At 42.1% G+C, this 113,568-nt stretch overlaps 3 protein-coding genes across 3 annotated transcripts; 1 reads left to right on the forward strand and 2 right to left on the reverse strand.

The window, feature by feature from the left end:
- Window positions 1–5,264: 5,264 nt before the first annotated feature.
- On the reverse strand, window positions 5,265–77,935 carry ddb1 (damage-specific DNA binding protein 1). Its single transcript, XM_056278462.1, has 27 exons — window positions 77,798–77,935; window positions 67,351–67,499; window positions 67,074–67,190; window positions 61,672–61,893; window positions 61,076–61,190; window positions 60,667–60,764; window positions 50,560–50,718; window positions 49,820–49,903; window positions 49,281–49,397; window positions 44,352–44,454; window positions 43,498–43,573; window positions 43,307–43,415; window positions 39,563–39,741; window positions 38,493–38,656; window positions 36,918–37,025; window positions 33,798–34,005; window positions 33,493–33,588; window positions 33,206–33,317; window positions 23,794–23,917; window positions 23,134–23,298; window positions 22,385–22,479; window positions 21,832–22,002; window positions 18,929–19,038; window positions 13,567–13,736; window positions 9,548–9,650; window positions 8,762–8,885; window positions 5,265–6,042 (listed from the first exon to the last, which is right to left on the reverse strand). The coding sequence occupies exons 1-27, from the start codon at window positions 77,856–77,858 to the stop codon at window positions 5,959–5,961; spliced, it is 3,423 nt and encodes a 1,140-aa protein (XP_056134437.1). The 5' UTR covers window positions 77,859–77,935; the 3' UTR covers window positions 5,265–5,958.
- A 1,949-nt stretch (window positions 77,936–79,884) lies between these two features.
- On the reverse strand, window positions 79,885–83,104 carry LOC130111992 (transmembrane protein 138-like). The gene is made up of 5 exons (XM_056279302.1): window positions 83,064–83,104; window positions 82,007–82,195; window positions 81,492–81,663; window positions 80,625–80,700; window positions 79,885–79,997 (listed from the first exon to the last, which is right to left on the reverse strand). Exons 1-5 carry the CDS (start codon window positions 83,102–83,104, stop codon window positions 79,885–79,887), a joined length of 591 nt encoding a protein of 196 aa, XP_056135277.1.
- Window positions 83,105–99,869: 16,765 nt separating this feature from the next.
- LOC130111214 (proteasome subunit alpha type-4) lies at window positions 99,870–104,191 on the forward strand. The gene is made up of 9 exons (XM_056278309.1): window positions 99,870–99,942; window positions 100,430–100,457; window positions 100,581–100,623; window positions 100,758–100,920; window positions 101,173–101,250; window positions 101,395–101,483; window positions 101,907–102,037; window positions 102,450–102,573; window positions 103,902–104,191. Exons 2-9 carry the CDS (start codon window positions 100,455–100,457, stop codon window positions 104,054–104,056), a joined length of 786 nt encoding a protein of 261 aa, XP_056134284.1. The 5' UTR covers window positions 99,870–99,942; window positions 100,430–100,454; the 3' UTR covers window positions 104,057–104,191.
- The last annotated feature ends 9,377 nt before the right edge of the window (window positions 104,192–113,568 follow it).

A 113,568-nucleotide genomic window follows, 5' to 3' on the forward strand; every position in this document is an offset into this window, starting at 1 on the left:
GAATTATACATCAAATTCTTAAGGAAAATGTCAGGACATCTGTCCGTGAACTGAATCTCAAGAGAATGTGGGTCATGCAGCAAGACAACGACCCTAGGCACACAAGTTCTACCAAAGAATGGTTAAAGAAGAATAAAGTTAATGTTTTGGAATGGCCAAGTCAAAGTCCTGACCTTAATCCAATCGAAATGTTGTGGAAGGACCTGAAGCGAGCAGTTCATGTGAGGACACCCACCAACATCCCAGAGTTGAAGCTGTTTTGTAAGAAGGAATGGGCTAAAATTCCTCCAAGCCGATGTGCAGGACTGAGCAACAGTTACCAGAAACGTTTAGTTGCAGTTATTGCTGCACAAGAGGAAGGGGTCACACCAGATACTGAAAGCAAAGGTTCACATACTTTTGCCACTCACAGATATGACCAAGTATAAATTTTGTCTCATTTGTTTAATTGGGTTCTCTTTATCTACTTTTAGGACTTGTGTGAAAATCTGGTGATGTTTTAGGTCACATTTATGCAGAAATATAGAAAATTCTAAGGGTTCACAAACTTTCAAGCACCACTGTAAAATACCAGTTTGATTGATTGAATTGAAAGCTTTCCGTGAGATACAGCACAGAAATAAGCCGATGCAGAGTGAGAATGGTAGAAACCAATTAGGTGCCAGAAAAGTTTGACCCCGCCCCACCCTGCCAAGACATAATGGATGAGCCATGCTGTTGTGATGGTGTAATGAGGTCCATTTCTGTCCCCGGGGCGGGGAGAGGTGGGGGTTCTTCTGAGGACAATGTGGAGTTTCATCCAGCTCGAACAGCTCAGTCTGGCTCTGGGGAATACAGCTAGTCCATGTGACAATAGGAACATTTAAGCTCCCTGTTGCTAATTTGAGTGTCAGCAGTAGACAGCTGTTGAGGAAAAAAAAAGATTAAAAAAAGAAATGGAAAAACGTACATTCTCCTAAGGGCATAAAAGACATTACATGGTCGTGGCCTGAACGTAAGAGGACCTTCCAGACAGGCTGAAAAATGTGACAATAGGGAATTTACAAGGAGTGCTGTTTTCAATTTCAGCCATGGCATCCATCAATGTCACCTTAAGGCAGACACCCTTCAAAATGATTGGTTTACAACACTTAACCAAGTTGTTTAAAAGTGCTTCTACAAAGCTCAGACAACAACAAAAAAGAAAAGAAAGGCAAATGAGGTTGAAAAGAATAGAAGTAAAAATGCCAAATATAATTAAAGAACACAGCAAGCAAATACAATATAAATTATGTAAGGCCATGTCTGTAAAAATAAATTATGCAAAGCTTGTCAGTAAAAACAGCCCTAAGTTTTATAAGTCTGTAAAAAATGTGCTGAATTCTGCCACCAGGTTATCTAAAATGCCCTGACTTGTATGGCTAATGATTCCCCCCCCCCCTTTTTTTTTTTAGACACACAATATAGACAGACAGACAAAGACAGCGAGCAGAGCCTTTTAAAGAGCAGGCAGCAGAATATAACATTTTTGGGGGATTATTTATGCTTCGTTGAAGAATGAAGCATTGTAGTTCTGCTCGTTCAGCTCCATAGCAGCTCAGTTGTACAATGTACAAGACTGTGGTTGTATCTGACATTTCCCAGTGGTGAGTGAACACAAGAAGCTTTCATTCTCCTTGTAAACTCTCATCTCGTGAAGGTATGGGAATTGAACTAATAATTTTTAGACATCTTGACTGGTCACCGCTAGTTAAAATAAACAAAGCTGCAAATGGTGTTGTCCTGGGATGTCATGTTCCCTATTTTCTGGAGTCTGCTTGTTCACATCTTGTAAAGCATTGAGGAAGTTTCAGTGGGTTTTAGTTTTAAGTGAGTCACATTATTACATGTGATGACCTCCGCTTCCGGTGTGGGAAGGTGGCAGCGTGAACTTACATTTGCAGCGGCCTCACCCAGTGACGTCCATGCAGTGTCTTTGTTCGCATCTGCGTCTAAGTTTGTGTCTTCGTTTGATGCTGGGAGAGCTGGCGCTGGATTGGTTGGGAGAGCTTGGTCTGCTGCATCCTGTGGGCCCAGGGACCACAGCCCTGCTTGGAGCTGCACCCGAAGAGGAAACACCGAGGGCGGTTTAACAGGACACAGAAGCGGGGCAGGCTAAGCTAACTGCTAGACCATGCAGACCGGCAGTTCCGATGACATTGAGGGTGGTCTGGTGGTGGCCTCGCTTAGTGTTGACTGTGTTTTTGATGTCGTTGTATGGGGTGCGGGGAGATGTGTAAAAGGTGTCTGGGTGGGGGGAGCCTGGTCTGCTGCATCCAGTGGGCCCAGGGACCACGGCCCTGCCTGGAGCTGCGCCCGAGGAGGAAACACAGAGACTGTCTGACAGGACTGTCAGACTGTCGTGGAAGCAGGGCAAGCTAAGCTAACTGCTAGCCCATGCAGACCGGCAGTTCCGACAGTCAACCTGGCATTCGCTCTCTTGGACAGTGAATTTATATATATATATATATAATATATATATATATATATATATATAATGTTGGATATGTTTTTGTAGTTTTCTGTAGTTTGGATATGTGTTTTTGACTTTGTGTTGCACTGCTGTGGACTGGGGGAAATTATATTTCATTTCATTTCATGTACGCATGAAATGAAATGACAAATAGATGTTCCTGATTCTAGAAATATTCTGATCAGCCAAAACATTAAAACCACCTGCCTGATATTGTGTAGGTCCCCTTGTGCCACCAAAACAGCTGTGACCTGTCGAGACATGGACTCCACACGACCTCTGAAGGTGCTTCTGGTATCTGGCACCAAGACATTAACAGCAGTTACTTTTAAGTCCTGTAAGTTGCGAGGTGGGGCCTCCATGGGTTGGACTTGTTTTTCCAGCACATCCCACAGATGCTCGATTGGATTGAGATCTGGAGAATTTGGAGGCCAAGGCAACACCTTGAACCCTTTATCATGTTCTTCAAACCATTCCTGAACATTTTTTTCAGTGTGGCGGGGCACATTATCCTGCTGAAAGAGACCACTGCCATCAGAGAATACCATTTCCATGAAGGGGTATACTTGGTCTGCAACAATGTGTAGGTAGGTGGCACATGTCAAAGTAACATCCACATCAATGCCAGGACCCAAGGTGTTTCCCAGCAGAACATTGCCCAGAGCATCACATTGCGTCCACCGGTTTGCCTTCTTCCCATAGTGCATCCTGGTGCCATCTCTTCCCCAGATAAATGACACATGCATCCGGCCGTCCACATGATGTACAAGAAAACGTGATTCATCAGACCACACCACCTTCTTCCATTGCTCCATGGTCAGTTCTGATGCTCACATGCCCATTGTAGGTGCTTTCGGCGGTGGACAGGGGTCAGTATGGGCACTCTGACTGGTCTGCGGCCCCATACACAGCAAGCTGTGATGGACTGTGTCCTGACACCTGTCTATCATTGCCAGCATGAACTTTTTCAGCAGTTTGAGCTACAATAGCTTTTATGTGGGATCAAACCAGATGGGCTAGCCTTGGCTCCCCACCCGCATCAATGAGTCTTGGGTGCCCATGACCCTGTAGCTGGTTCTCCGGTTGTCCTTCCTTGGACCACTTTTGGTAGGTACTGACCACTGCATACCGGGAACACCCCACAAGACCTGCCGTTTTGGAGGTGCTCTGACCCAGTCGTCTAGCCATCACAATTTGGCTATTATCAAAGTCATTCAGATCCTTTCACTTGCCCATTTCCCCTGCTTCCAACATATCAACTTCAACAACCGACTGTTCACTTGCTGCCTGATATAGCCCACCCCTTGACAGGTGCCACTGTAACGAGATAATCCATGTTATTCACTTACCTGTCAGTGGTTTTAATGTTTTGGCTGTTCGGTTTACATGTTTGTGAATCTCAGCAAGCAACTGAAGGATAAAGAACTGCTTCTTAACAAAACAAAACAAAAAACCTTACATTTGGAGTATCATTTTTTCCTTTTGTCCTTTCTCCAGACTGCCTGAACATGTCACAACTACATACATTTCTTTAGCACCATCTCTATCATTTAAACAGAAGGTGACCCATTCTCCACTGGTCAAACAGAATTAGAAATGGCCAAATCCCTGCTCAGGTACATAATGCTGCACTCATAAGGGTTGACCAGGCTAGGGAGAGTATAGGAATAAATCCTTTATCTAAAAATCGATCAGCAAAGTCTTACGCTAAACACTGCATAATTGATGACTGATTGATGGCAGAATTGAGGTGGATTGTCAATATTTATATCAAGTGGCTGTTGCATTCAATACAAATCGGAGGTGTTGGGTTTTTTCTTTCTTTTCTTTTTTTTGATTGAGGCAAGAATAAAGAGATGCCTAGGTGAGAGAAACTAAAACCTTGAATAACTGCAGACTGCCAGACAATAAAATCATGAAGGGGTAAGGATGCAGACATTTCAAGTGAATAATTGCACACTGGTGAAGAAAGTCAAAAACCGTTGTGCGTCAGGAGTCAAAATGAAAATAGTTCAACACAATTGGCAGAGGACCTCAAGGTCAGTGGCAAGTCTGGTTTAACTTGTTCCATATCCATAAATATCACTTGTGATGATGCAGTTATGATATTTTTTTTTAAAGCTGGCCTGCTGTCACCCTGCCGTTCTTTTAGGCTGGAAGATCTTTGATTAAGTTTCACTTAGAAAGTTGGTCTGCTGTGAAAATTGGGGAAGGATTATGCACAGGCCAGAAAGTGTGGAACCAGAAAATAACTTGGTCATTTCTGGCACGTACAGCAGGTCTGACAAAGACACCAGAAGGGATTGGATTGCTGTTTGATATGCTCCTGTGGTGATTTATTGATGCAGAGAAGATACTTTTCTTTTATTCCCCCCCCTTTTTTTCCACCCACTAAAATCTGTTAGGGCTGACTGGCTGGGTCAGAGTCACAAGATAGTCTCTTAAGTAGGACAGCTTCCCAAATATTGTTTTAATCTGTGCGAGAACAGAACCTTCCTCAAGTACAATACAACTACCCCATAGGACAAAGAAATCCGACTCCGCTGGATTTACAGCAACGGCCCTGCCAGTTTTTGTGATCACAGTCCATAATTATTTTAGCTGAAGAGCTGTGCACCTCAGGGTACCGTGAGGATTGCAAAGTAATTTACATATCATGTTTAATATAAGAACCAGTTGAACTGTAAACACTTTAACAAATACATCTATGAGGGAAAAAAAGTAATTTTGAGGAAAGAAAAGACTGATTGGGACAAATAAATTAAAGCCACTGTTGACAGTACTAAAGCAACCTTTATTAAAAGAAATGGAGAAATCACAAAGACAAAATAGCTACAAATCTATCATTTTCCTTTAATCATCTCTCATACATCTTACTTCAGACTTCAATAATAACCTTACGTAAAAGTTTCTCTGCCGAATCCAAGAGTCCTTTCCTATCCACTGACAGCGGTGATCAGAGCCTTATAGGTGGAGACCGTTTCCTAACCTTGCCATTTGTTTTTAAGTCAGTGTCTTGGCAGTATCTAGCCACAAACGGACCAGAATATTGTCCTGGTGAAATAAAAAGCTTGGGTCTTTGCCCATTATGTAGTCACACATAAATTCACACAAGTGCACAAATTCATGCATGCGCGCGCCCCACACACACACACACACACACACACACACACACAGACCAATGTTTTTGCTTTGGTCTTTTTTTTTATTGTCCAAATGGATGCTACGCACCTCCTCTAGAGATTGTTGCTTAACAGAAGAATACAACACTCAGTATGTAGCACCTTCAGGGTTGGGACAGATGACAAATCTTTGAAGTCTGAAGGACGGACATGCACACACTGCTTATTTATAACTATTTACAAAGACACCCACAAAAAAAAAAACCCACCCCAACACCCATCTCTTGTCCATTTGTTACTTCCTTGCCTTCCTCCACCATTAGCCTCTGTGGATGATGGGAGATGCTAATGGATCCTGGTCAGCTCCTCCACAATCTTGATCACCTCATCCACTGTTGCCTCACGTTTCATACCACTGCCGTCATCAATCTGAAATAAGCACAGGCACTTGAAGTTATCCTCCTCCTCTTTGTGTGTGTGTGGTGGCGGAGTGAAAGAAAATTGGATGACATTTTAACTATATTTTCACTTGAACTTGCAAATGAATTTTTCGTTCTTTGTGTCATAAAGGAACTTGGAGAGATAAAGAGGATGATAGTGAGGTGAAAGCAAGGTGAAATGCTGTCTCGGTACACATACAAGGCCTTACAAAATGAGTTTATTTAAAAAGATTAACAACTGAAACCATGTCACATAATTATTATTTTATTCTTTTTAAATTTCCCCCCCTTTTTCTCTCATCTTGTATCTGGCCAACTACCCCACTCCTCTGAGCCGATCTGGTTGCTGCTCCACCCCCTCTGCTGATCCGGGGAGGGCTGCAGACTACCACATGCCTCCTCCGATACATGTGGAGTCACCAGCCGCTTCTTTTCACCTGACAGTGAGGAGTTTCACCAGGGGGATGTAGCGTGTGGGAGGATCACGCTATTCCCCCCAGTCCCCCCCCCCCCAAAAAAACAGGCGCCCCAACCGACTAGAGGAGGAGCTAGTGCAGCGACCGGGACACATACCAACATCCGGCTTCCCACCTGCAGACACGGCCAATTATGTCTGTAGGGACACCCGACACCCGACCAAGCCGGAGGTAACACGGGGATTCCCTATTACATAATCTTGAAATATAACTGCAGTATAAAACGAAGAAATATCTAGTATTTCATTCAGTTATCAATATGCAAATGTCAACCCATCAGCCAGCCCTTGAGTCTTTACTTTCTGGTAAGCCCTACGTTTCCAAAAAAACAAGTGGGGTGTTTGAAGCCAGATGGGTCAGTCAGTCACACTCCTATTTGTGGATATATGCCGTTTCAAGATGGAGGGATTACCCATCCCATGAGGCCAGCAGCACTAGCTATACGAAGTTGTACCCAAGATTACAACCCAGAACTGTAAATCAGTAGTTTAGAACTAACCAGTTGTTTAAGAATTCAGTAAAGGTCAGTGTGCCGCTAGTGTAATGGTATCATGCAAGAATTCAGTAAAGACTTCTCAAATTTGATGGATTTTTTTTTTTTTGAATGACTGGGGGAAAACCTAGACTACTGTCACTATCTAGAATCTAGATCTGATGTGTGCCGAGAGCGGTTAGACAGGGTGGCTCTCGGACTTTACTGTTTAGTCGTTTGAGGGCGTCATGGGACTTGTTCATCAAAATAACTGATGTAGATACACAGCTCTCAATAACAGAACATCTCTAACACACTCCCTGTCTCCTAAAATAGCAAGAGCAGCGTTGCTCCGCATGTGCTCGCTCTAGTTTGATAAACAAGAGACAACAATATCAGATCCTGTGTACTGATAAACACTACATGAAACGTGCAAGGAGAGGGAGCTGTGTGTACATACCAGACATTTTCCTGCTTTTGTTGCTGTTTCACCATTTTACATCACATTATCTTTGAGCGGGTTTACATTCAACCAGTTGTGTAAATGATGCCTAGATTTCTGCTCAGTTTTTTGATAATCACCTTTCTGAAAGTACGTGTGCAGAAGGTCACCAGACAGTGGACTGGATGTTGTTAGAGCAATACAAACACAGCAAAATGCCGTGACTTTCGGGACTCTTCAAGGAGACGTATATTGCTCAATATGCAATGGTTTATTGCCTGCCTAAACATACCTGGACTTAGTTACCTGGCTGGTTTGGCGACACTGGTTTTCAATGTAAATGAACTCTTTATCCCATTTGGTTTCCTGGTGTAGCTGAATCTCAACTCATCACCCCGTTATCTTTGTCATTTTATTATCTGTTCTGAGGTGAGATGTTTTACTAAGTATTCTGGGGTGTTTTTCTTAACTTGGATTTCAACTTGGTTTTTCTCAAATTGTTAATTATCATTATTTTTATCCATTTCTATGCAAATAAACTATTTTTCCATGTTTGGTGTGCCTTGCTTCACTAACAGGACTCATAATGGGCCTCATGTATGAATATTCTCTTAAATTTCTCTCCAGATGTGTTATGAGATTTGCTTCAGAGAATGACAGATTCATGAAATATTTTTAACTACTCAAATTTGTTCTTATTTGTGTGTTTAATGTTGAATATTGCAGGCTACATGTCATTTGCCAGTGAACCTTCAACTAGCATAGTTAACGCCTCAGAAAACTTAATATGGACAGCTAATTACCAGTCTTGTACAAAAAAGAAAAGGAAAACGTTTGAGTCTGAACAGCTGATCAGACTGAATTACATCAAAACACGTTGCTGTGAAATGGATCTTAAAAAAAAAAAAAGTTAAATTCAGAAATCAAAGTGCCTCTAGCAGAACTGACAGCATAAACCCCTTGACGAGAATATTTATAAACAAACAGCCTCAACAGTTTGAGTTATCAGTGTTTGAACAGTGTGAGGACAGGTTTGCTTCATCCCTATTACTCCTTTATGTATACCCACTAAAGGTGCACAAAGGATTTTCTAAGAACTGACAAAAAGAAATTCAATTATCCAAGATTACTTTCAACAGTTTGTACTCACACCTAACAAGCAGCACTGTGGGGGAAAAACGGTTGTTGCATGAGGCCCACTGTATTTTCTGTTTTTGGTTGCATAGATAACAAATCCATCTGCAAAGATATTCAAATACTTTGTGGGGAAAAAAAAGATTAGAAAACAAAGAGAAGTTACATGTACTTCACTTATTACCTGTAGAGTACTGACTACTTCCTGCATCTTGGCCCGGCCTAAATCCAGGAAACTCTCGATCAGGTCTCCGTCAATGAAGCCTGTGGCCTGCTCCGTTTTGCGCTCTGTGTGAAATGATCTCCAGGTGCCGCGAAGTCAAGGAAGAATCTTACAAACATTCTCGCCTGAGACATCTGGCAATAGGATCATATTTTTTACATCACATGATCATGTGTAAAAAATCAGGTACATGTTTGAAAATTCCTTGTGTGAGCAATTAAGCAATATAATGACTAACATGCACACGCCCACACAGCAGGCAAAACAGACATGGAGTTAAAACAAGTCACTTTTCAGTCAGCTTGCTGGTTTCGCTGGGTTGTCATCAACCCTTTGATGCAAATTCTCAATTTCACTTGAACATTCAGAATAAACAATCAAGCATTCAAATGAAACAAAATGTCTTAAAAAAGCTGCTTAACCAAAACAACTAGCTCTTCTCTAATGGAATTTTGTATCTTTGATAAAGCAGCACTTTCTGTCCGCTAACACGTCGATAAGCACTTAGAACTTGTCCATTTTAAAAATTGCAACATGTGACCACACGGCGCTGCAGCTTCAAACAAGCCATTTCACGCATGAGATGGTGAAACAAGGTGGTCTGTCACACATCACTGCAGCTAGTTTTTGTAGCTCTCATTATCTGAGCATTTTAACTCCATTGGATTACCACCTACGTGACAGCTGCACCTGGCGGCCGGGGGTCTCCTTCTCTCTGAAGGGGGTAAGCAAGCGTAAGAAGGATATAAGCTGTGCTCGATCTTGCCCACGCTCTTGATGACCTTGTTGAGGCGGTTCTGCAGGTCCAGGAGGAGGCTGTACCAGCCCTCTGACAGGGAGGTCACCAGGCCTAACACACACACACACAAAGATGTCAATCAACAACACCTCTTCTTTTAACACTGAAACAGGCATAAAAACATTTCTACTTCCAACCCGATATCATGAGATTTCATCCTTATATTGGCGAAAATTAATCTATTGAATCGTCCACCAGTGGACGATTGTTTAACTTTTTTCGTCCTGCACTGGACGAATTTAAGTCAATGGAAGTTTCGATGAACTGTCGTATCATTTCAAAACCAACAGGGTAGATCAATCATGTTGTAACTAGCCAAGATATCGCTGTTCAGTGACCCTAACCTTAACCCTAACCGTAACTGCAATAAAAGTCTTTGCACTATGAACACTATATTAAATTAAAATTAGGTGAATGAAAGCAAATAACTACAAATCAGGATATTTCAAGCAAAACATACAACTGTGTTTGACATGTTACTCACATAGGGTCACTGAACAGCAACATCTTGGCTAGTTACAACATGATTGATCTACCCTGTTAGTTTTGAAATGATATTCAATTCAATGTATTGTCATTAAAAACAATGTGCAGGCACATGTTAAAAATGAAATGGGGGAGTTTAAAAGTTCCTGACGGCTGTAGAAGAGCGCATGACCTACACTTGTAAGTAAACTTAAAACTAACCTGTAAATAACAAAGAAAACACAACACTGAACAGGGAGCCGCAGTAGCCGCTGCGTCAAGCGCGCCGCCATCTTGGGTATGACAGTCCATTGAAATCTCCATTGACTTAAATTCGTCCAATGCAGGACGAAAAAAGTTAAACAATCGTCCACTGGTGGACGATTCAATAGATTAGTTTTCGTCAATATAAGAACGAAATCTTGTGATATCATGTTGCTACTTCTCCAGGGCTCACAATGAGGACATGTTGGTTTGTAGCGATACTAATGTTAGCATACATCTTGCCATATAATTCACAAAAATTATGGTACACTGGGAGTATTTTTTGATCCCATTTCCATTTAATTTAATAGCAACTATTTATCATGTTCATTTCACTTTCATCTATTTCTGTTCAAGTAATCACATTACTCCGGTGTCCCGAGAGGTGTTCGAAGAGTGTGTGGCGGATGATTGTACTGCAAAAACAAAGTTGTGAACAAAGTATGGCACAGAGTGTGTGTCAGAACTCATCATTGCCTGTTCTTCTGTGACATGTTTGAGTCAGAGCATAGGGACACAAAGAACACAGGCATCTGGATCAAACCACATGCTTTGTTTCTTTCTCTCTCGCTCGTCTCCTGCTGTTTGCTCAGTTTAAGAGGTCCCTATCACAACCGCTTAGGCTCTGGGTTACAGAAGGGAAATGAATATCCCTGCAAGGGGAAAAAGTAGTTTTTTTCAAATATAAAAAAAACGTGTTTTCTGCAATACTTTGCTTACCTCTAACCTTTTAATGTTTTTCTGAAAGATGTTTTCTTTGATTTGCCCGCTATCCAGGCGACCAAACCAACTCAGTTCAATCACTGATGTGTGGCGAAAACTGTTGTGCATAGTGCAATTTCTTCCTAAAAACATCTAATACATCACAGCATCTAGGGGAGCCACGAGGAAGGCAGGAGATATTTTTCTTCATTAAACGGCAGTGGCCACTATAGTTGAGCGACTGCTAGGGAAAGTGCTGACTAGAACGTGCAACTGGGGTTCTCATTTCCTGCTCAACTTTCCTAGGAGACGTTTTGCAGAGTTCTGAGAGAACAGCAGAGGTGCTGGGGTGAATTAATGTGTTGTGCTGTGGTGCTGTGGGAATGCTTTAGGTAAATTAAGACTGTGCCTTAATTTAGGAGGCGGCACCTCCTTGGTTCTCATTTCTCTCATCATTCCTACCGGTCTGAAAGATAGGGGCGTTGTATGCAAGTAATGAGGTCTAAAATCTCCTAAAATCACTGTTTTTGGGGAGCATTTGATACATCTTAAGTAGTCAAAGGTCATGCTCCATATTAGTCAGCAAATTCATTAGTGCTACAGTGTAGAGGAGAGCATTTTCTCTGCTGAATTCATCCCTCATTTACAAACTGGTCCTAACTGTTTAGGGAATGGTTTTACTTAGAGTAAACAGTGAATGATCACGGTTGCTGTTGACGTTTGTAGATTCTGAAAATGCTTACTGAATTATGCATTCCCACTTGTCCACGTTAGCCTTTCCAAATCTGCATAATTAATAATTCATTGTTTCAATAGGAGTAATAACTGGTTTGGATTGTAAGCCAGATGTAATAAACAGACATTTTGATAACCTCAAGCAAATGAGACAGAACTTACTGGAGAGCAAATGCAGGGCTTGATGCTTACTTTTTTCCAAGGAGCAAAAGTTTAGGAGCGCATAAGAACTTTAGGGGTGCAATGAAAATTTTCAAATAATGTGTTTTTCCTTACTAAAGGGATATGAGGAGACATTTACAAGCAAAATGATTTCATTCATTTGAACAAAAAAGGTACACTAGGTTTTTAATTATTTCTGCTTCAAACTGTGTTTAATAATTATGTAATTATTTATACTTTAAACTGCTTAAAACTGTATAAACAGTATGAACGGTATGAACATGTCTATAACAAGGTAGTTCTTCTTAGTTCTAAGCGCCAAAAAAGTCTGCTCAGTCCACTTAGACAAAAGGGTATCACTGGTCCAGCAGCTTTTCTTTTCTTTTTTTTTCACCCCCCCCCTTTCTCCCCAATTGTATCCAGCCAACTGACCCACTCTTCCAAGCCATCCCAGTCGCTGCTCCACCCCCTCTGCCCATCCGGGGAGGGCTGCAGACTTCCACATGCATCCTGCGATATATGTGGAGTCGCCAGCCGCTTCTTTTCACCTGACAGTGAGGAGTTTCACCAGGGGGGACGTAGCGCGTGGGAGGATCACACTATTCCCCCCAAGTTCCCCTTCCCTCCTGAACAGGCACCCCATCTGACCAGAGGAGGCGCTAGTGCAGTGACCAGGACACATACCATCATCCGACTTCCCACCCACAGACACGGCCAATTGTGTCTGTAGGGATGCCCGACAGAGCCAGAGGTAACACGGGCATTCAAACTGGCGATCCCTGTGCTGGTAGCCAATGGAATAGACCGCTACGCTACCCGGACGCTAGCAGCTTTTCTAAGCAGGGGGTCTGGCCCGTTTTGAGCTCAAAAAGTGGTGTCCCTTACCTCTGACGGGTGGATCATGTGACCGCTGTCATTGTTGTGTTATCAACCTTTTTGTTGGGGGGGGTAGAGGCTGCTTGGGCTGGATTTTTTTGCTCTCACACATGCTTCTAGATATATTCTAAAGGTCGCACATATCTATTTTTGGTCACAAATGCGAGTGAAATGCTCGCACTGTTGAGCCCTGAAATTCAGGAACTAGCTCACTAGACTGTAGATGTTTAAAGAGATACTGCAGTCACATGGTATTTCTGCATTTCCGTGCGAAATTACCCATGCTGCATTTCTGGGGATTTCTGATGTACTGAGTTTCTTAGTATGAAAACAGGTGGAGTTGAGGTGATTACAAGCCGGGGCATGGATATCAGGTCCATTTCAGACTTGGTCTACTTGTTACTGTAGATGTAGTCCATCCCTAATTCAGCTGTGATTGGTTAGAGCACGCACACACGTGTCATCATCATCATATAACCAAACCTTCCCACGAGTTTCAGTTCAGCGGAAGAGGTAAATACCATGTAACTGCAGTATCTCTTAAGAGGCTAAAGGAACATGGCCTTCAGACAAGGACTGAGACCTGCTGAAGAACCATTTTGTGTTGAGCAGTGCAACCTGTATTTGGACCCGTTTTTACCTCAATGAGAAGACATTTCATTCATCTTTTATCTATACAGCTAAAGCCCCACTGGGATCAAAATTTCCTTTGCAAGGCAGATCATATTACCACTTGTGTGTGTGTGTGTGTGTATGCCCCTACCGATCATGCCGTTAACGGTTCCGAAGAGAACGGAGCCCTGGGTGGGTGTGGAGCTCTCGCCCAGGTTCTGCAACACCAGCGAGCCATGGGAGAAGACGTTGACAAACTCACCGAGGTGGAAGACCCCCACCTCCTGGAGGTGCTGACGCTCCTCATCTGTGGTGGCGGCACTAGAGGAAGTGCAACAGAGAGTTGGAAGATGTTGGATGTGGGAGGTAGAGGGGTGGAGGGAAAGGAGAATAGAAAAAGTGTGTGTGTGTGTGCGCGAGAGAGAGGTGTTGAGAGGCAAAGGCAATGGTAAAAAAACAAAGGTAAAGAACAACAAGAGGGATTTAAGGAAGACAAATGTGATGGATTAAAAAAGGGGAAACAAAGGGGCAGAAAGATCATGAAAATATGTGAAAAGGTCAGAGAACAATAGAGATTAATAATAGTGGGATGAATGGCACAGAAAGAGAGAAAGGTATGATAAAAAAATAAATAGGTCAATAAATAAAAGGTCAGTGACATTCAGTGATCCGATGTTTCGTGATGAGATTGATGCAGTGGACCACCAAACCGCCAGTGGCACCAGGAGTACACTCAGACCCTGTCTGAATGCTCACAGAATAAATCCATTCTTCTTACTGCCTCTGAAATCAACAACTAATGTGTAAACCAAGCGATGTGTATAAACAATTTAAGGGGCAGCCAAGTCACGTTCACACTAGAGAAATGTAATCTGAATGCTATTTGACAGAATCTGCAACCTGAGGGTTTCTACATATGCTATCCTGAGCGGTTAAAGGTGTGATAACACTTGTCATTATAGCCATTTATTTCACTTCATTAGCTTGGGTATGGATCAACCATTTAACACTAGAACAACCAAGGCTGTCATTTTGACGGTTTTGGATTTTCAAAGTTTAAAAACTTTGTAGTCCAGAGGGTTAGCACACATATTAGGGCGTACCGTTACGGAGCAGATAAAAGCACCAAATTTTGCATGAGGCTTCTCTAGGACCAACTAAAGGATTTTAGGGTAGGAGCCCCACAAAAATATTGAAAATACCCATACAGAACACAAAAGTTGTTCTTGCATTCAAAAAATTTTTTTTCTGAGTCATAAAGAGGACATTGATGATAAATTGTTATTTATTGCACACAAAAGAAGTTGAAACTGATTTTTAATGTCCCCTGATTATTAACCCCCCCTTAATGATGTGTAAAATGGAGTACAAAGACACTTGGTGCCTGTACATCTTCCATATAGCCCTGCACACAATAGGCAGAAATTCAAAAAAAGTGAGAAAAATGCCCTGTTCATCATGGAGAGTGTTATCTCTTTAATTTTTGTTTTAGATTTTAGCATCAAGTTGTTCAAATATACAAATACTGTGTCACTATAAATTCGGACCACCAGATGGCGCTACACAAAATAAGCTCAACTGTCAAAATGAGTTTCCCTCCATAACTCATCACATATCAGCATTGTCTCAATGCAACACAGTCTCACACAGAGCTGCAACCAAACAAGTGAAATTCAGGTAAAAATCATAATAATAATCAATGAAAATGTGCTGTATGTTGCTACATGAGCATATGGAAGTAAAGATGATTAGCTAAGCTATCTCCATTAAACAGCTAATGCTAGCACAGAGGTCTGTTTTTCAGCTAGCAACTAGCTAGGGCTTGTCAAAAATGTTAGCTGGTGCAATCTGGAATAGTTGTTGTGTTGTTGTTGTGTGGCCCAGTTTTGTGGCCCAGAGTTGGCAAGATTGCTAAGGGAATTTGAAGATGGATATCTCAAAGAAGATAATGAAGAGAACTTCCAGCACCACGAGCAGGGTCTTGCAATGCAGAAGACCTTTCAGAGACAAGTCAAAAGTCTATCTGAAACCATGAAAAGAATGGGAAATCCTTTCTTGGATGATTTCAAAGATCTTGTGACTCTTGACAGCCAGAACTGCACAGATAAATCCGTCGTGAATACAGTACTCATCTTGGAAGAGACAGGAAAGAGACAATATCAGGAGTTTGTCAAGAAGGTGCTTGAAGAACGGACATGCTCCATCCATGATCCAATCAAGAGGAATGCCTTGGCACTCTTCAGGCAACTTCGACGCAAGACAATGGCGAAACATGGGAAAAAGATCAAAGTGCTTCAGAACAACGTGGCACTCTTTGGCCAGCTATATATAGCTATGCAGAGCCGTGACAGTAACTTGGATGAATTCTTCGCACATGAGGTACAGTCCTTCCCTCCTTCCCTCTCAGATTTTGGGAAACTTCATCTGACCGGCACCAGATCTGACCTGCTGCAATGTCTTGAGCACCCAGGGCAACCAGAGCCACCCCCAACCTATGACTGCAAAGTCCTTGATGGAGCAGTCATTGTCCACTGCCTGCCCACTGTGAGAGTGACCACATTTGATACCTATGCAGATGAGGTTTTCATCCCTTACTTACATAAGCAGCTACATAATACCAAGCGGCTGGATGTTGTATGGGACACATACATCCCAGACAGTTTGAAGGAGTCCACCCGTGAAAAGAGAGGACAAGGTGTTCGCAGAAAAGTGTCAGGCCCGACAAAGCTGCCCGGAAATTGGATGGATTTTCTCCATGATCCAAGCAATAGAAGGAGCTGTTTGACTTTTTGACATCCAAGATTGAACTGTTCAGCTGGCCACAAACCAAAGCTTTGCATGTCACATCAGGGCAAGCTGTGTCGTCTTTTGGTTCCAGTAGCACAATGAACTCTTGCAATCATGAGGACGCTGACACTAGGATTGTGGTCCATGTACAACATGCGCTGGAGCATGGAGCGAAAACTGTCCTTGTGCGCACTGTGGACACTGATGTCATCGTCATCCTTGCAGGCTTATTTCATGATTTACTGGTAATTCAACCCCTGACTGACATCTGGGTGGCTTTTGGGATGGGCAAAAAGTACAGATTTTACCACATCAACAGCATGTGCAAAAGCCTGGGGGAACCTAAATCCAGAGCTCTGCCTATGTTTCATGCGTATTCCGGCTGTGACACTACATCTGCCTTCAATGGAAAAGGTAAAAAGTCAGCTTGGCGGGCCTGGCAAGCCTATGATGCTGCCACAGAAACATTCATCGACCTGGCAAAGCATCCCTTCCAGCAACTAAACGTAGATAGCCAGCAGTTCAGTGAGCTTGAAAGATTGACCGTCATCCTGTATGACAAATCCAGTCCTTCGAACTCAATTAACCAAAGAAGAAAAGAACTCTTCTGTGAAGAAAATAGAACAATGGAGAAACTACCTCCTACCAGGAATGCACTCCTCCAGCACGTGAAACGGGCAGTCTACCAAGCAGGCATCTGGACCACCAGTACACAAACCCACCAAGCCATTCCTTCTCCAGAGAGCTACGGATGGACCAAGGAATCGGGATCATGGGTGCCAGTCTGGCTAACAATTCCTGAGGTCTCCAGAGCTTGCAGAGAGCTCATCAGATGCTCATGTAAAGGGGATTGTAGCTCTTGCAAATGCAGCACTGGAAATTTGGACTGCTCACCTCTTTGCAAATGCAACTGTAACAGATAGACACAATAAACAGTAACTCACTTCTTCTACCCCATGTTTTCACATTAAGATGCATGTTCATTTGTATTCATCATTGCATTAAATGTGTTGTTGATAATACTTAATGTTTGGGGACTTTATTTCTGTAAAAGTTGCTAACTTTATCACATTTGGAAGTGATTTGATGATTTTATGATGCATATTGTCTGAAAAATACTAGGCGGGTTTTCAGATACTTCATTGACATTGACAGTGTTGCAATTTGATATTTTAAATTGAGATTTTTCAGGGGCTCCTACCCTAAAATCCAATAACTGACCCTAAGGAACCATCCTACCAAAAATGGCGCTTTTATCCGCTCCGTAACGATCATTTCACTAAGCCACTGGATTATTTGTGGGAAAAAGAAAAGATAAAGACCTTACGCTCCCTGAATGGTCCTAAAATTGAACATATTTGCATTAAAATGAGTTTTAGATCAATTGCACAAAAAAAAGAGTTATTATAAGCTCTACCTAAAACGATCATGAGCCGCCAAAAAGACTGCTTGAAATTTGTACATGATCGTGCGCGTCATGTCACTATTTGTGACGTGGGTTGGTCACATCATTTCCTTTGTGAAGTTCATTGCTCTGTCCTAGAAACACACTAGCATTCTCCAGTGCAGAGAAATAGTCTAAACTTGACGCACCATGACTACCACCAAGGCATTGCAGTATTTACAGGCGTTGGACAGCGGCGATTTTAAATTGTTTGAAAAATAGTATTAAAGTTGTTAAAATATCAATTTTGGTGTCAGTTGTTTCTTAACAGACATACTAACATATGCAATGCATTAATATCTCAATTGGGTCTTTATCTTGACAGAATATAGCATTTAAAACCGTGGGCCATCAGTCATTCTAGTAGTTTTTAAGCTCTGGTCATTGTTTGGGACTGTTTCAAGTTATTTTCAGTTCTTTTTTTACATTTCACGGTTTATAGGCCTTGTTATGTTTGTTAGATTAGCAATATGTGTTTTCCATTTTGTTTTTCAAGTAATATTTTCACTTTTTCAATATTGCTACTCAAGTTCGACCATGTCTCTCTGAAGTTTAAATTGTTTAAAAATGGTATTAATAGTTGTTAAAATGTTAATTTTGATGTCAGTCATACTAACATATGCAATACATTAATATCTCAACTGGGTATTTATCTTGACAGAATATAGAGTTTAAAAACCAGCCGTCATTTTGACTGACCGTTGTTTTAGGTAGGAGTGAACTCACGGTCGTTCTAGTGTTAAACCACGAGATTAGCTAGTGTACATAAATTATAAGTCACTACAGATGGGGAAAGGAGCAAGAATAGGTAGGAATGAACCATGCAGGACTCCAGTGAATTGGATTGAACAGCATACTTAAGAATGATTTGCAAAATGGGTCACTAAGTTTGGCCATAGGGATGGCTTTTCTACTCTTCTGAGTACTTTTTCTCTAAAGCACACACTGCACGGGCTGCATCTATACCTGGCAACCTCTGGCTGAAATCCAATTGCAACACAAGCCAGAACATTTCTCGATGTGGTCCGTCAAATCCCGACATTGTGATCACAATACGTGGCTAGGGCATTTGGACCTTGCATGAACTTGTGTTTTTCCTTATCTACCTAGGATATGCAGATAGAGACGACATCTTATAGAGTAAGAGAGGTATTAGTAGCAAGAGTGCCATTCATGTACAGTGGAATATGGCTGTGCTATGCTGTGCATGTGGGCTAGATTTAAAGAACATAGATGCCCCAGAGATGTTGATCTTGCAGTACATCTCTGCTCATTTTCTCACCTGTCCTTCTGGCAAACAAACAGGTTGAAGGCATTCTCTGCTCCCAGGAAGTTGTCGTCATCCAGGATTTCCACTGCGCTCATCCAGTTGGGATTGAAGTCACGTGCAATCTGACAGAGAAAAATAAATAAAAAGTCTATTGGAGGGAACAGCAAACCAAATTTTACTGTCAGTTACTGCTGTGCCTATGCAAGGGTGTTTTTTTTTTTAATCTTTCAAGTAAATACTGCATTACCGATGAGCACAGAAATGTGACTGAAAAGGGAATCAGCCAGACTAGCTTCCGAATCAAGACGATAAGACCTCTCAAATACGCTTGGGAAAAAAAATGCATGACCAACAGATCTACCGCTAAACCTCTAAATCTAAAATTTACATGATACGCCGTTTTTTTTTCTTAAATCTGACAAAAACACTTAACACAGCATATGCTTGCAAACTACAACACAGCCTGACTGATGATGTTGTCTTACTTGCCATATGCTCGTCAGGCTCCGTTGAGTCTTCCACTAAAACAAGGCAACACTAAACATGTGTCCCACAAATTATGTAGCTTACTGAGATAATGGTCATGGAATGTGCAAACCATTACAGGGCTTCAGACTAAAATCTGACAATGGTGGCACTCGTGCCACCAAGTCTCTCAGATGGCAGCACCAGTGCCCAATTTGGTGTCACCGTTTCTGTTTGGAGGCATAACGTAAAGAATGTGTATTGTCCTAGAAATGTTTTAATATTCCATTACCATCATACGTGTGTATATTTATGGGGAAATTAGGAGAGACTTTATATGAAATAAAGACTTGTGCAACTTTAATGTTTCATGTTTGAAGTTTGTTGTGGCTGTAACAATCTTTGTGTTGCCAGCACTAGAAACACCACTCTGTACAGTGCACACAGTGCATTTCGTTCTTTTCCTTGTTGAACCTCAACCAATGAGATTCAACTAGTCATTCCTGTCGGAAAACGTATTTCTTTTTTTAGCAGCATTTTCCGGCTCATCTGTCTCCTCCTGTCTCTCCGCTTGTGCCTTATCTGCATCATCTGCTGTAACGTTACTGCATACAGCACTTGATGTGTTTGGTAAAAAAAAACAACTTGATAGTTTGTTTCATTGCCACTCACTGCTATCGTCCATGTTAGTTTCAATGTTTGCCATCAGTAGCCTACCTGCAATTAATGCGCAAATTGTGCATGAGTAAATGTTGCTATAACAACTTGGATGGGGAGGGGTACAGCCTGTAAGAATTGTCCAAAGTTGCCTTGGTACCATTTCTACAGTGACTAGATTTACTGTAGACATTTGCAAGGCACAATCAGACCAGAACCGTTTCAATCAGACAGCGAAAAAATAAATTACCTTTTTTCTAAATGTCCATTAATTTTGCAGTTGCACCAGTGCTACCTTTTGGGGGGGGGGGGCACTTGCACCTTGAAAAAAAAATGGCGCTAAATGCGACCAATTGGTCAGTCTGGAGCCCTGCATTACGTCAATTATCAGAAAATATGAGTAAAGATTAATGCTCCAAGAAGTAAAATTGCTTAGATGGGGGAAATACATGCATTTACCAAATTTCAAGACTGTAGCTGTAATGGTGGGAAGTTGTGGTCATTTAAAGTTTTAGGGTATTTTTAGCCTGCAGGAGCACCATCTTGGGCCAATCACTGTTAAGTTAAAAATGCCAGTGCGCAGAGTCGGGATGCATCATCACCCGAAAGTTTCATCCACATGGGAACAGTGGTGTCAAATATTGTGCATGATGGGTGGACAAAGACTTACCCATAGTTGCCACCCACCCCATATACAGTATTTATATTCAACATCCAAAAATAAATAATTACTGAACGTCGTTGCGTTTTTAATAATTCAATGCCGCTTTAGCAAATTATTCTTCTTTAATGTGCTTGGCATAATTAATTTTGTTTTATCTGGTAAATGACTTTCTGAGACCAATGATAAGCTTGGCATTAAGCTTTGGATTTATGCTAGATTTACATTTATGGGTATTATTTTAATGTAAAATGGATATTACGGGGAACCCTAAAATAGTGGCAGTATTGCCAAAATGAATAAAGGACAACCTCAACCAGGTAATCACTAACCACAGTATTTATTCTGTACCAGGACGCTCTGATTTTTACCCACCTTCTCTCTGCTTTTTATTTTTACTGAGACTTTGAGAATTTTATGCACACAAATGCCGAATCAGCCTGAGCCACCTGTTATCACCCCCCAAACAATTCTGAAACTTGAGATACCAAGATTGTCAAAGCTGCTGAGGAAACTATATATGGAAGGGTTTTAAAAAGAAAAGCGTATGATAAGTGCAGAATTTGATTTCAGTCATAAATGACAATGGCCAGCCCTAATTGGAAAATATTTACAGACCTTGTCATATGCAAGAAGTGAAAAAATAAAATAAAATACAAGAAACACTTGTAGCAGCTGAATTTCAACAATGCCCATATCCAACTCCTTATGAAAGGACGATACATTTGACAGGTCTGAGTATTTCTAGTGCTTCTGTTTGGCTCTTGTTGTATGAAACATGGGCACAATAAATATTGTACATGATCCATGGCTCAATTTCTTCATCTTTATCTCACTAAAATCAATACAAACACAAATCAAATCACAAGGCTGAACAGGGATATTTTAGGGGATTTAAAACAAAAAAACAGACTAAATTTTTTATAGCTAAGATAAGCTATCACATCCAGGTGGAACAGCACAAACACTGGGCCAATTTTCTCATGATCTGTAATAGTATCTGTTGGCTAACAGTGAATATCCCAAAGTGCCAGTTCACAAACCCTATCAGTGAAGGATAGCCAATAGTTGTTCCACAAGTTCTTTACTTTTGGCGGCAAATATTTTGTAATTTCCTCCAACACATCCTTACCTCTTCAAAGTTACCCTCCATGGGCTTATAGGCCAGCAGCAGTACAGACCTCATCAGGTCTCCCACCAAGATAAAGTCTCCCTTGGTCTTGAGGTAGAGGGCCATGATGTTGTTGTAGTGGTTACACTCAGTCCTCAGCTCCTTCTCAGCAGTCCACTCATACAGACGCACCTGAAACAAACACTCACAGTTGACATATCTGCCCTGATGGAGGATATACAGTCAGCTTCACAAGCTCGTTCTCAGTGATTGACTCCATATTTCTACTGCTTTGGATGTGATATGGCTTTAGAGACTAGTATGCAAAGGTACAGACTGACAGTTTCTATCCGAGTATGGCTTCAGCAATACTGACTGGCCAAAAGTGGATCAAGGTTTATACGTCACAACATTGACTGCAATTCACTTTAAGATTCAGGTTAAGACAATTTTCTCAGTGCCTCAAATACATGCCTCACAAGTATGTTCAATGCAAAAGCTACCTCATCTTAGTGTCAACTTTCTGTCTTAGTGAAGACAGCTGGACAATGCCACTCACTCAAATGACACTCACTGTGCTATTGATGCTCGCCAGCAGTTTGCCATTGAACTCCACAATGGAGTAAACAGCACCTTTAACCTCCTTCTCAGCCACAGTCTGGAGCTTCCCTGCAGAACGAAGCAAGCCATCAGCCACTTTGCTGTTCAGTTAACGTTCCAAGTGCCACTTACACATCAAGCTAAACTGGCACCCACAAGACCTTGTTAGAGGGAGGGGAAAAAGCAGTTCAAAGGACAGCGAGACAGAGACTGAGAAAGAAAGATGGAAGGAGAAGACAGAAAGAGCAAAAAAAGGAGGCTGTAAGGAACAAGAGCTTTGGAATGAAAATCTACCGAATGAAGTAAAAACAGGGAGAGAGACCTTGAGATGGACACTGTAAATCATAGAGAGGAAGGGATAGAGTGCTAGGCCAAGGTAAGACCGCTTGAGATAAAACATGACATAAAATGATAGAAGTAGTAGTAGAATAGAGAGAAGAGAGAAGTACATGATAACGAGAGCGAGAGAAGTAGAAGACAGACAGCAAGAGAGCGAGATAGTGAGTAAGAGAGTGACCACGTGTGTGTGTGTGTGTGTGTGTGTGTGTGTGTGTGTGTGTGTGTGTGTGTGTGTGTGTGTAAAGGACCAAAGAGAGACCCCCAAAATTGAATGAACAGAACATACGAGAGGAGTGGTTGGGAGGTGGGAGAATGAGAAATTAGCTAAAGAAAGTGTGTGTCTACAAGCCAGGGAGCGATTAGGAGGAATGCCTTGCGACTGACCGTCTGTGTAATGGAAGACAATAATGCGGCCCTGCTTGGGCTCAGCCTCCTCTGGGTACACCATGGCTGTGCCCACAATGAAGTACACCGCGGGGTCTCTGCCCAGACGGCATGACACCATGCTGAGGGCATATTCGCTGGGAAGGAACTGGTGGGCATGGAGAACTGTCAGAGGGACACAAAACACACACACACACACACACACACACACACACACACACACACACACACACACACACACACACACACACACACACACACACACACACGTGCGCCGCACAAACACAAACGCACGTGAGACTGTTATCGGGGCATTGAACATCACTATTTGCTATTCATTTTGTGTTTTGCGTGACTGAGACAGTGGCGCTGGGCTGGCTTAAAAGAAATCATCTCTTAGAGCGTGCAATCAAGAGAAGTGGAGGTCTTGAGGACAGCATGCATAATGCGAGGCTGGTGAGCATGCTGGCCCTGGAATTAATTTAGTAAAAGACCTGTAGGAAATCAGCTATCAAGAGGAGTTTTTCTGCTCATTCTTGTGGAGATAATCCTATTGGTGATGATTCGGCACTTCCAAGGTAGAACAGTGTTTACACCCAGATTCTTCAGATGAAAAAAAGGTCTAAGTGAGCAAGACTGAACTGAACCCAGCTGTCTCACCTTCAAAAGTGTGCTGATCCACTACTAGGAGACTGTGGACCTCCACCTCCTCACCAAATGAAGTCTCATGTGGGGACGTACTACTGGGGAAGAGCTTGCTGGAGCTTACACTGCTGGAGAGAGCCTGGAAATAAAGACAGATGGGGTTGAGAGTGAGGGGTGGGGTTTCATAAATGCCCACTCAAGGGTGGACAGCAATACGAGGCTCTTCGTTTCTGTTTGAGCTAAAACGCCAAGCCTGTACCATCTGTGGTGCCAGATGTGCAACAGTTAAATCAGGTGAACATCTTTCTGGAAACCATTGCCATCAAGTGCAAGCATGTGGTTACTCTCTCGTCTCGACTAAAAAAAAGTGTGTGGTGCAGTAATCATTATCACACAGATGGAGCATCTACTCATGGGGGAGGCCATATAGAGAGCCAAGTCGAGTGGACACAACACAAGTTGATGTGGCAGCAAACCTGTCTCTAAGGGCTACTTGATCCCCCTCTCAAATGACGAGCTCAGACTACACAAAATTTGAATTTTCCAACTGCTGCTATGTCGGATTACCCACTCCGAACCATCTTGGCTTGTCTTGGTCATGAGGCAGTGCACGCTACGCATTCTGATGGCAGCATATACCTATGCAGCCTTTCCAGATCAGAAATAAAAACTTTTTTTTCCCGTTGAACAGCAATGTGTCCAGGGCGCTACGCAAACTTTTTTCCCAATGAGTACGTGCTTCTAAATGAAATATTTAGGAGTACCCAAATAAATTTAGGAGCACAGTGAAAAATGTTCAAGTAACACAGTTTATTTATTTATTTATTCTATATTTGGATTCCCCCCCCTTTTTTTCTCCTCAATTGTACCCGACCAATTACCCCACTCTCCACTGAGCCATCCCAGTCGCTGCTCCACCCCCTCTGCCGATTCGGGGAGGGCTGCAGACTACCACGTCTCCTCTGATACATGTGGAGTTGCCAGCCACTTCTTTGCAACTGACAGTGAGGAGTTTCGCTAGGGGGACATAGCACGTGGAAGGATCACGCTACCCCCCCCCCCGAACAGGTGCCCTAACCAACCAGAGCAGGCACTAGTGCAGCGACCAGGACACATACCCACATCCAGCTTCCCACCCGCAGACATGGCCAACTGTGTCTGTAGGGATGCCTGACCAAGCCGGAGGTAACACGGGGATTCAAACCGGCAATCCCCGGTTTAGTAGGCAATGGAATAGACCGTCACGCCACCCAGACGCCCTCGTAACACAATTTATTAACAATTGATTACATACATATTTTTACTGCACAAGCATGTGTGTGTTCCATCTCCTTGTGTGCAGTTATGATGGGAAAACCAGTAGAGGACTATGACAGTGGAAGACCCTAGTATCTAGACCAGGGATGGGCAACTTTTTTGATAGACAGGGCCACAAAAATTTTATCCTCACTACCAGAGGACCAGATTGTGACCATGCACTTCCACCAGTGGGATACTGTAACCCCATCACTCAATTAACTAATTATAACTACTAATTTAATAAAATATATACCAGTAAAAGTTTATTATACAAACATTTCTATTTAATGAGCTCAACACAGAAACAAAATGTCCACATTCCTGAGTTATACACCATTATTTCGGTGCAATGGGGTATCGAAAATCATCGTTCGATAATGATACAGAAGTTAACATTCACACTATGTGCAACAACTAATATTCTGTTGCCTACCAACAAGGGGATCGCCGGTTCGAATCCCTGTGTTACCTCCGGCTTGGTCAGACATCCCTACAGACACAATTGGCCGTGTTTGCGGGTCGGAAGCCGAATGTGTGTATGTGTCCTGGTCGGGGCGCCTGTTTAGGGGAACTGGGGGGAATAGTGTGATCCTCCCACACGCTACGTCCCCCTGGCGAAACTTCTCACTGTCAGGTGAAAAGAAGCGGGTGGCGACTTCACATAAATCGGAGGAGACACGAGGTAGTCTGCAGCCCTCCCTGGATCGGCAGAGGGGGTGGCACAGTGACCGGGACGGCTCAGAAGAGTGGGTTAATTGGCCGGATAGAATTGGGGAGGAAAAAAAAGGGGGGGGGGGACTAATATTCATGTTTGTAGTGCATTTCTACTCTGCCCTCCCATTCCATGCCGTTTCAAATAAACATGCATTTAGCTCAAAATGGTAAAAGGACTGCATTTTATATAGTGCTTTTTTCACAATGTATGCCTCACATTCACACACACATTCATATACTGATGAAGCCACTGAAACTCACCCACAGGTATAAAGTTTAAAGTATAAAGTTCTGTCTTAATGAGATACTTGTGACCTCTCCTGCTGGCGTACAATAGACTGAATGTCATTGTCAATGTTTGTGCATCCAATCTGCATGAGCTGGAACAGAGTTTCATCTGTCAGCCTGTTTCTCTATTTTGGCTTGATGTGCTTCATTGTTGAAAAGCTGCTCTCGCAGATGTAAGTGCTCCTAAACATGCTGGCCATTGAGACTGAGGAGTGGAAAGCGAGACTCGGGTAGTAGTCTCCAAAATGAAATTCCTCTCTCATTGTGCTTTGCTTGAAAGAAAGGGTCTGACTGTAGTTTGCAAAATTCAAGCTGCAACTCTGGGGGTTGCTCACTGCCAGTAGCAGAGACAGGGTCAGTGAATAACGCAAGTTGTGGCTGCATGGCATGGAAATCTTGAAAGCATTCCTTGAACTGCTGCTGCAGTGTTTCTATGCTCTGTACTTGAGAAATGTTTTCTCACATTCGGGGACATCTTTGTGCATCTCTTCACAGGCCGGAAAATGTGCCAAATTTGGATGGTCGGATGAAAAGCCTTCTTTGAACAGGGCTAATTTACACTTAAATGCATTCGTGTGCGTAGAGATCCGACAATTTGGCCTCTTCACTACAACTGCATATTAAGGTGATTAAGATGCGAAGTACTATCCACAAGGAAGGCCATGTCGCAGAGAAAATCTGTATCCCTGGGTTTAGTAAGCACTTGTCACATCGAATGCTGTCATCTAAGAACACTGGAATTTCAGTGCGCAGCGCAAGAAACCTTTCCAAGCGGCTCATCCATCTGATCTCAGTCTGCATCTGTAACCCCGCATAAGCGGCATTCACTTCATCCAAAAAGGCTACAAGCTTCCAATGATTGAGAGACCTGCCCCCCCCCCCCGAATGAGATTGATAACCTTGGTAACTAAATCCATGACATGGCGGAAGTTCATTGTCTTGGCACAGAGGGCCTCCTGTATGATCAAAATGAAATAGGATCTAGCCTATGATAAAAATGCTCTCAAACAAAACCTACATTCATATAACCATATATTAATATTTTTTTCCTCATAATTTTGATAAAATTTTTAATCATTTATCCACCCATCCATCATCCAAACTGCTTATCCTACTCTCAGGGTCATGGGGGATGCTGGAGCCTATCCCAGCAGTCATTGGGTGGTAGGCGGGGAGACACCCTGTTATTTATTTATTATTGTAATTTATTGATAATTTTTGGATAATTTTCATAACTTTTTGCCCATAATTAATAGTTAGCTAGCAATAACGCTACCCAACGGCTGTATGATGCAGTGCAAAATTTGGACAGTCAATGCCGCTCTTTTGGAGGAGCATGACGAATCCAGTGTGTCTTCGACGCATTGATGGTGCGCCATCAGTAACAACAGCTGAAAGCTTGTCAAATCCCCCATGCTCACTTACAACACTTTTAAAGGCATTGAAAACATCCTTGCCTGTGGTAGTGTCACTGAAAAGACAAAAATTTAAATAACTCCTCGTGCACTTCAAATGAACTGCCAATGGCTCTTGTGTAAATGAGAAGCTGGCTAACATCCATCACATCTGTACTTTCATCCAACGCTAAGGCGAAGTACTTGCAGTCATGCATGACTTGTTTTAGCTTTCCCTTGACATGATTTTGAATGTCAAAAATTTTTCGCATCAACATGCGACAGGACAGCGAGACTGTTTTAAGTTCTTAGTCATGCTATCATCTCCAAAAGCTTTAGCCATCTCTACTGCACATAGCTTCACTGTTTCGCCATCTGACAAGGGCTTCTTTGCTTTAGCAAACTCAAGGGAAACAGCATAAGACACCTTGAGAGAGGACTCCTGTGTAGACATGGCTTTGGTAAAAAGGCTCTGCTGTCGGTGTAGTTTTCCTTTGAGGTCAGCGATGATAGCGGCTCTAGCACCTCCAAGTGTACATGCCATATTTGTCTTTGTGTGTGGTACTGAAGTGGTGTCTCAAGTTGAAATCCTTCATGACTGATTTTTTTTCCAGGCACACTAAACACATAGGTTTGCCTTTGAATTCTGTAAAAAAAGTTTTCTGTTTCCCATCTTGCCTGGAAGACACGGTTCTCTATGTCAAGTTTTCTTTTTTTTTGCCAATCATGTCTCTCCTCGTCGCGTGTCATTGGGGAAGAGGCCCGCCAAGACCAAGATGAGACCATGTGCAAGCAGTTGCTTGGCTACAGGCCTCGTGTTTTGAGGGAGCACCCTCTACCAGTGGACAGTATAATCATAATTGGGATTCGGTTCAAATGTGGTCAAATGGCCTGCTTGCTTCTAACGCCTGTGAAACCAACAATTTATTGATATCTAGAAATTGGCCTGCAGGCCACCAGTTGCCCATGTCTGATCTAGACACTAGGCATGGGCCTTAGAAAACTATAATGACATAGCTTTTTTGAAAAACACTGAAATGATGAAACAACTTTTTAAATAAAATATTGCAAGAGCATTTCTTTTAAGATTGAAGCACAGATCAACTTTCTGAAACACTGAAATGGTTTAAAATATTGACACTGCATTTCAACAGGCCTATCGTACTGCAATATAGGTTTTTTTCTCACTGTATTTGTGAGTGCATGCAGGTACTAATGGACACACATCTGTGCAATAGCACATACAGCCAGATTCCTCTTTCTCCTCATCTTTTTGCTCAAAATAAAAATCAACGGGCTTCATTCTTAGCAATGTCTTTATGATACTTTCTAAATGCGTCTGTCCCTGACTGACTGAGTGATGAAGTTACATCATTTGTCACCACTTCCCGTATCGGTCGTTTCAAATTAAAAGCCTCCTTGTTTTCAGTCTTGTTCACCTTTCTCTGACTTGACACCAGCTTTGCCATTACAGAAAACTCTACTGTGATTGGCGCACTGCGGCTTGTGGAATGTGGGACTCCCAAGCAGATGCGCTGTGGACACACACAGCACTGTGGACACCACGAAACCCAGTAGTTGTTTTCTCCTTTCTGGAGTCCGCTTGGAAGACGAGTTCCACACATCCACAGTAGATCGGCGTCTGATGTATTTCTGTACATGCGCACTATGAATCAAATTAAAATGTCGACATACATGGAAGAAAAAGAGATGCGTTGTCTGTTGTGCTTAGCGCAATCACATACAGAAAAGAAAAGCACGAAAAGAGCAGTACACATTTGATTGTCTTTGTATTGTTTTAAATATGAATTGTAGAGACGCAGGTAGCAACGAACCTCTTCGCATAGCCTTTCCTCAAATTCAACATCCATTTTGGTTTTCAGCGCATGCTCAGTTGGTGCCCTTGTAGCATAGTGGCCGTGCATTTGGCCTGCACGTGGACAGCAGGGTGTGGACATCCGCGGACTTGGGTTGTGACGAAATTTACGTCATGCGGACCCTAGCGTACTTGTCAAAGCATAAAGTATAATCTCCGCTTACTCGCACACTGTGCTCATAAATTATTTTTCTGGTTTGCACATATCTATTTAGGAGCAAATGCGAGTAAATACTCACACTGTAGAGCCCTGAATGTGCCTTCCCATTGGTCAATGTTTGTGAGCACATCCTTTAAGCTGTCACACTAGAAGACGAGAAGTTAAAAAACCTGATACTCTACAACTTCTGCCAGGACATTAACGCTTGTCCAAGTTGTCTTATCCATTTATTACCATGCACTGCAATACCAAATGATGTTTCTCACATTCAAAAGATTGCATGATGTCTGTCGGTTGCCTGCAACAAAATGATCGCATCAAATTTTGTCTGGTTTTATGTAGTCTGACCTTGGCATTAGTGAACATCATTTTGTGAAAATGTCAGATGACCCCAATTCATTGCTGTTATGTATTCTCTGACAATAAAAATTATCTGGGGTAAAAGACACATCAGTGAAGCGGGCTATATCAAACAGGATCAAATGAGTGGCTGAAAACATTAATTCAAACTGCCCCACTTGAACTAGGCTTTATTTGTGTGGGGTAGATAACTGAAAAAGGAAATGTCTCACTTGTGTCTCTTGCCATCACTGACTAAACAGGGCTCTATGCTAACTTTTTTCCCCAAGGAGTACATGTATTCCTCAATGAAAAATTGAGGAGCACACAAACAAATTTAGGAGCACAGTGAAAAATGTTAAAGTAACAGAGGTTATTAACAAACAATTAATTACATAATATTTTACTGCATGTGGGTGTGTGTGCGCCCCTTCTCCTTGTGTACAATGACATGAAAACCAGTGGAGGACTATGAAAGTGGAAGACCCTAGTATCTAGACACTAGGCATGGGCCTTAAAAAATTGAAAACAACATTGACATACCTTTTTAAAACACTAAAATGTTGAAACACAGCTTTTTAAATGAAATATTGCGAGAGCTTTAGAACATTTGAAAGTTTGTCTTTTAACAGTGAAAAACTGCAACAACACTTTGAGACACAAACAGTTTATGAAATACTGACACTGCATTTTAACAAATGTATTGGTTCTGCAATACAGGCTTTTTTCCTCACTATCTGTGTGTGTGTGTGTGTACTAAGGGACACACATCTGTGCAATGGCACATACCACCAAAATCACACATTGGCCCATGCCTGCCAGATGCAAAAGATATCGGTTGTCCAGCTGCTTTTGTATATTGGCTGTCTGGCATGCTCAGCCAGCGGTCAACAGCAGGAGTGGGATCAAACTCTGCCATGTTAACATTAATGTTAGCCACCTTGGTTAAACCTTGTGAATAATGATGGGCAAAGCAGTTCTTTTCAGTGTACTGAAATCATTGGAATCAGTTTATTAAATATATTTGTTTGAAGATTTGCTCACTGAATCGTTCAGTGCCTGATGGCGCGCCGACTGTGTAGTCCCACTAACTGAACTGAAACATGGCCGAACGTTCAGACCCAAATATCCGGCTATTTGTTCAGTGGGTAGGAATTTGGTTTTCAATTTTGGGATTCGGATATTTGTTGTTTTTTTGTTGCTAAATATAGGCTATCAGTAAAGGTGAACTGCAAAAAATGTGTCGACAAAATGTTGACACATCTTGCACTATATTTATGATTTTTATTTGCACTGTTAACATGTGGAAATATACGTATACTTCACCTTGGGTGCGTGTCATCCCTCTCACTCACAGCAGTGACGTCACGCTTCAGTACACGTTGGCCATTAAAGGGAAGACAACATGCTGGAAGAGCTCAGCTGTGCTTCTGTTATTATAAATATGCTACCTTGTTCAATTTATTACAGTTCGTTCATTCATTTTTCGTCCTTTACTGTGTTGGCAATTGGTAAAAGTAATAATTTTATTTAATTGTATTTCTGAGTGATTTGTGATTTCTTTGTCAGAAAAATTTCGGAGTATTACATTGTTAAGCCTACTGTTACGGCTATCATTAAAAGTACTGCTATAACAGAAATATGGGTGTTTTGTATCCCTGTTTGACTCTTTTTAGGTTCAGGTTGTTAAACATTATAGACTTAGGCTCATACTTGACTGAAATCTGGACCTGGAGTTGGTCCCCGTGCACTGCACTACAGCTGCCTACTGTTCTAGTGTACAGGAAGGGTTAAATGCAGAGGACAAAATTCGCGAGTACAGTAATTTATCTGTGGTAGGAAAAAAATGTCACAAGCTTTTACTATGTCGAAAGAAGTGCACAGATAGGACCCCGTTCAACCAAATTCCTCCGCACCACAAAAATGCATCAAATACACCTTTTGGTAAAATTTTTTTTTTTTTTTTGGATTTTCCCCCCTTTTTCCCCCCAATTGTACCTGGCCAATTACACCACTCTTCTGAGCCGTCCTGATCACTGCTCCACCCTCTCTGCCAATCCGGGGCGGGCTGCAGACTACCACATGCCTCCTCCAATACATGTGGGGTTGCCAGCTGCTTCTTTTCATCTGACAGTGAGGAGTTTCGCCAGGGGGACGTAGCACGTGGGAGGATCATGCCATTCCCTCTAGTTCCCCCTCCCCCCTGAACAGGTGCCCCGACCGACCAGAAGAGGCGCTAGTGCAGTGACCAGGACACATACCCACATCCGGCTTCCCATCCACAGACATGGCCAATTGTGTCCACAGGGACGGCGACCAAGCCGGAGGTAACATGGGGATTCAAACCGAAGATCCCTGTGTTGGTAGGCCACGAAATAGACTGCTATGCTACCTGGACGCCCCGAAAATGTATTTTATTAACAAATAACAACACAAACAACACTGTAAAACAACTGAATCCTTAACAATTAATGCCTTTAATTAAATCGAAAGACACGAGTTGCACCGCTATGCCATCCATCTAAGCCGAGAACGGAGAAATGTCTGGCTGAGTCCTTCCTGAGTCATTTGCAGTATTTGCTGTCTTAAACACACCCCATTCCTCCTGTAATCAAATGACTTGAATCACTCAATCGGTGAGTGAGTGTATCCCTGCACGTTCGCTTGCAACTGAACTGTCTGAGAATGAACAAATTGTTTCAGGAAGGGACTCGGTTCACTTTGTTCACAAAACTACTTGCGAAGCCTCGTTAGTTTAACCTTGCAAATCAACCTCGCCGGATTCCTCTTTCTCCTAGTCTCTTTCTCACTCAAAATAAAATTTGATGGGCTTTTTTTAGTGATTTCTTCACGATACTTTTTAAAAGCGTCTGTCCCTGACTGACTATGGTAGGTTGTAATCTTTACTTGCACACTGTGCTCGTAAATTATTTTTCCAGTTCGCACAGATCTATTTTTAAGCGCAAATGCGAGTGAAATACTCGCACTGTAGACCCCTGCTAAAAGCGTGTATTTGGGGTGTCCTGGATGAGACTAGACAGGAGCCTTGTTCATTGTAAGCCAGGAAGATCAAATCCCTGTTGTTGGAGGAATGCAGAGGAAAAGTGCTCTCTAGTCTTTCATCTGCAACTGAAACCCTGTTGAGCAATGTATTTTAACTACCAACAGCTGGGAACTCCCAGTGGGACAAAACTGTCATTGTCCAAGGATGCTCCAAGGATGCTCCAAGGCTCAAGTACTGTTCTTATGTTAAATAGTGTTCTTAGCTTGTCCAGTTAGAATGGGGTTAAAAAACAATAAGTCTTAGGGAATTTTTCCCAAACACACAGACAAGACAGGGACATCACAGCAGGCTACCTGTGTGCTGGCACTTGGGCGTACAGCAGAGGTGGTCCCACTGACATCCTGCATCTCCACCCTGCTGGACAGCACCCCGAAACACTGGGACACCTCTTGGTAACAGATCCGTCTGGCAGGGCAATGGATAGAGAGCGAAAAAGAGAAGGTGAGGGGAGTATAAAAGAAAGAAATGGAACGAGACATTTATGGACTAATTTTTATGGCTAACATCAGTGGAGTAAAACCCAATATGTACAATTTGGCAATTTGGTAATGACAAATCACTATTTTACAAGGGAACTGACCTGGGCGACTCGTAGAGCGGAACGGTACGGATGTGAAGTTTCTGGATCTCATCGATGGTACCAATGGTCAGAGTGCTGTTGTTAGCTAGAGCCAGACTGCCCAAACAAACAAAAAGAACAAAATTAATGGGAGGGGAAAAAAACAAAAACCAGTTTTCTGTGCAAAATTTCAAAACGAAAGCCCTGGAGTCAATATGCATATGAATCCTTCCAGCACAGTACACAGGAGAGGGTGGCATTTCCCTCTCAACACGCAGCCCCAGGCTGAAGAATGCAACTCAAGCATTGAAATTGGTGCTGCTGACCTGTCTGGGTAGCCCTCAGAGTTAAGTGGGCACATGTAGTTGACCTCCTTAAGATTGACATTGGAGAAGACCAGCTTGTGGTTGGAGGAGTAGATGACTGTGGGTCGGTCGGAGCAGGCAAAGACATTGGAAGTAGACAGGGAGCGGAAGGTTCTCAGCACTGTGGGCTGAGTGCCCAGGGTGACTTTCTTGCGCTCACTCAGCACACCTGGGAGAAGAGAGATAACAGTCAGTCAGGTCTACTGAGCAAACTATTACTGATAGATGTTTTAAACTTTGGTTTCGTCCATGTGTTCATAGACTACACCCGACCCCCTTCGAAAAATACAAAAACCATCTACACCATAAAACCCACAGACAGAGCTTTAACAGTGGTTCCCAACAGGCTTCAGGGTCCTCATATGGTACTGGTGATTCTGGAGGTTCCAAAGAGTATTTACTCGTGGGTTACCTTCTCCACTATATCCTCAATGATAGCAGTACCCTTCATACAAAAGTTATGCATCAATGAGCCATCTCATCAGACCAGGATCTCTGGTGCAAAATCCTGTCTGAGGGATTCTCAAAGGTAAAGAGAAGTGAAATTGTGTTAGTAGGAGTGGGTGGTATGAAAACAGTGTGTGACATTGGAAGTTTGTCCACTGGTAGAGATTTGGCTTTACTGTTTTCACTGCGGTAGCCTTTCCTTTTAGTATGGGTGTTTTGTTAATACCAAATACCACAAGTACCAAGTCTTTTTCTTGAGGGGTACATGCTTGGCAAGTTGAGCTTGGAGCATAGGTGGAGTTTGACATTTGAGCTGGTGGGGTCACCAAAAGAAAAACACGCTTTATAGCCCTTTCAATATACAAAGATGCTGCACCACGCTGTGAGTATCCGAAATAGATCGTTTGCTATTAGCCTACAACAGAAAACACAACATGGAAAAAATATTTTTGTCTAGGTTTTATTCCAGAAAAAAAGCGAACTACTGTTTCTTTTTCTATTTTCGTCCCTCCATACACTTAATTGGCTTGTCTCTATGAGGAAAGGAAGAATGAACTCACTGAAAGCAGTGCACTTACATCATAATCACAGAACAGACATCTGTGAACTCAGTGCTCTTGTCAAAGTGAATGTGTGGCAGGCCAGCAGTTTAAATTTATTGTAGGCATTGTGATGACCAAAAGGCAGTAGTAATTGTTGCCCTATTTTGTTTATATTTGTCTGAGCATGTATAAATTTGATGGTAAATAGTTAGATGTTCAACTCTAGTTAATGGGCGATTCCTGTTACATTGTGATGGTTCACATACAGTATACCAACCATCTACACATTTGTGTTGTGTGGTCATATTGAACTGATTGTGTTTCAAGGGTACAATTTAAGTTTACAATAAAAACATCAGATAATTTCAATTGGCCCCTGGTATATAGTCACTAAATAATGTTAAAGATACACTTAAATCATAACAATGCACTACCACTGTGGTAAACATTTCTTGTCAGCAATGTGATGACGTTACAGTAACAGCACTGTACAAGTAATGGCTGTATGTAAAAGCACAGTTTGTGAATAAATGAATACAAGTGTACTTTCTGTTAGCCCATTTAGGTCATGCTCAGCTATTTTGGGCTAGGCTACTTGTGAGCTGGTTTGTTAAACACTAAAGCATCATATATGCCGCAGGCTCAGGGACAGATATGCAGTATTGGGATGGATAAATTTGGAGTGCAGATGTCTGAAATCCAATTTTTTTTATCATTGGCAGTAGACATGGTGCACTGGTTTCAAAACGTGTTCCACGCGTACCCTCAATCACAGCATGTAGAAAACGCAGTGTAAAGTTTGAATTGAAAAGAATTCCTTCCCCCCGAAAACATTGGAGCGAATCTTTAAATTGGCATTACTTTTCGGGAAAAAAAGACAAATATTTGAAATATATACTGCTGATTTCTCACCACACATTTTCTCAGATGTGAATTTTGTGGAAAAAAAAAACAACAGTTTTAATAATAATAAACTTGAAATTTTTAATACCTTATAAGCTAATTGTGGGCTTTGCTTTCCTTGCTCATTGCTATTAATGGACCATACTGGTGTTTGGCTTGCTTTCAGCCCAATACTTAACTCCAGACCATTTTTCAAAGCATAGCATACTTTTTTAGAATTTTTAAAACACACATTTCCTACCTTTCAGACAGCTAATGGTTTTCATTAATTTCAGCACGGTATGAAAATCAACTTGCAAAGACTTGAAACTTGCTTGAGATAGGTAATCCATCGCAGTGAACATTTAGTTTTCTTTATATTTTGTCAAAGTTAAATTATCATTGTGGGATAGCGCAGTTGAAAGTGGGTACCAACCTGAAACTTCTCAAATCAGTCTGAGTTTTCAACTGAATTATCTTGCAACAATAACGTTAACTTTGGCCAAATCAAGGCAAATGTTTACTGTGATGATAACCTATCTCAAGCAACTTTAAAATCTCTGGAATTTAATTTAATACCATGCTTACATGAATGGAAACCAACCGCTTCCTGAAAGGTAGAAAAAAAATCACTACATTATGCTTTTCAAAATGACTGATGTAAAGTATAGCCTACGTGATTTGTCGTAATTGTGTGAAAACATGTTAAAAAAAAAAAAAACAGCATGACATGGTTCAGGGTCAAGTAAATCTGATCACCGAACAGAAAAATACTCTGCAATCCGTGTTGCACGATGGTTGTCACTGGTGGTGGAAATTCAAACAACTTCTTCTAGCACCTAAAGATGAACGAAGTTAAGCAATATTTTGAAAGCCAAAAAACAAGATCCAGCAGTTCAAAAACATTGAGGGATAAAAGCAAAACCGAAGACGCATCTCAAAAATAATTATTTCATTTTTTGGTTTGTGGTCATCTTTAAAGTTTGTGTGAAACTTCCAAATAAAAGAGAAGATAATCAAATGTGATTAACTTTCAGTAATCAAGGATTACATTCTCTAGATTAGCCAAAAATGTGCATTATCATGCGGTTATTTTATATCTAACACAACTACTTAATTTAACTACCAGAAAAATTACTATATAGTGATATATACCATTACTGTGATAGAAAATTACATTTACTGTGATAAAAGATTTCGGATGACCTACCTGTCTGCAGGTCCAGACCAAAGTAGAAAAGCGCCCCATCTCCCAGAGCGCACAGCAAGTAGTAGCTCCCTTCAAAGGTGGTCATTAAAATAGAGCGTGGGATGATCTCTGGAAACACACACACATGCATATACACACAACTAAACAATTTATTTACTTTTATATAGAGAAAACCATGCTCGTTTAAAGCCAATTAATAAGGATTTGCTGTGTTAATTAAATGACATTTATCCTTGTGCCTTGATCCAAACTTATTGGGGAAATTGTTTCTGCAGTAAAACTGAGTTTGTTGGAGCAGTGGGAGAGTGTGCACTGTGCAGAGCACATGCACCGCCTGAGGAGGCATCAATCAAACAAATCAATGAGAAAAACTGGTAACTGAGCGCTGAAGTGGGTGCACGTCTTGTTTGAGCAGCCGTCAATCATGCAACAATGAAAAGTTCAGGGCAAAAATAATGGGTGTCAAACTGGAAAAGAAATATTTTTCCTTAATGTAAAAAAAAAGAAAAACAATCCAATATCTTAAAAAAGCTCTTGCTGGTCAGTGATGTTATTAAGTTGTGACTCTACTAGCCATTTTGTAGCGTTTATTGAGGTCAAGTTTTCTCTCATGCATTTTAATCTATCAACTCTAACTATCAAAATGTATTAAATAATATGCTAAATGTGAAAAGGGTGATAGATCAAAATATGGAAAGCATCAAATACCTTGACTATTTATGAACTGTTTTGTCTAAACCATACAATACAGTAAGTGTAGAATTTGCAATTGTATTATTTTCTCAGGGTAATAATTCTCCAGATTCATCTACATTTCTGTTAATGTTTCTTATCCATCCATACAGTATTGTAAACTTTTAATACAGGTGATTTCCATGTATTTCACTTTTACTACTTGAAACTTGTTAGACAACATTTACATCGACTTTGACTTTCAAGAGGGATGCAAAAATGAGGGATGCAAGAAATCCAAATTTTTCTAATTGAATACACATTGGAATTCCTCAACAACTACTTGTGTAGCCTCTCCCCCGCTTCATACTCCTCAGTCCTTATGAACCTGTCACGACATCTGCCTCACAGCAGTGGCAGATGTCACATCAGGCTATCAAACTTCAGCACTGAACTTACTGTAGACCACTAGGTCAGATTCAGTGCAACAGCCTTCCGCAGCCTGTGTGGAGTTGTCTGCGCTGCGTCAGTTCCATCCGACTATAATTATGACTATGTAACTACTTAGGCTTAATCTAATATAGGAAAAAAATGTTCAAAAATATCCATACCGGTAATATAGCCAGTACCCTTTAAAATTACAAACAAATTGCTTTCTTTTCTTCGATCAGAATTTTCTTTACACATTTTTGGTTTGCTGAACGGGTACCGTTTTATGCCAATATGTTTGCAACACTAACACATACAGTTATGTAGATATTACATTTGTGATTTCTGTACCTTAGCCCTAACTGCTAGCCTTTTACTAAAAAACACCTTTATTCATCAGTCTCCTCCACCCAGTCTTACCCCACGACCCAGTCATGCCACTTTTCCCTACACAGTGACTCCTCAAACTCTCACCTCCTCCCAACATTTCCTTGTGTAGGGGTGTGAAGCAGGGCAACTTGAGCACACGGGCTGAGATGTCGGTCCAGAGGCCAACAGCACAAAGGGGTGACTCGCTAACACCCTCTCCAAGGGGAGTGATATCTAGGCAGGCCACCTCATGCTCCATCTCTGTGGTGCTGAGGAGAATACACAAACAGGACCATGTGATAAAAAATGGTAATGGGTTTCATTGCACATTCAGACGATTTCTTAAATCTGACCCAATTCAGATTTTTTTTTCCTTAAATGGGGCACAGATTTAATTTTTTAGTGTGTCAACACACAAAAATTAATAGGCAAAAACATATCTTTTCAATTCTAATTTGAGCTCCTTTCCTATGTGGTCCTAGAGCAGATGCATATCTGATTTTTGGCCCCATTTGACTTGAGTCTGTCAGGGGAAGTCACTTTCCATGGCACAGATAGTTGAATTGGCTGGTTTGTGTCAGCGATACATCTTGTCTGTCACTTAACAATCATGGTTATTGCCTCATCAAAACAATGGTCCAATGAGATTAGGGAACACATCGCATCATATCCCCTAAGAGGAACCACATGTAATTAGTACATGTGGTACTAATTAGAGGATATGATGTGATGAAAAACAAAGTGAAAATCATTAAAGTCAGCTGAAAGGATTGTGAGGTTACTGATTTTAAATCTATAAAATGTCTGTATATATCTATTTGAGGGCACACATTGCAATCAACAAGTGTCAAAAAATATATTGCTCGTAAAATGGCTGCGCACAGTCACAAGAAGAGTCACTTTTGGAATCGATGTTTAGCAGTGAGGAAAAATAAACAGATCTAAGTTAAAAAAAAATCAGATCTGATCAGTAAGGACTGCAATGAGAAAGTCTTGGCGAGCAAATGTTTGCACTTCAGTGCATACAGCCGAAGGATAAAGAGTAATAAAAGCAATATGCATGTCTGAGGGTTTCTGTACAAAAGATGTTTTTTACATTTCTTTAGTGAAAGATACAAATTAAGAATGCTAATTTTGCTTAGGGTTACATATATGCGATGGCCCATTTATGATACCTGATCTGTTTGAGCTCTCCAGCCAAAATCTGGAGGTAGTATAGGGCCCGTCCCACAGCCAGGACCACCTGAGTATGGTTGCAGGCGGCCACACTGATGTTCCTACCCTGCGGTTCTTTCCACTCGCTCACTAAGGCCTTGCTGTCCTGGAGCACTAGGCGCACAGAGCCAGATGTGATCTAGAAAGGAGCACAGTAAGGCTGTTAGTTTATTCCTTCCTCCTTGTAAAAAATTGTTTTGCATGGTGTTTCTGGAATATTCATTTTCATGGTAAAGTTTGAGATGTAAATTTTATCTAAGCATGAAAGGGAAAAGCTTCTTATTAAAAATCTTGACTCAAAAAACTGCCAAAATGCAAAATTTAGAACAAGTCATTTCAATATGCCAGGATAACTTTGCCAGGAGGTTAACTTGGCAATGCCCTCCTATACAGAGCTTGTTTTATTTGTTATCCATTGCTGTAGATAATTTTATAGATTAATTTTATAATACCCAATTCTTAATTCTAGTCCTGTTTATAAATATTGATTCAATACAGCTTGACAACACCAATCACCAAGATAAAGTAAAGGAGCCACATGTAAAACCCTGTGTAAAGATGGGCAAAAGCAGCAGCCACTGAAAAAGGGCAGGGGTGCAACAAATGAAGGTGATAAAATATTAGGAGGAAGCACATAACACAGTAGGGTAATGGGATGTGAAACTACCCCAGGTATTTGAGATAATGTCCAAAATGGAGTCTTAAGCAGTAATGAAGTTAAAACTATCAAGTTTTAGGGCCCCTTTTGAGTGCAATTCGATATATAGTACTTTTTTCCCCTTCATTGATTACATGGTTTAAGTTTCAATGCTAAAACCTGAACTTATTGTGGCGAGTGAGAAAAGGGAAGAATTCCTGCTAGTGATCTACCCATCTCATTTTTACACAAGTATATACAGTCACATGTGAAGCTGTTTTTCAAATGGCATGGGATTTTACTTTGTAGGCAAAAATTATTCAATAGTAAATTTTCAGATGACACTTCTTTGACAATATCTATCTTTTTCTTTGATTTGAGGGTAGTTCCTATGACTGCAGTCACTGTTTCGAAAGGGTTATATTCCAACTGTCAGACTATCCACAGATATTCATGTTTTGATATCCTAACACAGAGAGACGGGTGTTTGTGAAATGTAGTTGCCTAGAGGCACAACCAATGGTTTCCTCACAGCCTAAAAATGTGTTTGAGTGTCCATCAAAACGTCCAATTTGGGAATTCCAACATGACAGATTTCATCCAGATAATTGCAGTGAATGGTGGCTGGTTTGTACAAGTCCATCTCTTTTAAGCTAGAGATGGACCGATCGATCAGCCAGCGACCGGAACTGGCCAATCTTCAGCTTGATCAGCCATGACCAGTGACCGGTCGGTCAATCTCAGATATATCCGATTCTATGCTAGTCAAATTTACATGAATGCACTGCATGATGGTTCACGTTGCGCACACAGACAGTGATGTCCCAGCCACACACACACTAAAACAAATCATTGAAAACTGTCATTTACTTTGGGAAAGTAAAACATGTTAGATAAAGTGGGCTATACTGCGATTCATTTTTAGTTGGATTTTATTCATACAAAAAAGCTCTGTCCAGTAACCTGGAGCATTTTTTATTTAGAGATTTGTTTGAGTGAGAGAAGGTCCTATAACCTGGTGCAGTTTTGGGGAAAATGTTAAAATAATTTAATAGTCAATGTTTTATTAAGAACACACAATTGAAATTTCAATTATAGTTACCAAAATAATTGTGTTTGCTGTCAATTGCAGTTCTGGGGGGGGGGGGGGGATTGACCAAAATTGGAATCAGCAGTTTAGACTTTTAAAAAAACTGGGAATCAGCCAAGAAAATTGAAATTGGTGCAAAAAAAACGGGAATTAGCCAAGAAAATTGCAATCAGTGCACCTCTATTTTAAACAGTGGCGTTTAAACCCAGAGCAAAGTGAGCACATTTTATCCCAAAATTGGGGAGTGCACCCCCTTTTCACACACCATATTTAATACTGCTGATCGTGTATGAAACAGCAAAGTACATTGTATCAAGTGAGAAGTCACAAATGAATAATAATTGCAAAAGAGCCCATCTTCCTATAGTAAATGAGAACATATAAAAACTGCAAAAGAAAAAAAATAAAAAATTGGAGCAGTCACAGAAATCAGTAATGGGATTTATATCTTAAAGAGATAGTTGGCCTCCAAAATAGCTACTCACTATCATGCCAGTAGAAACTTGTACAAACCAGCCACCATTCACTGCAATTATCTGGAAGAAACTGCTCCAATATGTTGTTGGAATTCAGCATTGTATGGAAAAGAACACTAAACTGTGTTTCCACTGGCTGGAAGGTGAGTAGATAATGGCAAACTTTTCATTGTGGAAGTGAACTATTCTTTTAAACAAACCAATAGCTTGAGTGGTGAGAGAGAAATGCCCCCCAATGTATGTGTATAACGATGAAACTAGCCATGGAGTGGTGTCACTGACAAAAAATAAAAGTGATGGGGCATCCGGGTGGTGTAGCGGTCTATTCTGTTGCCTAACAACACGGGGATTGCCGGCTCGAATCCCTGTGTTACCTCCAGCTTGGTCGGGCGTCCCTATAGATGCAATTGGCTGTGCCTGCGAATGGGAAGCCGGATGTGGGTATGTGTTTTGCTCACTGCACTAGCGCCTCCTTTGGTCAGTCAGGGCGCCTGTTTGGAGGGGAGGGGGAACTGGGGGGAATAGCGTGATCCTCCCACGCGCTACGTCCCCCTGGCGAAATGCCTCACTGTCAGGTGAAAAGAAGCAGCTGGCAACTCCACATGTATCGGAGGAGGCGTGTGGTAGTCTGCAGCCCTCCCCAGATCAGCAGAGGGGGTGGAGCAGCGACCGGCACAGCTCAGAAGTGTAGGGTAATTGGCTAAGTACAATTGGGAGAAGAAAAAAAAAAAAAGGGGGGGGGGAATTAAAAAAAAGTGACTAAATCCCTAAATCTTCACTTTAATGGATTACCTATCCCATGAAAGCTTCTAATTTCTGCAAGTTGATTTTCATACCGCACTGATATGAATGTAAACTAATGGCTACCTAGGAGGTAGGAAAAAATGAATTAAAAAAACAACAAAACAAAACAAAAAACACAAAAAAACCATGGCATGCTTTGGAAAATGGTCAGGAGTAATGTATACCCGATTTGTAGTAAATGGGATAAAACATGGAAAAACAGCAATTGCAGTAGAATGCAAAGCCCAAGAGTAAGGGCTGTCCCAAATATATATTTTTCAAAGTTCAGATAGTCGGCACATTTTCTGAAGAAATATTTGAATATTTTTTCCAGGTATCAACAGTGTACATTTCAAATATTTGCTGTTTCTGAAAAGTCAGGCAAATTTCAAAATTGGCACCAACTTTTTCAAAGGAAACCCCGCTAGCTTAGGTAACACACAATACCAACAACTTTGTACATGCTACAATCTTATTTAAAAGTTTGTACTTCTAAGTTCAACTTGCCAAACACATGCTCCTCAAGAATGTAAGCTTGTAATTGAGGTACTTGAGGTATTGAGAAAAGCCCGTACAGATGCTGGCAGACAGAAGACCCTCCTTCAAATTAAAAACTGTATTAATCCACACCATTCACTCAGATGGCATATGAAAACGGTGAAGTTTGCAGGTCTGGGTATGTGTATGTATGTGCATGTGCATGTGCATGTCTGTTTACCTGGATGAGTTGCTGATGTGCCACATTGCCACAGTAAAAAGTCTGCTGGTTGTCCACAAAGCCAGGAAGCTCAGTCTCCTCCACCTCCTCTCCACTCAGCATCAATACTCTGGGGGAAGAACACTTGCCTCAGGTTAAGGGTTCAGAACTAGTTGTGCACTTAGCTGACATAACAAACTGTAAGGTCTCACCGTGTTTGTCCCACAAAAGACAACACCAACATATCATCTGTGTCCCTCCCTGCCTCCGACCGGAGGGGCCATAAACCTTTGAGGAAAACAAATGTAGTACGTCAGAAATAAGTTTCCCTTTGCATCATTGCAAACAGGAACAAAAGAAAATACCCAGAAAGGATTTCGACAAGAATTCAAATGTTGATGTGTTTGTAGATGTGTGGGTTGTTAGGGGCGTTGTAGCCCCTTCTCGGTGGACTATTGATTGGTTCAGTGAATAATTGCCTCTCATCAAGAGGACTGGGGTAGAAGTCTGCGGGTGAGGACTTTTAGGGCAGGGCTGGTCAATAAACAACTGATGCTTAACAAGTGACAGCAGACCTTAACTGGCCTCAGTGTTTCAATCAAGCATCAGCAAAAAGTCTGGGGAGCAGAATCTCATTTTCTGAGATGAAGTGGTATCTGTCCATGTTTAAAGTTGAGGGAATTCTTCAACTTGTCAGTTTAGTATTAAGGGAATTGTGATTGTTTAAACAGATAATGGTCACACAAAATATCTAACGGTGGGAAAAAAAAACTTTCCCTAACCGTTGCATGGCAATAATCCAGAGCTTTTAAAATTAGTGAGCCACTTTTTTTCCATCACATAGAGAACTATGACAGCCAAACCATCTGCTCTTATCTAATAATGAGCATGGACTGGCAACAATTACTGTGTTGGCTATGACGGGTGCACAGATGTGAGGGTTGGTGTATATCTACTGTCAAGTCCACTCTGCATGCAGGTCCACATTAAGTCAAAACGTGACTAGGAGGCTGTGAAAGAGAACAAGACAGAAGTCCAACAGAAAGATTCTTGCACACATACAAACCTTTTATTCCTGGCAGGTCAATGCTAGCATGCTCGTGAATTCCAATACCATTGCGGATGATTCTGAGGGAGCCCTCCTTGAATGCACCCGAGCATGTCACCAGCTAAAAGGCAACAAAAAGGGAAACATTTGAGAGATGAAGGAAAAGAAAGCCTGAGATATGGAGTGGAACTCTTGAGAACATGTTCTTGACAGGTATGCTAAATTCTTGTCAGTTTGCGATGATGCCACTAGGAGGGCTACAAACAGTAAAAAAAGCATTATAAATTTGTAATTTAGCACTTCATCAGTAGCAATGAGGATGAACAGTACTGTGTCTGTGCAAACTGAACGGTGGAGCAGCATGGTTATACATTTTTATGCCTTATTAGATAGACACTGAAATAACCCAGCCACTGAGGATGCACAAGCTAGTGCATCCTTAGTGCCGGTCCCAAGCCCGGACAAATGGGGAAGGTTGCGTCAGGAAGGGCATCCGGTGTACAATCTTTGCCAAATCAAATATGCGGATCATAAATAAGACTTACATACCGGATTGGTCAAGGCCCGGGTTACCAACGACCGCCACCGGTACTGTTAACCAGCAGGGTGTCGGTGGAAACTATGCTACTGTTGGGCGAAGGAGAAGGAGAGGGGGAAGCATGTCCAGAGGCAGCTAGAAAGGAGGAAGGGTAGGCATGTGGAGGTGAGAGTTGGAACTTTGAATGTTGGCACTATGACTGGTAAAGGGAGAGAGCTGGCTGACATGATGGAAAGAAGAAAGGTAGGCATACTGTGTGTGCAAGAGACCAGGTGGAAGGGGAGTAAGGCCAGGAGTATCGGAGGTGGGTTCAAACTCTTCTACCATGGTGTGAATGGGAGGAGTAATGGGGTAGGGGTAATTCTGAAGGAAGAGTATGTCAAGAGCGTGCTGGAGGTGAAGAGAGTGTCAGACAGAGTGATGAGTATGAAGCTGGAAATTGAAGGTTTATTGCTGAATGTTATCAGCGCATATGCCCTGCAAGTTGGGTGTGAGATGGATGAAAAAGAAGAATTCTGGAGTGAGTTGGACGACATGGTGGAGAGGGTACCCAAGGAGGAGAGAGTGGTGATTGGAGCGGACTTCAATGGACATGATGGTGAAGGGAACAGAGGTGATGAGGAGGTGATGGGAAGGTATGGAGTCAAGAAGAGAAATGTGGAAGGACAGATGGTGGTCGATTTTGCGAAAAGGATGGAAATGGCTGTGGTGAATACATATTTCAAGAAGAGGGAGGAACACAGGGTGACGTACAAGAGTGGAGGAAAGTGCACACAGGTGGACTATATCTTATGTAGAAGGCGCCATCTAAAAGGGATTGGAGACTGCAAGGTGGTGACAGGGGAGAACGTAGCTAGGCAGCATCGGATGTTGGTCTATAGGATGACTTTGGAGACCAAGAAGAGGAAGCGAGTGAAAACACAGCCGAAGATCAAATGGTGGAAGTTGAAGAAGGAAGACTGTTGTGTGGAGTTCAGGCAAGAGTTAAGACAGGCACTGGGTGGTAGTGAAGAGTTGCCAGATGGCTGGACAACCACTGCAGAAATAGTGAGGGAGACAGCTAGAAAGGTACTTGGTGTGTCATCAGGACAGAGGAAGGAAGTCAAGGAGACTTGGTGGTGGAATGAGGAAGTACAGCAAATTATACAGAGGAAAAGGTTGGCAAAGAAGAAGTGGGATAGTAAGAGAGATGAAGAAAGTAGACAGGAGTACAAGGAGATGCAGCGTAAAGCAAAGAGAGAGGTGGCAAAGGCAAAGGAAAAAGCGTATGGTGAGTTGTATGACATATTAGACACTAAGGAAGGAGAAAAGGACTTGTACCGATTGGCTAGACAGAGGGACCAAGCTGCAAAGGATGTGCAGCAAGTTAGGGCGATCAAGGATAGAGATGGAAATGTGCTAACAAGCGAGGAGAGTGTGCTAAGAAGCTGGAAGGAATACTTTGAGGGGCTGATGAATGAAGAAAATGAGAGAGAGAGAGGTGTGATGATGTAGGGATAGTGAATCAGGAAGTTCAGCGGATTAGCAAGGAGGAAGTGAGGGCAGCTATGAAGAGGATGAAGAGTGGAAAGGCAGTTGGTCCTGATGACATACCTGTGGAGGCATGGAGATGTTTAGGAGAGATGACAGTGGAGTTTTTAACTAGATTGTTTAACACAATCCTGGAAAGTGAGAGGATGCCTGAGGAGTGGAGAAGAAGCATACTGGTACCGGTTTTCAAGAACAAGGGCGATGTGCAGAACTGTAACAACTACAGAGGTATAAAGTTGATCAGCCACAGCATGAAGATTTGGGAAAGAGTAATAGAAGCTAGGTTAAGAGGAGAGGTGATGATCAGCGAGCAGCAGTATGGTTTCATGCCACGAAAGAGCACCACAGATGCGATGTTTGCTTTGAGAATGTTGATTGAGAAGTATAGAGAAGGCCAGAAAGAGTTGCATTGTGTCTTTGGAGATTTAGAGAAAGCTTATGACAGAGTGCCGAGAGAGGAGGTGTGGTATTATATGAGGAAGTCAGGAGTTGCAGAGAAGTATGTAGGAGTGGTGCAGGATACGTATGAGGGAAGTGTGACAATGGTGAGGTGTGCGGTTGGAATGACAGATGGGTTCAAGGTGGAGGTCGGATTACATCAAGGATCGGCTCTGAGCCCTTTCTTGTTTGCAATGGTGATGGACAGGTTGACGGACAAGGTCAGGCAGGAGTCTCCATGGACGATGATGTTTGCGGATGACATTGTGATCTGTAGCGAGAGTAGGGTGCAGGTTGAGGAGAGCCTGAAGAGGTGGAGGTATGCACTGGAGAGAAGAGGAATGAAAGTCAGTAGGAGCAAGACGGAATACCTATGCGTGAATGAGAGAGAGGACAGTGGAATGGTCAGGATGCAAGGAGTGGAGGTGACAAAGGCATTTGAGTTTAAATACTTGGGGTCAACTGTCTAAAGTAACGGGGAGTGCAGTAGAGAGGTGAAAAAGAGACAGGCAGGTTGGAGTGGGTGGAGAAGTGTGTCAGGAGTGATTTGCGACAGAAGGGTATCAGCAAGAGTTAAAGGGAAAGTTTACAAGATGGTTGTGAGACCAGCTATGTTATATGGTTTGGAGACAGTGGCACTGACGAAAAGACAGGAGGCGGAGCTGGAGGTGGCAGAGTTGAAGATGCTAAGATTTTCACTGGGAGTAACGAAGAAGGACAGGATTAGGAACGATTATATTAGAGGGACCGCTCAGGTTGGACGGTTTGGAGACAAAGCAAGAGAGGCAAGATTGAGATGGCTTGGACATGTGTGGAGGAGAGACGCTGAGTATATTGGGAGAAGGATGCTGAATATGGAGCTGCCAGGGAAGAGGAAAAGAGGAAGGCCAAAGAGGAGGTTTATGGATGTGGTGAGGGAAGACATGCAGGTGGCTGGTGTGACAGAGGAAGACGCAGAAGACAGGAAGAAATGGAAACGGATGATCCACTGTGGCGACCCCTAACGGGAGCAGCCGAAAGTAGTAGTAGTAGTAGATAGACACTGAAATACAAAATGGCAGGAAAAATGGATATCCAAGCACAATTATATGGCTTTGAGTGGAACAAATTTAGTAGGCGAGTGACACTAAGTACACTCAGTAGTTGAGTATGCAGTGGCCTGTACCCAGAGAACAGCTCAGTATTCCGGTGGACCCGTGACTTTGGAACCAGATCAAGCTATCCTGGGGCCTGGACCTCAAACCTTACCAAAAACGGCTTTCTGTGTTCTTGTCGCACTTCAATGTGTTTTATTTGTCTCCCTCTTTCACAAAAGCACCAATAAGACAAAAAGAAAAGTTTATTATATCATCATAGCATAACTGTTTCTGCATGGGTTTAAAAAGGCACTCCAACCCCATGATAACTCTGTACATGAAGGAAATCACAAAAAGTTTTAGATGAAAGAAATTAAACTGAACTGAAAACTAGCACCATCCATAAACACAAAAATATGTTCTTTCAGGCATAGGAAAGCAAAATCATACCATGTGTATGATACTTATTAAGCAAGCTATGAGGATGTGTCCTCTCACAAACATTCAAGAGTCAACTAGACTGAAGGAAAAATATCAGTACAGTCTATAAAAAGGCACAACCAAAGCCATTTTCCCCTTAGGAAACTGCAAACATTTGATGTCAGCAAGAATCTGATAAATAAATTCTACCCAAGTATTAAGGGCATTGTTATTTATTTAAGCCATTTTATGTTGCATCCTTAAATTTGTTCACAAAAACAATCCAAGACTCCCCGGACGTTGTGACAGAGAGAAGGATAAAGGAGAACGCAAACACTTTCATGGATAATACCAACCACCCTCTACAGTTTATTTGGAGTAAATACTGTTTGTGTTTTCACTAATGCCCCCATCCAGCCCCTCTAGTGAACCTGTTAGCAAATACTTTATAATAATATTATTATTATTATTACATTTATATAGCGCTTTTCTAGACACCCAAAGCACTTCACACCAAAGGGGGCAGCCCACCTCAACCAACACCAATATGCAGCACCCACCTGGGTGATGCACATCAGCTTGAGGCTGAGAGGGAGGAATCACTGAGCCAATTACATGGGGGGATGATTAGGTGGCCAGATGGAGAGATCCAGGTTGAGAATTTTGCCAGGACTCCAGGGAACCCCCTACTCTTTGCGATAAGTCCCATAGGACCTTTAATGACCACAGTGAGTCAGCACCTCGGTTTTAATGTCTCATCTGAAGGACGGCATCTCCTACAGCACAGTGTCCCCATCACTGCACTGGGGCATTGGGATTTGATATTTGTTGTTTTTATTAGGACCAGAGGGAAGATTGCCCCCTACTGGCCCACCAACAATCTGATTTCTCTTTGCTACATCTAATTCATCGTGTATATTGTGTTTGCAGTTGAGATGTATTTACCTGACCCTGGCCTTGCCTCTCCAGGTCCACCACACACATGTCCACAATAGGCCCTAGATTGGTGAAGGTCTCCATCACTGCCACATAGGAGCCTTGGTCATTACTGTCTACATTAAGCTAGAGAAAGTATCAGCAAAAACTTCATTACAAACCAAGGTCAAAGTACATGCATAGACAGTAAAACAATAACCATGTATCTCATTAACATCTTGTATTTAACTCTGTAAAAAAAAAAAACCTGACCAACAAAGCTAAAATTGCTTGACCAAAAAAAAGAATTTTTATATTGCCAAAGATGGACCACATATTTTGTAGTCTATTATTTAGCATCAAAAATGTTGGTAATAATTATCTGACCTGATAAAAGTTCCTGGCATATTTGTGTGTGGAGAAAAAAAACAGCTGCAATTACATAAAAGTTTAATTTCCTTTAATACCATTTTGTCAAACTACTTCAGAGATTATTCCAAATCTCCCTTTATACTCCGTCAGCATTGCAGGTCTAACGTTCCATGCTACTGGGGTCTCTTGCAGCTTACCTTGACCAGCTGCGAATCTCCCAGTCTGGAGCCCACAAACACAACCCCATTGTCCAGGTAGGTGAGACACTCAGCGATGGATGTCTATCAGCAAAGAAAGCCAAAAACATTTTCATGTTTGAGTTTTATGGATACCCACTCAAAAATATCCATTTCAATCTAGTCTGTGGGTATTGGAGGTGCTTCTCCTTTATCACTTAGCAGATTTACGCAGACAATGTGATATATAATGATCTGAAAAGCCAAATCTGCTTTTGTTCAGCATTTTTTATCCCTCCTTGAGTAATACAAGCCTCAGGGTCAAGCAGCAGCCTTGTGTGAAAACATGTTTTACCATTCAGAACTCCTCAACAAGTCATTAGTGGCTAGGTATCACCTGCCAAATGCTGCCTTCTTCCAATGTTGAATTTAGTTTCAGGCACTATATTCTTATAGTGAGTCTAAATCATTCTTTAATGGAACAGCAAAAACCTGACAAATAACCCTGCGAAGAAAGGAGATGAATTTTTTTTCATCCACTTATAACTGTGGACTGATAGGTTTGCTCAAGGCTAAGCTGTCAACCATTAGAGAAATAAGAGGATACAGAGGAAAGCCAGTGCGCAGAAAATCAACAAGCGAGAAAACGAAACAAAGCTAGCAAACAAAACTCCAGTCAAGAGATATGCCAGGGGGAGGGAGGGGTGGAGGAGAGAGAGGGAGGAGAGAGAGAGACGGAGAGACTTAGACAGAGAGAGAACCTCTCCAAGCAGCTCCACATGCAGGTCCTTGAGCACCACAGCACCATCCATCAACTCTTCCTTCTCCAGCAGTAGCATGAACAGACGGCCCTCCATATCCCCCAGCAGGTAGCGCGAGCCATTGGGATCCACACGGTTGTGACACACGATGGTACTTTGCTATAATGGAGGGGGGGGGGTTTAAAAAAACACAAACCCACATGGTTCAGTGAAATATTTGCATTGAAAAGCCCAACTTTAAAGACCCTGTTTTCAGCTCCTCAAATAACTCCATAACAAAAATATCACTGATATTAAATCCCGTCTTCCTTCTCAACATCCTTTCATTATTCAGCATTTCATCAGTCTGTGTGCATATACAGTGCTGCTTGAAAGTATGTGAACCCCTTGAGCAGTTTAGATTTTTCTGTTGTTTTACCATGATTTTCTTATTCTATCATCACCAGTTTTTATGTATGAAATGTCAGATATATGTTTATCAGTTGCAGGTACTTGTTTAGTGGGACTTGTTTAAGTAGCCCAAAAACTACATGAAACATGGAATTAGTGTATGTGCAAAAGTAAGTGAACCCCCAGCTGCATTGGTTAAGTCAAGCAGGTAACAGACTCAGATGAAACACATTTGGGTGCTTAATTAATCATTTAAGCAGACCAATGACATGAGACATCCTTGGGAAAGGGTTTGGCCTGCACTAATTAAAAGAGAGAGGAAACCAACCAAACCACTGTGGTCCCATACAAATCAACAATGCCGAGAGCAAAGGAGATATCCGAGGACATGAAGAAGAGGGTAGTGATAGCCCATCAGTCTGGGGAGGGATATAAGACCATCTCCAAAAGATTCCAGCTCCATCCATCCACTGTAAGACAAATAATTTACAAATGGAGGGCCTTCAACATGACAGCAACTCTGCCTAGAAGTGGACGCCCATCAAAACTATCACCCAGAAGCACCAGAAAAATAATAAATCAGGTAAAGGCCAACCCACACATCACCTCTAGAGAGTTGCAGACCTCTCTGGTAGCATATGGGACAAATGTGCATGCGTCTACAATCAGACGAAAATTGAATAGCCATGACATTCACGGGAGGGTTGCTAAAAGGAAGCCTCTGCTCTCAAAAAAGAACAAAGCTGCCCATTTCAACTTTGCCAGAGAGCACTTGGACAAACCAGAGACCTTCTGGAAGTCCATTCTCTGAACAGACGAGTCCAAAATAGAATTATTTGGTCACAATCAAAACCAACATGTTTGGAGAAAAGCCAACACTGCATATGAAGAAAAGAACCTCCTCCCAACAGTGAAGCATGGTGGTGCAAATGTGAAGGTCTGGGGCTGCTTTTCTGCTTCTGGACCTGGACGACTCCATATTATCCAAGGAACCATGAATTCTCCGGCATATCAACAAATTCTTGACCAGAATCTCCTGCCATCAGTCAGGGAGTTGAAGCTGGGATGAAAATAGATTATGCAACAAGACAATGACCCAAAGCATTCCAGCAAAACTACAAAGGAATGGCTTCAGAGAAAGAGGATTCGTACTCTGGATTGGCCCAGTCAAAGTCCGGATCTTAATCCAATTGAAATGTTGTGGCGAGACCTGAAGAAGTTGGTATATACCAGATGTCCCTCCAACCTCTCTCAACTGGCTGAGTTCTGCAAGGAGGAGTGAGCAAAAATCCCCATAAGCAGATGCGAGTGACTGGTTAGTGGTTACAGAAGACGTTTGGTTGAAGTAATGGCTGCAAAAGGAGGAGCCACAAGCTACTAATACAAGGGTTCACATACTTTTGCACATGTTAAATTTTCAGTTTTTGTGAAATAAACCACCTTTGTTGAATTAAATAATGAAAATATATCGCTTTTTGTGTGTGTGTCCATTATTTGGAAGGTGTGCTTTACAAATTGGGATTTGGATGTATGTGTAATAAGCTTATTTTAATGTTTTTTACAAAAACAGTGACCATGTCTGGAGGGTTCACAAACTTTCAAGCAGCACTGTATAAACTCAGCTTCACAATGTTTGCTTCCCCTCCCGACTTCTTCTTAAGACATACAGGCTTTCAATTTGTTTGCTCTTTAGTGCGAACAGGAGGTATTGTTACTGCTGTTGCCCACTAACATTCAACCTAAATACAGCTTGTTCAATTAAGTTGCTGTAAACCTTCACAAAATTATGGCTATAGCAATCCTTATATTTATTTTCATCTTTTTTTCTTGCATTTTTCCCCCTTTTTCTCCCTGATTGTCAATTGTACCCGTCCAATTACCCCACTCTTCTGAGCCATCCCTGGTTGTTGCTCCACCTCCTCTGCCAAGCCGGGGAGGGCTGCAGACTACCACATGCCTCTTCCAATACATGTGGAGTCGCCAGCCGCTTCTTTTCACCTGACAGTGAGGAGTTTTGCCAGGGGGATGTAGTGCGTGGGAGGATCACGCTATTCCCCCCCAAACAGGCACCCCGACCAACCAGAGGAGGTGCTAGTGCAGTGACCAGAACACATACCCACATACCCACATCCAGCTTCCCACCCGCAGACACGGTCGATTGTGTCTGTAGGGACACCTGACCAAGCCGGAGGTAACATGGGGATTTGAACCAGCAATCCCCATGTTGGCAGGCAACGGAATAGACCGCTACGCTACCCAGATGCCCCATATTCATTTTCACCTTAAACCAATACATCCACTTTCATAGCTTGAAGAAGTTCTAACCTTTCTCCCATTTGAATGGCAGCTAACCTGCTTGCTAGATTCTAGATGAGAACGCAGGTGGCTTTCATGAGGCACCTACAAAAGGTGCAAGGACGCGCTCATACATTCTCAAAATAGTGCTATGTTATTGACTAGGGCTGTGCACTGATAGTTGTGGTTAACTCTCACGGTTAACTGCAGGGGTGCCAATATTCAAATACAGAAATGCTAGTCATGTATGACAGGACATCAGGGAGAGAAAAAAAGGCTAAAAAACGGTATGCACAATTCAATACAGCATCAAAAAAAAAGTCAAATTTGGCAATATTTTGACTTGGAGAGCGATACTGTTGACGTATGCAAGATCTGCAATGCCAAACTTTCCTACCATAGTTCAGCCTGAAAAATGTTGAATCATATGCAACAGAGGCATCCTGCAAAGTCTCTCAACACAACAGAAAGTTATGAGAAGTAGGCTACATGTTGCCTATAATAAGGATATGTCAATGTTGACATTCAGTAAAGCCTTTCATTAATTTACAGTACAATTTATATTCCAATTCATTGTTTCTATATTCATATTTATATTTCTATATTCACTTTATTCATTTGACAGATTTCCAACACACTGGGGAAGTCCTGCTTGTATATAATAGATGTGCACCAACTGGTGGAGAAAACATGAATTGCAATAGTAACATTAGTTAACAATTCATGAGACGGTGCTATTGCCCAGTCTAATTTATCACGGTTAACCAAACATCTGTTTTTGTTCTCTGTTTGTTAACCTTTACAGGTATTTGAATAGCACAATTAGTCAGAATACACACCCCTATTCTTGACATGCTCATATATCATTTCATTTTAAATATTTGTGACATAATTCCTTCCTATGTGCATCAAAGTACATTTTCAATTGAAAAGATGAGCTCTCATCAGCAGTCATATCACAGTACTGTAATGAGAGCAGGATTCAAGTGAATACTAATGTCATGTCAGGCACTAAAAAGTCAAACACTAAAACTTTTGTTTAGTACGAGTTTTCAATGGGCGCATGGCAACAGCAAGACACAACGAACATCTCCCTCAAATATTTGCTGAACAATGACTGCTAATGCTAGCTGAGGAAACAAGGTCATAGTGGTGACATAACAGCTCACTAAACTATGCCAGTCTATAAACTCTGTGTGCTCTTTGGGGGAAAGAAGGAGGATTAAAAAAAAAACGCACCACAATGACTTGTGACGAAGCAGAAAAACCAAAAAGGTACTGGGAATATTTAGAGCATTAATTTACTTGCTGTATGTTCTAATGAGCAGCAACCAAACCTCAGTAGGCACACTTTTAAAATTAGCCTCACAATGTGCAATGTATGTTTTTGTGTTCTTAAACCAAACTCCAACTTTGGTTAAACAAATCAATGGTGAGAAAGATCTCACTGCCCGGTCACACAGGTGATGCCTATATTATTTGTTACTTTCAGAAAATATCTACCCCCCTCTGAACTTTTTCACATTTTGTTCTTTTTACACCTTTACTGCATTGAAATATTTTTCCTCCTTTAACCAACACAATGGATTTAACATATCTGAGGCAAAATCTTTAAGAACATTTGTATTTACATTTTTTTTAATAATCTAGCAATCATGGACAATACATACCACAATGAATATAATTTTTTTTTCTCTTTTTTCGGCATACTATGTTAATCCCCATGGGGAAACTCCTCTCTGCATTTAACCCATCCTAGCTGTGTAGCTGCTAGGAGCAGTGGGCAGTTCTCTTTTCCATGCCTTGGACAAGGGCACAGACAGGAGTATTAACCCTAACATGCATGTCTTTTTGATGGTGGGGGAAACTGGAGCACCCGGAGAAAACCCACCGCAGACACGGGGAGAACATGCAAACTCCAAACAGAGGACGACCTGGGATGACCCCTCAAAGCTGGACAACCCCGGGGTTCGAACCAAGGACCTTCTTGGTGTGAGGCGACAGCGCTGACCACTGGGCCACCGTGCCCACTGCAGGCCCACTTTAAGTTGGTAATGGGCGTGAATACTTCTCAATGAAATAATTTATAGGGTTTCTATTTTTTTATGACATTTCGAAAACATTCAAATACTTTATTCTATTTTGACATTACAGGGAATTACTTCTATGGGAGTGGAAAAAATCCCATTTAAATATATTTTGGCTCTCTGCTTTCTGATGCTTCTTTACCCCCCCCCCCCCGCCGTTTTTAATGTACTAACTTCATTTAACACCTGAATATTGATAAGAAAGCTTTCATTAAAAAAATGCACAACAGTTAAAGCCCCGGTAAAGACATTGTTTCATGCATTACATACACTTGGGGGGTAAGGTCCGCTGAATACTAATAAAATAATTCTGCTGGTCATTTGCAATGGATTAATGAAACAATACAGCACAACCCAAGCAGAAACTAATTAATTAAATTTCAACAATTTGTCCTTTCCAGAACTTATGAGGCTATGGTACGGTAAAGAGGAAAGAATAAGAGAACATTTTCCCAATTAGACAACGGATGCTGATAATGAGCCCCTTTGGGCCTTGGGCCTTTCTAACACAGAGCGCAATTTAGCCTTGATGAGGCAACACTAAAAGTAATAGCCTATGGATAACTGAAGTCAGCTTCACTTCCAGTGTTACACTTTCCATTTATTAAAGCAGAAATAGTTTCAAGTGTTTTGGCTTTAAGGTTTGCATCACTACATATTAATGCATTTACCTATGCTGAGCCTTAAAAGCAGTTTCACAACACAATAATTTTGACATCTGTAATATCAAAGGCATATGGATATGAAACTTTCGACACAAGATTTCCTTTAAAATGGCACAAATTCACGTTTTAACGACTAGCCTCGCTTTTTCTTTCCATGAAATTAGCTGAATGATGACTGAGCCTTTTTGTTATACCAGTTGGATAGATAACGACATATTACCTGTTTCATGAGAACGTGGAAAGCTTAGTTAAAATTTTGACAGTTCTTTTACCCAGTACAGTGTCTTCTTTTTGACTAACTATTGCAGGAGTCCATTTAACACAAATGTGTAGTCATTTGTACCCAGGTGAAAAAAAACAAAAAACTATCATTAGCCATCTATGCAGAACTCAGCATCAGCAAGCTTTATCCAATCCTTTGCTTAAATGAAGTTTGTGTGCTTAGCATGCATCCGAATTCTCTTAAAAATGCAGTCTTTTTCCTTTCTACTTTTCCTTGAACTCACTAGAAAAATGGCACAAAGGTCAAGAGAAGAGTTACAAGGAAAACTCGAAGGTACCTTTCAAGATTCAAGAATTTTGTCACTTTGCAAGCACAACAAAATTGCAGTTTGTGTCAACCTCAAAATGGTGCATACATAAAGAGACAAGAAAATATTAAAATATCAGCAATAAAAAGTACAGAGTCTAAACAATATCTTTGGGTATGTCTTGGGAGAAATTTGATGTCCTTTCCTACGCAGTGTCTGACACTGACAGTCTGACAGTACACAGAAGCGGTGCAGGCTAAGCTAACTGCTAGCCCATGCAGACTTGCAGTTCTGACAGTCATCCTGGCTGGCGTTCATTCTCTTGTACAGTGAAATTTTTCAGTTGTGTTGCAGATTTACTGAATGGACTGTGTTGTTGACTGTTTGTGGGTTTTTTTGCCTTGTTCTCTCTGGTTTTGTATGTTTTTGATGGGTGTCGTTTTTAGGAGGTTTTGGATATGTGTTTTTGTCTTTTGTGCTGCACTGCTGTGGGCTGGAAATAACGAAATTTTGTCTATTTTGTGTATGCAAGTACATGAATGAGATGACAATAAATTGTTCCTGATTCCTGATTCATATAGTTGATGACTGCTGATATTTACATTCCTGTTCAACATGAAAAACAACAAATTCATTAAGAAATGATTGCCAATATAAATTTAAAACAACATTAAGAAGTCCACCCCATGTTAATCAGAATTCCACAATTGAATTTAATGTGCTGTATAATTTGCCATTTTAAACATTCTCACCTATACAAAATTGCAAAACTCACATGCAGTTTACATTTCCTTAACTTGGCTGCTACATGATGTGTGTGGACCTTACTACTTGCTGTGTGATACGTGCTGCCAAAACCAGCAGGTGAACTGACTGATAATGATCAAAAATTGCTTTTGTTGTCTTACATACGGCCTAAAGACCGAACAACCATATGTCCTTACATTTTATATGAATGTGGAGGTAAATTGTCCTTACCTCCACTTTCGGAAACACAAGGACACACACAACATAGATTGTGGTCTTGGAAGGAAGTTCTGCTCTTAGTTGAGGAAAATAAATAGCCTATTCTGTTCTATACATATAATTTATATCTGTTTGTATTCAATACTGTAATGGATCAACAGATGTTGACACTGCTGTATTTAAGTTTGATATATTGTCATGATTATTTGGTTTGGACTTATTTACCCACGAGCATCTTGGGGTCTTTATAACACTCGATTGATGCAAACTGTTTCAAATGCACCCAAGTATTTACTTCTGTAAATCAAACATTCCAGGCTCTTCCAGTCTTATGGCCATTTTCAAATTTGAGAATATAAAAAAGAATTTTAAAATAGAGATTAATGGGGGGAGGCGTTGCAAAATTTGCCGCATAATTTTAGAAAGTAAGCCTACTGCCACTATAGTTTTGAATGTCGGATTATATATATATTTTGAGAAATCCTGCGGGGACTGATAGAAACGATGAAAATACATTTGCTGTGGGCTAATTTGGATTCAATAAGACACAACACCATGCTTCATAGCCTACCAAAAAAAAAACAACAACTGAGAATAGACATGAGAGGGAAAAAAATGAAATTACAATTATTGTGGAATGTTCTCATATGAGGTCATTACTATAATTCTGACAGCAGCATTACACAGCATACACTTATCTCTATGGTCTCGTTTCTCCCTTTATATCAGTCCCATACAGGGACATTAACAAAAAACATTTTCATCCTTTCTCTGCATATCAGTGTTTGAACTTTCTTTTCCTAACAATTATCCTTCGCAACTTGTCAGAAAACTTCAAAGCATGAGTGACGTATATGAACACTGAAATTGCAAAGTGTTATGGTCAAGAATCGGATGTTTTTCTTCTGCCACGGATGGCCCTGTGTTTTGGTGCTGAAGGAAGCAAAAAAGGAGCTATGAGCTTCCTTTCCTTCATGTAATAGAAAATTAGGATGGTCCTTATCATAGTTGTCGCAAAAAACAAAAACATACAGGTCACAAACAGGCGATTTAATCCTGTCATAGGCCCCCGGGCTTGGCTAAGCCTGTGGGCCACTTCTGCTCCCCACAACCACATATCCACCACCTCAATGAACCGATTTACCTCTGCATATAGTGATACTGCTAAGCCACAGCTCACCACAACAAACATACTGTACATTAATTCACTTCATTTGTAATTCATCTTTCAAATAACACAAGCATCTCTCTCCAACAGTATGAAACGTCACACTTCAAAAAATTCTGCACAACACTGTTCAACAATACATTTCCGCATCGCAGCAAACACTATGACAAATACAACAGACCACACCAGATGCAATGCAAGCTGCATAAATATTCTTGAGCATATTAATACCATAATAACAAGCATTAAAATCAAACACTAGCTTACCCTTAGAAGCATCTATGCCTGTTTTTTTTGGCAGCATTGTCAGGTAACTAGGTCACACAACTCACACCTGCTGCTTTGTCACTGAGCCTTTTTGAAAAATCCCGTTAACTTTGGTATTTAAGTTCTCACTTTTATTTTTGGGCCTTTTACTTTGAGAACTGCTCTCATGTCTCCAAAATTCCACCATGCCCCCCCCCCCCAATCAAGAAGTTGCCAGAGGTCATAACATTGCAACACTGTGACCCCAACCTGACCAATCAATGTCAACAAATCACCATTGGCAACAAACTGGGCAATCAGTACACAGGATTTATGGCACTAACCTTCCCCTAAAAATTGTTATTATTATAATATTATTATCTAACTAAAATGGAAGGAATCTCTGTCTGTCTTTCTTTCGATTTTCTTGACAACTGCTCATCCGATTGACATCACATTTGGCGAGTGTGTTGCTGAGGATGCAAGGAAGTGCAGTGTTGAGTGTGAACTTGTTTGAATGAGCGGTTGTCAAGAAAATCAAAGGAAAGACATACATACAGACAGACAGAGATGTTCTTCCCATAAAACCAGACGAACAGCACTACTCTGCCATTGCAACCCACATTGTGGTCAGAGGGGGGATTATACCTGAATGGGTACCGCACTAGTCTAATTAACAGACATCCATTGAAATTCAGGGCAGAGGCCCATTGAAATTCAGGGCAGCTGGGCTTCAGCCTAGGAATGCCCATGCATTAAATTGCCACTGGTCACGAATGCTCTCAAGGAAAGTTCCTTGGTCTGTGGAGAATTCGGATGCACCATTAGTGTCTATGTATAGCTTTACTGGCATGGTTAATGACTTTATATTAGAGGGTAGTAAAGACACACCTTTCCACTGTATCACACTTCAGGGTGGGAGATGCAACAGGTATTGTTAGAGCCATTTCTAGCAAGCTCTTATAGTTTCCTATTGTTTTCAATCATTTCAATGCAAATCAATTTTAGCAGCACCCAGTGGAAGTTTTTGTTGCTAATCGAAGCACACATTATCACCTGACCTCACATTCAGGAATCTCTTAATTAAGGCAGGTGTTCTGAAATTGTGGGCTTGTGGGAGATGCCACGGACACAGTCTTAAACCGCCACGTTTTGGTTATTTTTGTTAGGTTTAATCTTAGTTTTGTTTGGAGAATTTGTTTATTTCCCAATCATTTTTGATTTATTTGAAAAGGCCTGTTTATTTTGGGGAATGTTTGTTTTGGGTTTTGATTTCGTTTATGACGACAGTCAGCCAAGGCAGTTTACAGCCTAACCCAACAACTCTCAGTACCCATTCCCACCTGAACCATTGTGGATCATCAAACTGTGAGTAACTAACAATTTACCAAAATACAGTAAGTTGATCATGTCATGGCGTCTGTGGGTGGCTATTCTGAACATATTCCCATCTAGCATAGAAGCCGCAACAGGTACCGATATCGCATTAGAAAGTGATAATGATGTAATGCTCAATGTTTAGTAAGGCATGAATATCAGAAACTCAAAACTGCAAGATTCTAAGATAAAAGTGCGCGTGGATAAGCTCCCTTTCAACAGATGTTTTCTTCTTTCTTCAGAAAAAAAAATTCAGTGCTGAATGAAACAAAAAAGAAGAGGGCCAAAGATATCCAAGAACAAGCAGGCCTAAGGGCTAATTCTGCCAAAGGAAGTGAACTAAAAGATGACACTGACAATGCCTTACTATTTAAATAGTTTACCTTGATTGTGGGCGGTGCAATGGCCAAGTATTTGTCCCCATTGTGGTAGGTGATGGATTCTTGTCCTATGATTATAGCACCTCCAAATGGCTCTGGCACTACAAGGCAGGAGCACATGAGCAAACCATTTCATCACATTATAAATACAAACTTTCAAGTACTGACACAAAATCTCATCTTTCCAAACAACAGTGATTTCTCTAAAATGCAGTTCCAACATTCAAAAGGTTTTGATTTCAGAGAGAAATAAAAATGTTGCATCTTCCGTGCATACGTCCATCTTTTAATCACTTCATCTTCTTTTGTTTTTAACCAACATATTTCATTCGCTTTGTTGTTTAAAGTGACAAACAATAAATTTGAAAGGGATTATATACAGCATTTATTCATATATTTCTACTCATCTGACCTGGAATGACCATGGATGCCTCAGCCTCCACATTCTCCTGTTTCCATGGGCCCTTGTTGAACTCCTTCTCCCTGAGGGAAACCTCATAGGTTTTTACATGGCGCCCCTGGGGGTCCTGAGGTCCAGCACAGCACACATTAACAATCCAAAATGTCTTATGTGATTTTAATGTGTAGTTTTGACACTTATATAGGTAAAAATCCTTCGAGTACAAAGGCACTAACTATGAGAATGTTTTTTTCTGGACCAAACCTTATTTAAGACCTAGTAGATAATGCAAGCAAAAGCCTGCCCACCAACCCCCCCCAACCCTACCACCTCAACCCCCAGTCACAATGGAGACTTTTTTTTGGCATGGATTCATAATGTATCCATATTCCTCTACATGCAGGAATTGACCATATAAGATGTGAAAACATGACTCGGAATCACACTTGTAATGTTAAAAAAGGTTTCCCCAAGTTTAAAATGAAACATTAACCCAAAGAACATCATGGCCTTCAGATTAGATTTCAGAGGAGATATCCCTGATCGCATGCATTTAACATCAGATGCCCTCTCCTGCTCCAACATGCACATGCATCCAGAACCCTTACCTGGTAGATGAAGCAGACAGTGGGGGCCTGGCAACCATAGAGGAAGTGTACATCGATAACCTGTAGCTCCTCCAAGCGAATGTTGAAAGCCTTGAGCTCACGGTTCTCCCGGTCCAATGGAATCACCTTGAACAGTCCATCATAAAGCCGCAGGCCAATCATACGGCACTCCGGGTCCACAATGCCAATTATACCCGTTTCGGATGGACGTCCAATGCGATCCTGCCAATGTTGAAAAGCAAGGGTTTCGACTCAAGTTTTCTGCATAGGCTTGCATGAACAGTGGAAACAGAGGAATAATAAAGTGCATGAACAGAGCTTTCTCAGACATCAAGACTGTACAAAATGACTGACAACTTCGTATTAAGAAAATGCATAAAACACCAGGAAAGGCTCCCGATTGAAACTGAAATGATTTGAACTTGGGGAATATTAACTTTTAAAGCCCACTTAACTTCTGGCTAAAAACGGTTTCATGAATAACAAAACAAGAAATAATTAATTTTTAGTGATTTTTACAAAAGAGTTCAAAACATCTTATATGACCAAATGGTTCATAAAAGCCTGGAATAAAAACATGCTGTTGGCAAGAATAAGAAAGCAGCAAGTGTATAATAAATAGCCCAGTGTGTCCTCCAAGCATATCCAACCATCCATCCATCCATTATCCAACGCAGGGTCGCGGGATGCTGGAGCCTATCCCAGCAGTCATTGGGCGGCAGGCAGGGAGACACTTTGGACAGGTTGCCAGTCCATCACAGGGCTGACACATTCACACCTAGGGACAATTTAGTATAGCTGATTCACCTGACCTACATGTCCTTTAGACTGTGGGAGGAAACCGGCCTCCAAGCATGGTGGATTTTAATGTTAGTAATGTTCGTAAATGACATTTGCTTTACCTGCAAATGAAAAAAATCAGCCAATGTCACATCCATTTCAATTCCTTTTGAGGCTTTCAGTTGTCTCCATTTCTCAAGCAAATTCTCAGTGTTTACCTGATGGTGAAATGTGTCATGTTTCTAGTGAGTAGAATGAAGAAAATGAGGCCTGAAGATCTGATAGACCGAAATATTGCCAATTAAAATAAGTATGGGAGCATTTGAGTGTGCAGACCTCACTCCTTTGTTCTGTTTTGTAATTTTTGACTTGCACCTTAATATTTTTTTCTGGATGTACGCATACTTGTTTCCTCTTGCAAGTAGAGTACTCACGTTGTCGCAGTATTCCACATAGCCGTGGTGGCCCATACCATTACAGACAGTACCTTTAAGTTTAACTAATGGGTAGACTTACCACTGAGAATATACTGGTGTTGCATTTGGTTGGAATTAAAACTTACCAACATACAGTTCTTAATGGCACATAGTCATTGGCACATACATAACTAAGCTCACATTAGGTAGCCAGACCTCTGATCAAGCTCTTGGAGGTCAGGAGAAAATCTAGTCAAAAAACTGGGATAGCCATATTCTGAGGTAGCTGTCTAGCTGCGAGAGGTTCTCTTGTCTGAGCCAAAGTTTCATGAGCATGGAACAAATACGTTTCTATTCATAGGACAGTAAACAATTAAGCATCAACACCAGGCTCCAAGTCAAGTCAAATTTATTTGTATCGCCCAATATCACACATTACAAATTTGCTTCAGGGGGCTTTACAGCAACACAACATCCTGTCCTTAGACCCTCACATCTTCAGTTCTCCCCAACATAATTTTATCAGCTTGAAGTTGGACGACAGCCCACTACGTCTCCTCCCTTTTCAAGACAACGGTTTTGACTGAATTTCTCGAAACCTCTGTCAGTTTCTTGACCCTTGACAAGACGGAGGTCTGCCCTCCAAGAGATGAGGAGACAACTGACCTTCACCGTTGATGACTGTCGTTTGTTCCCATTACAAACTCATGTGGATTTTCACTAGGGATCGACTGATTATCGGTATGGCCAATTATCGGCTTAGATATCCCCGCCTGCCAGCCAATGACTGCTGGGATAGGGTCCAGCATCTGGGAGCCTATGTGCTTGTGCTTGTCCCGCCTGCCCTGCAAACATTCTGACCATTCAGGCCCGCACAGTAGAATTCCATTGATTTTGTGTCTTCTCCCGTCCCGCAGGGAAAACACATTATATAACTGTGTACTATTAATAAAGGGATGCATACCTGTCGGTAATAACAGCAAAATCACGTTCTAGTGCATAATTACATTGATACTAGTGCAATAATTACAGATCTTCCAGTGCAATAAGTACACATATTCTAGGGCAAAATCAAACTGTATTTATTTGACTTATTATTTTAGAACCTATGTTGTTTGTTTTGCTGAGGTTGTTTTATATTTCCCTGTGTCTTAACGCACTGATCAGGAGTAGCGCTCCTCTATTCTGTTCTCCTCCTCTGCATTCATACATGACACTTCAATGTACTATCAAAAATACTGCACCATTAAACGCAACCGAAAAATGAATCAACTGGTTTGTAACAAAGTTTTTTATTCAGCTGATAAAAATAAAAATAAATAAGGGCAGCAACTATGTTGGCTCCACGGTCAGTAACAAACACAACACGGCCAACTAGCAGTGACACGTCTATCCAAATGCACGGAGTTCCCCCAAATAGCAGGTTCCTGATGTTCTCTCCTGGTTTTGACACACTATCTTCGAAGGGAGCCGCAAACAACACCCTTGAAACGAGACCGAAATCATTGTTTGTGTAATTGATGGTGCTAGATATGAATGACGTTTTGTGGTAATCCTCGGTCCATATAGCTGTTGTGATGGCACATCAATATGTTTCAATGATCTCCGTTACCACTAACGCCTGCAGTGCCTGAGCTCTCCCCTCCAAATGTCTGGACACAGTGGTTGGATGAGGCAAAACATCTTTTACATCAAATTTGCCATATTTAGCGACTACATTAACAATGTCTAGAACTACTGGAGGCCTCCCCACTATCACTCTCAGAAGATCCCCTCAGCTGGTGGAGGTCCCACGAGACTGTCTTTCCCCTACTGGCCAAGTTGGATAAACGCTATCTATGCATCCCTGGTACTAGTGTTGCGGCAGGGAGGTTATTCTCAACTGCTGGGGACATAGTAACTGCTGTGCAGTTACTATGTCACATATGTTCACTCCAGAACATGTAGACCAGCTTCTGTTTCTACAGAAGAACCTTGACATTCAGGTCTGTGGTGTACTTTCCGGCTAAATATAACAGTTCTTGCTTGCACTTTGCAGCTCAATGTAGCAGGCAGCTATTGTTTGTTTGATTTTGTTATTTGAATATTGAATTTAAGTTATTATTTGAAGTTTGAATTTAAGTTATTATTTGAAGGTTTGCACTTTGCAGTTTATCTTTGCAATCATTTTTATTTTTGTGTTAAGTATTCATTTTACCCTTTGTCTCAAGGTTGCCTTGGTTTCCTATTGACTGAGTGGACTAAAGGAAAATAAATCTTCTCAGGGTTGACACTGAGTAGCAAACGTTTACAACTGATTCAGTGTGATTTTTTTTTAGAGCTATAAAAGTGTCTACCACAGTCAAATGGGAAAAGTAACTCAAAACAGCAATCTAAAATCAGATCTGTGAATGTATTGAATTGACACTTGATTTTGTATCGCGAATCGAATTTGAATCGCGGATCATTTGGATTCACGAATTGATTTTGAATTTAATCATGACCCCAAGAATCGAAATTGAATCGAATCATGAGATTTCCTGAATCATGCACCCCTAGTGGTAACACCGAAATCCTATTAGTGACACACTGTTACTTATGCACTGGTGGCAGTGATTGCAGGCTGGGGATGGATGAGTAGGAGGAGGCTCTTAAAGTTCAGAGCAGCTCATTAAAAAAAGAAAAAAAAAGAAAAGAACGTGAACTTAGTGTAAAATTCAAACTAGCTCATTTTAATCTCCGTAACGTTAGTTTCTCCGTCTTTCTCCCCCTCCTACACACACACCCCAAAGAGCATAATGTCGGTCTGACATTAACTCGACAACAGAGAACACAGTTTCCACTGCTGTGCTTAACCTCCAAATGTAACTAGGCTAAAAGAAAAAGCTAATGTGTGATATTTTAGTTACATACAGTGTTATTGTCAGTGTTGTGCATGAACGTGTCAGACGGCCCTTTCAAGTGGAACTACATTCTCTCAACCACAGAACGTCTGTCTGATTCTGCTGATCTGCGGCGTAATAACGTGCACTGCATAGGTGCACTTATGTGAAGGAATACGGACATTCTGCGGTTGAGAGAATGTAGTTCCACATGAAAGGGCCGTCTAACAGCAAGATAAAGCAGTGATAATATTTTAAAAAATTGCGTACACTTACAACGGATTTTATTTATTTAGGTGAGCCTTTTCTAAAATGCGTTTTGTCCGTATCCCCATCTGCAGCAATACATTCCTCAACTTCCGTGCTGGCTTCTCTTGCTTAATCTCCAAACTGGGAGCGCACAGAATCCCATCTACTGCAGGTAATACACTGACTATCGGTAAGCACCTCATACAATCCCACTTCAAAAAACCCTAACTATCACTTTAAAGATAAGAGAAAGGGAAATTAATGATATTAATGTACATTTTTCCATTCCGTTCAGTCAAAGCCTGCTGGGAGCACTTTAACAAATATATATGTGGAGTTATTTTATTATTATATTTATTCAGTTTGATCAAAGTTTATGTTCTGCTGTCCATGCAGTTTAATTCATTCCATTTTTATGTTTTGGAAGTTATTTATTTTTATTTAAAAAAGAATTCCACTCGGATTGTTCTCTTGTGCCTTGAACATCATGCACTTTATTTTTTTCAAATATTTTCTGTTTTACACAAAATTCAATTAAACGTGTTCATTTAAAGGCAGCCTTTTGTTGGAGTTTGTGTTATTTTAAAATTTGGCACAATTTTTTTTACATTTACTGCAACTGAATTATCTTCTTCTTTCAGCTTGTTCCCCATCTCCCAGGGGTCGCCACAGTGGAATATCGGCCTCCATAACTTACCAATAATCGGTATCGGTATGGGCCCTGAAAAAACCATACCGGTCGACCCCTAATTTTCACTACAAATTGCCATTGATGCATACTTTTTCCCTTTGTACTATTATGAAAATTATTCAAAACAACATTACCATATTTTTGTAAAACACTATAAATAATATACTGAACTATTATTGTGTATTTTGATCCAAATTCTGTTGTGTTCAAGCCCAGATTCCTTAAAAATATTCTGCAGAGGTGGAAATCATGGAGCCCTGCGATTTGGTTACAAGGTGAACGCCACATAAGTGGGAAATTTTAAGACTACTCAAGATAAGGGCACGGTTAAAATTTCTCAGAATCTTTTGAATTTCAGATTTAACTAACAATACTGGGTATCCCTTTTTTCCTAAGCTGACTTACCTGTACATTGCCATGGGCACGGGTGATGATATCAATGCTTTCTCCATTCTGTTTGTATTCTAGGATGCAGGCATTGTACTTGGTTGTAAGAATGAACAGCAGATCCTTGCTTTCACCCTACATATGGTAAGATATTGAGATCACAGACAAAAGACACATAAGCTTCAGTCTAATTTTACAAATTAGGCCAACCATATTAAACTGTGTCAGTGTGCTCTCAACATAGTCTGAAGTGCTTTCATAGTCGTTACTGCACATGTAAATCTCATTCACTCACCTTGGGTCTGAACAGCTCCATGACAGAAATCTTCCCATACATGCCCACCTCCTTCACTGGTCTCAGTCCCTCTGCTGTAACTACATATATCTCCAATCGTGTATTCTTGGCTATTAGTAGATTCAGGTCCTCCGCAGAGGTGAAGTGGCCTGTCAAAAAAGAGGCAGTGAAGATTAACATTTCAAATAAATTTTAATGGTACATCAGTCTTATAACAGTGAGGTAGTACAGATGGCTAACGCACAATAAAATGTTCAACCCATGATGCAACTGAATTGTTTGTACAAGAGTCAGTTCACCTCCAAGGAAGATTGGCAGAGGAGCATTTAGAGAGATTTGTTCACAAATGTATGTAGAAAATACGACTTTGCATTCAATGAACTACAAGAACTTATAAATCTTCCTGAGTGGAGCTAGAAAATAAAATGTCTAAAAAAAGTGTTTAAAAAAAATATTAGTATTAGTGTTTAATCTTTAGCGACTAGTGATTAAACAGCCCATATAGTCTGCCAGCTAAATGCGACCCACCATAAAAAAGATGGCTGAGGTGATGAGACACTAGTCACGAAAATTAAACGCTAGTACTTGTTTTTTTCAAATACTAGTCGCTATCCTGGCTGTCACTTGTCGCTTTTGTAAAGTTAGTAGCTGCTAAAAAAAAAAAAAAAATAGGTGATAGGTCTCAAAATACATTTCATTCATCTCCAAGACAATTCTACTGGTAATCACGAGTCACTAGTAACTACTTATTAATGCTAGTTGCTACTCCAGTAATCACTATGGATAATCCACTGTTAGTAGCTGTTTTTGAATAAAGCCTAGAAGTTTCTTAAAAGTGACTAGTTATTATTCAATTGGACACTTTCAACTTTTTTATTTTGACTAGTCAAATCTGAAATTTTGATATCAACTTCTAATTGTGACTAGACATATTAATTCACTAGTGTTGAAAAATATGTGAGATTCAACTAAAACAGATGTTGATATTCATTCATTCATTATCCAAACCGCTTATCCTTACTCAGTCACAGGGATGCTGGAGCTTATCCCAGCAGGGAGACACCCTGGACAGGCCGCCAGACCATCACAGGGCCGACACACACACATTCACTCCTAGAAACAATTAGTATGGCTGATTCACTTGACCTACATGTCTTGGGACTGCGGGAGGAAACCGGAGCACCCGAAGGAAACCCACACAGACACGGGGAGAACACGCAAACTCCACACAGAGGACAACCCAGGACAACCCCCAAGGTTGGACTACCCTGGGGCTCGAACCCAGGAGCTTCTTGCTATTCTATATGTTGATATCTTTATTTGAAATAGAAACTACATCTCATTAAAGCACTACTAGTCAATACTTAATAGCAACTTGCTAAGACAATTCTACAAGTAATCATTTATAACTCACTATTAACTAATTATTCATGCTGATTGCTATTCCAGTAATCACTGCATATAACTGTTACAAGTTGATTTTGAATAAAGCCTGGAAGTTTCTCAAAAATTATGAGTTGCTATTCAATCTGACACTATCAAACTTTTCATTTTGACTAGCAAAATCTAAAATTTTGATATCAACATCTAATTGTGACTTGTCATATTAATTCACTAGTGTTAAAATAGGTCAGATTCAAGTAAAAACATGTATTGATGTCTTTATTCTCTCATTAAAGTACTACTTGCCAGTACTTAACAGAAACTCGTAACAATGCAATTGTGATTTTTACTAAAAGCTTACAAGAGAGATTGAACTAAATCATGCAGAACAAGCTCTGATCTCGAACATAGGAGATTGCAGTCGGTTGGTAAGTGATTTGAAACTTGTTTTGAGTTTTGATTCGGATTTAGCCCGTTATCAGGCTTTGTTGGGCTGAGCCCTTGCTAGTTTCACTCTGACCTTAAATAGGTGGGTCAGCTGACATGGGCCACGCCCTCTATTGCTTCCTACGTTGTGAAAATCCGACAGGGGTGGGTTCAGCTGTGGTACTCCCTGGTATTTAAACATACAGCTGCGCTGTAGTATCAGCGGAAGCATCCATCCTTTTATGTCAGCGCTCATTGTGTTAAGACTGAATTGGGTAAAGACCTGCGAGTCTACCTGTGCAAGTCCACCAAGCAAGGCACTGACTGGTAATTTCTTTTTCTACTATTTTCTTTCATTGCCTGCCTCACCCACCATGTGTTACAAAGACATACCTGTCAAGAGTATCGGGGAAAAAAATCACACCTGGCGCAGACAATGCAACCCTGAGAACTTCTATTCACTCAGGAAAGCCTCCTCTACTCACTCCTCTTTAACTTTTGGCTTACGGAATTGTCAATCAGCGGTAAATAAAACAGAATTTATCCAAGCACTGGCTAATCTGTTAGACACTCAGGTACTAGCCCTGACCAAAACCTGGATACGTCCAGAAAACACTGCCACACCAGCTGCACTCTCTGTTGACTCTGCTTTCTCACACACAACCCGTTCTGCTGGATGTGGGGGCCTCATTTCCAAAGACTGGAAATTCAGTAAGTTTTCTCCGCTAAGCAACAACTCCTCCTTTGAATACCATGCAATCATGGATACTGTTCCTATTGAACTATTTGTGGTTGTCATATACCGTCCACCAGGGCATCAACCGGGGAACTTTGTAGTCGAACTAGACATGTTACTCTCAGCCATTCCTGATGATGACGCACCACTGATTGTCATGGGAGACATGAATATCCATACTGACAAAATCCAAGCGACTGTCTTCCTCTCTCTTCTTTCCTCTTTTCACCTCAAACAGGTCCCCACCCCTCCCACACACAAAGCGGGCAATACTCTTGATCAGATTTTGACTCGGAACTGCTCCACAGCAAACCTGACTGTTACCCCCCTACATCTGTCATACCACTTCTTTATTCAATTCAAAGCCTCTTTACTGGAACACCCTCATGTTCCTACACAAATGGTCTCCTTCTGCTGAAACATCTGGTCCCTTACATCGACCCAGCTTTCCAATGAAGTCTTGGATTCCATGCCTCCTTATAATGAATTCTCTTCACTCCCTGTCAACAAGGCCACAAACACACACTGTTCCTCACTAGCCTCCTCTCTTAATCTCTGCCCTCTAGCATCCAAACCGGCTCATAACGCCCCCCCCCCCAGTCCATGGCTCACTGAGGTCATCAGACAGCAAAGGGTGGGGCTCAGAGTGGCAGAGAGAAAATGGCATAAAACCAGAAAGTCCACTGACCTCAGTGACTCTGTCTCCTAGCATCATTCTCCTCCAGCTTAATAACAGCTAAAACCACTTACTATCAGAACAAGATCTGTGGTGCCACTGATACTCAAAAACTGTTTTTTTTTGCTTTTAACTCACTCCTCAATCCACCTCCTCCTCCGACCTCCACTCTGCTCACTCCAGACATGTTCTCATACTTTAATGATAAGGTTTCTGCGATCAGTAACCAGTTCTGTCAGCCTGACCAACTCTGTCTGCCACTGCCAGCTAATAGTGCCTCATTCACCTCATTCTCCCCTCTGACCAAGGAGGAAGTCTCCAAGCTTCTGCTGGACTCTCGTCCCACTACCTGTCTGCTGGACCCGATACATCCAACCTCCTACAGACCATTTCCCCCGCACTTAACCGCGCAGTCACACACATCATCAACTCCTCGCTTACAACAGGTGTGTTTAAGCAAGCTCAGGTCAGCCCGCTGCTCAAAAAACCTACACTCAACCCAGCCCAGCTTGAAAACTACAGACCGGTTTCACTCCTACCCTTGCTATCAAAAATACTTGAGCACATGGTCTTAAACCAAGTCTCTGAATTCCTTTCTGGGGACAATCTGTACGATCCGAATTAGTCTGGCTTTAAGTGGGGTCACTCTACCGAGACTGCACTCCTCTCAGTAATGGAATCACTGCGTTTGGCTAGAGTTGCTAGTCAGTCCTCAGCTTTATTGCTGCTAGATCTGTCAGCTGCCTTTGACATGGTTAACCACCAAATCCTCCTCTCCACATGCTCCGAGCTTGGTATTTCAGGATCTGCCCTCCGCTGGTTCATGTCCTACCTCTCAGGGAGATCTTTTAGAGTACCTTGGAGGGGAGAAGTGTCCAAACCGCACGGCTTGAGGTCAGTGCTCGGTCCCCTTCTCTTCTCAATATACACCACCTCACTTCGTGCAATCATGCTCCTACGGTTTCTCATACCATTGCTATGCTGACGATACCCAGCTTTTCTTATCATTCCCACCAGATGACCTCACAGTCTCAGCAAGGATATCATTATGCCTTGCTGATATCACCGCATGGATGAAAGATCACTACCTTCAGCTTAACTTATCTAAGACTGAGCTCCTTGTCATCCCAACCAGTCCATCCTTACAACAACAGATCAGTATCCAGCTCGGATCAACCCAACTCATGCCCACAAATTGATGACCAACTAACCTTTAAGGTTCCTGTGGCCTCGATTGTCTGAGCATGCAGTACAACTTCTGGTACAGGCTCTTGTAATATCACGCAGTGACTACTGCAACTCCTTACAGGCAGGTCTCCCTGCATGCACTTCCAAACCTCTGCAAATGATCCAGAACACGGCAATGCATCTGGTCTTCAACCAACCCAAAACAGCATGTCACTCCGCTGTTCATATCCCTCCACTGGCTCCCAGTTGCTGCCTGCATCAAATTCAAAATCTTGATGCTTGCTTACAAAACACCAACTATAATGGTTCCTTCCTACCTGAACTCCCTGATTCAGGTCTACACTCAGTCCCACTCACTACGCTCTGCCAATGAAAGACACCTGGCACTTCTGCCACAACAGGGCCCTAAGTCAATAGCTAGACTCTTCTCTTCTGTAGTTCCCCAATGGTGGAATGAGTTACCAAACTCCATTCCATCCACTGAGTCCCTCTCCATTTTTAAGAAGAAGCTAAAGACCCAGCTCTTTCACGAACACCTCCACACCTGATGGTATTAATAAAAAAATTTAAAAAAAATACAAAACAAAAAAAGCACCCTATGCATTGCCTTTGTGCACTGCCTGTTGACACCTTTGTCCTATTGGACTTGAACCTAGTTTTCTGGCACCTACTTGCGTTGTGGTCTCCAGACTAGATCCTTGTTTGTGTTGTATTAACTCTCAGATGTACATCGTTTTGGATAAAAGTGTCTGCTAAATGAAATAGTAACATTGTAAGTCCAGTTAGTGGCATGGCACAGTGGATGGAGCAATGAGGAAGCTGCCATCCATCTGGCTCTGGCATTGGAGGAAAAGGCTTTGCAGATGCTCCTCGACCTAGCCCCAGCAGAGCAACAGGACCTCCAGGCCCTGACCATGGCACTGGAGCGGCGATTCGGGCAACGACCCTTCACTGACCAGAGCAGGGAGCAGCTAGCCAGTCGCCGCCGCTACCAAGAGGGAGAAAGCCAGGGTGTTTTCGCCGCAAATGTGCAACTACATACCCAACAGGTTATCCACAGTTCAACGCAGCTACCCACCCGAGGGCAACCCCTGCTAATGTTGGCGAGCTACAAAGTTTTTCGGGCCTGGTGTCAGACTACCACCGTTTCGTCCAGGACTTCGCCACTCCACTGCATGACTGACAAGGGCCAGCCATTCGACTGGGACAACACATGTGCTGCAGCCTTTACCCAACTCCAGGCAGCTCTCACTGAAACCCCAGTCTATGCCTACCCCGATGCCCAACAGTCCTTCATCGTGGACACTGATACCAGGAATATGGCAGAGCTGTCCTCTCCCAGGGGGGAGGAAACGGGGAGCATGCAGTGGCCTCCTTCAGTCGCACCCTGAGTTGAGGGGGGGGGGGGGGGGAACTACTGTGTCACCCGATGAGAGCTGCTGGCAGTGATTCTGGCAGTACGACACTTCTGGTCGTATTTGCACGGCAGCCACTTCCTCATCCGCACTGACCACGACTCACTTACCTGGGTCTTGAACTTTAAGCACCCTGAGGGCCAGGTGGCCCAATGGCTGGAGACCCCTAAAGGGTATGACTTTGAAATCCAGCATCAGGTTGGGCAACATCATCAATGCACCGACGTGCTCTTCCGGCACACCTGTGCGGCTTTGGAGTGCTGCTATTGCCAGTGGCAAGAAGAGCAGGGCCAGATGACGTCAACAGTGGCGGCCAGCCAGACCGCAAGCAACAAAGAGTGATGGTTCTCATTGACCACGCAGCAACTGAGGCAGCAGCAGGAAGCAGACGAGACCCTGGTGCTGGCGAGGGGCTGGCTGGAGATGGGGCGTTGCACCAAGTGGGCAGAGGTGTCAGTGCTGGGGCCTGAGGTAAAGGCCTACTACTCTCAGTGGGGCAACTTCAAGCTCCACAACGGGTTGGCGCACCAGAGGTGGCAAGCTCACGGATGAGGGAGTGACTTCTTGCAGCTATTGGTGCCCCTTGTGCTCCGTCCCCAAGTTCTGCAGCTGCTCCATGGCTCGGTGGGGGACAGGGCACTACAGGAACACCAAGACCCTCCACCACCTCCGGGGACAGTTCTACTGGCCTGGCTGTCGTTGAGACGTTGAGCTGCATGTGCACTGCTGCAACTCCTGTACCGCACAGAAGGGACTGACCCAGCGTTCCCACACCCCGCTACAGTAGGGGTGTAAGAAAATAACGATACACTTGAGCACCGTGATATTATCTTTTGTGATACTGTACAATTCTCAAAACCACGATATCGATTTTTAATTGTTTATATGTAAAGGTTCGTGACAAACATTTTGTTTTGCATGTAACCCCAGGACCGCTAGATAACAGTGTTGTAATCTATCTTCAGCCATTTGACTCTTCCACTCCAACACAACAACGTAAACAGACAGGAAGTTGCATAACCACAAAGAACACAAGACTATGAAATCGCAATATATCGCCTTTCTTACAGTATCGATATATATCACAATATACTGAATCGTAACCCCTGTATCGTGATACATATCATATCGTCAGATTCTCGCCAATACACAGCCCTACACTGCAGCAGTACTTGGTGGGGGCCCCAATGGAGTGAGTAGGGGTGGACATCCTTAGGCCATTCCCTGTCACAGACTCCAACAACTGCTACATCCTCATGGCTATGGACTACTTCACAAAGTGGCCAGAAGCACAAAGGTGCCAGATCAGAGTGCCACCATGACAGTGGAGAGGCTGGTGGAAGAGAAGTTCATCCACTTTGGAGTTCCCGCCAAGCTCCACAATGACCAGGGGCAGAACTTCATGTCCCTGGTCTTCAGTGACGTCAGCCAGTGGCTGGGGGTGGAAAAGAGGAGGACTACACCACTCCATCCTAAAAGTCACGGGCTAGTGAAGTGGTTCAACTGCACACTGGCCACCCAGCTTGTCATCCTCTCCAGCCAACACCAGCAGGACTGGTCCTGTGTTCCAACCGGACTACTGTCGAGGAGTCCAACCAGTGCACGCCTGTTTCCCTCATGTTTGGGTGGGAGCTCCGGACACCAGTGGTGTTTGGGGCCCAGCCTGAGACTGCCAGAGGGAAAGAAATGGACTACCTCTGGAGAGTGAGGGATCGCCTGCAAGTGTTTCTGCTTCCGGTGTGGGAAGATGGCTGCACGAATTCACGTTTGCAGTGGCCTCACCCAGTACCGGTGTAGGAAGATGGTGGCGTGAATTTACATTTGCAACGGCCTCGCCCAGTACCATCCATGCAGTGTCTTGTCCACGTCTAAGTTTGTCTTCGTCTCATGGCTGGGAGAGCGTGTGCTTGTTTGGCTGGGACAGCTTGGTCTGCTGCGTCCTGTGGGCCCAGTGACCATGGCCCTGCCTGGAGCTGCACTCTTCGGGTGCAGCTCCAGGGGTCTGACAGAATGCGGAAGCGGGGGACAGGCTAAGCTAACTGCTAGCCCATGCAGACCGGCAGTTCTGATAACACCGAGGGCGGTCTGGCGGCAGCTTCGCCTTGCATTGACTGTTTTGGTGTCGTCATGTGGAGTGCGGAGAGGTGTGTCGAAGGTGTCTGGCTGGGGAGAGCTGGCGTTGGATCGGCTGGGGGAGCATGGTCTGCTGCGTCCGGTGGGCCCAGGGACCACAGCCCTGCCTGGAGCTGCACCCGAGGAGGAAACACTGAGGGCGGTCTGACAGGATACATAAGTGGGACAGACTAAGCTAACTGCTAGTCCATGCAGACCGGCAGTTCCGACAGTCATCCTGGCATTCACTCTCTTGGGCAGTGAAAAAAAAATTTTTTTGGATATGTTGGATATGTGTTTTTGTATTTTTTTTTTTTAGTTTGGATATATGTGTTCTTGTAGTGTGGATATGTGTTTTTGTCTTTGTGTTGCACTGCTGTGGGCTGGGGGATACGATATTTTTCATTTCATTTCATGTGTGCAGGTGCATGGAATAAAATGACAAATAAATGTTCCTGATTCCTGAAGTGTTCCACGGCTACACCTGCCGGGCCCAGGTCAACTCCAGGGTACAGCAGAAGAGCGCCTATGAGTGTCTGCGATGGTGTAGCAGTCTAAGCATCGGCTTTGTGTCGATGCAGTTGCCCACTGGGGACTGGGGTTCGCACCCCGGTCCTGTCAGATCCGAATATGGCCAGACTCGATGAAGCAGCAATAATTGGTAACGCTGTCTTCAGGAGGGGGGCAGAGTCAGCTTGTTTTCGTCACATGAATGCGTCTCTGTGTGTGTCGGAAAAAGCAGTGGTTTGGCCTGGATTCGCCTTGTCACGGAAGTGGCGAGGCATCTCCTTCGAGACTGCCGGCCGGAGCGATGCAGTTGGCGAACGCATGCAGTACGAGGGTGGGTGTTTGAACTAAAATAGAGATCGATTGGCCACTAAATTGGGAGAAAAAATCAGAAATAATTTTTTTTTTAAAAAGAAGAAGAAGAGGGCCTATGACACACAGTGCCTTGGGCAGGCCTTCCTGCGAGGGGTTAAGGTATGGGTGTATTGTCCCGTTCGCAAGGGGATTTCCCCCAAGCTTTGCAGCCACTGGCAGGGACCTGGCGAGGTTGTGGGCTGGCTGTCTGAGGTGATGTACCGGGTGCGCATACCCGGCCAGGGGTGCATGGGGGTACTGCACCAGGACACACTCTCCCCATACAGCCCCCTTTGCTCCGCCTGTTATTGGGGCCAGGGGTGACAATAGCATCCCATGTGCGGATCAGTGTGCTTCTCCCCCAGTTGTGCTTCCTGTAAGCCCTAGATGGCCTGTTCACCAGCGACGGCACCCTGGACATTTGAGGGACTATGTACTGGGTGATGGGGTTGTCCATGACAACTGAACCCTCAGGTAGAGGCTATGTAGCGACCAGGGAGGGCGGTCGCTGGACTATCGGCATTTATGCGCTGGGGGAGCACGAGGGATTCTGGGACTGTTAACGTTCGTGTTCAAATTATTGTTTTAATGATGTTGTGTTCATGTTTTGGTTATTATTGTTTGTTTGGGGGTTCAACTCTGAGTGGGTAGCCGACCATTTTACTGACTGACTGACTGTAGGACCGTGACTAAGACTGATGTTCTTGATAGTGACCTCGTTGGGGGAAGCCATTGTTCGGTAAACATTGGGGGGGGGGGGGTCGTGCGGCGTATGGGACACAGGAGCTGCCATTCAAACAAGATCCCTGCCTCCTGCCGCTTGCCTCCTTCTTTCATGCCAGCTCACCACAATATTATGACTGGTAGAACTGGACTAACAAAACCAGTGCTATTTAAATTGTGACAAGTAGTTAATTAAAAGTTGATCAAATGTAACGACTCATCAGGTTCAATTGATAAGCAGCTTGATATTGTCCTAGTAAGAAGTTATGTACGAATAACTAAATTAAAAGGAAAAGTGTTTTTTGAATTGTTACTAGTAAAAGAGAGAACTGACAAGTCAGAATCAAATAAGTGACTGGTACTTATTCTAAACAGAAATAGTATCTGATTTTTAGCGACCAGTGACTTTACAATAGCAACTAGTGAGTCGGAATTAAGACTAGCCTTTCAAAATAAGTGCAAGGGTCTAACTTTTAGTGATTTGTGGCCTAAAGTGAATAAGTGATCAAATGGCCTGCCATAGAAGTCACGTTAAGTTGTTCACTACCAAGCTCAGTGGCGTATTAAATGACACTACACTGCGGATGACCACTAAACAACATCACACAGGCAACGCAACGGACGCATTAGCTTACTAACCTATCTAAAGTCAAAACAGTAGCTAAATTAGCGCATTAAACATCGGTTGTTGCATGAGTGGGAAGAAAGCTGGGCTGAAAATTAATATTTACGGGACACGCATGATGGTTTGTGGCCGGCTATCAGATGGCCTTATGCTAACTCCAAGAACTGCAGTAACAAGACAAAAGCTAGGAGCTAGCTAATGTGGGCCTGCCAGTGCCTGTAGCGCGGGAGCACGGCTAACACGCAAGTGTTGAATACGCACGTTTTATTACGGCGCAAAATTTAACAAAAAAATATATTTACCTGTGATGCAGGCATTGACAGCCGTCGGTTTCTGGGCTGTTACCACGTAGTTGTACGACATTTTTGAAGACGCGAGAATAAGAACACTGCTGAAGTGTTTTTAATTTAGCATAGATGAAAACACCATTGACGTTTAAAAAAAAATCCGGAAGTGATCTGAGGCGTCACTAGGAAAGTTACGTGGGTAAAAGCCAGACGGAGATTGCCCACAGCGCCCCCAGTGGTTTTAGAGGCCAACTGACCCGGATAAACGCGTGGGTGTATGTTATTACCTCGTTGCAGGGTCTCTAATGGAAGATTACGGAATTGGCTAAATCCCTCCGTGTCTTTGAACATGTGCCCTTTGAAATGAACCGCAAACCAAGGCCAGGTGTAAACTTCATGCCATGTACTATTTTACCTTGATTGTGATTATCGAAACCCGCAAAAGAGGCAACTCTTGGACTTATCCACATTCACGAAAAATCATTAATATAGCCTCTTTTTTTACTGTTACCAAAAACGTTTTCTCTTAATTTTCCCGAAGAGAACAGTGACCCCTGCTGCTTTCACTGTGTTAAGTCCCCTCCCTAACTGCAACAAGGCGGTTATCAGAAGCGTGGAAAAACACATCATTGGGCCTCATTCATCAATCGTTCGTACGTACAAAGTTGTCCTTACACACCCATGGATTTTTTTAAAAATTAAAATATTATCTTTAAATATCAAACATATTTAAAATTATGCAAAGATTTATACAATATTGCCATTGAGTCAACACAACTAATGTCATAATTTTCTGCAGGGAAATTGACAGAGCAATTCTGTGCATGGACTGCGGAAAGTAGGAAAGCTGTGCATTGAGCAGTGACAGCATTTACACAGTCCTCTGGAGGCACACACACTGTAAAAGACCACACCGCACTGAGCATAAAACACACCATTCGGTGTTTTTTTTTATTGTAAAAAAATAACAAAAAAATGCATACCATTTAAACACAAAACAAAAACCACATTTCTAACAAGGCATTCTGATAACTCCCCAGAAATTATTCCTTTCAGAAAAAAAAATCTCCCACAAAGAAAAAAAAAGAGTTATCCTTTTCATTTCATGCTTTTATCTCTGCGCTACTGCTTTAGCGTGAAACTGGTTCTACATTTAACAAAGTGCTTGAAGATTCATGCCTGAGATCTTGGATTTTAGTTGCTGAAGGATTACTTAATTTGGGCGAGTAATTTTGTGTAGCCTCCTCAATTCTTACAGAGAGATGGCGCTTCAAGCCATCTTTTTTTTTTGCTTTAAAAATGAGTTGCTACATCTTGAAAAGTGCAAATAAAATAAGGAAGTTGTACCCACCTCAACACGTAGCTTTTCTGGTGAGGCGCTAGCCAGGATTTTTTTTTTTTTTTTGGTTTGCATCTAAATTAGTACGACTGAAATCTTTTTTCAAACAGGACACAAAAGCGAAAGACATCAAAATAATGTGCTGTTAATCTTATCCTAATTGCTTGTTTTATAAGACATCTTCACTCAGTGAAACTGAATGTGTCACAGGACAGACAAAGCACTGTTTTGCCTCAGTTGTCATCCAGATATGGCCACGTCAAATCAGACAATGGAACATTGCTATTTTAGCTGCAGACCACACAGGTTGGGTCAGGTTTTATGGATGGAGCAATGTTCAATTTTTGCCAGCCAACCCATGACACTAAACACTGGACAATACAGACAAGGCAAATAAATGTGAAGCAACTCAGTTGGGCATTTAACCTGAGTAAAACAAATTCCATTTTCTTTGAATGTGTAGCATTTACAGTGTAAAAGCAAACGTGACACACGGACATTGGTACCAAGACAACATAAAATGTGCTTATCCTGCATTATCAAGCTCAAATCTAGTATCTGTACAGCGTCAGGGTTTTTTTTAACCTTCAAAAAAGGCAAGTGCATGCCTCTCAGAAAGTTGCAAGTCCACTTCTCAAAAGCAAAGTCCTCAATGACTTCTTGTGCCAAGTTTTAACATTTAACAGTTCTGGCCTCTGCAGCATCTTTTGTGCCATAGTGTTGAACTCAAACCCATGAAGAGGCATCATCATATACTTCAAGCTCACTGTCTGGCCCGTGCAAAAACTTCTCGCAGCCATGGTGAGTCCTCATAAAGGCGTGGGTCACCCAGGTATTCAGACGTCCGTTTGTAAAAGTAGTAGTACAACACGGAAGCTGTAGAAAAGAAAATATTTCCAGAAGGTTCAATGCAACAACAAACCTAAAGAAAAATATTGGAATGGCTCCTATGTTATTGTTACGCAAACTCATGTGTCACCTTATCACCTTGTATTTTCAATTTTGGTAAAAAGTCAAAAGAATTACAACCCAGATGTACAGTTGCATCACGTGTTGAAGTTAAAGAGTAAATAAGATCAAGTGAGAGGCCTATAGCACAGAAATACCGAATGATTTCTCACACAACAGCAGAATGCTGCAAGACCCAGCAGCACTAGGGTCTTGCAGCATTCCACAATGGTGAAGCTATGTCTTAAGATGTGGGGAAAATACACACAAATAGGCAACAGTCTAACACCGGTGCTTTCCTTCAAGTCCTAAGGTATCAACTGCAAAGAACAACAGACAGACAATAAATCTTCTCATCCACTTATGTGCTTAAGTGTGTGAGGACTGCACACACATATGGCCGTCCGTAGTTATTGCACAGCTCTGTTTTTGAATGGTGAAAAACAATGGGCTGAATTTCATGTCTTACCACTGTATTTTTGTTTGCATGAAGGCAGGTTAAAAATGAATGCATTTAAATCTCTGTTTCTATTCTTCCTATTCATTATGTCTTACCAATTCTTTGGAGGACAAACAACACTTGAAGTCCATCTGTCCAAATAAATCTATTTGCATTCAACCAGCGAAGATTCTGCAAAGACAAAAAGCAATCCAATACCATTAAAGGTCACTTAATCACTAATTATACATTGTCAACATACATGGGACAATTCCCACCCACAGCTCATTGACACACACTTGTGCACTCACACTTGGTGTTTCCCAAACATATATAGCTGAAATGGATTGTTGTCACCCAATAACGCCCAATTTAGTGATAGAGAACTGATCAGACAAGTCAACTGATCAGAGGTTAGGGTCATCACTAGACTGCATGGTCCTTGCTTGGACCACTGAAATGTGTATAGTAAAGATGGATGGCATCAGATGCAAGGGAAAGATAGTGAAGCTGTTTATACTGAAGGCTATCATCCATTCTCTTTGTCTGGGTCTATGTGTCTTTATGATCTAAAGGATGTACAGATGCATAACTACTAATCAAACCTTAAGAAGATGAAACAACATACTCTATAGCTATGACCATGCAAAGTCTAAATGGGGAAGAGAACTTGATGGTCTCATGCATTTTTTTTTTATTTCTTTTTTTTTTAGTTGTTCCTCAATCACCTTTTTAAGTTGTTTTTGGCAACAGATAGGATTTTTTTTACATATATTCTGACATCACTTTCTCAGAGATGATCTTTGAGCAATAATAGAAATTTGTGTTCCTTAATTAAATGGCTTCCTCCTCTACACTGGGTTGTTTAAATGGTCTACTACAACATCACTTTAATTCCTGATACCTTTATCAGATAATATTTGCAACAGTGGTGCTGTTTTTGTTTTTGTTTTTTTTATTCTTCCTTCTCCGCACACACATACCATGATCCAGGAGTGGAGAATAATGCTGAAGGTTAAATAGAGAGCAGAGAGTACCAGCAGAGCTCTGAAGCGCTCAAGGAGGATGGCCACCAGGCCAACCTGGAACACGTAGGTATTAAACAGCATCAGCAGAACGATGACCAGGTTAAACAGGATGGAAATATCCTGGATACTGTCATGGAGATGGGCAGAAAGACAGAGAGAGAGAGAGAGAGAGAGAGAGAGAGAGAAACGGGAAAATAAAAGAGAAAGGAAGAGAAGAATGTGATGTATAAATAAAAGCATGAGAAAAGAGGAGGATTTTATTTACAAACTTGCCAAAAGCGAGAAGTGTCACATAATATTTACCCTGAACTCCTAAATTGCTAAGACATTGATAGCTGTACTATGTCTGGGATGGCAGGATTTGTCCCCTCAAGACAAAGAAGCCTGGCTGCTGAAATGCCCAGCAGCCCACATTAAGCAGTAGTGTATTTCATAACAACCTTCCCAAACATATCAAACCTTTGCCTTACATGAAAAGCACAAGCTGGACCGCTGGCTCGGTCCTCAGAAGCTCGCTAAACGAGTTCACAAACAGGTCGAAGGAGAGCAGACTTAGCTGGATCAGCAGCACCAGGGAGTAGTTGCTGGTCTGTAATGTTTCCGGCCCAAAGGCTGGGCGCCCGGGCGGATTATGGTTCCACGATGGATCCAAGGTTGCACTCCACTCATACACACATTACATAGAAACATCAATCCCAACACGCTGATGCGGACTGTTGTGTGTCTTGGTATGGTGGTGGTGTGTCCGATTTGTCTACTCCGACTGTCCAAGTTGCTGGTGTACGTTGATATTCAGTTAAGATAAAGCATTATCACAGGGCAAAGTTTTAAACAGCAAAGTTAGTTAATCAATGGAGGTCCTTCAAAATGGGCAACTGTTACGGGTTGTCACATATGAGCTGCCCAGAAATCTTGGATGACAACATGCCATGAACGCTGGTGGCGACTGATGAGTCCATGGCATGATGGTCGCTTCTAGTGCGGGCAAACTGTGACAATGACAGAAAAGAAAGAAAGACAGACACTTTGTCATTGTAAGCAAGCATAAAACGAAATACATCCTCTGCATTTAACACATACTATGATATACTAGGAGCAGTTGCCAGCCGCAGTGTAGCACCTAGGGCCCTACTCAAGTTCTTTTTGCTATTGCCTTGGTCAGGGGCACAGACAGCAGTATTAACCCTAACACACATGTCTCTTTAATGGTGGGAGGAAACCGGGGCACCCGGCAGAAACCCACGCAGACACAGGGAGAACATGCAAACTCCACGCAGAAAAGACTTGGGATGGCCTGGGGTTCGAACCCAGGACCTTCTTGCTGTGAGTCAATAGTGCTAACTACTGGGCCACCGTGATGCCACAGGGTATTGCAGGGTATTTCCTGTAAACATCGTATTACTAATGTTGACACACACATCCAATGGGTTAATCCGACTGATTTTATGTGACAGGAGAGGTCCATTTGATAAGGATTTAAGAGGGACATCAAGGTTACAAGGTTACAGGGGTGTACAACTCACTCACCTCAGGCTTATACAGCCCTGGAAAGTCTCGGCTGCATCCATGTGACTCACAATGAAAGATATTGTGCATATTTCCACTAAATCCCAGGGCCAAAACATCATTTGACCTGTCCTGATTTGACATATACCTGGATAAATATGGCGTACTGCCCCAATGCATCTACCAACAACCTTTTCAACAGAGATGAAGGCAATGAGAAATGTGGACGACTCACGTCATTCAAACCTGCGAAGAACCAAATTCTGAAGTCAAAGATAAACTTTGGTTGAAATAGATGTCTAAACGTTACACAGTGTCATCTGTACAAAATGTGAGGAAAATTTAATTCAGCCATAAATCTGATTCTGATACAGCCATTTAATGACTATTCAATCACTGATATCGCTCAGGTTCTCAGCGTAGTAAACAATAACCTTGAAGATCACAGCACATTTATGATTCTTCCCAAAACTGGATTCAGCTATACCACAGGCAAAACAAATAAGAAAACTTAGAAATTAAGCCCAATTGAACTGGGTTACATTAAACCTAATTCTACACCAGATTTTAGTTTTTTATTTACCGTTGCTCGGGCTGCATTTGCTATAAATCAAAACAAAACAACCTCAGAACACAGTTGCTAAATGTAGGTAAGTCTGCCTCTGAGGTCATTGTGCGAGTCAGTCTCACTATCCCGCCAAGCTTCTTCACGGTGACACCAGTTGGATCCTCTTATGACCCCAGACGCATAAGACGTATTTATAGCTTGGCACCGCCTTGGCAGGTGTGAGGGAGATTAGTTCAAGTTTTAAACACTGAGGAGGACTCAAGTGTCAACAAGAACCCTGAATACCTCCTTGTTCACTAGGTTATTAATACTGACAAGGCATTAATGCATTAGTGCATAGAAATAAATACATGTATTTTAAGGTGAAACATGACACATGATACCCTTTGTTGTGTGCTTTTGAGTGCCATGAGGGCAAATAATGTGCCCTCTGGCACATTTCAAATTTTCCTCTCTTCTTCCATTCAGTTCAATTCAAAATATACACGATCATCATGTTTAAATATTATGTTTAATTACCGCTGGATCACGAAGGAAGCCTACATAGAAGGTCCCACATTTGTAGTTGTTATTCTGCCTCAAGCCTGTGTTGCCAAGTCCAATTCCGCCTAATCTTCTTAAGAAACTAACAGCTTGCTGCTTTACACACGAATGCTGTTCTGTCTTCCGTTAACCCCAAAACAATTAAAGGTAAGCCGTTATAAGAGCACAATTGCCTGTACCTGATATTGCCCGTGAGGTGATGGTTAATTTCAGAGGCTGAAGTTTCTGTGCGTAATTCTCTTCAAATTACGCATGGCCATCGGCATCCACAAACACGGCGCACACCTGAGCCAGCCAGCGAGCGTATGCTGCTGCTGCTGCTGCTGCTGCTGCCGCCTGCTGCTGCTAATGGACTTTTATGGTGGTTGGCAAACAGCTTTATGGCGCATTACCGCCACCTCCTGGACAGGAGTGTGAGCTGGGACGTCTACCTAGTAGTACTAGTCGTAGTACTACTACTACTACTTTTGGCTGCATAGTATGGGTTAAACTTGATACCTTTAATGCGGCTATAAATACTACTAATTACTTTCGGCTGCTCCCATTAGGGGTCACCACAGCCCACAGCGGATCATCGGTTTCCATATCTTCCTGTCCTCTGCATCTTCCTCTGTCACACTAGCCACCTGCATGTCCTCCCTCACCACGTCCATAAACCTCCTCTTTGGCCTTCCTCTTTCCCTCGTGCCTGGCAGCTCCATCTTCAGCATCCTTCTCCCAGTATATAGTCCATGGGCCAGACGATATTTCGGTACACTCAAGGTGGCAAAACTTACTTATAATTTTTGAAAGGATCCATGTCTGTAGATGATATTTTGGTATGATAACCATTCCTGAGTGGCAGCTGTATCACAGTTATCAGCTCATGAAGTTAACCACCCGCTAAACTAAATTGCATTTTAGACGCTGGTGCATATCCTGGTTTAGCCTCATGGTCAGGACATTTTTCAATGTTCTATAATATTGTCTTTGGTATCATTTTAAAGGGGACCTTCTTAGCTTTCATTCAAGCCCTGTTGTGGATATTTCTCACAAATATAGAGGTCACTTGAGCTCTTCAACCCGTCAATAACACACATCTTTCTGCAATTTTCGCCTAAACTATATACTTTCTTTTAGCCCTGTGGCATCTAGGAATATCAGGGACACAAAACACAAAAACTGGAATACTCACAGGACTGTAAAGATTCAGAAAATGTATAATATACCCATACTATTTCATTGTGTGAGGTGATTGTGAGCCTTAAATGAGAAGAGCGCATCCAGTAAATGGCCAGCTTGCCTTCATCGTCTGTCCATCCATACACAGTAGGGCTTGGCACCACAGGGTTAGCCTGCAGACAGCACTTCCATATTGCTGCCTGATAGTTGGCTCGTTGAACATGCATAAAGAGACAGTCTCTACATGGTGGCAGCTGGCTGGACTCAACCTCTCCCCTTTTGGTGCAGAAGAGCTGGTAACGCAGTTTGTTCACCTCAGCAGTGCTGCTATTAGCAACATACATCCGACAGGTGAACTGCTCAATTTTCTGGAACAGCTCATCACTCACATTCCATGTCTGTCCCAGTTGACTAAAAGTCTCTTGGCAGGAAGTGTGCTTTCTCACTATCTTCAGGGCATTCAGCTTCCCTCGACCAGCAAATGCACTGACAGTGTCGCAGCCTGTGAAGGCATGTAAGCCAATTAGGCTGTCACAGATGCTGTCTCCAAGTGAACTTGCCAGTTTGGTGATGTCGACAAACCGTGTGCGGTTCTGAGTCCCACACTTCTGGTAGATGGGACAGGTGATGTCCTTCTGGAAGCCAAGACAAAGCACCATGACATCAGTGTCCTCAGCTGTGATGATAACTGACTTTGAGCCCGCATTTGCTGCATGCAATGCATGCAGGAGCAGACGGGTGTCAGCTTCTTCATGTGTGGAGTGCAGTTCTGCTGCTTCCTCACACCCATCTTCTGTCAACTTGTAGCAGGTTTCCTCACAGGTCATGTACAACACCTTGCCATGCAGCATAGCTCTGTATCGTGGGAGTTTCCACTCTTCCACCAGAAACTTGATGAGACTGGTCTTGTTGGAGGAACTGCACAGAAATTTTCTCCACTGCTGGACGTAGTGTCCCCCTGCAAGATTCTTGTACTGGAGAGTGATGTCTCCACCCCGGTTCAGTCGTTCAGCATCTTTGATTGAAGTCTGGTGATAGACATCAAAAACAACATCAATCCTCCCACTCTGTGCTCCCTCATGGAGGACCTGGGTCAAGGCTGACTCTGCCACCTGTGCAAAGGTTTTGTTGTTGCCATTCATTTTTTGGACCAGGCTCATCCCATCAATGATGGAAGTAGATGGGATTGGGATGTCTTCTGCAGGAGATACATTCTTTTCAAGCTCTCTGGCAAGTGCAGCCTTGTTTGTTTTTCGTAAGGACCCATCAGCATTTGCCAGTGCCCATGGTAGTGGGCCCAATGGGTAGGCAAGGACATCCTTCAGATTCACCTTCCTGCTTTCAGCCACCAGGATCATGTGACTGAAAAGGTTTCTATCTGCCTTCAGAACCACATCCTGTGCTTTCTTTCCGTGAGCTTGTTTTGTGCTGACATTGGAGAATGTTTTCAGACTTTGCTTGGTCATCTTGTCGTGGAATTTCACAGGTGGTGGGTCTGCATCTAACCTTGTTTGCTGGAATGCTTGGTAGGCCTCTTCTCCTTTCTCAAGAGCTCTCAAGAGATCTATGGTCACATCAGGTGGAGCCATGTTGCCAGTGGAGAGGCTAACCAAATCAATCTCATCAGGGGACATAGGATTGAGCCAGTTATTCTCCATAAGGTCCATGAGAGACTGGACATCTGCTTCATCTCTCTTGATCCTTGGACTCTGTAGATCTGGATGAGACCATCTGCACCTGCCTTGACCTGTCAGGTCTCTCAGCTGTCTGAGGTACATGCTTCTATACTCAGCTGTGAGATAATATTTGGTCACAGCTCCTGGCTTCAAGCTGAATCCCTTTGTCCCTCCAGCTGTTTGGGTGTCTTTGTTCACCGTTTCTTCTATAGCTTGGTCAACAGGGATTCGGCCAAAGGGATTGGTGGAGCCCAGTTGGACTGAGAAGCCTCCTTCCATGAATTCTGTGTACACATCTGGGTGTGTGATGGGCAGCTCAGACATCTGGGCGTAGTAGTAGGGGAGGTAGCGTGCATAATTCATCCTTTCATAAGCAAAGCACCATGGGATCATTGCTCGAATGCAAGCCAAGTGTAGCATCCAGTCTCCCTCTCTGGATGCTCGGATGAGCCCCAACAAGATTTCAACCATGTCCAAATAGGACATCCAGAAGTTCGAGAGGCTGCCGTTTCCACCTCTAAGGAACTCACGGTAGACTTCAAATAGATCCATGATGCGTGTACAAGAGCTGTTCTCGAGGACCTCCTTCAAAGCATGTTGTGAGACTTCTTTCCCAAGGCTGTCAATGGTCTTCAGTGTCTCATTCAGGTGAACCATGTCATTCCTGTGAGTTTCTTCCAACCAGGACAGGAAACCATTCAAGGTCAGTCGCATGAGAGCCTCATACAGGAGCTTGTGTAGTCGCACTGCCCTGTTGTACTTGCGGCCATCCATAACACCAGCAATTGAGCCTTCTGCAATCATGCCAGACTCAATGCAGAGGTCTTTGAGTCCAGCATCTTGGAAACGCTTTCCTATTATTGCCAGCAGTGTGCAGATGGTGTGGAATACCCCAAGCCTAACGATGATATCATGGAACTTGTCATGGTGTTTCCATGTGATCTCGACAGCCTTCACATACAGGGCTTGGTCAAAGACACACACAATCTTCCTCAGGCCTAAGCACTGCATGATGCTCAGTGACTGGTTAAGCACCTCGTTGACAGTAGACATTTGTGTCGCTGGAGCATTGATGGTAGGCAGATATTGTCGGGGATGACCGTCATCTCTCCTCGAGTCAGGATGTTGAAGCCTGTCCAGCTGCTGACTGACTGTTCTTCTTGTTGTGACATGCGTGCTAGGACCCAAAGAAGGTTTTTCTCTCTGGCAAGCTTAGTATTGGCTGCAGTATCGGCATCTGACTTTTTGCTTTGTGGTGGCCCTACCCGTTGTCCAGCATTGTAAGTTGGTAACATTGGTGGGGGTCCATCAATGCTTCTCTTCTTTGTTTTGGGAACAGTGGGCATGGGTTGGACAGGAAGTGGGTTGACTGGCTTTGCTTGCACAGCAATCCCATGGACTCTGTGAGATGTTCCCTCACCACTGACAGTTTCTTCAAGACGGTCGATATTGTCCCAGGCTAAAGTTGTGAATATGCCAGGATGGATGTTAGCTGGAAGGGCAATGCCACTCCCTGATGATGAGAGTTTCTGGAGACACAGGGCAGTGTTGATCTCTTCCATCTGTGAATAGGACACACTGTGACCAAGTCGGTTGAGGATGTTTATCAACTCTACATTTCCTGTCAACGATTTGACACTGAATGGCAGAACAATGTGCTTGGAAGGCTTGGTATTTCCACATGTCACTGCATATACTATGTCATGGCCAAATGACTGCAGAAGGCACTGCACTCTCTGGGATGCATGATCAGGATCATTTGAGCCTGTGAGTAGAGAGTACAGGAAGATAATGAGCGACTCTGGAATGGTAGGACATTCTGCTTCTGGTTTGACTTCAGGCGGCCAGGTTTGAGGAACATCTTGACTTTTAATGTCTGCTCTCAATTTGATGGCTGCTTTGGCTATAACATCTTGTGCACTGACACTTTTCAGGGTCTGCAGCTCCCTTTTGAGAGACTGATTTTCTTTGGCAAGTTCCCTCATGGACAAGTTATCGGGATAGAGGAGGAATTTTCCTTTCTCATCAGGGAATATCTGCAAGGCTCCAGCAAACTCACTCTCCAGGTTTCGCCTTATGTGCTTCTTGGTTGATTCCTTGACTTGGGCAATGCCTTGGGAGTTCATTGAAGCTACCAGTCTAGAAGAGAGATCAGTCATTGTCATCACTTGAGGATTGCCAAAAAGCTCCATCCTGATGAAGAGGAACAGCTCATTGTATGCCTTATTCACAGCAGCTTCATACTGGGCTGCAGCATCATCATCTTCATTGCTGGCAACCTCTCCTTTGGAAACCTCTTCTTTGGTGTAAAGTCTATAGCATGACCTGTGGTAGTGCCCTTCAGCTGCTACAAGGTCTCTACTCACAATGGCAAGGATTCTGCTGTCCCTTTTCTTTGTGGCTGCACTCCTGATCTTTGCATCAGCTCGCAGTTCTCGACACTGCACCAGTACTTCTCTCGTATTCTGTCTCTTGGAATATTTGCTGTTTTTCTGACAAAATATGCACTCTGCATCATAAGTCCTAGATGTACTTGGAGCATGTCGAGCTACTCTCTTAGATTGTTTCTCTTCAGCAGAGACACAACTTTTCTTTTCTTTTGCAAGGAGGCCATCAAGAATTTGCTTCATAGTGAAGATACTGCGACACTTTCTGTGGTAGTAGATTGCTGGAATCTGTCCCTCAGGAATGTCTTTTGCCAGTTTCAAAACTGGTGCATGATTTCGTATCTGAGCTGCCCTGAGCAGAGTTCTCCATGAGTCGACACTTTGTAGTGAAACCAGCTTATCTGTATCATCAGAACAGTGGATAATGCACTCCACCCGTGGGCGCTTTGGTATTGGGTAAAAACTTGCTTGTTCACCAGTGGCCATATTCAGTCAGTTTTCACCTGCCACATACAAACAAATACATGTAACTTAGGTGTATGAACACTACTAAAACAAAGTTTACTTTGCTTCACCAGCGTCATATTACCATTATTTATCTTACATAGCCACAAATAGATACATTACCTAGTTGCTATGCAACAGCTGTATTTTGTCCACATGAGGCCGCTAAAATCAACACAAGATGAAAGTTCCTCGTAGCCACTTTAACTAATCATATTAACATATACATTAAAAGAACATGCTAACATTATGGGAAATTATCTTACAATCTTCTCCAGAGTGAGACAAGAAGATAGATACCAGTTTCCTCTATATGTGTTTAGTAGAAAGCTATCTGGCTGCACGTTAGCCTAGCTTAGCACAATGAATGGAAGTACACAGTACTGGTTATCCTTGGTTGTTGGCCAACTAAGAACTGTCCCAGAGTTTAAGCTAGGCTAATCAGTACCAGGGGTGTTGAAATGCTATATTTGTAAAAATCTGGGCAAATACACAATCGTGAGAGGCACAGAAACAGGTTTCCTGAAAGAAAAACGAAATAGCTGCTCATTTGGAAAGGTTATCATGTATTATTTTACTTCTGTTAGTGTACCAAATAAAATGGCACCAGTGAAGTTGTGTCACCTTGGGTGATATCGATATCTGGTCTGACCCATGGACTAACTGGCTTTGGTCTAGTTAGTTTCTTAGTAATAATGCCCTTCTAATTTAAGGCTCACAATCACCTCACACAATGAAATAGTATGGGTATATTATACATTTTCTGAATCTTTACAGTCCTGTGAGTATTCCAGTTTTTGTGTTTTGTGTCCCTGATATTCCTAGATGCCACAGGGCTAAAAGAAAGTATATAGTTTAGGCGAACATTGCAGAAAGATGTGTGTTATTGACGGGTTGAAGAGCTCAAGTGACCTCTATATTTGTGAGAAATATCCACAACAGGGCTTGAATGAAAGCTAAGAAGGTCCCCTTTAAAATGATACCAAAGACAATATTATAGAACATTGAAAAATGTCCTGACCATGAGGCTAAACCAGGACATGCACCAGCGTCTAAAATGCAATTTACTTTAGGGGGTGGTTAACTTCATGAGCTGATAACTGTGATACAGCTGCCACTCAGGAATGGTTATCATACCAAAATATCATCTACAGACATGGATCCTTTCAAAAATTATAAGTAAGTTTTGCCACCTTGAGTGTACCGAAATAGGAAATTTTGGGCTCTGGCCCATGGACTAATACCCAGCATCTCTCCTCTGCACCTGTCCAAACCATCTCAATCTTATCGTTTGCTTTGCCTCCAAACCGTCCAACCTCAGCTGTCCCTCTAATATACTCGTCCCTAATTCTGTCCTTCTTTGTCACACCAAACAAAAATCTTAGCATCTTCAACTCTGCCACCTCCAGCTCCGCCGCCTGTCTTTTCGTCAGTGCCACCGTCTCCAAACCAAAGGTTACACCAGCGTTGCTCTCCTTCTTCTGGAGGTGTTCACAACTGTTTGCTGAAATATTAGCCTATGAACTTGCTAACTTCATATATATTTAGTATATATGTTTTATATATATATACACACACACATATATATATATAATTGCACCTGCATCCTCTCCATTCTGCATGTGCTCTAAGTGAAGTTGACTGTGGATGCTGATCTCAGACCAGATCACAACTGTGACCCTAACCTCAACCTAAACCCTATCCTAACCTCAACCACCTGAAAATTACACCTGACCTAAACCCAGCCAAATAGTTAGCATGCATATCTTCAGAACCTTAATGTACACAAGTCAAAGGACAGCCAGGGCCGGAGAGCTGAGTTCATTTATTATTTGTGGGATGTCAGTTCTTGCACCAAGTTTAAGCAGCATAGTTAGCCATGGGATAGAAATTAATAGGAAGGAGAATGAGAAAAGCAAGGAAATAGAGGCTGAATAAAAACTTGGCCTTGCATCTGCTAGTTGGCAGGCACATCCTTGTAGATGAGGTAGCCGTACAACTTTATGAAACTGACAGCCATAGTCCAGATAACATCGGCACGCTTGTTGAAGTCATCATAATCGGCCAGCACCACAATGGTTGTCACGCCCATGACAATGACGACCTTAAGAACGAGAGTGCCTGTTGCCTCAAAAATTCTCATCAGGCCATCCGCATAATGACGCCACAAGCTAGATACATGAACACACACACACACACACACACACACACACACACACACACACACACACACACACACACACACACACACACACACACACACACACACACACACACGCATACAAAATGTGTGACACATGACAAATGTGAGTGAAGAAAATAAGCACACCGAGAAATTGATTGTAATTTAAAGAAGCATAGGGATATAGCTCAATTAGAAAAATATACAAAACATTATGTTAAATGTTTTAAAGGTACAATGCTGAATATATTTAATTTTGTTAACTTGCTGACTGACACCTGTGGTCTGGTAATTGCAATGCTGTTTGATTACTCTAAACCCCAGCGATCCATTCAAAATGAAACGGTCACCAGTGCTGTTGTGTGAGAAGCTTCTCCACCACCGACCAAAAAACATGGTTGCACCTGGGCTTTAACTGCTGATGTTGTATGTACTGGCAAAGGTCTCTTGCGAGTTTGGTCTGCCATATCTACTTGTTAGCTGCAACAACTACTTCTTCTTCAAAATCACCTCTATACCCGCTTTTTCTTCTGCAGCTGCTCTTTCTATGGTGGAGTTGCTTTGGTGAAGATGTAAAAAGGCTGTTTCATTTTTCTCTGGAAAGGCCATGAACAACTACAAAAGCCTTCATCATTTAGATATTTTGAATTAAAGCATCAATCTAGACCCTTCTGGTTGCACTCTTTTTTTGGCAGGAGTCATTTCTAAACTGCTTGTCCACCACAACACCAGAAAACAGCATTTGTTCCTCACTGGTGGACCAACCACTGCTGGGTGATGTAAAACACAACTACCTTTGTGGTGCTGGGGATCCCCCCCCCCCACACACACACACACACCTTTTTCTCCCCAATTGTATCCGGCCAATTACCCCACTCTTCCGAGCCGTCCCGGTCGCTACTCCACCCCATCTGCCGATCCGGGGAGGGCTGCAGAGTACCACATGCCTCCTCTGATACATGTGGAGTCACCAGCCGCTTCTTTTCACCTGACAGTGAGGAGTTTCACCAGGGGGACATAGCACGTGGGAGGATCATGCTATTCCCTCCAGTTCCCCCTCCCCTGAGAACAGGCGCCCCAACCAACCAGAGGTGGCGCTAGTGCAGCGACCAGGACGCATACCTACATCTGGCTTCCCACCCGCAGACATGGCCAATTGTGTTTGTAGGGACGCCTGACCAAGCCGGAGGTAACACCGGGATTCGAACTGGCGATCGTCTATTCCGTTGGTAGGCAACGGAATAGACGCTACCCAGATGCCCCAGTGCTGGGGATTTTATTTGTGCAAATGTCACCACAGACACACATTTGTATCTCTCCATATCACTGCAGATGCAAAGGCTTTCATCAGTGGCCAATAGGCTGAATCATCACTGTGTCATCTCATTCAGTGAAAGATGGTAATTTAACGGATATTGAATGAATTGAGAATTTTTGATGCTGCCAATTTAAGTATTGTTGTGCATAGGCCAGCAATAGAGATTCTAAAAAAGAAAATTGGTGTACTTGTAAATCTTCATCTTCAAGATGAAATACAGACTATTTGGGTATGCAGTTAATAAAAGCCTTCTCTTCCAGAAAGATGGAAAAAAATCTTATTTACTAATCTTAATTGTATTTGATAATGCGATGTGAAAGGCAAATACCTTTTTGCATGAACTCCAACAACGGGATTCTCCATCTTGCATTTGCATCCAATTTCCTCAATCTTGATCCTCACATTCTCTCCAAACGACACAACCTGCAGTGTTAACTAACAGCTTTAGTTGAGGATTTACTCACCTCCTACAATGCATAGTTTATTTATTCAAGATAGGTGGCTGAGAGTTTGAGAGTTAAAGTATTGACCAATGGTCACTACTTATGTATCTTAAACATACCTCTATATAGACGTATGCATAAGACTAAAGTACAAGGTTCTCACCAAAAATAATAAAACAAAATTATCCTAAATTCATTAGGCTCTCTTTACTGTTACTGTGAGGCCTAAAAATGGGGTGAGGCTACTTGATAACTTTTTTGCTGTTTGACTCACGCTTGATAAAAAGGCCGAGGCTCCCAAATCCTCTGCAACAGAAAGCTGAGCTACTATCAATCCGACTTTAGCGCTAAAAAAGAGGAAACAAAGAATTCAAACATATCAACCAGGTGCTGAGGGGCTGAAGATGAGGGATGCTGTTTTGACAGTGTCAATCTGTGAATGGCTTAAAGTGTTTAGCTTACAGTGGTATATTTTCCTGCTCGCCGTCCACCTGGTGCTTGATGTCCAAACACTGTTGCTTGAGATCCTAAACAAGAAAGTTCAGATGGACAGTCTCCAATGTGCACACACATTCACACGTACAAATATATGCAAGCAAGTGTTCTTTGCAGTATGTACCATTACTATGTTGCTATACGCCTTTTCTAAGATATGTGACATCTCCAACTGTTGATTTTGCTGTAAAGGAAATGCGCGCGCGCGCGCGCGCACACACACACACACACACACACACACACACACACACACACACACACACACACACACACACACAAAATCTTTAAAATCTGGCCCGTTCAGCAATTTATGACAAGCATTTAAACATGTTTGATGTGTTAATGACATGATGTTAAAAATCCACAGTGCCACCTCTTATACTCCTGTGCTGAACGAAGGTTTTAGCACTAACGTATAGCATGCTCCGATGTATAGAAGGTGATAGGGACTGTGCAGACATGTCATTGTGGATCTCAAATGGGCTCCTACTGCCATTGACGTTTTTGCTGATTTGGCCCACAATGTCCCCACCAGGATCAGCAGTGAATTCTGGTGTCCCAGAGCATCCCCCTCAGCATCTCAGCTTCCCCCTCAGTTGAATCTCTACATACTAACCGGACTGTGAAGTGAGCAAAGAAGATCATCTCCGACCCCTCACATCCTGCTCATCACCTCTTCCAGCTCCTTCCCTCAGGGAGGTGCTACAGGTCACTGTCCACTAAGATTATGCACTTCACAAACAGTTTTTTACCCCTAGCCATAAGGACTCTGAATTCCTCCCTATAGTCCCCTCCTCACACACCATTGGCATAAATACCACCATTCACCTAATTGTCATGTGTGATATGTTTATTTCTGTTATTGTGTAACTGTATTGTTTGTGATAATATGCGTGTCTGTTGTTGTCCATGTATGTATTGTGCTGCAGAGTTTAAAGTGTACCCAAAACAAATTCCACCGGCCTTGGTCGTGTGACTAATAAAAAACTCTAATCTAATCTAATCTGCCCAACCTGCCCAATTAGGAGCCCAGTCTTTTCTCTTCAACTAGAGTCACAGGCTACTCCGCTCTGCCTCCCCTGATGCATCCTTGATGGTCTGGCATAGGGCTTGTCCATCGATCCCCATGTCATTCAGCAGCCTTATGGTTGATGTTGCCACAAAGCCCTGGCATCTGACCTCGACTGAGCAGACCATTGCTCTCCAGCCTCGTTCCTCTGCCTCCACTGCAAGCTCGATGTATCGGAGCTTCCTTCTCTCGAAAACTTCATGCAACGCATCTTCCCATGGTATGGTGAGTTCCACAAAGTAGACAGATCACAGAGAGTTGCACCACAGTACCAGATATGGCCTCAAAATGGTAGTGACTATCTCCAATTGAACTCTGAGATGTTGGCCCAGGTCCACCAGCATTTCCCAGTCTCTGGGAAGGACAAGGGTCAGACACCTGGAAACAGCTGTCCAACCCTGGACCTGTTCTGATTATTTGTGCATGATTAAATTTGATACCTTTAATGCAGCTATGAATAGGCTACTACTACTACTACTACTTTTGGATGCTCCCATTAGGGGTCGCCACAGTGGATTATCCATTTCCATTTCTTCCTGTCCTCTGCATCTTCTTCTGTTACACCAGCCACCTGCATGTCCTTCCTCACCACATCCATAAACCTCCTCTTTGGTCTTCCTTTTTTTCTCTTCCCTGGCAGCTCCATATTAAGCATCCTTCTCCCAGTATACCCAGCATCTCTCCTCCACACATGTCCAAGCCATCTCAATCTTGCCTCTCTTGCTTTGTCTCCAGACCATCCAACCTGAGCTGTCCCTCTAATATAACCATTCCTAATCCTGTCCTTCTTCGTTACTCCCAATGAAAATCTTAGCATCTTCAACTCCGCCACCTCCAACTCTGCCTCCTGTCTTTTTGTCAGTGCCACTGTCTCCAAACCATATAACATCGCTGGTCTCACAACCATCTTGTAAACCTTCCCTTTAACTCTTGCTGGTACCCTTCTGTCACAAATCACTCCTGACACTCTTCTCCACCCACTCCACCCTGCCTGCACTCTCTTCTTCACCTCTCTTCTGCACTCTCCGTTACATTGGACAGTTGACCTCAAGTATTTAAACTCATAAACCCAGCCACTGAGGATGCACAAGCCAGTGCATTCTTAGTGCCGGTCACAAGCCCGAATAAATGGGAGGGGCATCCAACGTAAAATCTTTGCTCAATCAAATATGCGGACCATAAATAAGATTTCGGCCATAAATAAGCTACTTTTGTTTTTAAGGTGTTGCGGATTGGGGGTGCATCAACCTGGTTGGGATGTAGAAGGGGGTGCATTGCCTAAAAGTTTGGGAACTGCTGCTCTATACATCCATAGAAGCCTGGAATTCCTTCTTTTTGGACTGTTGTGTCCACATGGTTGTTTCTCACTAGATAGTTGGTCAACCTTTGACCAATGATGCCTTAAGAAAATCTTACTTTCCACATTTTCAAGCCCTTGGCAGATGTTATTTTCCTCCAGCTGCAGGAACAGACCTGAAGCCTCTCCTTGGATGCTGTTGATGTGCAAGATTTTTGTTGAGCGCTTTCCGTCCTCATAGTCTTTTTCAGCCCTAGGTCTGTAACCATGTTACCTGTCCATGAGTCATCTTCCATCCCCGTTCTTGCAAACTCTAGGTATGTTTACTCTTTAGTTCTGTTCATAGCCATGGGTAGCTAAACCATGTCAGCCCCAAATGGGGTCTATTTCCTCCTGTCAGTTGTCTTTCCAAGCCGTCACATGGTCTTTCCCTTGTTGTCAGCCATTCTATCATAACAGTCACTGGATAATTCCAGGTTGAATTAAATAAATATACAGGACATGATGTTAAAAATCCACAGTGCCACCTCTTATGCTTAGGAGACGTAAGCTTTATCTTACCTGCTGTATGATCCCGTCCTTCTCTTCTATTTCTATTTCAGCCTTTATTATACAGTGCTAACAAATACAAATATCAAAACATTAGATTATAATTCATCATGTCAATTGACCCATTAATTTATCATGTCAATTGACTTATTAAATGAAAGTTGTGAAATTAGCATTTTGGAAAAAGAAAAGTGGGAAGGGAGACAGTCCCTTACCTGAAGGGTCCTCAATGCAGCATTGAGGCTGTTAGTTTCATCTTCATCTTCATACTGTAACGTGCATGGATAAGAAGACCCGCTGGCTCGCGGGTCTGACCCTTTAGTCGAGCTGTTAGCGATGTCTCCTGCGGTGCGGGCGATACAGGTTCGCTTCCCGGCCGCGGCAGTTCCTGTGGTTGCGTTGTCCCCCGAATTCGCTACAATACCTTTGGCAAATGCAGACCATCAGCTAAGGGAAGATAAAATCAGAGTAAGAGTAGAATTTGTAAGGCCAGTACAGATATATTTTCAGTTTTTCTCAACTCCCTTAGAACCAAATTGCCAGTCAAGCAATAAGAAGTGGCTGTGTCACTTCGTATATGAATCAAGTTATTTTGGTCCAACTGTGGCTTTGGTACATCACTGGATATCCAGATTCTATCATCTGTATGCAGGCCATCTGATTGCAGTGAGAGATGAGAGCAGGGAAACCAAAGAGAAGACACAGCATTTGAGTTCTGAAAGGGTGGCAGGACCAGAAGTCAAACCTCAGCGTTCTTCCTGTCTTCCTGCTCATGCAAGGCTATCCGCTTGTTTTCCTGCAGAAAACAAAATAAGTGGTCGAGTTGATAGGGATTAATAGCAGACATCTTGATGATAATTAAGTAAAACGTACATCACTAAATGAAACATTCTTGGACAATATTATGGAGGGACAGTGATATCTATGATTTTATCTAATTACTAGCATTAGATATCCTAAGTAGGAGGCACTGAAGAAACGTGAAAAGAAAGGTGAGGATATTGCTGGACACCCACTAGTTTTTCCAGCCGATCGTCTTTGATGCTCTTCAGAAACTGCTCCTTAGCTAAACATTCCTTCAAATATGAAAGCTCACTGTTACAGATGGACTGCTCAAATTTTTTAAGGCTGGGGACAAATAATACTTGGTTTATAAATTCTGATGATTTGTTTAACAGCTAGAAGCAGGCCCAACAAGATTTGCTTGCAACTCTTATCTGCATGTTAATTGAAAATGGTTGAACAAAGACAAGAGAGACTATGATGACGTGAAACTCTTTCAGACATGAAATCATCTGTCTTGCATGCAGATGAGATTATAGCTAAGTAACATTTGATGTTCAGATGATATGAGCACGCATTGCTTGGGGAAAGAGAGATCTAGTATTAAGGTCTGTTACTTTTTCACTTTGTTCTGGAGACTAATTTGCTTTGAGTACGGCTCAGAGATTTCATTTTCAGCCCTTTCCAGCAAGAGATGCAGGAAAGCATTGTGCTCCCCCAGCTGTTTCTGGCTGTACTCCAACTGTCTGATTTTTTTCACACATTTCTTCGATATCCCTGCACACATACATACACAGACACATAAACATGTTGAGAAAACATAATCTGTCAAAGAAGAACAATATTCAACATTCAAATCACTCAAAGATAAGCACTCATAGATATCTAATTTCATGTCTATTGCAACCAAACACAAGGCCCACTTACATTTTGTCGTGTTCTTCTGTATCGTTGCTCCTCTGAGTTGGAATAATTAAGATTTTTTTTGTTTTTGTAGCATTACAAAGCTAAATTTGCATCACACCTCAGTCTGATGACAAAAGCTCTGCTGTTTGATTTGAATGTACATGTTATGACAACGGTTGCTATATTCTGGTGATAGAACATTTAGAACACACGGGCAAATTCTAAATCCTTGATGGATGGATGGATTGCATTTACGTATATAGCGATTTTCTAGCTGCAACAGCCATTCAAAGCACTTTATGACCAAGATCATTGGGCTACAGTAAAATGAAAAACAGCCAAGTGAGATAATGTTTTAAATTACAACCCATATATAACACAAAAATAATTAAATGCCTTATGAGTAAAATTGATGTAATTGAACAATTCCGGGCGGTAATTAAATTACTTAGTGAAATATGAGTAAAATAGGGGATTTTCTATATCTCTAGTTTACCCCCTTTTCATTATAATGTGCTGTTAAATATAATCTAAATCAAACACTGTATGGGATAAATTCACAAATCACATTGTACCAAATACAAGTATTATGAATCCTTTGTGGCACAGCAATAAATAGTAATTAGCTCTTCACCTTAAATATAAGGTAAAATGTCCTGCTGTGTAACAAAACCATAGTAAAGATGACACAACATTCAATATTCACCTTACATTGAAGTTTAACCGCTAATTCTTATTCATCACTATAGCACAAAGGATTCAAAATACTTGTGTTGGGTCATTGCACCAAACACGTGTAATTTGAATCGTTTGTGTGAAAAGGGATATCAGACTTTGCATCTGACCCAGTGAGCCGCCATCCGGGACAATACAGACGTTCATTGTGGGTAGTTGGCACGGTCATCCTAAGCAGCAGGAGGCGCTGCAATTTGATTCTTCGACACGATACTATCCCTGTGTGTGCGTTGGGCAACAGCAAACTGAAAGTGGAGTCCTCAGCCTGAGAGAGATATATTAACGTAACAAGTTATTTTTTGTAATCCTTATCGTCATTATTGTTGTATTTTACTGTCATATGAAGGGATAAGTTCAATGGGATATTGTACTGTTCAGAAATTGGTTTCTTTATTCATTTTTTTAACTAGCTACCATGCTAACAAGCTAGCATGCACAGATATTGCAGATTCATCCCCTTTGCGGTAGTGGACGTTTTGACTCTTTTTAAGGAAGGTTGTAATACAAACCAATGAATTATTACGGAATAGCGTGTTATTTTGTAGGTAATGCTACATGATCCCGATTTAATCTCTTACACTTGCTCCCCAGTTTATGTGTTTGTAAAACCAGATCTAGGATGTGAGATGTGTGCAGTAGCAAACCAATCTGTTAAGTCGGTGCACTGAGTACCACTTAAACCAGCAGAAATGCCTGAACCGTGTTGTTGCCGGTTGTCCTACCGAGGCGTGTATTTAAAGTTTGTTGTTTGTATTATCTTTCATTTGGCAGGATTAAAATTAAAGTAAGGTGAACAATGGTAGGTGTCTTCTATTGTTTTATGAAATGTCATGTTCAAGTGGTTATGCTTTGTGTGCTAGAATATGTTTTCAAAGCTCCTCTTAAATATTATTTAATCACTGTCACCTGCTTTTATTTTTAGTCTCGCAGATATGATTCCCGGACAACCATTTTCTCACCTGAAGGTAGGCGTTATTACACATAAATCATATTTCCCCCATTTTCTTGAACCAGCCAGTTTGTTTTGTCTTGGAATCTTGAAATGTTCTATTTTACATTTAAAAATTAACAGTGTAAACATTGTGACTGTATTTTACAGGACGCTTATATCAGGTGGAATATGCCATGGAAGCAATCGGTCATGCTGGAACATGTCTAGGGATTTTAGCAAACGACGGCGTACTCTTGGCCGCAGAGAGGCGTAACATCCACAAACTGCTAGATGAAGTGTTCTTCTCTGAGAAGATCTACAAGCTTAATGAGTGAGTGGGATGAATAGCAAATCATCTCCCAGCATCCACTGAGCTATTTCTTTCACCTGCTATTTCTGTGGACCCTACAGTTATTTAGACATATAGTGACTTGGATAACCTAATATATACATGTGTAATTGTGAAGTGCAAAGGAGTAATTTATGTTTGTCAAATTGAAAATTTGCACATCTTTTAAAAAAACAAACGTGTGTTTTGAGTTCCCTTCATTTCATGGTTGTCCTATGTTTGACTATCTCTCAGAGACATGGCTTGCAGTGTTGCTGGAATTACGTCAGATGCTAATGTTCTAACAAATGAGTTGCGCCTAATTGCACAGAGGTAAGTTTAAGAAGGAAATTAATTCACCTTTTGATGTTAGCTCTGTTTAGCTATTAGTATTAGCTTGTGATTGAGCTTTCACTCTATCACAACCTAAAATTTACTCAGAGCTTGACAACCACACACTTTCATTCCCCCTTACAGATATTTATTGCAGTATCAGGAGCCAATCCCATGTGAGCAGTTGGTGACAGCCCTGTGTGACATCAAGCAAGCCTACACACAGTTTGGAGGTAACCTGCATGCCAATTACTCAGGCCAGTTTATGATCTCATTGTGTTAATGTCACTGAACGATGTATTTAATTCAATTCATTAAACGATAATTTCAAATTTGTATATAAAATTATAAGAATTATATATCACATGTTCTTTTTTACCATGCATGTGTGTTTGTTGGTTCATTTGGTTATTTATCACACTCATTTGATATATGTTAACTAATAAGGCTGAACAAACCTGCAACACCATTAAGTATTTGAAAGTGTACTGTTTCTGTGATTCATAGAAATATCTTTTATAAATTTAAACTCCTCATTATATGTATAACCAGTTCTTCCCACCACGGTCACAGAAACACATTCCATTGGGCATCTTACAGGCATATATGTTTGTATGTAAGGTTTTATGTCACACTTCTGTGGTTTGTCTTCCTAGGTAAACGGCCATTTGGTGTTTCTCTGCTGTATATGGGATGGGACAAACACTACGGCTTCCAGCTGTATCAGAGTGATCCCAGTGGCAACTATGGGGGCTGGAAGGCCACCTGTATTGGCAACAACAGTGCTGTGAGTGTGATAAAACAATATTGTAGACTCATCAGATAAATCACATTCGATACACTAAATAATCTAGCACAGTTCCTGTGTTATTTGAAATAAATAAATATTAACATTCCAGTCATGAACACATTGCACACATTAGGCTTATTGTACATTAAACTTTTTTTTTAATAAGAAGTTGAAATAAATTTCACATGGAGTTTTCCTCTTATAGTAAAAGCTTAAATTTATTGGATGCAGTCTTGCATCAGAGACTGCTAACTGCAGATGAGGCATTTTTACTTAATATATGTTTACGTTTCTTCTTAAAATGCATATTTTAATTCAAATATTGATGTAGAGAGTTTATCAGTTTCCAATACTGTGGTGATTCTGATCTGTTTTTGTTGTCTGACTTTTTTGGTTTCCTGGACCTCAGGCTGCCGTGTCCATGCTGAAGCAGGATTTTAAAGAGGGTGAGATGACTCTCTCATCTGCTCTTGCCTTGGCTGTCAAAGTCCTCAACAAAACTATGGATGTCAGCAAGCTTTCTGCAGAGAAAGGTGAGGCAAAATCATAGACATTCCAAAGGTACTTTCTTTTTATATTATAATTACCTTTAATGTAAAATGGCATTTTCTTTTTGTCTGCTGTCGCCAACTCCTGTGGTCATTTATGCCAGTTAAAAATGAAAAATTATGCACAAGATCTTAAGACACTAAGTATCTTGGAGTAGCTGTGTTGACCTGAGATCATGTGGCTAAATCTGAGCGCAAATTAGCAGACCATCATCCTACCTCTGATTTTCAGAAGTTTTGTAAACATATATTCACATCGGGCAAAATCCTTCAAACAGTTTCAAAGCTTTAATAGTCCGTGTTCAAATCTTGATTAAGATGCTGCCTCCTTTTAGGTAACACTCACAACTCACATTGTCACACGTACATAAATTATGTGCCTACTCAACATTTTTAGCTTTTGGCTACCACCGGGGGGAGCTATTGCACAAAAGGAGTGGTACTAGATGATAAGTCTATAGTAATGGGCTCTGTGCATAGTCCACTGACGTCCGGTTTCTACTACAGCGGTCATACCAGTTTCCTGTTTGTTGGCGTGTGCTATTGACAATAGCATGTTTTTCACGATGCCTGCAAGATTTACCATGGAAAAATGTCAACAACATGCACAGAATTGTCAACAAAACTTTCACCTGCACCTACCAGCAAATGGGTGAAAAGTTTCAAGTTGTACATATCAAGTCACGTCCACAATTATGGGGGTCCGTCCGTCCGGACTCATCCTCATAATTGTGGACATAAACTTGATATGTACAACTTCTCACCCATTTGCTGGTAGGTGTAGGTGAATGTTTGTCGACAATTCTGTGTATGTCATTGACATTATCCATGGTAAATCTTGCAGGTATTGCGAAAAATATGCTATTGTCAATAGCACACGCCAACAAACAGGGAACTGGTATGACTGCTGCAGTAGAAACTGGAAGTCAGTGGACTACAATTATGCACAGGGTCGATTACGATCTCATATTGGTTAAGAGCTCAGATCCAGTAAACTTTAATACCTGTTGGGAAATTAGATTGTCACTGCAGTAGAGAATGGACTAAATCCAAGAAAAAAAGGTATGAATAGAAATGTAAATCGAAATGAGCAAAGGGACGTAAAATGGGATGCATCAAGCCTAGTAACACGAGAGAAGTGCTGAGTAAAAGATTATGAGAAATGTAAATTAAGGGACTTTGTATTGAGCGATATGTTGTCTACAGTGTATTATACCATAAGCGGTAGACCCTGAGAGAAAGAAGCCAGCCAGTTAGATGGATTACTAGTTCTCTTCAACACACAATCTAACATAATGCTTTGACATCTTTAGTGGAGATTGCTACCCTAACAAGGGAAGATGGTAAAACAAAGATCAAAGTGCTGAAACAGAAAGAGGTGGAGGAACTCATCAAGAGGCACGAGGCAGAGGAGGCCAAGGCTGAGAAGGACAAGAAAGAGAAGGAGCAGAAGGAAAAGGACAAATGAGCTACGAGTTTGTTTTTTTCCCCACCAATTTTTACCAACGCTGTTAAGTGTATTGACTTTTTCATTAAAAAAAGAAACTGTTGGATATGTTTATGTCTGTATCTTTACCACAACAATTATATAAAAACGCTATGAAATTGATTTATTCTGGCAGTTTTTTTAATTATTTGCTGCTTTGCGAACATTCACAAACTTGATAGTACTTACAAAGCAACGAAACTTGAAATGAGATCATAAAACCATAAGGTACAAGGCCAGTCATGAACTGGGAGTTACTATATAGGTCTAATTTAGTAATACTGCTGTTTGCTGAAATACTAGAAACAGACTTTTTGCCAATGGGGTCTCTACTACATTATGGGTCGGCAGGACCTGGCCCCACCAGATGTCATCTGGAGCAATGCACGACATGATCAATAATTCAGTGTAACAAGCAATATTTTTTTTCTTCGTAATTATCAGTTGTGTGTTTATTACATATGACAACGGTAATGCTGTCCGATACGTTCCAAATATCTTCCTGTACCTGTTGCATAAAGGTCAGTACTTCTAATAGTCTGTTTAGTGAGCACGGGGCCCGTCAGTGTTCGTTTAACCAAGTGAGCAGTTGGAAACAGCACGCATGTTCTACGCACTTTCAATAATGAGCTGTGAGGCATGATCATGTTGGCCCCATGCCGAGAGCAGCCAATAATAAAATGACACACTACATCAAGATGTTTAGTAAACGCCGCTTACAGTATCAGCGTGCAAAGAAACTTCAACGTTGAAAAGGATCAAGGCATTTATACACAACACCACTGGGCAACAGAGGTTAAATGCACTTGCTATGCTATCAGATGAAAATGAATTCATTCATGGATTGGTGGACTTCAACAAGTTATTGACACGTTTGCCCAGATGAAAGATCATCGTGCAGCTTTTCAAGCAATGAACATCACTAGTCAGTATATTTTGCGTTATTACAAGGCGTGGTATTCTTGCTGCTGGTTACAGCCTGGAAAGCAATGGGTCTCCCTGCTGTGAAATGTTGCTTTGGATGTGTTATTACAGTTGCAGACCACAATGACCATATACTACTTGATAACTTTGGACTTGTATTGCAAGGCTGTATAACAAGGTAATATACCAGTTGTGTGATCAAATGCGTTATTGATGATGTCACTCATGTCCCTGTCTCCACTTCCACTAACTCCTGTGCCATGTTACATTAATGTGTGCAGCATTTGTGATTTCATTGATGAGGTGTGTTTATATTTGGATTCATTGAGCAAGTAGGTTTGTGTGTCGTTTCACTGTTTGTGTGTCGTTTTATTGACGATTCAGGCGCTGCCCATACAGAGTTTATTGTGCCCCACCAGGCTTTCCTTGCCAGAGACACCCCTGTGCTTGGCAGTATGTTTGCAATACTAGATTCAGTACTAGTGCTGACATCAATATCCGTTGGGTTTCTCTAACTATACCCTAAGGAATTGTGTCACACTGGGTGATGATGTCTGAGGCCATCGTTCTGTCGGAAAATGGTGGATTGCTCCCTCCGAATTGAAGATGAGTTGTTGCCTCAAGTGAAGGAGTTCAAGTATCTCGGAGTCTTGTTCATTAGTGAGGGTAGGATGGAGTGGGGGATTGACAGACAGATTGGTGCAGCATCAGCAGTAATGTGGACGTTGTACTGGACCTTTGTGGTGAAGAGGGAGCTGAACCGGAAGGCAAAGCTCTCAATTTACCGGTCAATCTTTGTTCCAACCCTTACCTATGGTCATGAGCTTTGGGTAGTGACTGCGAAAGGGTGAGTTCGTAGATACAAGCGGCTGAAATGAGTATCCTCCGTAGGGTGTCTGGGCTCAGCCTTAGAGATAGGGTGAGGAGCTCGGACATCTGGAGGGAGCTCGGAGTAGAGCCGCTGCTCCTTCATGTCGAAAGGAGCCAGTTGAGGTGGTTCGGGCATCTGATTAGGATGCCTCCTGGGCGCCTTCCCTTGGAGGTTTTCCGGGCACATCCAACTGGGAGGAGACCCCGGGGTAGAACCGGAACTCACTGGAGGGCCTACGTGTCCAATCTGGCTTGGGAACGCCTTGGGATCCCCCAGGAGGAGCTGGAGGGCATTGCTGGCGAGAGGGACATCTGGTGTGCCCTACTTAGCTTGCTGCCACCGCGACCCGACCCCAGAGAAGCGGCTGATGATGTGATGACATGGGTGATGATGTCATGCTATAAATATTTATCTTAAATATGACCTTCTTGGGTTGATTTCCTCTTTGTATGTCCCAATATACATTACTGTGTTCTCTACAATAACCTGAGTATCTCTCGTTATTAGACAAAATGCATTATCTCATTTATCTACCATTGCATCATTGCAATATTTGCATGTTTTTGAAAATAAAAAAATGGACAGGTATATGTAGAATTACATTTGCACCAGGAAAGGGAATCTTCACAGGCAAATGCAGCTGATGTAAGTTAACCATATGCAATAATCCTGTTGACCTTGTTGGCAAGCAGAGGCTAATGCACAATAGTGTGTACATAAAAGATTATTTGGTTTTAAAGAGATTACTGATTAGATGAAATGTAAATCATTACTATGAAGAGCACACTGAGCACAGAAAATATGTCCCAGAAAATCAGTTTTTGATTAAAACCCAGATTAACATATGCAATAGGAAAGCTCTGGTTTTTTTTATACATTTCATCTTTACTTTGGGAAATTACATTGATTTACCGCTAAGTGCCACACGCAGTAGCAAATTAATGCTTTTAGGCCAAAGTAACCAACATTCAGGGGACATTTTAGCAGAACCAAACAAACTATATGTTTAGAATGAGAATAAGGGGTCGGTTGGCGCTTCATCACCCAGTGAAATATACCTTTAAAATGGAGATAAAACATTTGAATACAGTGTTCTGCTTTAAGTACTGACTGAACACATGTATCATTTAAGCAAAAATTAAGTATAAATTGATACGTCTTTTGGAACTCATTATATACTATCCATCCATCCATCCATCCCCACAACCCTGAAAGCAGGATAAGCAGTTTGGATAATGGATGGATGGATGGATGGATGTATGCTATTTCTGATCTTCCACTAACCCGCTCTAAATCTATCTATCATCGTTCCATTCTACATGTATTGATGTTACTTCAGGTGCTGGTAATGCAGGTGGGATTGGGGAAATGACCCGGAAAGCCAGGCATGCTTTCTTCTTATGATAATACACTGATGAGCCAAAAAGTTATGACCTCCTGCCTAATAGTAATAATTTTATTTAAATAGTACTTTTCTAAAACAATGTTACAAAGTGCTTCACAAAAAAAAATATGATAAAGCCAGACAAGGCAAAAATAAGAGTAACAAAAGTAAAAATAAAAAACACAGTATAAATAAAAATATATATCAAACCCTTTGTAAAAGCTTTCATAAAAAGACAAGTTTTAAGATGAGATTTAAAAGAAGCTAGTGACTTGGTTTGTCTTAGTTCAACAGGAAGAGAGTTCCATGGTGTGAGGACTCCAACAGCAAAAGCCTGATCACCCTTTGTAACAAACCGAGACCTGATAATAACTAGCAGGGCTCCATCTGCAGACCTTAATGTTCGATGGGGGATATACCAAGTCAATAAATCACAAATGTATGAAGGAGCAAGACCATTTAAAGTCTTAAATGTGAGCAGTAACATTTTACAGTCAATTCGAAATATAACAGGGAACCAGTGTAGGGAGGCAAGCACAGGAGTGATATGATCATGCCTCCTTGTCCCGGTAATGAGCCGAGCAGCAGCATTTTGGACCAACTCCGGATGGTGGCGGGAGCGCTTGCTGATACCAGAATAAAGTGCATTACAATACCCAAGCCGAGAATAGATAAAAGCATGTACAACTTTTTGCAGATTGGCAATTGACAAAAATGACTTAATTTTGGAGATTAGCTTGAGCTGGAAAAAGCATGACTGAACAACATGTTTGATTTGATTATCAAAACTGAGGTTAGCATCAAATATTACCCCAAGATTCCTAGCAGCCTGCTTAAGACTACCTGACAGACCACTAAGATTAGTAGCAAAAGGGCTGATGGAATTTTCGGACCGAACATAATGACCTCGGACTTATCCTTATTAAATTTAAGAAAAAGTTTGGACATCCACGATTTAATGTCAGAAAGGCAACTTGTGAGATTTGCTAGGGTGCTAGGATCTGTGGGTTTTAGTGGCATGTATAAATGAGTGTCGTCAGCATAAAAATGGAAGAGCACATTGTGATTTTGAATGACCTGGCCAAGGGGCAGCATGTGCACTCACTGGCCACTTTATTAGGTACACCTTGCTAGTACCGGGTTGGACCCCCTTTTGCCTTCAGAACTGCCTTAATCCTTCGTGGCATAGATTCAACAAGGTACTGGAAACGTTCCTCAGAGAGTTTGGTCCATATTGACATGATAGCATCACGCAGTTGCTGCAGATTTGTCGGCTGCACATCCATGTTGCGAATTTCCCGGTCCACCACATCCCAAAGGTGCTCTATTGGATTGAGATCTGGTGACTGTGGAGGCCATTTGAGTACAGTGAACTCATTGTCATGTTCAAGAAACCAGTCTGAGATGATTCGAGCTTTATGACATGGCGCGTTATCGTGCTGGAAGTAGCCATCAGAAGATGGGAACACTGTGGTCATAAAGGGATGGAGATGGTCAGCAACAATACTCAGGTAGGCTGTGGCGTTGACACGATGCTCAATTGGTACTAAGGGGCCCAAAGTGTGCCAAGAAAATATCCCCCACACCATTACACCACCACCACCACCACCAGCCTGAACCGTTGATACAAGGCAGGATGGATCCATGCTTTCATGTTGTTGACGCCAAATTCTGACCCTACCATCCGAATGTCGCAGCAGAAATCGAAACTCATCAGACCAGGCAACGTTTTTCCAATCTTCTATTGTCCAATTTTGGTGAGCCTGTGCGAATTGTAGCCTCAGTTTCCTGTTCTTAGCTGACAGGAGTGGCACCCGGTGTGGTCTTCTGCTGCTGTAGCCCATCTGCCTCAAGGTTTGACGTGTTGTGCGTTCAGAGATGCTCTTCTGCATACCTCGGTTGTAATGAGTGGTTATTTGAGTTACTGTTGCCTTTCTATCAGCTCGAACCAGTCTGGCCATTCTCCTCTGACCTCTAGCATCAACAAGGCATTTTCGCCCACAGAACTGCCGCTCACTGGATATTTTCTCTTTTTCGGACCATTCTCTGTAAACCCTAGAGATGGTTGTGCGTGAAAATCCCAGTAGATCAGCAGTTTCTGAAATACTCAGACCAGCCCGTCTGGCACCAACAACAATGCCACGTTCAAAGTCACTTAAATCACCTTTCTTCCCCATTCTGATGCTCGGTTTGAACTGCAGCAGATCGTCTTGACCATGTCTACATGCCTAAATGCATTGAGTTGCTGCCATGTGATTGGCTGATTAGAAATTTGCGTTACCGAGCAGTTGGACAGGTGTGCCCAATAAAGTGTATAGAAAAGAGAAGGGGGCCAAGAACTGAGCCTTGAGGGACACCACAACTCAACTGAGCCACCTAGGAAGTAGAGTTACCCAGAACAACAGAAAAAGTTCTGTTGGTGAGGTAAGAACCTAATAAGCTAAGAGCCGAGCCCTTGATGCCAATCCAAGTCTCTAAGTGATGTAAGAGGATGTTGTGATCGACCGTTTCAAAGGCAGCGCTTAAGTCTAAAAGAACTAAAGTCAAGCAGTCACCTCTGTCTGCATTCAGCAGTAGGTTGGTCATTAGTGACCTTAACTAGAGCTGTCTCAGCACTATGAAGTGCTCTAAAACAAGACCAGAAACTATTAAAAACAGTATTAGTGTTCATAAAAGCAATCAACTGAGAAGAAATTACTCTCTCCAGAATCTTAGATAAAAAAAGAGAATTTGGAGATTGGCCTGTAGTTACTTAGGGACAGGGGATCTAAATTAGGTTTTTTCAGCAACATGTGAATGATAGCATGCTTAAGACTGTCTGGAAAAGAACCAGAGGCCAGGGAATTATTAAGAACTTGCAGAATAATAGGGCTGATAGTTGAAAATACCTCCTTGAGCATCTCAGTAGGAATGATGTCTAGGATGCAGGGGGAGGAGTTCATATTGGAGATGGATGATGAATTAAAAGCATCACAGAATTTAATTGCAGAGTCAGCATTGAGAATGGGAGAGCATGTTTTAGGATAGTGACTAGGAGTAGCAAGCTGTAGTGGGACTTTGAAAATGACATCTTCATGGTCAGATACAGGCGTATTCACCAGATTGAGACTTTTGAGAGAGAAACCAGATGATAGTACAAGGTCTAAGATGTGGCCTTGGTCCTCTGTGTGCCACCAAAACCGCACTGACCCACTGAGCATGGACTCTGCAAGACCCCTGAAGGTGTCCTGTGGTATCTGGCACCGAAACATTAACAGCAGATCCTTCAAGTCCTATAAGTTGTGAGCTGCCATGGATCGGACTTGTAGGTCTAGCACATCCCACAGATGCCCAATCAGATTGAGATCTGGGGAATTTGGAGGCCAGGGCAACATCTTGAACACTTCATCATGTTCCTCAAACCATTCCCGGACAATGTGTGCAGTGCAACAGGGCACACTGTCCTGCTGAAAGAGGCCAATGCCATCAGGGAATACCATTGCCATGAAGGGGTGTACCTGGTCTGTAACAATGTTTAGGTAGGTGGCACATGTTAAATTGACGTCCACATGAATGGCCGGACCCAGGGTTTCTCAGCAGAACTTTGCCCAGAGCATCACACTCCCTCCACCAGCTTATCGTCTTCCCACAGTGCAACCTGGTGCCATCACTTTCCCATGTAAATGACATACACGTACACGGTCATTAACATGATCTAAAAGAAAACGGGACTCATCAGACCAGGCAACCTTCTTCCACTGCTCCAAGGTCCAGTTCCAACACTTGCATGCCCATTGTAGTTGCTTTCGATGGTGGACAGGGGTCATCATGGGCACACTAACTGGTCTGCAGCCCCATACGCAGCAGGGTGCAATGCACTGTGTTGTGACACATTCCTCCCGTACTGTGACTTGTTCCACAGTAGACCTTCTGTTGGTTCGGACCACGGGGGATAACCTTCGTGGCCCTCACGCATGGATGAGCCTTGGGCGCCCAACACCCTGTTGCCAGTTTGTGGTTGATCCTTCCTCGGAGCACTATCAGTGGGTACTCACCACTGCTGACTAGGAGCACCCCACAAAACTTGTCGTTACAGAGATGCTCTGACCCAGTCATCTGGCCATAACAATTTGGCCATTGTAAAAGTCGCTTAGGTCTTTACTCCTGCCCATTTTTCCTGCATCCAACACGTTGACTATGAGAACTGATTGTTTGCTTGCCATCTAATCTAGCCAGACCTTGACATTTGCCCTTGTTTGGAAATGATCAATGTTATTTGGTTCAACTGTGAGTGGTCATAATGTTTTGGCTCATCAGTGTATAATTTTACTGTTTTTCCAGTTGAGGTGTCAGTATCAAAGGACCAAGTCATAAATTCACATGACTATTATAACCATATCACATATAAGTACTATCGAAAAACAAATTGATGGTACACGTGAGTCTGGGCAATAATGTCCTGTTTTGCACATGCACTCAATTTCATATGGACAGTTCAAATTTTCCAGGTATCCTGTGTGATGTATCATAAACTGGAAGCCTTAATTCCCCCTCATCCAGAAGCATAGCAAGAGTAAAGAATGGTAGAAGAAATCAATGGGAGGAAACAAGTTTGGAAATCAATCTTCAGTAATTTGGATTCTGCTGCATGTGATTATCAAATTGTATGAGTTTCTACCACCATTGACTCCCATTATTGCTGCTAACAATTTACCCTTTCAAAATCTCGGAAACCTGGACACAAATGCAAAGTTTTATCCTTATTTTATTTCTTTTTAGCCACAATTACTTAATGTAAATAATTACAATATAATGACCCATATCAATGATCAGTATACAACGACCTGGTTGAAAATGATAAAAATTTACGTGTTGATTTAAACAGGTTTATGTTCAGCTAAGTTGTTGCAATAGTGAGCAAATCTGCTTATTTGTGTTCAGATTTTTGTTGTTGTTTTTTTACAGCACAAACAAAACTATCGTTAAAAAAAATTTCACATAAGGAGTGTTTGCCCTTCACCATTGGGTTTTAGATTGTATTTGTCACCTTTGCAACAGCTGTTTTCTTTATATTTTCCACTTGATGGCAGCAACGTGCACTGACCAGTCAGTTTCAGGATAGAGAGATTATCATGTTTACTTTGATATTGGATCGCTATGATATTAGAATGTTAGATTATTAGATCAAATCTAGTTCTCCTTAACATTTGTTCAGAATAACAATATGGATTATAAAATATGGTATCTCATGTCCATTTTGAGTTAGATGTAAATGAAAAAGTTTTTTTTTTTTAGGGAAGCAGTTGGATCTGCTATACTCATTGAAGTTATCAATAATACATATATTATTTTCAATCAATCAAGTCAAAATTCCTGCCACACAGACCTCCTGTGTAGCTTACCAATGCTAAATACCAAGGCTTTGCCAAATTTCGCTGCAGTCATTTTCCATTTTTTAGGAAATTATTGTGGCGAAAATGATTGCTGTTTTTCTATTCTATTTTGATTCACCAAATGACGTGACTGAAATGAATATGCAACATTATCCTTCACACAAACTACTCTTTGAAAGTCTAACTTATGTTATACTTATCACTATATATTATACAAGACCCCACACAGCCTCGTTTTTGTGCAAAGGATAACGTTGCATACTCATGCCATGTCACTTGGTGCCTAACCTAGAATATGGCTTTTGATGAGTTAGATAGCAGGTGGTGATTCTGACTATGACGGAGCATATGTTTTATCGGTGCATGATCAGTCATGGGTACTCGATTGTAAGCTTCGTAGGTGGCCATGAATGTGGATTGAAACCAGCTGCTGTTAATGCTGCACCACACATAATGACCTGGTCTGAGACGGCAACAAGATGCTCATGTATTCCCAGGGGTTAAACTGAGAATTTGGCCACGATGGGCCTGCTTGCCCCACATCTTTTTTTCTTTCTTTAATAGCAGTTGTGCCTATGGGTAATGTAATTGTTCAAAACTTGCAAGGACCTGGGCTTTATCCTTTATTTTCTCTTTTCCTTCCTCACCATGGAGATTGAGAATAATTTCGACTGATTGCAGTTATTATGCCCTTTCATAATTCAAAATCCTACTGACTGACTTTACATCTCTATGACAGTGTGTTTAACATAGAAGGAAAGACATGTTCAACGCAGGAGCATAAAATAATAAAATGACAGAAGGGACTCATGGTTTAGATTCAGCACCCAAAACTTCCTGCCTGATAAATTACAGCGTTACACAAGTGTACGGTCCAAAAAAAGACAAGGGGTTATCACAGCTACTCAAAACCTCTAGGGAAAAGTAAACATCTCGCAAAACC

This window comes from Lampris incognitus, chromosome 4, assembly GCF_029633865.1.
Source record: "Lampris incognitus isolate fLamInc1 chromosome 4, fLamInc1.hap2, whole genome shotgun sequence".
Classification (NCBI taxonomy): domain Eukaryota; kingdom Metazoa; phylum Chordata; class Actinopteri; order Lampriformes; family Lampridae; genus Lampris; species Lampris incognitus.

Excerpts from the sequence above, each read along its gene's own strand:
- ddb1 (XM_056278462.1), bottom strand. The coding sequence starts at position 77,858 with ATGTCGTACAACTACGTGGTAACAGCCCAGAAACCGACGGCTGTCAAT. Across the intron at positions 33,318-33,492 it reads CCGCTCTACGAGTCGCCCAG|ACGGATCTGTTACCAAGAGG; the intron begins GTCAGTTCCCTT and ends TTGCCCTGCCAG. Across the intron at positions 6,043-8,761 it reads AAGTAGTCAGTACTCTACAG|ATTGATGACGGCAGTGGTAT; the intron begins GTAATAAGTGAA and ends TGCTTATTTCAG.
- LOC130111992 (XM_056279302.1), bottom strand. The coding sequence starts at position 83,104 with ATGGATGCAGCCGAGACTTTCCAGGGCTGTATAAGCCTGAG. Across the intron at positions 82,196-83,063 it reads CAGGGCTGTATAAGCCTGAG|TGCAACCTTGGATCCATCGT; the intron begins GTGAGTGAGTTG and ends GTATGAGTGGAG. Across the intron at positions 81,664-82,006 it reads GTCCAGCTTGTGCTTTTCAT|TATCCAGGATATTTCCATCC; the intron begins GTAAGGCAAAGG and ends TCTCCATGACAG.
- LOC130111214 (XM_056278309.1), top strand. Across the intron at positions 101,484-101,906 it reads AGCCTACACACAGTTTGGAG|GTAAACGGCCATTTGGTGTT; the intron begins GTAACCTGCATG and ends TTGTCTTCCTAG. Across the intron at positions 102,574-103,901 it reads CAAGCTTTCTGCAGAGAAAG|TGGAGATTGCTACCCTAACA; the intron begins GTGAGGCAAAAT and ends TGACATCTTTAG.